Here is a 143,757-nt window from a genome sequence, read left to right as displayed (position 1 = left end):
GTCTCCCTGGAAGAGACAGCTAACCTGTTGAAGCTTTCCCAAGCATGACTTGAGAAGCCTGTGCAATCCTTTTTCATAAGGGCACTGCATCTCTGTCTTACAGAAAGACCAACAGGGAAAAATAATTAGGAAAAAACAGCTTTTATTTGATACTTTTATTTATATGCAAAACAGCTCACCATTCATGAGAGATATGAAAAACGCATCAGATAGAAACCAGATTTATCTATTTTCACTACAAAATATTGCATTATATAAAGCAACAGAGACACACAAAAAAACCCTGAAAAAGACTAAAATCTTTGGATAGCAGATGTGGTTTTTTCTTTTTCTCTTTTGTCCCTAGAATGCGCTTCTTGTTTTAAGAGATTCACAGCAAAGAACATAAACATTTTCAGGTTATAGAATTTTTTTGGTTGTCACAAAGGAAAGCAGTCCTGGATTTACTTTTCTTTCTTTTTTTTTCTTTTTTTTTTAGGAAAAATTTCCTTTCCTAAAAATATACCACACACATACACGCCCACGCTCACTCCCACACACATGCATGTATACACACACGCACATATACACCCACAAAGAAACTACTTCCCTTATAAACGATTTGCAAAGTACTTTTCAGACGGAACTATAGATCAGAATAACAACAGATTTTTAAAAAAACTCTCCTAGTTAAGTGCTAGTGGTTGTCGATCCCACACAAGAAAAGAAAGAAAAAAGGTCAAGAACAAATGTCTTGATATATATAAAATATACTTATAAACAGGAAGGGAGGGAGGTTTGTGGTACACAAGTGCAATATAACTGGAGGGAAAAATAAATTAAAAATAAAAGAAAATGACCACTCTATTGATCCCAACAAACACTCATAAAGTCAAACGTAATATTCCACAGGAGAAAGTGTAAACACCCGACTATAGAAACCAATTGGCACGAAGTATCCAAAGTAAAATTGCCACCACTCTGAAAAATAAATAAATCTTAAAAAAAATAAATTGTCAACTCCTTCTACCATAAATAAAAAATAGTTATTTTTAACTGCACCCATGGGTCACACGTTTAAGGTCACAAGTAGATGTTTTTGGATATATATAAAGGGGCACTTGACAGCCTGAAGAAACAATCCGGTTTTACACTTCTCTTCGAAAAGCGGGCTCTGGCTGGGCGGGAGCCCCCCGGGCAGGGAGGGCGCCGCCGCCCGCCCCGGGGAAGGCTCTGCCCGCGGCGGCGGGGCTGGGGGTCCCGGGGCTCCTGCGCGTCCGCGGAGCGCTACACGTCCAGCACGTGGTTGAGATAGGAGATGTAGCAGATGGCGAGGCGCAGGATCTCGATCTTGGAGAGCTTCTTATCGGGGGGCAGGGTGGGCAGCAGCTTGCGCAGCTCGGCGAAGGCCAGGTTGAAGGCCTCCACGCGGATGCGCTCACGCGTGGCATGGGCCGAGCGGTACTTGGCCGTGGCGCGGCGCCGCCGGCGCTTCTCCTCTCGGCTCAGCGGCGGCGGGTGCAGCCCGGGCCGGCCCCCAACCCGGCCCTCCCCGCCGCCGCCGCCTCCCCGGCCTTCGCCGCCGCCGCCCTCGGCGGGCTCCGGGTCGGACACGCAGCAGCTGAGCGCCTGGGCGTCCGCGCCGCCCAGGGACTCCGGGTCGGAGGGCGCCGAGGAGGGGTGGTCGGAGTCGGCGGCTTGGTCCGGGCTAAGCATCATCTTGGAGGGGGCGGAGGAGCCTTCCCGGGACAGAGAAGCGGAGAGAGCGGGTCAGAGCCCCGGCACCGGGGATACAGGGCAAGGCACGGGGCAGGGGCACGGGCAGGGACACAAGGGACATGCCGGTGCCGCCGGCGGGGCGGAGGGAGAGCCGGGCCGACAGCGGGCAGGTGAATCTCGGCTCCTTCAGGGAGTACTAATGGGAGCAATATCGGGCATAAAGGATGGCCTCTCATTTAACCATCCCCTTTCAAGAGTTTGACGGCAGCTTTAGCGGAATATACTCCCTGCCGTTATTCCGGGGTCTTGAAGTGTAGGAAGAGGCCCGGAGAGCAATAAAATAATTTTTTTTCCAAACAAGCTAATATCCAGTGGCTTAATATTATGTCGATTTTCTTGCGGCCCCTCACCCCTCGATTTTAATACCGTTTTTCTGGCCTGCCAATTGCTGCTTAACAATTTCTCATTCGGTAACGCTCTGCAGGATTCAGGCTACAGACATGGTGCTTTTAAATACACAGATCAAGGTTCCCCAAACATAACAAGGCCAGTGGGGAGATTTATTTCCCCAAACCCTACGGAATCTGATGTATTAGCTCGGCTGTCCTCAGCGCTCTTTTCTCTGCACTCCTTGTTTTTCCTTTTTTTTTCTTTCCTTCTGCTAATTGTGCATATACCGATTTGCCGTTACTCAAACGGGGATGTTTGGAGAATCTCCGTTTTCTAAGCGTGGAGTTCAAAAAGAAACAAAACCCCAAAGCACCGGCCGAACTTCTCCATCTCTTTAAATTTTCCCTCCTCTCCCCTCCCTGCGCGAAAAGCGGGGGAGACTAAATAAATAAATAAATAAATGCGAACGTGCCTTTCAAAAGAAAATTGAATCGTATCTTCTTGCGGCCTCACAGAACACCATCTGTCATGTAGACAGCAATACAAATCCGAGCGCGTCCGTGGACATGCCGGCATGTAATAAAACAATACATCAGGCAACTAGTGAATAACCTTGGACACAAATGTGTGTGTGTGTGTGTGTGTGTGTGTGTGTGTGTGTGTGGACGGCTGGGGTGTCGAGTGGGGTGGGTAGCGAGACCGAGAGAGGAGGGAACATCGTGTCCTCCCTTCACCCGAATTCAGATTGCCAAGTATTTCCACATAAAGTTTCCGGGGAAAGTCCCACTCGGGCCTCAGATCCAGTTGGAAATAATAATAATGGTACTACTACTAATAATAATACGGGCAGGAGGAATTCTTCCCAGTCAGGGCTAGAGCCAAGTCTCTCCCCACGGGGCGAGACGCGGGCCTGCGGGGCTCTGCCGGGGGCCGGGGCTTGGAGCTCCCCGGGGTGCGCAGGGGGCCAGGGCTGGGAAGGTTGAGAGGAGAGTGCTTCCTTCCCTGGGAAAGGGTCGCCTCTTGCCAGAGCCGTCGGAACGCTTCCTCTTCGATTTTTAATAAGGAGCGTTAATCAGGCCCACAAGGCAGCGTTAGGGAAAAACACGGACTAGCGCGCAGGTCAGTTATCAGTGATCTCATGGGGCAAAAAGATAAATCGGAAAGGTCTGAAATCACCTTTCAAGCGGGATTCAAGCGAGGGAGCTCATGCGAAAGAACATTAGAGAGGGAAGATCTGCAGCGGGGTTGTACGAAAACAGGCAATTAAAAGGGTTGTTCCTGAAGAAAGTTGCTTAGAGGTTTCTCTACGTGTGCGTTGAATTTTTCCTTTTGCTTTGGGTTTTTTATCCGTGCGGTGGGTTTTAGAGAGCTGATCAGGAAAGAGGCTTCCCCATCCCCTCCATTTTCTTTTTTTCTCCTTTTTATTATGACAGTAAACCCATGCTCCTTGCTACCTGCAAAAGGGAGAGATATTGTTAAGGCTGCTTACCTCGGTGGAGTCGTTTGGACAGCCTGTCTCTCCAGGTCCTCTCGCCCCCTCGGCGATTCCTTTACAGTTCAAATGACCCTCCGGGAGCGGAGCATAGAAAATTTAAAAATCAAAATCAAATCAAATTAATTATGAGCGGAGAAGTGTCCTGTTCGGATGGGGAAAGGCAGATCTCATCCCTCGCCGCGGCCTCCAGCGCTCCAGAGATGGGAGATGTTATCGCCGTGTTTCTTTGCGGAGTATAAATAACAACTTAAGTTACTTACGATGCATCAGGGGAGGAAAAAGCGTTTCCCCTGTCAAAGTCCTCCTCCGCCCGTTTACTCGAGGCAGCGCGCCGGCAGCTGCGCCCAGTCAGTTTTACAGGGGGAAAGTGCCTTCTTCCACGCTCTTCTTCCTCCTCTTCCCCGATTGCGATAAATAACAAAAGGGATGGTGCGACAGCACCGACACCGTCCGGGATTATTCCGTCTCTCTCGTCCCTCGGCCCCTCGTTGCCCGCGGGGCGCCGCCGCTGCCGGGCCGGGCGGGACGCGGAGCCCGGGGCGCGGAGACCGGCGCGGCGCTGCCGGCTTTGTTCCGCCGCGGCCCGGCGCGCTGGCACGCCGCGGGTCGGGGTAACAATGCGTTGCTCCCTTCTTTCTTCTCTATTCTCTTTTTTCTTTTTTTTCTTTTTTTTTTTGTTTGTTTTTGTTTTTGTTTTTGTTGGTCGGGGGGGATGTAACGTGCGGTTTTGTTAATTCACCGGTCCGGCGGAGAGGGACAGGAGGAGGGGAGACTCCGTCGGAGAATGAATGTTTGGTTTAGTTTTTCTTCTAGTCCTGAAAGAGCTGGTGAGGGGAGGAATAAAAAGGATAAACGAAACCCCCATTCGTCCCTGAGCTTCCTAACTCCTCCTGCATCTTTCGAGTAAGAATAAAGGAAAATGCGCGAGCGCTGAAAAAGAAAAGCAAAACAAAACAAACGAAAATCTCGGCGAGGGTTTGGAGCGGCTGCGAGAGTTAACGGCGATGCAGGAAAAGGTACGCTCACATGCACAAAAAGAGAAAGTGCAGTTCCTCCTCCCACCCCTCCCGGAGTGGCAAAGAAGCCAAGGAGGGGTGCGGAAGGTGGGAACTGCGAGACAGACAGACAGAGCGGAGATGCGTGCAGATCCACTTCTGGTACCAAAGGGTTTTGCCTAGAGATGGTCGGAAGAGATAAAGGCTCGGAGAAAAGGGGGCGGCATTTTTTCCCTCTTAAATTGATATTTAATGGGGAAGCCTATTGGACAGAAACCTGGACACGAGTCACTTAATTGGACTTGACATCTGTCACAGTGTGGGAGTTTTCACAGCCCAAATATTTTCAGCAGATCAGATTCTCGCTGAATCTGTGCCACAAATTATAACAGTCGAGAGCAGCCCATGATATAAACCCTAGCCTCTGGATATACAGTCTCTAGACACGCTCTCTCCCACCGCCGTTGTTGCCCACCCCCCCTACCAAATATCGGATACTCACTGATCTAGAAAAACACCGCTGGCATTTCACATGTAAGATAATAAATAAGCTTTAAACATCAATTTGCATCATGTACACCAAGCATGTGGAGAATCATCAGACTTCTTTTTTAGCTCATTTATTTTTGTGGTCCCCATGCCCTGTCTCCCACCCACCCCCAACCCCAGTGCATGGCAGGCATGGACCGGTCAGAATCAGGAGGGCAGAAAGGCTGTCCTGCTTCCTTTGCCTCCTGCCTTCCCTGCTCCTGTGCACAGATAATGAGGCGATGGAGCCAGCCATGAATCTGGGCTTTTCTGCTCTCAAGAGGCCAGATAGAGCCAGGCCCCTTTGTGCCAGAGCCAGGGGATGCCTGTGACCAAAGTGACTCCTCTTGCTGCCACCTTACCCCAGTCCCTCCCAGACAGCAGCCCCTTCACTCTGGTCCCCATCATCCTCTCTGCAGATCCTTTCAAATGGTGGCTGTAGACACTTTTCTTGGTGTAATAGTCTTCTGCCATGGGGATTTTTCTGTGGCAGGAGCTTGTGCTGGTAGGCTCCCTTCAGAGCCCCCAAAAAGGGGCAGAAGGAGGGGTGAGTGAGAGAGAGCAGAATTGGTCTTGGCTGCTCACCAGCAGCTCAGTGGGTCATTCTGGATCCCATCAGCAAGATGGGTGCGAGCAAGGTGGCAGAAAAACACACTTGCAGGGATCCCTATGGTTCATCCATATTCAACAGGCTGGGAGAACTCCAAATGGGGAGAGAGATTCTGCACTTGTTATGATTTACAGGACCTTAACAAGAGTGAGTAGCATGCCTGGATAATTTGGGGTTTTGTCTATTTTTTTTTTGAAAATGGTAAATACTCTAATGAAGAATGCAATCTCCCTGCATGTCACCTGGACCACTAGGGAAAGAAATGCCCGAAAGCAGATCCTCATGAACATTTCTTCCAGGGTAATTTAGGGTTTTATCTCCCTACCCCTGCCCATAGCAAGTTTCCAAGGCAGCAGGTGCTGTCCCTTGTGTAGGTGCTCTGACCCCACACACTGGCACTGGTTTTGTCGATATCCAACAAATCACTGCAAATCAGTGAGGATGTGACACATCCCCATTAAGCTTAGGTTGCTGATAACTTGCACAGGTGCTCTTTGCAGATCAGAATCTGAGCAGTTCAAAGTCACTGTGCTTCACATGGCAAGACCCAAGGACCCATTCCATACAAAGACCACCATCCCACACTTCAATGAGAAATCTATGAAGGAGATCTTCTCCAGCACTTATTTGACCATGGCTCAGTGCTGGGGGATCTGGCTTGCAGTACTCCACAAGGCATAAGTCTGAGGTCTCAGCCCACAGAAGCTGCAGGCGATGGAATAAGTAACTGGCTAAGGCTGCTATAGGTAACAGCCAGGAAGCTGCTAATTCATGCGAGCCAGCCTGCTCTCTGTTACAGATGCTCTCATCATATGGCTTGATTTTTACTTTTAATTTCCAGGAAAAGACCAAACAGTTGCTTCTCAGTGCCCTTCAGTTATGATGGACATTTCTGACACCTCATAAAGCACTGATTACTGCCACTGGGATATGATTGCCCCACTGCTCTCCTCCCAGATAGATTAAATCTAGAGGCTCCCACCTTGCCTTGGGCATGCAAGGCCTGGGATGCCTACCCAAACCTCCCCATTGGGATACTGTGCATCTTCTCACATGAACTCTGAGACCCAGGGTGTAGTCTCTCTATTTTTAGCCTTAAAAATCCAGTCAGAGATGCTTGAGCTGATAGCCTGGCTCTTCTCTGAGCAGATAAAGCCCCAAGGCTCAGAAGCAGAGCCAAATTCTCCAAGCAGAGAGCTATCCTGCCACCTCACACCTGGAGGAGGAGGCTGGTTTCAAGAGCTCAATATTCACAAAGCCACCTGGCCCAGGTGTGGAGGTCACCAGAAACAATAAGAAATTAAGAGGCAAAAATACAATTGGTGGAAAAATTCCGCTTTGACAAAGGAGGGATGACTAAAGCTCTTCCTCAAGCTCTTTGTGTCTTTTTCTTAGGAAATAGCTTGCAAAAAGTGAAGACCTGCATGGTGGGAATCAGTATGGTCCCAAAGGAAACTGTGTAGATGCAAGTCCCCCTTATACATTCCATCCCCCAATACGGGCATGGCCAGTGCAAGTCTATGGTTGGTCTTTTCACTAAGCAAATACCTCACTGGCATCAAGGCAAGCAGAGATTCCCAAATGGTATCAAAGATGACCTCAATGGCACGAATAGCATTGGTTTGGCTTCTCTGTAAAAGGTCAGACTGCAACCTACAAGCTGCACTTGATGAAGAAAAAGTGAACAAGAAAAGCAGAGGCCCAACAGCGGTCTCCAGTTTTACAGTGGACATCCAGGGATATTGTATGGCTGTGGCCTTACTGCAGACTGAATCCATGACAGTGAGCCTTGAAGCACAGGCGGACAGACATTTCCTGAGGGAGAAGCTGGGGTTACATTTTGCCATGCTGGAGTTCTGTACGGGGAGCCAGGAGCATCTCTTCCTCTTTACTTGTTTGAGACATTGTTCCCAGGGCTGGAGGTATAGAAGTGGAGGTGGTTTCCTGTGGACAGCATTGCAGCTCACACAGCACCTTGCTCCTTCCCAATAACCTCTTAAAAGTTTAATGAGAATGAAAGGTGTCCACAGAAAGATTCAGTATAAATAAAGACACATGCCACCTTTGTAGGAGCCATCTCATTAAAAAGCAAGATGAAAATCACTATGTTTTTGACTTCCAGGGCTTGCTGATAATCCAGTAAAATCTTATCAACCAAACTGCTCACTAGATAAGACCTAACATAGAACTAGTACTAGTTAATTCATTAATGACAGGAAATAAAAGTTGCTACTGCTATGAGACTTAGAGCAAAGTGTCACAGGCCACCAGAAAATATCAAATCATAAGTCGTGCTGAATTTGTGACAGAGCCTCACAACTCAGGGTTTTTCAGAGGCCAGTGGGATCGGGCTGTGGAAAGGCAAGATTTCAAAGAGGATTGTCTTCAGGGTGTAGTAGGAAGAGACAAGACTAAAAACAGTACTGCCTTGTGATGATATCTTATGGAGAGAAGGCTCTTTCTTGTGTGGACATCTCATATTCATGACACACAAAGATTTGAAGGTGATGTCATTTGTGAAAATATTCTGGGTTGGTGTATACCTCCTTCAAGTCTAAAAGATTGTAGCACTAACACCCTGAAGTGTCCATTTGTCCCAAGGAGATGTTCTTCTGGCCTGGGAAAATAGAATAATGAAAGAATCCACCTGATTTCTCCAGCACCGGGCCAGGTATTAGGAAAATAATGTTTCACTTGTAGACTAAGCAAATCTTGCAGGGCTGCCATGGGGAGACATCAAACATGAGAACCCACAATACTGCTTTTATGGTGTTTCTTGTCAGAGCAGAGCTGCAGTTCCATTACCTACATGTCCTCTGTCTGTCAAAAGGACAGCTTTCTAGGATGCTTGAGAACATCCATTCTCTTTTATAGCATACACCATTCACATTGGTGGCATATGCTGCCCATTGAAATAAATGGAGCTTGTCACTCTTGGATGTGTTCCTTGGAAATAAACGGTCAAACAAATTAGAACACTGAGCCATGAAAATCCTTGTCCTTTTGAAAAATCTGTTCTGTAGTTCAGTGCCTCTGCTCATGGTTTCCTTGGACATTTGGGTGATATTTTTTGTTTTCCACTGGTCATATTTACTTTCTCTGTGGCGGTTTTAATAACATGTCAGGAGTTTTGAGGCTGCTGGCTGGAACAGCCTGCAACTGGGGATGGTGAAAAGAATAATTTCCCTTCTGGACCATGAAGAGAGGTAGCAGGGCCACCAGGTCTGAATGTGGGTTCACCCTGTCTGAGGTATGCCAGCACTTGCAGGACAGGCAGGCCCCCTCAGCTGCTCCCTTGCAGATATGAGTGTGGCTTCTTTGGGATTGGGTCCTATGTTTAAACTAGTAGTCTCCAGTCAAAGTATATGGCTTTTGGACAAAATCCTGATTCTTTTTGTCTAGTTGCAGCCTTTGACTCATGTCCTTTGGTCTCTGTTTCAGTTCTAGTCTTTTCCTTTGCTTGTTGGTCTAGACAAGCCATGACATTAAAATTAAGCTCCAGCTGCTACTGTAAAGAGCCAGGTATTATCATGAGGGCATTCATGACCCTTCACTGCCATATTGTCTTGACATCTCCAAAGACAGTCCTTGCAACATCAGTTAATATTCACAGCTCTCATGAGGATAGGGTATCTCGAGAAATGGAGGGTAATGAGGGGCTTTTAAAGGGAGAAGGGACCACTCTGAGTGTCACTCTGCAGGCTGAAGGCCATGAGACTTCCCTATTTGATTCCTATGAATAAGCATGCATTTTTCAGAAATAATATCCATGCTTGGTCTAAACACTAATGGTAGTGAAGGATTCACTACGACCCTTGGCAAGTTACTCCACTCCCCACTGTTGAAAAAAATCCTGATGTGAAAATTGAGCATGCACATCTTCAGCATCCAGCCCTGGACATCTTGGCCCCCTGGATTAAGGGTTCTCTATTATTATGTTATCAAGTTTAGGTAGGTATTTTGTAAACAGGCGTATGCATGTGTGCTGTACAGCTGATAATGCCTTTGTGCACCAATTACTAGCTTGGACTTTCCAGTCATGCAGAGCATAGCTATAGCTATTGCTGCTGCTCTGGTCAGATGTCTGGAAATTTTGGACAAATGGGAAAATTCCACCTGGGCAAACATCTCAGATAGAAAGAGAAGACATGCCTGAGTAAACACAGACATCTGTTGGTCCTTCCTAGGTCAGTTTTCATTAGCAGTGGCCATATGAATTCTGCAGCCTTCTTTTTTGTTAAACTGAACAGGTTTAAATGCCTTATCATTATGCAGAAGAGGCCAAGCCTGTTTTACTTTTAAGGTGGTTCTGATCTGGGATATTTCTCATTGTTCCTGTCCATCACCCTAGCCTAAAAGTGTGGTGCTTAGCATGCCAAGTTATGAATATAGAACAATAAATACATATCATTCTTTACAGTTTGTCTGTAAGATCCTAATGCAACCTGGATGCTCCTGGGACAAGTGTATTAGAAATCATATTACACTTAAATTACAAAAAACACATAAGAACCTAAGAATGGCCACAGTGGGTTAGACCAAAGGTATTTTTTTTAGCAGCACCAAAAGAGGTAACTTGTGAGAATAACATAAATCTACAGTGATACTGCCCTCAAATATTCTCATGACATTCAGTTAATTAAAGTTCAGTGCACTGGATGAACTTTCCTTCTCTGAATTTGTCAAGTTGCTGTTTGAATTAATGGGAATTTTCAGCATCCATAATTTTCCACAGAAAAGACTTCTCTGCAATTTAGGTAAATGCATAAAGACATGCTTGTAAACATGTTTGCAAATAAATTAGCCAAGTTTGCTGAATTACTGTGGCTTCTACTGCTGATGAGCACATGAAGAGTAGTGTTGAGTACGTGGGCAGCAGTGCCATATGTTTTGAACGAATGCATTTGGTTGAAAGCATAAACAGTGGGTGGATTATAGCCAGTTAGGGAAAAGAGGAGGAATCTCCTGCAGCCTACAGAAAGCAAGACCAAGGCTTGCCTCCATGAAAACATCAGATTATCTTAAAGTGACCTGGGCCAGGGTCTGAAAATAAGACCAGTCATGCACAAGCACATATATTTGTTATATAGGTCAGAGCCATGGCAAGTGTCCATGTGGAGCAGACACTAAAGGAGTTAACCAGACAAGCCAGAAAAGGCCTGTTTAGCAATGAATTTAGTAACAATCCCCACACATAAATGTCTAGTGAGTAGTTTGGGGATTAAGCAGGACAAATAGGAGGAACTTGGTGATTTTTATACATGCCTGATATACTAAATGGGCTGTGTGGGCTTATGTGGGTCCCAAACATACACAGCTTGGTTGCAGCAGTTAGTGACTTGTGGGGGAGGCAGACACTGTGTGCTCTGCCACTGAGGACCTTACCTGAGCACATGTGTGCAACTGCTGGCTGCCAGGGTGAGGAAAGAAAAAGTAGATGTCAAGCCTAGCTGGCAGCCAATGCATCTGTCTTTCGTCTTTCACTCCCCCACAGTGGAGGTGGAACTTGGCTATTTTTAAATCTGATGTCTCTGTGTGTAGCCATGGGGAATGCTCTTTCTTGTGAAAAATGGAAAAAAAATATTTTGAAGCCATCTGCATTCCATAAGCAGATATTTCTCTCCCTATTGATGCCGAGCACCCCAGCCCTGCGGTCTCCTTTCTTCACTTGGAAGTAGAATTTGTAAAACAAAACCCAGTGATCACTACTGGAACCTGAGGCCAGTTGACATGGGAAGAAGAACTTTGCCATGCAATATATGCAGTGTAAGAATGGCCTCACTGGGGGATTCAGGTGCTCTGCTCATTTGGTGCCCTTTCTGCAGCCATGGTTGGTATCCGTGTCTTGCAGGTGAGCACATCTGGAAGATGCTGATGCAGATGTCTGGTGTTGCAGTGTGAAAATAGGATATGTCCATATGAAACAAAGTTCAAAGGTTAAAAGCATGTCTTTAGGAGTGACACAATGGCCACCTAGCAACCAGGCAGTCATAAATGTCTTTTTAAGGTTTATCTCATACTGCAAATGGCCTATGGCAACCAGGTAAGTGCTCTTCAGGAGCAGTTTGACTAGAGAGGTAGGTGGAAGAGCAGCTACTCACTAGCCTAAAGACACCTGAGTGGCTCTGTGGTGCCATGTCAAAGGCCTTGCCCCATATTGACACTGGTTTGTAACAGAGGCTCAGAGGAGGAGTGTGAGAACCAGGTGACTAATATCACCAGACCTGATCTCCTGTCTTCTAGCAAACTGTTACTTGGTTATTTCCTGCGGTCAGAAGGGTTTTGGAGAAGCAAACAACCCCTGAAGGGTTTGTTTTCCATGAATATATTCAATTTATTTAGTTTTTTAAAACTCATTTACACCCATCTTTTTCCTTTTGTTTGTTCTGAATACGTTGTATTTCATCTGCCTCCTACTTTTTGACTTCTAGGATCAATGAACAACCATTATCTGCTCTTCTCTTTCCATGCATTAGCTTTTCCACTTTCCCTGCTTTTGTACACCTCTATCATATCTTTCTTTCCATCAGTCTCTTTTTGACTCACAGTTTCTTAAACTAATGCAGAAGAAACAGTGTGAAGTAAGGTGAGTGTGTCTGAGATCCCTGGATGAGTGCTGCCAGGAGAGACAAGACTAGTGTTAATTAGGGTTAGCCCTAACATTGTTTGCACATTGAAAGTTGTAACATTCTTCTCTTCCTGCCTTGTTGCACTTCTCTATGTTCTCACTCCTTTGTAAACAGGGACTAAAACTAACTGATTAATAATGAAAAAGTGTAATGTAAATTCAAACTACTTTAGTGCCTGAAATGAGCAGCAGGAGTTTTGCCAGCACATGGAATGTCCAAGACCGACCATTTTATGTCCACCTGTATAGCTCAGGCCAGCTGTAACTGGCTTTATGATGGCTTCTGTGAGTTGTATGGTCATTCCTGGCAAAGGCAGACAATTGCTTTACTCCAAGAAGTCACTCAGACCTAACAAATTGTTTTTCCTAACAAAATGTTTCCAGGGAATACAATCAGGTGTCTGAAAAGGCATTTCTTTCCCACAGAGCCTTATACATATCCTAGGTTCCATCCCTGTGCAGGTTTTAACCTCCTTTCTCAACTTCCAGATCTCTGGTTCTCTGGTCCTGAGCATGTGGAAGGTGGTGTTGGGTATTTTGCATCATCAGCAATCTACATTGAGCACTTTTCCCCTTCCATTGAGGCTATGTAGCACTGCTCTCCTAATTTTTGACATCCTCTTTGAACTTAAACCAGCTGGGTCACAAACTGCTGGATGTTCATCTCCTTCTATTCCCATGATTTTGAACTCTGCTTGTGGTGTAGGCACTAGAATTGATTTTGCATCCTCTTTTTGAATGTTTTCTCATATCTTTCTCAATATGAAATCAGTCTGTTGCCCACAGTTACCTTTCCTGACTCCACCCCCTATTTTCCCTTTTGTATCCCATGTTGTTATTTTTTTACTATTCATTATGAATTATTCTCAAACTGCCTATTTGGGTGGTTCCTTGTTTGAAGGGGAGAAGTCTTACCAAGAAGACTAGCTGGTCAGGACTGAGTCCAAGCCAAGAACCTTCCTTAAGGATAAAATAACCTCTATTATCTTTTCAGGATTTCCTCGTGAACTCAGACCATTTCTGTTTGTATCTAGGACAATGCTTGATGCTTTATAGGAAGTCTACTGAAGCATCCTAGGGCAGTAACTCTTTATATATGTGCATACATATTTATTCAGATAGGCATGTTTGTAAGGCAGCTTCTTTAGATTCCTCTTAGGCTCCAGATTTTCTGCTTGTCTTCTCAGGAAAACTCCACTTTAGGGCTACAATTAAAGATGGGGGGAGGAAAGTTGCATATCTACAAAATTTCATGTTATACTTCACATTCTAATTTATTCCTTCTTCTGTAGCCTCTGTGTTCATCTCTGCAGGGTTAGTATAAGACTCATATCTGGTCAGGGAGTCTGGATTTCTTCTGGAGTCATGATTATATAAAATTACAGCATCACCTTAAAAAAGTGCTTCTAGTCCTCCTGGTGTTCAGATTAATTTGAAACTGCTTGGAGAGTGTCAGATGCAGAGAAATATGAATGTGTATGTGGTGTCCTGAGGTCAAAACTCTATGAAATATGAACTATCTTGATAGGATATAATTTCATCGTTCACAGTTACTGACAAGATTTTTAAGAAGACTAGAGTCGTAGTAGGATGCTGTAAAGCACTCAAAAGTCCATATGGCTTTGCAAGTGTGTGCATTTCCAGGTGGTGAAGAGTGCCTGATGTTGAAGGCTGTGAAGGAGAAGATGTTTTCATTTCTGTATATTGTAGTGAAATGTTCAGCTCTGTGTAGTTCCACTTCAGCACCCTTTCTTATCCTTGTCAGGTCTGTACCCATTGCCCCAAGAAACTCTCATTGAATGACTTCAGTAAAATATCACAGTTGCACAAGGAAGATTTCTACCCATTGATCTCAGAGTGCTTTTAAAACATGAGTAGCTTCACTGATCTTGCTTTATGGGCAAGAGAAGATGGGGTATGGGTGAATTACGGGCCCTGACGAAATCTGATAGAGGATAGAGATGAAATTATGATCAAATGGGAACATGACTGGGGTTTGTTCAGCCTGGAGAAGAGAAGGCTCCAGGGCGATCTTATGGTGGGGGCACTGGAATTAGATGATCTCTAAGGTCCCTTCCAATGCAAACCATTCTACAATTCCATGACTCTATGAGCCAATTCCATCCTTTCTCCACCAAGACTCAGATGTCAGGAGTTTTTATGCAGAACAGTTCCCTGCTTACCTCCATGAGGTGGCTTAAGACAGAGCAGTAACTAATGTTGCTCTGCTAAACCAAACATACTCCCAGATCCATTGATGCTGTCATTCACTGACCCCAGTGTTTGGAGAACATTCCCAAGGGAATTATTCCACAGACTGGTTGTAGCTGTGGTCTCTGTTAGGTCATTTAAGACGCTCAGCATCTCTGAATCCTTGGCTCCACAAAAAAAATCAAGCCTCTGAACTTGTTTTAGATTGGAAGGACTCTTGCTTGCTATTGACCATAGTTTGCTTGTGTTCAGGGTCCAAGTTTAAAGAAATGAAGGTGAATCTTAGGCTGTCTTGAAGTCCTCTTCCAGTTTTCTCAGGTAAGGTCTCTCCACTGCTCACTTCTCCATAGTCTCTTAGAGTGAGGACTGAGTTGTGAGTTGTCCCCCATGCACAGTGGGTATGATCTTCCTGACAACTGCTGCTCTGCAGTATGGAGCAGAAGCTAATGTAGTTTGATTCACTGCTTTCTTAGCATTGACAGATGAGCTGGCAAGTCTTTTTGTGGCAGTTTAGGCTACTTTCATATCCAGCTGTCTGCCTCGTCCATCAGCCACAAGTTATTGCCCCTGCGACAGAAAGTCTCAGCAGCTCCAGTTCATCATCTGGTGTCTTAGTGCTTTTAAGCTAATGCACCAGACTCTGCCATGGCAGAGCCACAGGAGGATGTACATTCCCATCTGCTAATTCTGCAAAGGGAGTAATGGAAGGAGGGTCACCAGTAAGTTCTTAAACTACTACTGTGGGGCTCATCAAAGCTCATCTGTCAGAGCACTCCAGTGCATCAAGTTACTGGTAATTGGGATCAGTATCATTGCTCTGTGCCTGAGCAGACTCCAGCTCACAGAGTATGGAGGCTCTAGCCCAGCCATGGGTCCTTAGAGCCTTAGGTCCTAAAAGGAAAAGTCTCTGTTTTCTCGATGGATTCAAGATTTCATGTCCATATCCATATTTTGTATGTTATAGCTGGAAAATGAGTATGCTTTTCATTCAGAGCTTGTCATCTCAAGAAAAATTACAGGATGGGTTACAGGAGGAAGCAAATCACTGACCGCATCTAATGAATGGCCATTTACTAGGGCTGGAAAGACTTGGGAGATGGAGGGTCTCCCAAGGCTGCAGTTTCACAGGTAGAATTAACATTGGTGTATGGAGCTTGGCAAGTATATTCAGACTTTTTGTGCAAGTCCCTCTGAAGAAAAGAGATCTCTCTGTGAAATGGTGGAGCATGGAGAAGTAGCTGGGGAAAAGAGGAAGATTAAAGACTAGAGGTCGAGTCAAGCAAGACTTGGTTTTGTCTCTTCTCAGAAAGTTTGGAGGGAGAATACTCTGAGGAATGTAGCGTGGCTCTGGAAACATGCATTTCCAAAGAGCTCAGCCTGGCTCATTGTCCCTCTGCAGGAAAGCAGGAGGCAGATTGCACCCTATGTAAACATCAAACACAGGTATCAATGTGGCAGCTGGCTCCAGTCCGTCTTATGGCTGCTTGGTGTCTCTCCTGTGGCATGTTCCTGCAATACCCAGGGGCATCCTGGAGCCTCACAGAGGCTGAGACTTTGCCACGGTGCAGACATTGGTGTTGGACTCCTACTCATCAGTTGGACTACTCTTCCAGCAGCTGGGGAAAGCAATCATTTGCAAAGGTAATGAGATGGAGTTGGGTGCACTGTGTAAATACTGTTTGGGCTACATTCATAATCCCACACCATGAGCTGCTTTTCCATGAGAGAGGCAGTCTGGCCCTCCCTGAATAATCTTAATCATTTCTGACATGAAGGCTTCTTCTCCTATTTCATGACTTATTTCCCCAGTATCATTTAAATGTATTAAAACACTGTTAGCTTAGAAAGTAGGCATCATGTTAGCATAATATCTAATCAGAACTAGTCTGCTTGTCCCTGCAGGGTTTATTTATTTATTTATTTAGTGTCTGTTTGTGCTGCTTTCTTGTTATATTGGAAAGCCGTTCCTTGACATACTCATTTGTTCTGCCGTGTAATAGAATAGGATCCTTCGGAGCTGCTGACATCTGCTTTATTCTTGAGATCTGCAACTCTCAGCCCACAAAGCAACAATGATAATAATAATAGCAATAGTAATAATCATAGTGCTAGGAAGCCTGAGAAGTGAAGTTAAGCATGAAGAGGAGAAGACAAAAAATGGAAGAGGGAAAAAATAGGCTGACAAAGAGTGTTTCGATCACTATGAATGTATTTTTATTGGCCCTGATTCTCCTCTCATTTACTCATGCTTTACGATTGCACTGCCCTGTGGACTGCAATTAATTTCTTTGTGACTTGCAATATTGCAGGGGAGAGGGGATCAGGCGCTGTGGTGTGGTGCGATCAGGACACTTGTTCGCGGGTACATTCAGCTCTGCTCTCGCTCAAGTACATTGCTTTGATTTCTCAATGGCATTGCAGTATTGATTTTGAAGGGAATTAGTTTCTTCAGAGCTTCTGAAGATCTGGCCACTGTGATTTCTCAGGGACTTGTTCAGCCTCCTCCCCCACAATTTTATCCTCACATGTCACAGCTGAAATAATTGGCATTGCACTATATCAGAGAGGATGAAGTCCTGAAGGCTGGGGGGAATCAAATTCAGAGTAAGCCTTGACAAAAAGCTGCATGAGGAAGAGAGTTGTTGAGCTAAGCCCTGTCTGAAACAGGCCTGGTAGCTGTGAGTGCCCACTCTGGGGCATCTTGTCTGAATACTGCTCTGTTGAGGTAATACAGGGCTTTGTGTGAAAGAGAGGAGACAGTGTACTGCAAGGAGGAAAGGAAGCAAATGCTAAAAAAAGGTAAGGAAAGGAAGGAAACAAGAAAGGAGTGGGAAAAGAGGAAGAGGAGGTAAAAAAGAAAAAAGAAAAAAAAAAGGAAAAAAGGCAAAAAATAAAAAAGAGGTCCTTGCTGTAAGATCAGGTCATGTTGAGCTTCAAACATCCTTAAGGGGGGAACTTATCTGACTGTGTTAGTCTAAATGGCTGTCTCTCACTGTTTCCTAATGTAAATTATTCGTGCTTAGGATTTCTGCATGATTTTTGACTTGAGATGGAAACAAAACTTTGGACTTGTGGTATTGAAAAGCAAGGTTCTAAAGACAAGTTACATGTCTGGTCTCAATAATTGTGGCCAGTAAATAGGCAAACAAACCCAGAAGGGCTTGAAATTAGTGATTTTAGCTCATCTTGAGCACCTGGGAACAAGTGGCTCTCTTGCCCTTTATCCTAAGCTCCTCTGTAGTAAAAACAGGGTGGCTGAGCAAGTACAGAGACCTGACAAAACTCTAAATAGCTCCACTAACAATGACCCAAAAACATCTGGACCCAGAAGCAACACTCAGGCTCCAGCATTTGTTGTCCTGTTCCTTTCAGGACACTTGTTGATAATGGATTTCCCAAGTCCTGCTTCTTTTGGCCCAGAGTTTGGGTCTCCTCAGCATCCCCAGTACACACTATTACTATTACTATTACTGGTGTCATTATTTTTTAACCTGATGTAGGCATAAGTAACATTTTACAAATATTGGTTGAGTCACCCTTCCGCTGAGTTCCTTATGTATATGGCATGTATATTATATTATGTATAATACAAAATAAAAAAGGGGTTCATGGAAACTAGAGATGCAAATGATTTATGATGTCACATCTGCTCCTTTTTTCTCCCTGCATATGCTCATAAAGTATCTTGAATAGTGTTTTGCCAGATTTTAAATACCCTAGCCAGCAGGACTTCCATGTCCCATGGGAGGCTTTTCTATCTACTACTGGCTCTCACGTGCTCAAACCCCAGAACTGCAAAAAAGGTGCTTCATGAGATCTCCTCTAGCACCTCACTCTATGTCAGGCGTGCAGAGGACATAGGTGTTCAAAAGTTTCTCTGATTTGTCAGTATTTGAGCTACATCAACCCAATAAAGGGCTATGGCATCACTCAGTCAGAAGCACTTCAGTACAGTTCTGTTCCATTTTAGGTGACTATTTTATTTCAGGGAGCTGTAGCAGGAGAGGTTTTCCCAGAAAACTAATGGATTCCTACAACTCTCATAAATAAAACTGTACCACGATGCTACGTGGGCTACCAGTGTCCTCCAGTGTGACTGGCCACAGGCTGGCTGGCAACCTCTATTTTCAATGGTCCTGATCAGATTTTCTTTCTGCTACACTGTGTACATTTTCATGTTTTTCTCCTTACTGCAGCCCCACAATATTTTCCTTCCTCTTGTGAATAATTGCAGTCTATGTTCTCCCTTGGTAGATGCCTAGCCATGCTAGCTACTCTTCCCATGCCTACGCTTTCCTCAAAATAAAATCCTCTTGCCCAAATTTAGGGTTATTTCTATTGTTCTTCAGTTTCTCCATGTAGTTTGTTCTGGTCTCTGTGTAAATCAGGTATTTACAATTAGTTCACTAGGCAAAAAGGCCATTTTGGAGATCTTTAAATTGAATCTGTCCTAGTCCTGCTAGGTGCGGTGATCCCTTTGAGTCTGAGAGCTTGAGGATGAAGTAATAATATTTTTCTTGCCTCAATGGTTAGATAAGACTTAGAAAAACTCTTAGAAATTATTTGGAGGACAAGTGGCTCTTGGCATAGAGAAGGCTGGAACGGGCCACAATCTTTTGGGATAGCTGGGCCACATGTGCAGGTGGAAAATGCAAGATGAGGAGTGAGAGTTATGTAAAAACATTGAGTTTGGTGAAAACAAAAAAAAGGAAAAGAATTGGGGAAGGTATGTTACCTCCACTGAAGGAAAGAGAAGCCTTATGGCTTACAACAGACTGGCTGATAGGACTGATGGAAATGAGGGCAGGCTGTAGGGAAGTACTTCCTTGTGAGAGAGATCTGCGACCTCTCCCAGTTTAGCCAATAGCAAAAGAACCATTATCTACAGAGCAAGAATGGAGTGAGCTCTGTTTGATGAGGGGCCACCATGGGTGTAATTTCAAGAAGAATTCTCAGAAGCACTGTTAATTACCTATGCAAGCACAGTGGCTTATATTCTTATACCTGAGTGAGTAAAATAAATCTCTCAGAAACTACTATCTAAATAAAATTTTCATTTGTCTTCCACAGCAGCTAAGGTTAGAGAATTTATGGAAGTATGGGAGCTTTGAAGATGAGGCCATATTTGTTTCAGTGTCTCTTTGATTTTTGGGAACTTAACTATGGCCACCCAAAACAAAATGTTCTGTGCTCTGTTCCTAAGGATATGATCATGTAATACACAGCAATTAAGCCCAAAGAAATCAACTGCTCAGAATTTGTCTCAGACACCAAACATGCCAGTTTTCTTGTACTTCTGTGTTACATCATTATGGGATATTGATTTCCATTATTGTGTATTTCAGAAAATTCCCTGTATAATGCTCTGGTGATTTGCTCCTAGCTGGATGTCTCAGTCATCTTTTTGGCAGGCAGGAGAAAGAAATACAGCTTGCCTGTCAAGAAAAACTCTGTCAACACAACAGGCCAAATTCAGCCCATTGTCCAGTTCCTGTTCCTCAAGGGGGAACTGAACCTGTATTCATATTTTTTCACTAATCAGGTGAGATTTAGGATAATTTGCTTAAAAATACCATATCCAGTGCTGTCACCTCTTAGTGTGGTAATCCAGTGACAGAACACTGCAGCAGTAATGTTGCCCTCCAGCTCTGAGAATAATGAATACCCTGTTCTGCTGGGAGATAGATGCATTAGTAAGTAGCAAATGTTTGAACATGCTTCCACTCTGCCAAACTATACCCAGCTTGATGCAACTAGGACAAAACTAGCTTTGCACTAGGATTTATATCTATCCTTACTGCTGGTGAGGTGCCCTTAAGCATCTCTTACTGTGTGATCAATGCCAGTAGAGGTGTGGTACTTCTCTCAGGCTACATCAATTGATACAACATGGATAAGGTGGTGGAGAACTGGGAAGTTTGGAATGAGCCCTTGGTGGACTCTAAACAGAACCAGAACTATCAATTCTGTCATAGGTTTTTGGCCTGTTATCCCAGAAAAGAATGTCACAGGAACTGATCAACGTTATTTAAACACCAAACACTACTCAAGCTCTTGCAAGAGAACAGAAAGACTGAGAAATGGACTGAGACACTGATGTTTGGAGCAGAGGAGTTTCACCTTGTGTAATACAGGTCATAGAACATTCCTTGGTTCTTTCTGCTATTAATCTAGCAAGAAAAAAAAATCTGAAAAAATACTTGTCTTTAGACATGACACTGCTCTAACAGTCCTGGAACTCAGCTCTTTCTGCATGTCTGATCTGTTTCCCATTGATTTCAACAATCACACACATGATAGACTTAGCCTTCTTAGAGAAATTTTGTCCCTCAGCTAGCTTAGCAACACTAATCCAGTATCACACTCAGAGAAGTGCCAGAGACTTTTCCTGATGAAGGACTAAGGTTCAGAGGAATAACTAGTGTGGTCAGGGGGATTACATTAGACTTGATTGGACTGCCATGAGATAACTGGTTATGTTGCCTTTTCAGTTTCTTCATTGCAAATGAAGAGGAACTTTATGGTTGCAGAAATATTCCATGTGACTTTTTAGAGGGGTAGCTGACAATAGAAGGTGGCTTTGTGCCTTCATCTTCCTTGAGGGCATCTAGAAGAAAAACCTTTAGAAGGTGCAGTTCACCATCTCTAGCATCTTCTTGGCCTTCTAATTTGCTCCCTTTCTATGCTTACTTGAGGACAGGTAAATGAAGCTTTCTTTTAAAGGAACTTGGAGAAGAAATCAGGAAATCTAACAATTCTGAAAATAAGCAACTGGGTTCTAGGCCATCCTGAGGATCTGGAGAACTATTCTCTGAATTTGCCAATGCTCATGCTTAGTGTTCTTCACTCAAGTTTGCATTTCTCTGTCATCTAGAGTAAGCGTCAATCTAAGAAGCAACCTTAGGTATCACTGTGGTCAATATCCTGTTATGAACAATTCAAGAAACCCCAGGAAAGGAACAAAATGCATATGATTAACCTCTGTGGAGCATGAATACAGATCTGGTCCTCTACAACCACTCCTTAAAGCAGAGGCAAGCTTCTTGAGAGCTCGTTTCAAAGAAGCCCCACTTCAGACAACCATCAGTCCCCTGCCCTCTCCCACCTTCCCCAGCATCAGGCAGGTACCATGTTCAGGAAAAGATGATCTTCATTTCCCTATTTAAACTAGATGTGGTTAACTTTAGTGAGCAGATGCTGGCAGTTACTGAATTTTCAAGGTGTCCACGGTTCCTGAGAGCGGTTTCAAACTCACTTGAGTCAACATGTTTTGAACAAGAGCCATTTTCCTCACCTGACAATGACCTCGCAGTAAAGCTATCATCCACATGATGCTTGCCATTCTTGACAGCATTCTGGGAAGGGATCTTTAGCGCCTGTCTTGGTTTGAGGGGAAAAACCAAAATGTTTACCCACAAGCAGGGGATGGGGCCTTCTCCACAATAATCATGCCACTTTTTATCAAATTTAAGAAAAGGAATTTTAATACAAGAAGGATAACTGTTCTTAATTGCTATATATAAACAGACTAGTGCAAACCGCTTCCCCAACACCACAAGAGAAAGAAAAAAAAACAACAACAAAACCCAGCAGGTTTTCCTCTGGGGGGAAAATTATACTTAGGCAGTGTCAATGTCACAGCCCGGCTGGCTGCGGAGTGAGTTTCCAGTCCCTCTACAGCGAGACAGACGAGTGGTGAGCTCTCAGATGAACTCTGTCTCTTCCCCCTGTGTTCCTTGTCCAAGAAGCAGAAAACACGAGCAGCCAGACGCAGTCCCGGGGACAGGCAGCAGCAGAGACCAGAAACAGTCCCGGGGACAGGCAGCAGCAGCGACCCGGCTAGAAGCAGTCCCGGGGCAGACAGCAGCAGCGAGCTGGCTTCTCCTCAAACCTCCCCCCCGCACACACCCAACTCCCCACTGTGTGTAGTCCCCAAGAACAAGAGACAAACCTGCCCCCAACCAAATGATCAGCAGTTAACTACTTCTTTTTGTTAACTACTGGCATGGGCAGTTAGTGGCAGGGGAGAGAATTTACATAATAATTCCAAACTACAACAGCATCCAACTCCTGTTTGCTGAGATGTGATTGCATATGTGTCTGTAAAAAAGAATGATAGTAGGGATAAAGATGAGTAATTTAGCAGGAGTCTTGGTGCCACAGACACAACTGGAGTGGGATTTGTCTCAGTCAACTTTTTATGTCCCCACTTCATCTGAGATAGTTCCTCCTGACTTCCTTTACACTCACTGGAAAAAAGGAGACATAATGATGATGTGACTCATCTTGCCTGTTTCAGATGTTTGTAGTAGTTTGAGGTGAAGCACCCACCAGAAGGGCCTGTTGCTTCTCATTAAGGGGAGCTCCGACTGATGACTGTAGACGGAGATGCTCAGCACTGATCACAGAAGAGGCCCATGCAAGTCACATACATAGGTCTGACATTTCCTCCAGCTGATTCTGCTCCTTGCACCCTTGCTTCTCCATGCTGGGCCTATTCATTTTCATATCAGTTCATACTGAAAAAGAATTTCCTTTTTCTCTGACAGCAGGCAAAAAAATGGACACCCAGAACCCTTGCTATGAGATTTCAGAGAGGCACTAACCTGTCTAATTTTGGTATCTCCCTACAGAGTGATGGTCCAAACACCAATTTTTTTTCTGAGACACTGTTGGGATCTTAGTTCACTCACTTGTCCTACAGTTCCAAGATCCCTTTATGATTTATTCAGTTATTTGGCATTTTCATAGGGCCCTTTAGCAGATGGAGATATTCAGTTGCTCTAGGTGTTGTACAGACATAGGAGTTCCTGCTGTGAAGGATTTCAGGCAGTTTTATTTCTGCTAGTCACCTCCAGGCTAGTGAGAATGTGTTTGGTCAGACAATACACAGGTGCTCAGAGGTGAGGTGCAGGTGAGGCAGCTCCTCTGGCTCACATGCTCATAGGATGCCCAGAGTGTAACTCCAGTCATCTTGGTGGCACAGACCTAGTGCGGCAGTTCTCAGATTGTACCCACTCTGGCCTGGAATGGGTGAGGCGCTCTGATCTCTGTTTGGACGTCTTCTCACATCCTTAGAGAGACATCTTGTTTGGCCTGACCATATGTAGAGGGGTTGGATGTTGCAGGGGCAGAAGTGCACAAAGGCACATTTACCTCTTTCCCTTGGATTTGGCCTGGTAGTCTTATACTTTTCTCCTCTTCCCTAATCTCTTTCAGCCTCACTCTCCACCCTCAGAGCAAGACAGACTTGCAGGCAGTGTAAATGGTCACTGCTCTACCCAAGAAGGTCCTCCAGAAATCACAGCAGTTGCAGATCCGCTTCTCACCTCTCCCTCCTTCCTTTCTCTCTCCTGATCTCTTTGCTTGTTTGTTTCCCTCCTCCCCACCTTTTCTGTCTTTGTTTTTTTTTTTTTTACCCTATTCCCTCATGATCTCCTTCTGCTGTGTCTCTCAGTCCTGCTCGCTGGCTCTCTCTCTCTGGAGACAGGTCTAGTGGCCTGGTTGCCATCTGCTGCCTGGGCTGGTTTTTTTGTGAGTGCGTGCGCGTATGTGTGCACACGGGTGCACGTGGGGGCTTTTTTTATGAGGTTGAGATCAGATGGCATCTAATCGATCGTCATGGTCTCCATGGTTACCCGGGTGACAGAGTAGTTGGGAGAGAAACATGCTCCAGCCTGGGGCTGTCAGACCTTTCCTGAGTGAAATAATAAAAAAAAAAAAGAGGAAAGAAAACAAAACCCAAACCTCTTTCATCACATTTTATGCATTTACATCTTCCTCAGATCTATGAACACATAGCCTGTGCTTCTGCTTTACATTGTCACCCCTTGACTTGACTTGAGGAGGAACAAAGAAGACTTGTTTTCCTTTCTGCATGCCACAGGCACAAAAGTGAACCTCATCTTTGGGAGAAACTCCCCTTTCCCCCTTTGCTTCTCTGAAAGGCTTGATTTTTTTTTATTCCCCTCTGATCAGTGTTGTAACTGTAATGATTATTTTTATTCTTCTAAATTGGATGGTTAGTCTCTTGAACTGACCACAGGCAATGGTATCCTTCGGGAAAAGAATTGCAATCTATTAGTATGAGCAGTATCTTTTTCTCCCCGACCTCAGCCCCTAATACTAGACCATCTTTAGCCCTCGTTGTGACAGATCAATCAATCTGTCTATGATTCCTGTTCAGAAGCAAGTGGAGTGTGATGCTAAGGATGAATTATGGAATTAGATGAGTTTCTTGTCTTTAAAAGCAGATTGAGTTGAGCATGGCAACATCTCTGACCATGGCAATTAGTGTGTCAGGAGCACAGGAATTAAAACAGCGCAGTGCAGAATATGAACTTGCATGAATGAATCAGGTGAGAATGCTGCTGCTGCATTTCACACAATATCATTGTGGCAGACACCCCACAGTAATTCAAGAATTTCACAAAGTTTGCCTACAGTGCAACACCCAGGTACACCTTGCCTGGCTCCCTGCCAATCATATCCTGACTGGTCAGACATGAATTTGTCTTTGATTTGACCTTAGCATGGCCCCCAAAAGGCATTCAGGTTTTGCCTTCTGTCGTCTGGCTGCAGCCACAGCACTAGTGCTCATCAATACTCATCCATTGTAGTGCTGGGGCTGGTGCTATCCTGGCTGTGTTCTTGCTCATGGTTTCCAAGCACAGGGGACTTTGGAAATGGCAAATGTAAACACAGGCAAAGGGAGATAATAGCACCAATGCATATGGCTGTGATGGGTTGAGAGGCTGGTGACCCAGCAGAGCTCTCCAGAGGCCGAGAAGTGCTGACTTACTGCTGCTAACTGTGAAATGCATCAGATCAGATCCTGGACAAGCAAAGATCTCATGGAGCTGCACATGGTTTGAAAGCTGGATACGCCTTTACATATCTTTTTCCCTTTTCTGAATTTAACTGACTTTTAGTTGGAACCTGTGGTCTTGCTTTGTGTTTTTGCCTTCCTAGTGGGAGCAGAAGGTGCCCAGGTTGGGTTGTTCAGTTCAGGCTACAGATATGCATTGAGAGGTGATATTAAATTGTCTGAAGGGTATCATTGGAGGTGGCATCCTATCTAGCCTACATGCACCACCCTCAAAAGTCTCAGGTCTTCAACTTACACCTATGTATGATCTGCCAAACTCCTTTATGTACTATAGAAGTTTAAAAGACCACTAGACATGCATGCAGCTGAGCCCCAACATGAGTTTAGGAGCAAAACATCAGTCTGAATTGGTGCAAATATCCAAGAGGTGCAAAGATTCAGCAACACCCACGCTTGCAAGGAAGGGTGATGGTGGATGAGAGATGATTAAGTGTGATGGGGCAGGAAGAGGCAGGGGACCAGGTCAGGGACTCTCCTCACCTTTGGATAGGGAAGCAGCTTTCAGGAGGCTGTTTCAGAGCTCTGCACTGACTGGATGCTTGGGCTCTGAGAGAAGTAAGGGATTATGAAGACAGGCTTTGTAGACATATCAGGTACTTTGTCCTCCCACTGGGACTGCAGTCAGAGCTTTTTGTGTGGAAGGATGTGGTGTTTGGGCCACAAAAGTCCTCTCTCCCATCTTTGAAAAATAAGTCACATAACTCCACCCCAGTAAAAACTGTCTTGATTAGAGATATTCCCTCATTTTTAGGCAGCCAGGGGTGATGTTTCAGTGTATCCTATTTAAAATTAAAAAAAAATCATGATCACAACTATTTGTATTTTGATTCTCTCCCTCCCAGCAGTGTAACATCCCTGCTTCTTACCAGCAGGGTCGGAAATCCTCTGCTCTTCAATATTCCCTAATGTTAAATATCATGGACCTCCTGGATTTTCATACTATACAAACACAAACTAATTAAAGTCGCTCAAATACATCCCAGGCAGAGAATGAGAATCTGTTCACTTGAGGGAAGACCGCTGGCTTCTATGTCCCAGGGAAAGCTCCCTCGCAGTTTACATTGTTCTTTTTGCAAGGGATAATTTATGGTAAAGCCAGTTTCCACTGAAACATCAGACGTGCGCATGGAGAAGGAAAAAAAATGTAAACACAACAGCATCTTTGTGAATGCAGCAAGGTGCTGATGCCTGCCTCTGCATGCTCCATAATATATTAATACACACTGGCTGGCCAATCCCACTGGAGTATTCAATCATGCCACATTATAATAGAATTTAATGGAGTTGACAGCTTAGACCTAGTTGCTGGAGACATGCAAAAGACCTTTGCAATGGCGATAACAATTAATAAAGGAAAGTGCCATAGATTTTTGGAGAACCTCATAAAAAAGTAAAATATCTACATTGATCACGGCATGCAAGGATATTAGACACGTAAATCTAGCTATTGCTTTTATTTATTTATTTGCACATATTTAATATTATAGGCACAGGTTTCCCTAAGGCCAAAATGCAATTTCTCTCTCCATTTCTCAGCAGGAGCTTTTCATCTCCCTATTCACCAGGTTTTGAATTGCACATTTAATAAGCGATAAAGAATTCCTGCCTCTCTTCCTTGGGCTTTTAGCCCACAGTTTTCCCCTCCCTTCTATCTTGTGATGGAAACAACAATTCCCTTTACCTGGCAGTGGGTTCCCTGGGGATGTGGGGACAGTGTAAATGGGGATCTGGAGCCCATAGGGAGTGTCTGGACTTCAGTGTCTCCTGATGTGCTTTGTACACCAGGACACACTGAGAAAGGCAGAGAGTGCCTGGGATAAACATAAAAAGAGAGAGAAGGGGTCTACAACTCTGTACACCAGCTTTCCCCCATCTGCCTCAACAGAAATTTTCAGCAGGAGAAAAAGCTTGTGACTTCATCATGTTCATTCCGCTGCCTGAGGAGAGAAGTCTTCACCTTTCATGGAATATCTGTAGTCATTTTCAAGAATTGATCCTCTGGGTAAACAGCATCCACCTTCACCTTCTGTCCTAACAGAGGTGGCAAACTCATCTTCTGCAGCTGCAAGCATTGCTGAGCTCCAACAGAATTAAATCTCTCTGGATTTTTCTGGCTGTGCAGTTAGTACCCTCCTGCTGCTTAGCTCCTCACCTTGGAGAAGTCCTGAACTGCATTTCCAAAAACTTTTAAGTGTGAATTGGTACCTGATGGGATATGTAGAAACACCTCAACTCCTCACTGCAGCGTTCAAGCCCACGTAGCACTGGAGAGCTGTCCTTGCAGACTGACAGGCTTCAGCTCCTTCTGACTTCAGCTTTACACCACCACAAGCCCACTCATCTCACTGGACTTCTTCTTAACTTACCCTGAGGGACCAGGAGGACAGGATCAGCCCCTGGTGAGCCCAGCTCCCTGGTAATGTAAAGGTCCAGCTTCCAGAAGTTAGACTCGATCATCCTTGTGGGACCCTTCCAACTCAGGATATTCTGTGATTCTATGATCCCATGAGTACAGATGTGCAGCCTCAGGAGCTGGAGTTTGGCGCATCAAGTTCACACCAAAACCATTTGGAGCAGTTAGAAAACAAAAACTAAAACTACCACAGGGGCCAAATCCCTCCCTGGTTTAGAACTGTAGAGAGTGATGGGGTTATAAGAGGGATGACTTTAGCATCATGTTTAGAAATTAAAAACAACTGAGTAAGCACAACAATAAAAACTGGACTGAATACTTAGATATTCATTTTTAAGACTAGTTGCAATAACTTTCTTGTCAGGTAAATCAACCTTGCTCTTCTTTCACTTACCTATCTATCTACAGATGCACTTTCACAGGACAGGTGATGCCTTGCTTGCAACAAAAGAGGCCATTTGTCCGCATCACAGCAGCAGTGACTACATGGTGTCATCTCATGGCTCTCCTTCAGTAAATTGAGTTTGTCAGTGCTCAGCCACACAGCTGAGTGGAGTACTGCGTGATGCCTCACCTCTCCTGGGAGACAGAAGTTGGCATAAGCCTTATCGTAATGGGATCCAGAAACAAAGAAGCGTGAATGAAGTGCTAATTGCATTCATAAAGACATTAACAAAGGAATTAAAATGGCAGAAGCTTCCTTTCTCCCTCAAGATTCATCTAAACAACCAAAAATATATTAATAATCACTGAGGTTTACACTACTTTGAAGGGATTATACAGAGATAGGGCATCAGGGCTTGGACAGACCATGGGTCTTTTTATTCGAGTCTGTATCAGAGATGAGACACTCCACTGCTTCTGTTTATCTAAACTTGCTCCTTTCTGTCTGTCTTTTTTGCTGTCCTTGTGCTTCCTTCAAAGAACAGGAAGATTGCTCCTCATTTTCCCCCAAAACTTTCAATAAGTTGTAAAAATAATGACACCATGTTAAAAATTGTATACTTTCCTAAAATATATCCCTAAAACAAAATGACCCCCTAAGTTTGGCTAATGACACAACAGAAATTTCCTGTATAAAATTGTCTGAAACATCCTGCCTGATTTTTTAATCTCATTCAGTTCTGCTTACCTTTCCAAGGAAAAAGAAGAAAAAAATGCTTTTTGCTTTTGCCTTAGTCAGTTCTATGAGATTTCACCCTTCCATTACCAGACTCTGGGACACTGTTGTTATTTGCATTACTACTACTGAGAAAAAACATGTCCTTGTCAAAATTCTTTTCAATCAACAGGGTCTTTTCCCCCCTGTGAGAATATTACTATTAGACTTAAACTTGGAAAGAGTTTGTTTTACAGATCGTAATTTTTGAGTCAACTTTAAATTGCTTGCATCAGCAAAATTATAGCTCTTTACTTTTTAGAGTGCTTGGCTGCACTTATCACATCTCCCCAACTCTTGCACTCCCGTTCTTTCCACCTGCTGATGTGGGTGTTGTGCTAGTGACAGCTACAGCTAAAGCCAGCTAAACATTTTTGTTCTGTTCACTCATCTTAAGTCACAAACACTTTCTAAAATGTTCATTCTGAAGACTGCAACCTGTCAGTTCCTCATGACCACTGAAAGATGGATTTATCTGGGAAAGACGAGTCCAAGCCATTCAGCAGTTCTGTAGAAGGAGACATTTCTATCACCTTGGTGACTAAGGGGATGAGGCTGAGATGCCTGCAGAGGCATTGTGCGTGGAGAAGAGGACCCTGAACTATTGCAGGGAGGTTGCCAGCCCCCTGTCCCCAGGCTTCCTCCATCCACAGGCTGTGACTAAGGATTTCTGAGTGTCAGGATTGGTGTTTCTAGCTCTGGAGGGCAGGAGGCAGGGAGAAGTAGGGAGCACATCCAGGGAGATGAAATGGGATGTGCCACAAACACCCAAAGAGAGTGAAGCTCAGACCTTCATGCATGTGGAGATATGTGGGAGCATGGAGATGGGGTCCAGGATGGGGTTTCTGACTGGAGAGGGGGGAAGGCATGAGCCAAGGGGGAAGAGTTGTGTAAGGTGTAGGCTGAGAGGGCAGAGGGGCAAAATCCCTCCAACATTTTTTGCCCTCAGGAAGAGGGCCTTCTCCAAGTAATGCTGGGACATGAGAAACAAGGGAAGCCTTACCTGAGAGACATTTTGAAGGAAGAAAGAGAAGAAAACAAAGGCCTTTGTGTCCCATGGCGTATGGAAGGAGAGATTATGCAATGCCTAATACCCCAGCCACTCTGAAAGAGCTGAACCACTCAGGGAAGTGTCCTTGTTTCAAAAGTACACCTCAGGTCTTTCCATGAAAGCCAGATTTGCATCATTAGGATGATGAGGAATATTGGAGCTCAAGCACTCACAATGGTGAGGCAGTTGGTATTACACTGTATTCCTGAAGCACATTTAAAGCCTGTAGACCCTCCCACACTAATATGACATCTTCCACTCCTCACTTCCCCACATTTGCTTCCCTTCTGTACCCCCAGGCACACAAAAATCCCTCAGAAATGCACCCACAGCCCATCCTTCCTCCTTTGCCCCGTCCTGTTCCCAAAAGGGTCCTGCCAATACCGCAGTGAGACACCCCATCTGCAGAGTGCTCTCCTGGCACTACTGCACTGCCTCAAGAGCTCCTGAGGTCACAAGCTAAGAGTGCTGTGGAAGGAGTGATGAAAAGAGTTGGTGCTGGAGGAAGAATGAGCAATGCTCCTGTATTAAATGTAAAAACTAAAATTAAAGCAATTTTCCATGTTACAGACAGCTACGGGAAAACTGGTGACAAGTTAGCAGCAGCAGGATTTTTCAGGAGGTGCTGGGAGTCAGGATAAGGCTCAGCTGTTCTTCCCATCTCAGTATCCCCAGTTCAGGAAGAAAACATACCCACGACTGCAACTTCAGTGCAGGTGAATGGAGAGTAAGGGCAGCCTCAGCCCAGGTCTTGTTTCTGAATAAATGAAATGTGTATCTTTCACGTGGTCAGCTGGGAGGGAGAAGCCCATCTCAGGAGTGATGGCAGGTGCTGCTGATCTATTTCCATTTTCCAGCTCTGCAGCCTCAGGAACATCTTTAATCCAAACCACCCACCAAGTTCCATTCACTGGCCCTGAAGATCAGCAGAGGTTTTGGATTAATTTATAAGGCTGTCTAATTTTTTTGAAGTATCTTGCTGGCGGATTTTTGGTCTCACCTGTTCCTCAAGAAGAGATTTGCAAATCTCATTCTCACTTCATCAGTCATTTAAAGGGGCACATTACACCAAGAATTTAGGTTCTGCTTTTAATAGAGTGAAAATGGAGGTAAAGGGATATGAAAAGAAAACGAGGACATAGAGAAATTTGTTAGAAATAAAAACATTCTTTATTTGATTTTTGTATTCCCTGGGGCAGTGAGGGGAACCCATATCTAATTGTACTGAAGTATAGTAAGAAAATCAGAGAGCAAATTTGACAAGAAGCTCTACCAAACTCACCTAACAGCTCAGTGAGGTGCAAAATGTAAAGCTAGGAGAGTAAAGACTGGTGTAGCTCATGGCCAGGATTTTGATTACTGCATTTTAAGGCATTGAGAACAGGAATAGAGATAGGGAAATACACAGAAGGTACACCCCAGTGTGACTTTACTTGGGGGTTATGTTCCACAGTGTTGACAGCTATTGAGAGATGTCAAAGCTAGACAGTAAATTTTTAGTCAATCATTCTTTTGTCAGTCATGCAAGTTTTTAGTCAATCTTCACAAGCAAATATGCACACACGGACATGTGTGTGCTGCTACTGGTCCAAGTGCTTTTTGGTGTCCAGCTTGCTGAAATGCTTTCAATTAGAGTTTGGAAATGGTTGACTCAGTCAGCCTACATGACACTTGCCAAAGACAAAATTGGTTTCAGTCATTGCTATTTTGCTTCCCAAAAAACAAAGCCCCACTCTCCTTTTCTCTCCTTCCCTTATATTAAGCAGAATTTCTCACATAAGTGTTTAGCTGATTTTTAATGCCACGAAAACTTCATCTGCAAATTTGTTAGAAACTCTTTAGTAAAGCCGCCTAGTAAAACAGATGATTAATATTGGTAAGCTCCTCATTTGCATATTAATTAGTCTCTGTACTCAACTAATTAAAACAGGGCTGCCTGTTTGTAGACTTTCTGAATTCCAGATTGTTGCTATTGCTCCCATGTAAGTGCACTTAGCACAGCTAAGGCAAGCCATAGATATTACAAACCAGCCACCCCAAGCAGTGCTAGCAACATTTTAAGACATTTAAGGCTATAAGAGAAGTACTTTCAGTGTTTTCTTAAAAAAAAACCCAAACAAGACTGATGCTTGAAATAGCAGGATATAATGACTAAGCAGTGCTCCTACTTCCCTTATGCTCTCAGAGAGCAGGACAGCTGTAGAAACCCGACAAATCCAAGGCCAGAGGCAGAAGAACATTGCAGGGCACAAAGAAGCCCAGGCTGAGCTGCCCTTAAGCCTTTCTGTACTTCCTTTTCTCCAGAGATGCAGCCTAAATCAAAGCTTAGGCTGATGACTCAAGACATAAAAATTCAAGATTAATTCTGACCTGTGTTGCTCTAGCAGAACTCTGTTTAGCCTTCCCAGGCTGGGGGTGGAACTGGGACTTGGCATCCCTGCATGTCAGGTGGAGTTGCCCTTGAAAGCCCACCTTATGGCCCCACATGCTCTGCAGAGATGCTGCAGGGGACAGGTACTGTCTGAACTTTTATAAGAGCTGCATTTTACCAATCCCACATTTCCCTGCTGACCAGCTGGTGGATGGATCACAAAGAAATTTCTCTGTTGATTCCTTGCCTTCAAATTTTGGCACACTAAATGCGTCCCTCCCATCACCCATAAAGTTCTTCTCCACCACAGAACCAGAGTGCTGCCCTATCCAACAGGATCCTGCCTCCTCCTTCGTTTGCCTGGCTTGGGAACACACTATTGCCCCTTCTGCCATCCAGGCCATCAGGCAGCCCCCTCATGTGTTTCTCAGCCAACACACCTGCTGGTGGCCATGATTCTCCTCTGTCTTCCTACTATCCCTTCTAGTCCTCCTGCTGTTCTTGCTTCTGGACCTGATTCTTGGCACTTTTTCTTTTCCTTCCCCTTCTCACGCACCTGTTTTTTGTTCCTCCCAGCTGTTAGCATTCCCTACTTTGCTAGCCCCACAGTAGTGCTGGACTTCTGTAGAAATACAGGGACCGAGCCTAAAACACCCAAGGCTGAGAGGCACTTTATGACTGTCTATTTACTGCCATAAAATATTTTGCGTGGCAGTGACAAGTAGGCTTTCCCAAACTGTCTGTGCACAGAGAGTTTTCCTCACCCTAGCTGCCAATAGCAGCTTGACAGATTTTATTATACTCCATTATTCACAACAAGCCAGGTCGCTGTGCCATATGCTGTCCAGTCTTGCTAAAGCTAACCATGTGCCCATGTTGGCTGCAAACCAAGGCTGGTTAAAACCTGCTCCTTTTTGCATACTATTTGTTTTGAAAGAATTGAAAACAGGGGCTTCACATCACATGTCCCAGTGTGTCTTACCACACCACTTTGCTCACCCTCAGCAGCCTAAACACCAAAACAATTGGAAATCAGGGGTCCTGGTATGTTTTGGACCTGAGAGTCTTCCAGAAACCTGCCCTGTCCTGGAACTGATGCAGTTTGAGGCAGGAGGAGAACCTTAAATCTCTCTGGAGCCACTGTCAATGTGTTCAACTTGGAATGCAGCTGTAGATACGGTTTCATGTACTGCTTATAGGACCCACAGCAAAGAACAGTGCAATGTTTTGAAGACTAAACCTCAGCTTCACTGGCAATGGCTGTTTTAGAGGCATTGCAGCTACAGCAGTTGTTGTCTGCATGTGACTGGACAGACTTCATACTACATCTCCAACTTCTAGCTTCCTCCAAGCCTGTTCTCCCTCCTCCATGGCCCATACAACTTGCTATTGTCTGTTTTTTGTCTTCTTTTGTTGCTCTAAATTTGTTTGAATGTTTACTGACTTGACATACCCTGCAGTTACTAATGCACAGCTACATCTAGAAAGAACATTTACTGCTGCCTTTCAAGTTTGACAGACATTGAATCCCTCTCCTACCCACAGTTTGCACTGTAGCTGTTCTCAGGTGGATGTTTTCCATTTAGCTGATTCTTCTTAATGCTCCCACAGATTTTTCTTCCCAACTCTCCTTTGCCAACAAGCTGATGGCAGAGGCTACTTATAATTGCACCCATTTCTGGACACAGCTCTTGGTTTTTTAGGTGTGCTGTCAACTAGTTCTCTCACTTTGCCTTTGGGAAATGAGCAAAAACTGTGCTGCATTCTTTTCACCCCTGCTCCACGCATGTCCATCACCAGCCTGTATCACCTTGCTATGAGGATGTTCCAACACTGAACTGCCTGTGATTACTGGGGACCCTTGTGGTGTGTGGCACCACAAAGACAAAATAGAGGTCTTACCTGCTCAACACTCTCCATGAGGTATCGTTGTGATGGTACATATGATTCATGGCGGCAGCCTCAGGTTGGAAACTGTGTGTCTCCCATTGCCCACAGTGAAGGCAGATTCTGCTCATGCGTGTGCTGATGACATGAGGTACATTTGATTTTAAGTGTATATCCGGATTTGCTTGTTGAGCACCATGTGTTTCACTCAGTTCAAAGGTTTGTACAGTTCTCTGTGGTGTAGGCAGAACCTACTTGCATTGTCTCATAAGGTTCTTGATTTCCATCACATCATTAGTGTATCTCAGTTTCTAAGGGTCCAGTCATTTGTGGAAATTATCATTTTAATGCTGTGTATGATCATGAACTCCAGGTATGTCTGTAGCAGACTGCATGCGTCATTTCTGCTATACAACCAGTGCTGTTCTTGCCACTGGCTTTCTCTATTCATGTTGTAAAGATAAAAAGTCTATAGATGTTCTTCTTTTTGCTGCTTGGCAGTCAAGGCCAGCAGAACTCTACTTCATTAGTCTCACAGAAGGCACAAATCTAACTTTATCTTAGCCTCGAAGGGCTTTCACCTTCTTGAAATATTTTGCTACAGTGCAGGATAAGATTTACAATAACCTCTTCATTCTTACACATCACATGGTGAGGATGCTCTGACATTCCACCATGATCTTGTACCATTAATTAAGCAACAGCATCTCTGGTTTCTTGAAGTTTTCAAACTGGAAGTTTCAAACACTCGCTACTTCAAAAGGGTGTTTCTGAGTGCTCTTAAGACCCATGGGAACCAATTAACTGCCCTGCCCAGCCTCTTTTAGGCTCTCCACCAACACACTCTCTGACCATAGGCTCAAGGACTCCAGGTAAGCTCAGGACACAGGTGCTCAGATCTAGCCTGAGCTGTTTCCTATGTGCATCTTTGCCTTGTCCTGCCTTACTGACCGGTTTTCAAAGGCTGGACTCCAGACCTATGTTGTAACCAGCTTTGTTCCAAATCCTAGCTCTGACACCATGTCCTACTGCTTCTGATTGAGCTCTCTGACCAGACATACCACTTGACCCTTCACCAGTCTGTCACTGCTATACCCTGCTCAGCTACTGTAAGACTATGTTAGTGAAGGTGCTGCTCTGCCTGTGTTGTCACCCTCAGCTCCCTGCCTGCCTGCCTTTACAGAGTAGCCCTTATCATGCTGCTCTTGAACAGGTATTGTGCTGGTGCTGTCAGACGTGTCCTGTCTGGTCAACTCCATAGCAATAAAAAGCAGTCATCTTTCCAGTGGTTATCAGGAAAAATGGACAAATATTGTTGCAGTAGATTCAGAGAGACAATTAATTCATCATGTCTATAAGCTTCAGGGAGATGTTGGCACCCAGATAATCTTGCTTTACTACATTGCACACATCACTGCTGAACTTCTTCCCTCTGTTGAGGGTTTGCTCCCGACTTTCTGAAGCATGTTTGTGACTTCCTTTGAATCCTATCTGAGATCAGGATGTGTTTAACTGTTTCAAGCACATAATAGGTTGCTGTTTCTTGTATGGAAAAATGAATGGCATTTGCCTTCCACTGCCCAATGCATATCATCAGCACACAGATGTATTTCTCCCAGCTCATTTTCCTGCTTATCATTTTTGCTAGCAATGTGTGGCAGGTGGGTCAGCAGTCCAGCAGAAATCAAATTGGTCATTGATCTTAGAGCAGAGTTACTACAATTGTAGCTGAGTGGCAGTCTTCAGAGAGGTGCCTAGCATGTGTGAATCTTCTGGCTCTGTTACCACACTACAGAAATCCCCTGCACTGGAAGCCTGTGTCATGTACTTTACCTTTTTTTTTTTTTCTGTTCGTTTGTTTGTTTCTCTTTTCTACCTTTCCCCACAGCTCAAGGCAGTCATGCCTCCCAAAAAAATGAAAGGTGTTGCTCCTGTTACCAGTAGAGGGGTGTCAATGCAGACAGAACCCTCTAAAAAGGATGCAGCCACTCAGGCCTCTGGCTGCATAGACTGTTTGAGCCTGGACCTACTACCAGAGGACTGTGTGAGAAGCACCTGCATACGATGTGAGCAGGTGAACGATTTGCTGTGTCTGGTGGCAGAGCTAAAGGAAGAGGTGGATAGGCTCAGAAACATAAGGGACAGTGAAAGGGAAATTGACTGGTGGAGTCACACCCTTTCCACTCCTAAGGAAGCCCAGCAGGAGGTGGTGAAGCCCAGCCCCTCCTGCTATCAGGCAGACAGAACAGACCATAGGGATGGGGACGAATGGAAACAGGTGCCTGGTCGTAGAGGCAAAAACACCCCCTCTCGACCCCTTTCACCTGCCAGGGTGCCCTTAAAAAACAGGTATATGGCCCTGGACTCAGACAGTCTGTTGGAGGACAGTCAGGAGGAGGATCTGTCTACAAGGTCTTCTGGTTACCCCCAGTCTACCGGACGGGTTACGACTACAGGTAAGAGGAAAAAGAGAAGGGTTGTTGTAATCGGTGACTCCCTTCTGAGGGGAACTGAAGGCCCTCTATGTCGGCCAGACCCATACCACAGGGAAGTTTGCTGCCTTCCTGGGGCCAGGGTGAGGGATATTACCAAAAGACTTCCTAAGCTTATCCAACCCTCAGACTATTACCCGCTGTTGGTTGTCCAGGTTGAAAGTGATGACATTAATAAAAGGAGTACCAGAGTAATTAAAAAAGATTTCAAGGCACTGACCCGATCTCTTCATGGGACAGGAGCACAGGTAGTAATTGCCTCAGTTCCTGTGCTAGCCGGGATGAATGAGGAGAGGTTTAGGAAAGCCCAGCTTACCAATAGGTGGCTTAGGGGATGGTGCTATCGTCAAAATTTTGGGTTTTTTGATCATGGGGCAAACTCCGTGTTGCCCAGTCTCGTCAAAGCAGATGGGCTTCATTTATCTAGGAAGGGCAAAAGAGCTGTAGCCCATAAGTTGGCAGGGTTGGTTAGGAGGGCTTTAAACTAGGTTTGAAGGGGGAAGGGACGGCAACTGGGCTCTCCAGAGATAGGCCTAAGGGCATAGAGCCCGAGTTGAGAATGAAATCAATGGCCCAGCTGAAGTGCATGTACACCAATGCACGCAGTATGGGAAACAAACAAGAGGAGCTGGAAGCCATAGTGCAGCAGGAAAACTATGACATAGTTGCTGTCACAGAAACGTGGTGGGATGACTCACATGACTGGAGTGCTGCTATGGGGGGCTACAAGCTCTTCAGAAAGGACAGGCAGGGAAGGAGAGGTGGAGGGGTGGCTTTATATGTTAGAGAGTCTCTTGACTCTGTTGAAGTTGAGGTCAGGAGTGACAATGTTGAGTGCCTGTGGGCCAGAATCAGGGGCAAGGCCAACAAGGCTGACACCCTTGTGGGAGTCTGTTACAGACCGCCCAACCAGGATGATGAAGGAGATGAATTATTCTACAAGCAGCTGGTGGATGTCTCAAAATCTCCAGCCCTTGTTCTTGTGGGTGACTTTAACCTGCCAGATATCTGCTGGGAGCTACATACTGCAGAGAAAAGGCAGTCAAGGAGGTTCCTGGAGTGTATAGACGACAATTTCCTTCATCAACTGGTAAATGAGCCTACCAGGGGGAAGGCCCTGCTAGACCTACTATTTACAAACAGAGAGGGGCTGGTAGATGATGTAGTGGTTGGAAGCTGCCTGAGGCATAGTGACCATGAAATAATAGAATTTTCAGTCCTCAGGGATGTAAGGAGAGCCACCATTAAAACCTCTACTTTGGACTTCCAGAGAGCAGATTTTGGCCTATTCAAAAAACTGATTCAGAGCATACACTGGGAAACAACACTTAAAGGCAAGGGGGTCCAGGAGGGATGGACATGTTTTAAGAAGGGAATTTTGAGTGCACAGCAACAGGCTATACCAGTGTGCCGAAAGGCCAGCCGGAGGGGAAGACGGCCATCTTGGTTAAATAGGGAGATTCTGAAAGAAATCAGGGATAAAAAGAAAGTTTACAGACTATGGAAAAAAGGGCTGGCTACTTACGAAGAATTTACAGATAGAGCTAGGTCATGCAGGAAAAAAATTAGGGAAAGAAAAGTGGAATTTGAAGTAAATTTGGCTATTACAGTTAGGGATAACAAAAAGTCCTTTTATAAATACATTAATAACAAAAGGAGGGGCAAGGAAAACCTCCATTCTCTGTTGGACTTGGAGGGAAATATAGTTAAGGAAGATGAGGAGAAGGCTGAGGTACTTAACATCTACTTTGCCTCAGTTTTCACCAGAGACAGGTGGCCCTCAAGACAACTGGCCTCTGGAGCTGGTGGACAGGGAGAAGGAGCTGAATAGCCCTCCTGTATTCCAGGAGGAAATAGTTACTGACTTACTGAGTCAGCTGGATCCTAACAAGTCTATGAGACCAGACGGGATCCATCCCAGGTTGATGAGGGAGCTGGCAGAAGAGCTTGCCAAACTGCTCTCCATCATCTTCCAACAGTCCTGGCTCTCTGGGGAGGTCCCAGATGATTGGAGGCTGGCGAATGTCACCCCAATCCACAAAAAGGGCTGCAAGCAGGACCCTGGCAACTACAGGCCTGTCAGCCTGACCTCCGTGCCTGGCAGGGTTATGGAGCAGTTCATCCTGAGGGCAATCACACTGCACCTTCAGGATGGACAAGGGATTAGACCCAGCCAGCATAGGTTTAGGAGGGGCAGGTCCTGTCTGACCAACCTGATCTCTTTTTACGATCAGGTGACCCGCCTGGTGGATGAGGGGAAGGCTGTGGATGTGGTCTATCTGGACTTCAGCAAGGCCTTTGACACTGTATCCCATAACAGACTCCTGGAAAAGCTGGTAGCCCATGGCCTGGACAAGTGTACCCTCTCCTGGATTAAGAGCTGGCTGGAGGGTCGGGCCCAGAGAGTGCTGGTGAACAGGCCTGCATCCAGCTGGTGGCCAGTCACCAGTGGTGTTCCCCAGGGGTCTGTGTTGGGTCCAGTCCTGTTTAACATCTTTATTGATGATTTAGATGAGGGGATTGAGTCCATCATCAGCAAATTTGCTGATGACACCAAGCTGGGAGGGAGTGTCGATCTGCTGGAAGGCAGGAGGGCTCTGCAGAGGGATCTGGATAGACTTGAGAGATGGGCTGATTCCAATGGGATGAAGTTCAATAAGGCCAAGTGCTGGGTCCTGCACTTTGGCCACAACAACCCCCTGCAGCGCTACAGGCTGGGCACAGAGTGGCTGGAGAACAGCCAGGCAGAAAGGGACCTTGGAGTACTAATTGACAGGAAGCTCAACATGAGCCAACAGTGTGCCCAGGTGGCCAAGAAGGCCAATGGGATCCTGGCCTGTATCAAAAATAGCATGAGCAGCAGGACCAGGGAATTGATCCTTCCACTGTACTCTGCGTTGGTGAGGCCGCACCTTGAGTATTGTGTTCAGTTCTGGGCCCCTCAGTTCAGAAAGGATATTGAGGTGCTGGAGCGGGTCCAGAGAAGAACAACAAGGCTGGTGAAGGGACTGGAGTACAAGCCCTGGGGGGAGAGGCTGAGGGAGCTGGGGTTGTTTAGCCTGGAGAAGAGGAGGCTCAGAGGTGACTTCATCACTGTCTAGAACTCCCTGAAGGGAAGTTATAGCCAGGTGGGGGTTGGTCTCTTCTCCCAGGCACTCAGCAATAGGACAAGGGGGCACGGGCTCAAGCTCTGCCAGGGGAAATTTAAGTTGGAGATCAGAAAAAAATTCTTTACAGGGTGACTAATCAGGCATTGGAATGGGCTGCCCAGAGAGGTGGTGGATTCACCATCCCTGGAGATTTTTAAACACAGATTGGACGTGGCGCTGAGTGCCATGATCTGGTAAATGGACTAGAGTTGGACCAAGGGTTGGACTCGATGATCTTGGAGGTCTTTTCCAACCCAATCAATTCTATGATTTTATGATTCTATGATCCATTACACAACTGTGCTTTCCTTCCGCAGAGGATATCCCACTGGAAGGTGAAATGGTGCTGTTTCTCCAGCATCTTCCACACCTGCTCATGACCTGTATATTATCCACCTTGTCTCTTGAATTGTTTCTGTGGGATGTGTCCTGGATGATTTATTAGTCAGCTTTCCTACTTCATGAAAACTGTTACCTCTGGCAAATACATTTGCTCTTCTGCAGCAGCCATTGTTTTGGTGCTGCCTTTGGTTTGGTTCAGCATCCCTTGCTACTCTTTCCCTAAGTCTGGGTTGTGTCTCTGGGCAAGCTGGAGTTCTCTCAGTTCAAATGTAAGGTGGCTTGCAGGGATCTTCAGTGAGGCTCAATGACAGTTTTGTTGTTGTTGTTGAAGTATGTTTCTTCCTCTGCGTATGTTTTTTTTCTGCACTGTATGTTTGTATAAGCACCAATACATTGTCACTTCCCCAAAAGCAGCTCTCTCAATTTTAATTTCCCTGGAGCCACTGTACTCACCAAATATATTGCAGGCTTCCCTATATTATGGGGGGGGGCAGGAGGGAGTTTAGCCACTAAAAGTGTATCTCACTCACTCCTTAACCTTTTACCCCAGTGACATGTGAAAGGGGTAGCTTTAACTTTTCTGTCCATGTGCCCCTTGACCCAATGGTGTTTGCATCAAGGAAGGAACACTGCCTTGCAGGCTTGGGCACACAATTTTGAGACTTGAAATAGACTCCCCCTGCACCATTTCTGCAAGTTACTTTCTTTCCATGTAGTCTCATTCTTGCTGTAGATCTCACAGGACTGCAGATAGTCATCCTCTTTCACACTGCCACATGCTCCCTGGGAAAGAACCAGAAAGGCTCCATCTATAAAAGAGAAGTCTCCTTAGAAGATACCTTTTTTACAAATAGCCTTAAAATGTATGTGCACACTGACTTACTAGTTCCTCTAATATTTCTTTCTCACTTTGACACACACTGCTACATCAGAAAAGATGTCCTTTGCTGGGTTCTCAAAATCACTGCAAATGTTGCCCAAGGAACTGTGAGCCCTGAGACTCAAACAACAGATGGAGAGGTTTCAAAGGCTGGAGTCTCCACTTTGTCTAGTAGCTACTTTATTAGTGCCAAATGTATGTGCAAATCCCTCCTGCTGGAAGCAGTGTCTTTGATTCCTGATATCTAAACTATCCACTAGTAGAAGGAAGCCTACAGCCCAGGTTTACCATTTCTTCCTTTTTCCCTGGATCCTGTCTGAGATGAACCAATGGCTTTGGTAGATTACTTGACAGGCAGAAATAAGACATTGGCTGCTTCTCAAAGACATCCCAGGCTACAGAAACTGAAAACTTCAACCTCTGCCCCTCAAAGCCAACCCCAGGGACGAATGCTGGAGCATACTTTTACAGGATTTGGAGATGAACTTGGTAATTAGAGATCATAGAAAATTTTGCTAAACCTTACTGATTCCTGACTTATATCTGACCATAAATGCTGCCACTCTTGCTCAATCCTGGGAAACAGCCTGCTGCAGGATTGACTCTCCCTGCTTACCCACCTGACACAGTGCACTTCCATGAGCTTACATGGGAGTCTCTGCATGTGACACCTGTTCTAGGTCAGAACGAAACATTTGTTGTGGATGGTCTGACTCCAGAGTAGCAATTCAGACTTGGGAACTGCTACCTCTGTCTTGCTTTGACAAGAAATATTACAGGGTGCATGATCCAAAGAGCTATCTGAGTCTTACATACAGGTCAGTGCCTTTGTTTAAACATTCAACACACTTCTTCCAACTGCCTGGCAAAAGGAATGTGTTTGGAGGTGTAAACGATTTTGACAATTCAAGTGTTATGTGTTAATACACTGATCAAAATGCTGAGAATTTTCAGGTCAGGACGCATCTGTTCATCTCAGTGATCTTGTTAAGAGGTAAACCCTTACAGCCTGGGAGACACTGAGGAAATATTGCAGGATTTCTCTGTCTGGCAGAATTGCTTTCCAGTATTAACTAGTGCTGCATCTTCACCACAGAAAGATTGCTGTCAGGGTCTTAAGCACTAAACAGAGACCTCAGCAGATCAGTGTTAAACCAAACGGGACCAAAAGGCCAGAAGCGCCTCCACACTGTTTCCCAGCATCAGCACTGATGAATGGCAAGAGCTGGCAACCATTCATCAACACAGCTAAATGAATGCAAGGAGTTTAGACAATGCTAAAAGAAGGAGCAGAGTCAGGGGGCCGATCTGCAGAGCTATTCTTGCTCATGTGACATTTGGGTCAGTTCCCTGCCTGTGCTACCGATTCATTAGATAAATTTGGGCACTTCTGAGGCTAATGGCAGGCTTCCTGTTATGTGACAGGAGCTTGGCTTTAAACTGTCATTGCCCCTTCTTCCCTGCTTAGGAAATATGGATACTTCTGTTCACTGTGGAAGATCTCTTTGGGCTTGCATCACCTAGGATGTAACAAAAAGCTGTATCTCCCCACCGGGGTGCAGTGTCTATCAAGAAATATCCCTGAGAATAAACACTTCCGGTGCCTTGCTGCACTTCATTCCTAACAAAGCAGAAGAATTTGCATTACAATTCAGTTTATTTAGAAGACAATGGGTGAAATCTGGAGCGTGACACTTGGCTTTCACTTAGTCTGTATTCTGTGGGACTACTGCCAGCCAAAGAACTGCCTGAAGACCATATAAGATGCAGTAGTACTAACAGTGCAATTCTACAGTGCTATTTGTCAAAAGGCTTCAGAGTATATTTATTAACTAAGGTAAAGCCCTTGAAATCTTTTCATTGACCTTAAGCAGCTTTTGGATCAGTGTCAAAATATGGAAATACGCAGGTTCTGGAAAATCTTTGCATGTAGGCAAAAAGAATGCACTACTTCCTCTTGGAGGGTATGGGGGCAGGATGGAGGCACAGAGGTGAAACAGCTTGTCTGGTGCTGCTTGGATAATCTGAGATTGACACTAGGTAAATATGTATGTTTTAGGAAGTACTGACCATGGGGTGGGGATGTTCAGTTGATATGAAATGGGATAAACTTCAAAGTGCAAATTCAAAACAATTCAAGAAACTTTTCAATCTAAAAAAAAAAAAATTACAAAATCTCATATGGAGTTGATATAGCATGAAATTTCCTGTAATTGAATAAAAAAATCTCTCTTGTCTATTCTTTCTTCTATTTCTGACTTTTCCCTCCTTTGGTGTCTGTGTAGCTGTTTTATTTACAGATAATTGGAAATGGAACATAAACAAGCCCAACTGGAACTCCAAAGAAATCAGCAATTAATGAGTGTATTTAAAACAGTTTCATTTAGAGACAGTAAAGATGGATGGATGGATGGATGGATGAATGGATGGATGGATGGATGGATGGATGGATGGATGGATGGATGGATGGAATGGCAGCAAGTACATTATGACACATGGCATAAAGATATTTTAGATTATCCTGATCTGGCCCCAAATTTTCCAGGCTTAGGGAAAAACTCAATCTACAGACCTAAAACGTAGGAACTGACTTCTTCAAGTGTTGTGGTTCCTGCCTAAGACTGACCCGCCTCTGATGACAATTCTCATTTGACTCAACTGCAAAGTCTTTATTGACTTTCAAATATCTGAAAAAATAGACTCCTGTCTGAATTATGGAGTGTAGTCCTTTTTTTATACTAGGAATATAACTTACCTTGTGGTCATGATGGGCCAGAAAATGACAGAGGAGAACACAAGACCTTGTTCAGATTACTAAAGTCACAGCAAGTTTTGAAAAAGAGGTTGTTAAATTCTACCTCAAATGTTGCATTCCCTTTCCCAGAAGGTATATCATCCATGCAGGCTGATTGCTAGTTCTTCTCTCCTCCCCAAGGGCAAATCTGTGTCTCTCACCTCTTTGCCTATTTGCTTGCAAGTCTAGCAGTGCATCTCTGCCAAAAAAAAAGACTCTCCATTTTCACTTTTTCCTTTTCAGCCTACATAGACATATATGTAATTTTTCTCACTTAACTTATTTCTGTTTATTTCTTTATTAGTAAATATTAAACTATAGAGAAGTTTGGGTTGCAGTCCATATGGCACATATGATAAAGTTAAGTGGCACTGTGAACTAATCGCTTCCCAACTGTTCTCCACTCAGGAAGAGCAAAAGCAGCTCTGCCTGTATTCTTAGCAAATCTTTAGTTGCTTTTATTGGCAATCCTTCTGTTTTGGCAGCAACCTGTCAAGTTTAGAGCTGGCAACCACAGTTTTTTCGCATTCTTGGATGAAATGTAGGCAACATGTTTTCTATGAAAACACCCTTCCTACTCTTCATTAGTGCTTCCAACATTATTGTTCCTGGTACAGAAAGCAAACATTGGTAGCTTTCCCTCTCCCAGCACTGTAACTTGAATGAACAAGGCTGAACTGAGGTGGAGCTTTTGACTAAGAAAAATGTCCAGTGAAGTAACAAGAAGAAAAGTCCCTCTTAGCAAGACCAGAATGGCTGAGTCTGTTTAGTAAGTGGATATCAAGGCTAAGAGCTGCAAGTTGGTTTTGAATGAACTGGTAGGTCCACACTGTGCCATGCAGAGATCCTTGATTCAGAGTATTGGAAATGCTATGGTGTGAAAGTTTCATTGCACCATGTTCCATTCATGTCCCATGCATCTCTTTCAGCTCCATAAATGAACCTTTAGAAATATATCACACAGCAAGGAAAGAAGGTCAAATCCAAGAAGTCGAGTTTCTTTTTCCACTCAGTATCAAATATGTGGCACCTATCTGAAGCATCGACTTATTCAGGATTCTCTTTGTTTGAGCAATGAGCTTGTCCCCAAAATCTGTTTAAAACTTATCTTGCTTTCTGTGCATAACACAAATTATTTAAAATCCAAATCCCTGCAGGAACCTTATTTTATCCTCCTTAGATCTCTGTTGTCCTACTGTGTCTACCTTTATTGGGAGTTTTCTACCATTATTTGCAGGAAGGTTGCAGGAAGGTTGCCCCCACACTTTGCAACAAGACCCGGGATAGTGCCAGGCCACTTCACAGCTGCATATGGAAAAAGACCTTGTAACATCTTCCAGCACTATTGCTGATTCTCTGTGCATCTCACAGAGCTTACAAAAATCAGCTTCACTCAAGGCCTCCATTTCCCTAAACCTCTTATGACCGACTTCTGAATTCTTCTGAATTCTACTCTACCCCCTAGAAAATCTGGTAATAATGGGTGGGATTCAATTCCCAATACCCACACATAAGGATTTTAAAAATAAACTGTAAAGCAGTAAGGAAGTTGATCTCTGCTGAGAAGCTTGGAGCCCTTTCACTTGCCCACCCTGGGGTTAGGATGGATATCCCAGCTCCAGTGAAGAGTAACGCAGCTGTTCACACTTGTGTTTCCTTTATCCCTCCTAATAGAGCCTCTGTCCCCTCGACACAACTCACTTCAGTGACTGCAATCATTAAAGGCGTTGGAAATAGGGTCTGCGACTTATGCAAACTCCTGCCTCAGGTGTCATGACCAACGAACCGATCAAAAATGCCATCTCCTCTTAGAATGCCATCCTTGAATTCATACCCGATGGCAGATCTGTCACACAGTAGCCAAACATGTTAATACAGCTGGAGCCTTTAGGTGCACTTGTACCCTCAAAGCTCAGTGGAGTTGCTGTCATCCTCCAACTGTTCAGTGGCCTAGATGAAATTAGTTAGAAGTCTAAATGCAGCTGCTAATAAAGAGACTGCATTTCTGCCTCAGAAAAAGCACCAGCTCCCTTTTCTACCAGATGCCCTCTTTGGCAGTTAGAGTCAATGAGGAGCTAAGTGATGGAGAATGAACCCAGCCTCCAAGAGGAGGCCTCAGGCCCTGAATTCCAGTAGTGGGAACAGCAGAAAGGAAGTTCTCCATTGCTGCTCCCTACCGGGGTTTGGAGTTGATGTCAGTTCCTACTAACTTTGTTTGTCACCGGAATCTAACAGAGCTGTTTGTGTGAACTGCCTCCTGCTCACTAAACTTCTTCCCTTGCCTCCACACAGGTCTTTGAGTGGATCAGATAGGTCTGTGGGTTGGTGGGTAGAGCAATCCCAGGAAGAAATGCAGAGTCTGGGGCCAACTGACAAGTACACTTTGTGGATGTCCAGATTTGGGGAGGAAAAATTCTGTCTGTTACTATCAGAAGGAATTAGACTAGGAAACCAAACTTAGTTGGATGGGCTGTTCTTATTAGCCAGAGCTCCCACAGAAGGAGGACACGAAGCAGGAGTATTGCCTCCAACCTTTGCCGAGAAGTCTATAGATATGAGTGCTACATGTAGCTTGAATTCAGCACCACTGCCACCTCTGGCAGCAGAAGTGCCCTCCAGCTTTTATTTCATTTATAGCAACAGTCCTAAATCTGATTGCTCCAAACGACCAGCTCCGGACTGAGCAAAGTGGCTGGGAGCTGGTCACAGAAAATCACACATCTGAGAATTTTTTACACACTTCCTCCTTGTGGTTCCATCTAAGGAGCTTTCCTCAGGTAGTTCTTCCTCTGTGCACTGTCCCAAAAGAATTGCAGGAGACCTAACAAAGCTGGCAGTCTGAGAGAGTTGGGGCTGTCCGGCCTGAAGAAGAAAAGGCTTCAGGGACACCTTACAGCGCCTTCTAGTACCTGATGAAGAGGGCCTACAAGAGAGGTGGAGAGGGACTTTTTGCAAGGGCATGTAGTGATAGGGCAAGGGAGAATGGCTTGAAACTGAAAAAGGAGAGATTTAGATTTGATATTAGGAAGAAAATCTTTACTGCAAGGGTAGTGGGGCACTGGAATGGGTTGCCCAGAGAAGTTGTTGATGCCCTATCCCTGTAAGTGTTCAAAGCCAGGCTGGACAGAGCTCTGAGTACTCCGGTGTAGTGGTAGACCATGGTGGGGTTGGACCTTTAGTGTCCCTTCCAATGCAAACCGTTCTATGATTCTACTAATCTGTGAAAGTTTACAGAACTACAAGTGGCATGAAAGATGTAAAGCCTTCTCCATTTCACCAAATGAAGAACACGGCATTGGCACGTGGCAGGTGGTCCTCTTTTCACAGAAGGTCCTCTTTTCACAGAACATGCAGTTACACAGTGGAAATTCTTGCTACAGGACACAGTGGAGGAAAGAGTGGGCAGCACTTCCACTGGGCAATGGAAGACAACCTGTCCAGACCTACTAAGCATAAAGACATCAGCTGTGATTGAACCAGCCACACGTTGCAAGAAGACTGGGAAAGGGACCTGGGAAATCTTGGGGTATGCTTTCCACCTTCCCTAAAAACTTCCCTTGATATCTGTAACTGGTCTGTGGTGAGGACAATACTGACCTTTGTTGAGACCCACTACAGCTACTTTTAAATAAGGTGCATACTAATGCTACTGCTAAGGGTTAACGGGACTAGATAAGTCCCAGAATGAGTTCATTTCAAAGTCAGAAAGCCCATCCTGACCAGCATGGGTAGAATAGGCCTTCCCTGTGGCCATAAAGTGCTATGGGAACAGAAGTGTAGGCATTCACAGCCTTTTAATCTGGATTGAAGAGGACATGCAAACCCATTCCCATGGAGTTGTGTAAGAACTTTTACTGAAATCCACCCTGAACAGCAACATTAAGATTTGGAGAGGCATCCACATTTTCAACAGACCTACAGAGTACAGAATCCATCCTGGAATGAGCGCAGCAGAGTCACATTTGTCCAGGGAATCACCCACAATTTTCCGGGATAAAAATATTAGTGGAATTAAGATCTCCTTTTCCTTTATCATAGTTATCCAGAAAGATCAGAAATGTGGCTGCTTCTTGCTGAATGCATTTTAAATTCCTTTAGAATTCATTGATTCAGATTATGTATTTTTAATGCAGAGAAATCCTTCTCCTTTTGGAGGGCAAGGATGACTCTCTGAGATTTCAGCATCATCCAGGTTTTCTAAAGAGTCTTTTAGTTTGTTGCACAACACTTGGATTCCACCATTTCAGTTTTCTGAAAGGATTTCTCCCATTTAGCCTAAGCTAACTCAAAACAAATTTGCTTCTGTGCTGTAGTCCAGAAACTTAAAAATGTATAAAAATGCCATGTGTGTTTACCTCCAGGAATTCAACTATGTGATTTAGACTTGGGAAGGGTCACATTCTCTCTCTGCTCCTATTCCAGGTTTAGCCAACCTAAGAAAATTGTACAACTATTCTACACCTATTATGGCAATTTAATACTCCTCAGAAGTCTGGATAACGTGACCATCATGGCCAAGAGAAAATATGCTGATAAGACGGGTATTTACCATGGCCGTGTCAAGCAAGTGAATCATCTATAGAGCAGCTGCTGCTCCCAACTCTGGTAGAAAAATGTTCTTTGGCTTTCATTGTATATTATAGCTCCATACTTGTATAGCATGATACAGTGATGGGCAGGGCACAGTGACTGGTAGTAATAGCAATTAAGAACTAGATCTTTACAAGTCTGAATGGCAAATTTGCATATCTTTCGCCAGAAAATGCCCGACGAGGCTGCCTTCATATTCTGACAAAGATTAATCCAGGCTACACCATCCACCCCGATTTCAGACGCGCCTTACTCAAACGGCACATTTAAGCAGCAAGATGTGCAAGCTGCTGTCATGCCCTACGCTTCGGGAGACGAGCCAAGGGGGCTGAGGCTCGAACACCGCCCCGGACACGCCGTTTGCAGCGTGCGCGGCGCTAATTAGCGGCAATTAACACGGCGCGCATCGACTCGCAAGTGCCCCGCGCCCCGTCCCGGCGGCGCTCGGCCGCCCCCTGCCGGCCCCCGGCGGCGCCGCAGCCGCTCTTTGTTCCCGGCGCGGAGCGAACCACAGCCAGCTGTTCATTGATTTATGGGGCTTTTTCCTCCCCATCCTGAAAAGTGATTTAGGCATCTTCCTCTGCCCCTTCTTCCTGTTGATGGAGGGGTTCCGCTCTCCCGTTTGTTTCACCCGCGTCGGGTCAGCGCTGGGACGGGGAGGGAGCCTCCTGCCCCGACTCGCTTTTGCCTTCTTCCCACCCTGCCCTTTTTCCATAAGTGCAAATTGCTGAGGGTGCTGAGCAAAACAAACAAACAAAAAGCTAGTATTGTGGGTGACCGAGAGATCCTTCTGGCTATAGGTGTCCAGAAAATGCAGGGCAAAGCAGGTGGTTTATCTAAGATGCTATGCTGGGTAAGGGGTTTGTGTCGTTTTTTTCCCCCTGTATCAGCTGGGATGTCTGAACATCAGGATGACTTGAAACCTCCTATTTTCTTGGGTAATGGAAAGCACATGAAATTCTCTTTTTCTGCTGCCTAGCTGCCCAAGCTTCAAAAGTGTTCTTCGTTGTGAAACCCTGATTGTGTGCACTGTTCCTTCCTGGTATTATTGTGTGAGGGTCTTCCCTTGCAGGTATCTTTTGTAGATGCTCTACAGGATTCCAAGATCACTTTGAGAACTACAGTTCTTTTGAGAAACAAAGTCCACAAGACCTTTGAGACCTGCAAACTCCCCCTAGATGCAAACCTGTTTGCTGGAGAAATGCCCTACTACTGCCCATAGAAAAACCTCTCTGTAGCATCTTGGTTATTCATATGAGTATCATCTCCCTCCCATGTCTGAATCTAAACATACTGAATTCCATAGCCTGTGGATGCTTTCTTTTTTTTTTGTGCAGAAGCCTAAGGTATGTCTACACAATTCAGTAGGTCATACTTCAGATAGCCCTCAGCTAGTGCCAGTCAGAGCCTGGCAGTCCATGTAGCACAGTCTGTGCCAACCTACCAGGTCAGACAAGAAGGGCCCCATGAGACTTTCCTTGTTGCTGCCACAGTGCTCTTAGGTCCCCACACTTCTGCTAATTTTGCTTATGAGCTTCTACCCGATACTCAGCAGCACCTGTCTGGAGTCTGGCTGTCTTTACACCTTCATTTATGAGGGGTTTCCTAAGTTACGACACTTCTTGTGCAAGGGCAGAACAGGAACAGAAACCTTATTTTGCAGTTTGGAGTTTCTGTTGAGGGATAGGTTGCTCCTGTGATAACCTGCAGCAGCAGTGATTTAGAAATTTAATGGGGGACCAGACATACTGAGCAGAATACCAGCATTGCACTACACGGCACACCTGAAGCAGAAATAGCTGCTGAAATCCAAGAGGTTGTCCTTATTATGGGCATTTGCATTTTAAGGGAATTGTGAGGAAGCTATCACTCGCCAAGTTCCCTCTCTGCCTCCAAATCCAGAGTGCTGTTGCCTCTGCCAGACAAACCACCTGTAAGTGCTTCTGCTTATTTCTGTGGGATCAGTCTCTAGAGCAAGAGAGAGGGTCCAAATGAGTCTTCTGCATGCTAGTGATAAGGCAGAGAATGAATGGTATAAATGTCAAGATTATGAGCACTACTCCAGCCAAATGATGACTGCTTGGAAAGAAAAGAGCCTACAAAGAACACACGAGTTCTCTCAAAGGCAGTGTGGCACAACTGTTCATGAGAACCATTCAGAGTTATAAGCATTCAACTTTATGTTCAACATTGTTATTTATCTCTGTCTCAGTCACTGTTTGGAGACCATAGTGGCCAATCCCACCTCTCAGGACTACATTATTTTTTCCTTTATGTAATGTCTAAATTTTAGTCATATACTCCTTTGTTCAGCCAGAAACCCCTGAAGCTGTTTGTGGTGAAAACAGAGTTCCCACCACATGATGGACACTGCAGAAAATGTCTAAGGGATTAGGTAATGTTAAGGGATGCCCATCTAGTATAGTATAGTATGGCCAAACTTCGTGAACGAAGATTTGGGAAAGGCTGTCCCCACGTGGGTGTGCCCTTCCAGACTGTGCAGTGGATTTTTTAGGTGAGGCACAGCGTGCGCAGAACTGGCCCCACCGTTTAAGTCCCAAGGTCCATCTGCCATGGCCGAGTGAGCTTGGACAGTGACAGTGAAGTCCTCAGGACTGTCTACAGCACCTGGTTCTGACCGGGGTTGACCCTGCTGAGCATCCGAGATCTGATAGGATCAGATGGCAGGGAGGTATTTAACTGCCCGGTATGGTCTCCACCGAGACTCGAACTCACGACCTTGCGATCCAGAGTCCGGAGTGCTCACCATTACACCATGGGACCGCCCTCCTATGCCCATCTAATGTGACGGGAAACTGAGCAGAATTGAGCAACTTTCCACTGCCACAGATATGTGATGTGTGAGCAAGCTCAGATTTACCAGGAACCTGAACTGGAGCTATTTTGCAATGGACAACTGTCCATCTAGGAAGGGACAGGGAATCAGCTTCTAACATCATTCACAGTTCAGACAGGAATTCAGCATCCCCAAGCCTCATCTAATATTGAAAAGTGTGTCCAAAGAAATTGTTTGTTGCTTTGTTTGCAAAAAGTGCAAACAGCACATCAGAGAAGCAAAAATGCCTTGGTGGATTGTTTGGCTGAACACTTAGTCAGGGCATATTCTAATGAGCCATATGCTAGCTTTGCACAGTGTTATGTAGTAAGCCAGCTGCAATGTGCAGCTGATTAGTCTGGTTGGAAAAATCTTCATTTTCCATAACAGGAGGCCAGCAAAGGCAAGCATTCTGGCAGGTATCGTCAACTCTCTGACTGCTCCTGTCATCTTGCTGAGGATCAGATGAAGTTAAGAGACCAAGGAACCTGTTTTATTTTCATCCTAAAGGAGGAACCCTCTTTCAGCCCTAGGCTTGTTTAACAGCAACCATTTTTATGAACCATAGCCCTCTTATATTCTTATGGAAGAGGCTTCCACTACATCTCTTCCCACTGGTGCCATTCTCACTGCCTCAGTCAGAGCTCAGTCACTTGCAATTTCGCATTCAGCTCAGCTGATATGTTGGTAACCTTCTCTGAGTTAGGAGGATAGAGGTCAGGATGGGATGGAAACCTGATGAAGCCCAAGATCACAAAAGTGGTTGTGCAACAGGACAGCTAATGTCCTTTTTTGCCCAAATCCCATCTCTTGCTGAGGCCAAAAGCTGATGCTTAGGCAGGAGTGTCAGAAGAGAGGGTATTTCCTCCAGGTACCAGCTTTGAACAATTTGTCTCTCAGGGACTTTCCAGACTGAGAGGTGTCTCCTCTTTGCATTAGATAAGCCTCAGAGGAATTATGTATTTGTCAGTCATTCACACGATCCCACTTATCTTCTGCCATCCACAGCAGCCTGGGCTACAGTTTCATAGCTTCCTCACAATGTGTACTCAGGGACAAGCTGAAGCTTTCTCCATCAGGAACAGATCTTCTTTAGATCTCAGTTGTGCTAAGTGCCGAATCAACAATTTGTGTGGCCACCCTTTGAACAGGTAAGAAATCCCCAACTAGAAGGTGGTAACATCAAAAGTCCTTTTAAGACCTTTTTTCAAACTCTTACTGGTTGTGTTCCCATGGCAAAATTAACAGCCACTGCCAGAATTTACTACAAGTGAATAAAAGAAATCTGGAAACACAATGCCAGCGAACCAGAAATGTAGCTTAGGGTTATCCTTTTGCATTTACATATACCTAGTGCTTTGAATGCTCTGGGTCATCATTACATACAGAGAGAGAAGGGTTGAATGTATCTGAAAAAGAAGCCATGTACATGTCTCAGTTTTGGGGTGTTGTCCTAGTTCAGCAGAGGGGACCAGTTTATCACTGTGTGGGTGTGACCAAAGCTATGTATTCTACACCCTGTATTCATTACCCAGGAACTGTTAACAATGGACCATTTGCAGCAGCTGCCCAGGGCACACCTGACCCCTCAGGCTACAAGCTGGGTGTGAAAGACACCTGTGAGATAATAGCTGTGATAATTCCCCTCCAGGAAGTTGTTAGCACCTCCACACCCAGCCTGAGGTACCATGTCTGCTAATGGGCCATCAATGATTCCAAATACCCCATGACTCGAGTGAGATCACCCATTGTGTAATTCCCTGCCCTGAGGGAGGTACTGGGCAGTCCTACCTGAACCTGAGGGGATATAATCTTGAGGGATTTGGGACTTGGGGAACCACTTGTTGGATCCAGAGGAGGACCAGAACCTCAACAGGAGGAGGCCACCACTTTCAACCAGACTGTGACCACTACTCTTCACCAGACTGCAACCGTCATCTGCACCAACAGGTTTCTTGCTTTCTTTTACTTTGGACTTGGGGGAACCACGTGGGGTTCAGCACAGGGGCTACAAACACCTTTGTACTCCAGGGTGCTGGGTTCCACTTCTGGGTTTTGTGGGTTAAAACCAATTTCTCTGTGTGCCATTGCATTTATTGTAATATTGTTATTAAATTGTAACTGACTTATAATCTCTTTTGTGTTGGGTTTGTTTCTCCTGCCCGTTTGCCTTTAAACCAGCACAAGTGTCCAGGTGAATTTGATGTGTAAGCCTCTAAAGAGCAATAAACCCATGAAGCAGTAGTAAAGGGGGGCAGTAGTTGAAAGCAATGTGGAAAAACCTAGAGGATACCATATTTATGGCTGAGTAAGAAGCCTGAATCTCTCATTAAAATTCCCCACAGTCAGGATTGTTAAGAGTATTCTTATTTGACATGGTTATTAATGAGGAGGAGGAGGAAGCAAATTTCACATTAATGAACTTCACAGACAATACTCTGGGAAGATCTGAGGGCTTTAGCAAGGACAGATCATTGGCCAAGTGCAGTGTAGTGCCATTGTTATGTCAACAAAATGCTGAAACCTCCAAACATTGCATTCAATCTTTTCCAAAACCACTGCCCTCACAGGGCAGACACCTTTCCTTGTCAGTGAAAATCAGAAAGTTGAAAAAGCTTTTTCCACTGAATTCACCATATGGACTTTGCAGAATGTGACATGAGATGACCTACATATTTGGAGTTCAGGATGATGGCTAATGGGTATTTTAGTCCTCTTAGTTCTTCCTTTCCTCCCTCTATGCTCTGCATGGCTTCCTTGCTTCATACCTCTGGACAGTGTCCCACAGATATGCTCCTGCCAAATCCCTCCTTCTGGCTGACCCTGAAACATCACCCTTTCTGCCAACAATTCAGGTTTCACTGCAAAAAATAAAAAGCCAAATCCCTATTAAATCAGGCATTTTTGGTGGTGTGACTAAAATCAGTAAAGTTTAGAATGAAGTGAGACTATGAGAAGCTCGGTCATCGTTGTGACAAGCAAACTTCAGAATCATAACATAGTTGAGATTGGAAGTTAGTTCTTGAGATCACCTGGTCTACCTCTTCTACTCAAGCAGAGCTAGTTGGTTGTTGAGTATCTCCACAGACGGACACTCCATAACCTGCCTAAGGCAACCTGTTCCAGTGTTTGACCACCCTTAAAGTAATATGTATATATAAATACATAAAAGTTAATGTATTCAGATTGAGTTTCATGGGTTTTTTTTTAATTTGTCTCCATTGCCTCTTATCCTGTTGGGAGGCAGCACTGAGAAGAGCCTGGGCTCCTCCCCTTTATTCCTTCCCATCATGTATTTATACACATTGGGAAGTTCTTCCCTGAGCCTTCTCTGCTTTAGGCTAGACAGCGTCACCTCTCAGTCTTTCCTCACATAACAGATGCTCCAGTCCCTTAATCATCTTCACACTTCTCCACTGGACTGTTTGGAAAGCAGCTGCACAAGAGGAGACAGCTCCCTGACAGCTGTTCTCTGCAGGTGCAGGGCATTGTTGTACAATGTCAATATGCCTAAAGCCAACATGGAAACTTTGGTACAGTCAGGACTGGAGGCTGCAGGAGTCAAAGGTGTTACCTCAGCAGAGCCAAGGCTGGAGCAGAGCAAGAGCACCATTTAAAAGGCAGCACCACATGGAGGTAAATACAGAAGAAAGCTGCCAGCTCTACTTGCTGCTCATGCAGCAGGCAGAGCCTGTAGCTTGGGTGGCTGCAAGGAAGTGGGAAGCTTGGGAAGAAAAACTCCCAGGCAGGGGTCTGGAGGTCACCAGTGAGAGGGAGAGGATGAGCAGTGCCTGGGGAATGCAGGGAGTACAGCAATTAAGAAGAGAGGACCCTTCTGATAGGGCGGTCCCATGGTGTAAAGGAGAACACTCTGGACTCTGAATCCTAAGGACCCGAGTTGGAGTCTCAGTGGGGACCCCGTTCCCTGGGCAGTTCAATGCCTCCCTGCCATCTGATCCTGTCAGATCTCGGATGGTCAGCAGGGTCAGCCCCTGTTAGTGCTGGAGACAGTCCCAAGGACTTCACTGTCACTGTCCAAATGGACCGTGGCAGATGGACCTCAGGACTTAAATGGTGGGGCCAGTTCTGTGCATGCTGTGCCTCACCTAAAACATCCACTGCGCAGGCTGGAAGGGCACACCCACATGGGGAGAGCCCTTCCCAAATCTTCCTTTGCGAAGTCTGGCCATACCTATACCCTTCTGATAGGGAGTCAAGTACTATCTCCTTCCCTGGCTCTCTTCACTTTTGCTCAAGAGTTAAGAGAGGTTGGGGGCTTGATGGCAAAGGCAACAGCTCTCCCTGGTTTTGGGCAAGCTGGAAGAAAGCTGTGGTTGTAATACAGCATTGCTGAACTGATTGGGAGAGCGGGAAGGATGCAGGGGAGATGAACACAGAATGTCCCAACTACCAGGACATCTCTACATCATAGCTGAGCAATAAGATGAGACAACTGTGGTTGGGTGAACAGCAGAAAGGTCCTGACATTTCAGAAATCCTTTGCTGTTTTGGCTTTAATCAATCTCTACTAAGCCTCAAATATGAAAAGAAGTGCTTAGGGCAAAGGTGAATTTCATATTAAGAGTAAATTGCTTTGATGCTTGTCAATGTGCCAAGATTTTTACAGAAAGGAAATCATATTATTTCCCTGGTTCCTGGCATGATCCTAAAGGTCATATCTCATGACACAACTCCCTTTCTCTCCAGCTGTTGCTCATACCATGAAAGCCACAAACATGAAGATATTGCTGCTACTTCTTGGTACTACCCGGTAAAAAAAGTCGCAAAAATCTAACTCGTTTCACGTTCCTGGAGTTTTACTGCAAAGGCAGAATGAAAATGGACCACAAAAAGCTCATTGCTGTTGGAGGAGATCAAGTGGATGAGGACTTTATTAAATGGCAGAAATATTATAAGCGCTGGGTGGATGAGGACACGGAGGTCCAAGAACCTGGAGAACCCCTGAAGCAGTTGAATCAGGATTATGGGGGCTTTAGGAGTTACTTGGATGTGTCCCCAGTTTAATTGTTATGTACCCCAAGATGGCTACCCTAGTCATTTTTCCCTTAGTCATCCCTGTCCAGGTTTCTCCTTCCCACAGACCCTTAGGGCATTTTCCCGTCAACCTTCTCCTGATTGGCCCCTGTTTGGTGCAGTGCACCATATTCCTTATAAGGTTATGTTTAAACCCAGTTCTCCCATTGGTTCTTCCTCCGTTCCTCCCCCTAATTTGCATGCCGTCCAATAGGGTGTGTCGCTCCTCCCTATCTCCTCCCCTTACTCCGCCCCTGTTCTGGAAAGTCCCATGCTACCCTATATAAGTCCGGGCACACCAATAAACTTTGCTTCTCTTCGTGGACTCTTGACTCGTGTGGACCTCTTCCTTCGGGGAATCGTTGCCGGGTTGGGAGCGGGAGGAGCCTTCCCTGAGCTTGGAAGGAGCTTGTCCCTTGAGAGCATTTACTATTGCTCTTCGAGCCCTGCTCCTAGGAGCGCCCCTCCTATTCACCGTATCAGTGGACAATCAACCATCCACCGATAATTGGCGCCCAACGTCGTGGTAGCATCTTCCATGCCGCAGCATCTACAGTCGTAGGGCGGGTGAAACCCTTGGCCATCGGTGGATCCCGAAGACAGCTACTGGACAGAGCACCTCGGCATTCCCTCAGCTCTGCTGAACATCCCCCATTGATTCGATGTGGGACCGAAGGACTGATCCTCAACCTGCCCTGGAGGTAGGTAGCTCCCCGGGCAGTTCCTTTTTCCCTATCACACAATTCTCATTTGTTAAAAATGGGTGGGATTCTCTCTAAGAGAGAAAAAACTGATTACTGTCGCTTAAGTCCTTTGTAACCCAAGCCAACCATGAGGTGGACAAAGCAGCCATAAAATCGTTAACGAAATGCATGTCCAAAGAAGGCTATTCTTTGCCTCCTAATCTCACCACGGCTGAATGGGACTCTTTTGGACATAAACTATGGGCAGCGGTGAATAAAAAAGATAAGAATGCTACACGTGACTTAGTGGCATGGACTTCAATCCAATCTATCCTAGAAAAAGATCAGGGATCGGGGATCCAGGGGGCCCCAGGAATAGACATCTCAGGGAGTTGCGGTCGAAGCGCGTGAATGGCATCGGGACACCAGAATCCCCCTTCCAACACGACCGTTCCCTCGAACTTTGGGGCCATTATGAACACAGTCACAACCACAATATCTGCCTCCCTGACCGGATGTACTGCACGTCCACAAAATGGCGACAGGGGACTCTGACGATAAAGTAGCACAAAATGGCATCTGGAGCAAAAGGGAGGAGGTTCCTAATGTCTACCCTCTGTTCGTGACGTCAGGAGGGGAGGGGCCATCCCCCTTAAAGGGCGGTCCCTATGACCCTCCACGTCTGGATCCGCCCTCTTACACCGCGGGCGGCTCAGGCCCCTCCCATCTTCCGGTCCAAGCCATGGGCCTACCGGCCTACCACCTACCAACCCATTCAGTCTCCCTCCCACGGCGCCATCCACCAATCCATTCGCTCCACCTTCTATGGCGACACCCAACACCAAGGACCTTTCAGTCGCTTGCCGTCAGCCAGCTCGGTTGTCCCGAATGGAGCGAGCTGCACTACAGGCCAAAGACCTTAGCAAGCTTCAAGCTGTTCAAGCTTTTCCGGTTTTCTTTGATGGTGCTAATCAGCCTCATTGGGAACCGCTACCGATTCCTTTAATTAAAGATGCGAAAAAAGCAGTGGCTGAATATGGTCTCTCATCAGCATACGCAATGGGAGTTATTGGTGCCCTTTTACAAGCATTTACTTTTACACCTAACGATTTGAAAGATTTAGCAAGAACACTTGAATAATATGGAGATTACTATGTTTTTAGATACTTGGTATGCCAACGTTCGCAAATATGCTCATGAAACAGACGGTGTTACCAATAGACCAGTCCCGGACACCATTGAGATGCTTTTTGGTGTTGGGAGATGGGCATACAATGCCCAGTAAATGACAATAGACACTCAAGATTTGCTTACAACAAAAAATCTCGCCTTTCAGGCATTACAAACAATCTCAGAAGCCTCTCAAGTCACTCCTCCATTCACATCTGTATTTCAAGAGCCGGACGAACCTTTCATGAGGTTCGCCAAGAGACTCAAAGAGGCTATATCTAGAGAGACAAAAGAAAAACATGTACAAGACATCATTTTTAAACAAGTTGCTATTTCTAACGCAAATGCACAATGTCAACCTATACTGCGCGCACTTAAAGATCCCACACCGTTAGAAATGGTTAAGGCCTGCAAAGACATTACCTCTACTGACAAACTGGCCAATACCCTTGCCCAAGCCCAAATAACCATGGGCAATAGCTTCGGTTCTAGCATGGCGAAGAACAACAAACAGTTAGCAAGAGAAGTCGCGAAAGAAGTTTCCCATGCCTTAGCGGCTACTGTTCAACCCTTCCAAGCTAAATGCTTTGGTTGTGGTCAAAACGGACATTTTAAGACCAATTGTCCAAAAGCAGCTGATGTCAAAAGCCCCGCTCCTCCGGGCCTGTGCCCTAAATGTAAAAAAGGGAGGCACTGGGCATCGGAGTGTCGCTCACGATTTGATCGCCGGGGTGAGTACTAACATCGGGAAACGGTTCACGGAGCGCCCAGGGCGGCGCGACGACACAAGTTGCCCAAAATTCCGACAGCAATGCAACTCGCCGACTCCTTCTGCCGATACCAGAGGGAGAACCGTTGCAAGTAGGCCTCACTTGGGGTTGGCAGTTGCCACCACAATGACTTTAAATGATAATACCTTTCAGATTGTTTTGTTAACTGTCCCTGGAACTAAAACCTATAATGGCACTTTTCTCGTTACAGGAACGCAGAAGGCTATTGAGTTGGGTCTTGTTATTATGCCTACTTTGGTTAAACTATTTAATGTTAATGTTGTTTCTGTTTTTATTAAGCCAACTTTTGTACCTGTTGAACTGTGCAAAGAGGACATTGTGGCTCAACTCTTACCCATATCTATTTCATCACATAGAGAAGAGAATGTTCAAGCAGCTTGGTCTCAACTGGTAACGTTACAAAGACCAATGTTATTATGTGAAGTCACGTTTCCTAATTTGGATCATAAGGTTAAAATCTCAGGCTTGCTGGATACTGGAGCTGATGTTACGATTATAGCTGAAAAAGATTGGCCAAAGGATGGGCCCACCTTCTTACCGTCTATTGACATCCGGGGGGGGGATGGGGGAATACAAATCCCTCGGCAAAGTTTCTCCCCTCTCCTGGTAAAAGGGCCTGAAGGTCGATCAGCCTCATCACAACCTTTCGTTCTAAATATTCCAGTTACCTTATGGGCATGAGATGTCATCTCACAGTGGGGACTTTCATTGAAAATTCCAAATTTGTAATGGGGGCCACTGGAGCACTGCAAGCTCCTCCCCTCAGCTGGACGACCGACACCCCGGTCTGGGTGAATCAGTGGCCCTTAAGGGAAGAAAAATTGCAGCATTTACATGACTTAATTGATGAGCAATTGGCAAAAAATAGGTTAGTCCCCACCGACAGCCCGTGGAATTTTCCCATATTCACCATCCAAAAATCTTCTGGGAAGTGGCGACTCCTCCATGACCTGCAAGAGGCTAATAATTTGATAGAGCCGATGGGCCTATTACAGTCGGGACTCCCATCCCCAGCTCTCATTCCAGAAAATTGACCCATCGCAAACATGGACATTAAAGACTGATTTTTTAACATCTATCTCCATCCGCAAGATGCCCGCAGGTTTGCATTCACTATTCCATCATTGAATGCAGAAGAGCCAGCCAAGCGATTCCATTGGGCTGTCCTCCCCCAAGGTATGAAAAATAGTCCAACAATATGTCAATCAGTAGTGTCACAAATATTAGGTTCTGTAAGGTCAAGATATCCAGAAGCTATTATGTATCATTATATGGATGACATTTTGCTAGCTGCTAGTAATTCAGCGAAACTACAAGAAGTTTATAATGTGGTTGTAAGTACGCTTATGGCATCAGGACTTGAAGTAGCGCCTGAGAAAACCCAAACAACTGCACCTTGGCACTACCTGGGACTGCTTTTGTCAGCACGAACCTTCGTCCCACAAAAGATACAGATTACCGGCGATGTTAAAACATTAAATCAATTGCAGACCTTGCTGGGTAATATCAATTGGGTACGATCCTACTTAGGACTATCTACAGACTTTTTAGCACCACTATTTAAATTACTAAAAGGAGACCCAGACTTATCTTCCCCCAGAGTCCTCACTCAAGAAGCACAAGAAGTTTTAGAAAAAATCAACCATTGTATTTCCTCCTGTCAAGTCAGAAGAATGAAACCTGGGCTTCCATCCGCCTTGGTTGTTTTTAGAGGACAACAGCAACCCTATGCAGTTTTGGGACAGATGCATGTTATGAACAAGGATTTTGTACTATGGGAATGGATTTTTCTCAGTTTCCAATTTCAAAAGACAATCACAACCTTTCCTGAAATGCTTGCCAAAGTTTGCCACAAAGGGCGCTTGAGGTTTTGGGACCTTATTGGGAAAGATCCTGATTTTCTTTACTTGCCTCTAACAAAGTCTCAATTACATTATTTTGATGTTCATCTTTTTGATTTTCAGGTGGTCATGGGAAAATTTTGTATCATTTGCCTTCTATTCCTTTTCTACAATTACTTTCCGTCTCACAACCTAGACTTAACTTTATGCTTTCTCATGTACCTATTCCCCATGCCCGAACACATGGATCACATGGAACACATGCCCATTCACAGATGGATCTGGTAAGACAGGGAAGGCTGCTGTTGCATGGGCTGAAGGATCTAAATGGAAAACAGATATCCATTCTGTTTCTGGATCTTCACAGTTAGTGGAGCTGTCAGCAGTAATAAGAGCTTTTCATCTATTCCCACAGGCACTCAACATAGTCTCGGACTCTGCATATGTGGTAGGAGTAGTAACACGTATCGAAAACAGTTATCTCAAAGACATTTCTAACCGATTTCTGTTTCAGATGTTCAGTAAACTCTTAAGTGCAGTTCAACGCAGAGAGCGTCCGTTCTACATCCAACACGTAAGGTCACATACAGATCTGCCTGGCCCTATCGTAGAGGGTAACAGAGTGGCAGATAGAGCGACCAATTTGGAAGTAATGATAAATCTGGCTCCAGTTCCTAATACATTTGAGCAGGCACAAATTTCCCACAAATTTTTTCATCAAAGCGCTGAGTCGCTCAGAAAACATTTTAATTTATCTGTCACCCAGGCCAGGGCCATTGTGTCCACATGTTCTGATTGCCAGAGGGTTAATCCCGTTCCTAAGGAGGGAGTCAACCCGAGAGGATTACACCCGCTCGACCTCTGGCAAACAGATGTGACACATGTACCACAAATTGGCCGCCTGCGATTTGTGCATGTGTCAGTGGACACTTGCTCGGGACTTCTGGTTGCTACGGCCCATGTCGGAGAGAAGGCTAAAGATGTTAAGCGACACTTCAGCCTTCTCCGTCATGGGTGTCCCGAAGCAGGTAAAGACAGATAACGGCCCAGCCTATGTGTCCTCTGCGGTAAGAGAGTTTTTCTCTCTCTGGGGCGTTAAACACACCACTGGAATCCCACACTCGCCCCAGGGGTAAGCTATCATTGAGAGAGCCCATCTCACCTTGAAAAACATGCTTGCTAAACAAAACAACTCGGCTGCAGGACTCTCTCCACAAGAACGATTAAATAAAGCACTATACGTCCTTAATTTTTTAAATAGAATACACAAAGATTGCTCTCCAATTGAGCGGCACTTTAGAGTCGAAAAATTGAAAAAAGGGGAAGCACAAGTATGGTTACGTGATGTGGCCACGGGAGAATGGGTCGGCCCTGTCCCATTACTTACATGGGGCAGAGGCCATGCCTGTGTTTCTACAGGGTCTGGTCCTCGGTGGATTCCGTCTAGGTGCATCAGATTTCATCAGAAGAACGCCTTGGCGGGATGGGCGACGTCAGAGGAAGAAGAGGACTGGGGTCTCTCCTCACTCTTCGAATAATCATGTCAATTGGTGGTATAATAACGGTAGTGAAAGGACAGGTTCCATTACCATTGCGAGCAGAATCAACTAAAAGTTCATCACTTGCCTTTTCAGTTAAGACACGAACAACTACAGTTGGGAGTGTTCAAAATCTGGTAATGCCTATATGGGCGCTATCAGCGTCAAAAAACATTTGGATCAATCTAGCTCAGTCTTTGAACACGGATTCCATCTGTCTATCAACCACGGACCCATCAAACCCGTTTAAGACTTGTTTGGTGGGGATTCCGTCGTTGCCGGAACAATGGGGTCAGTTTGAAATATATCAAGGAGACAGACAGGAAGAATTAGAAATTTTGGGTACTCTAAAATCCCCCATGTGTTTCTATTTTAGACCAAAACAACAAAAGCAGAATATGGTCTATTTTAATGTTACTTTTCCAGGAGTCTATTCTAACCTCAGTTTCTGGTGTGAAAAAGAAGCTCCCTTTTCAATACCATCTGTACCGACATTTGTTATATTACCCAAAGGTCTCTTTCTTCTTTGTGGAAAGAGAGCCTGGAAGGTGATTCCACCAAATGTTATAGGGGGCCCATGTACTATTGGTAGACTCACCTTATATAACCCTGCAAAATTTATTAACAATGATGATCTACAATTAAGAGAAACCGTAGACCTTTCTGAGTTGCTGACTCATGTCCATAAAGGAACAATAAGACAACGAAGACACTTGGGTATGAGAGGCGGAAAACGCCCTGTAATGACCAAGGAAGAAGAAATTACACCTGAGGAAGGTTTCGCTAATGAACCATTGCCACATCACCCCCTTCAGAAAATGAGTCAATTGCATGAGTTTGTGGAGGGGTGTGATTCTAATATGAAGTTCTGGTCCCCAGGAAAGAACTTGGCAGGAAGTATTTTCATTCCTGCCATTGGGACCAAACATGCCTTAGATTTACTTACGAAAATGGGATGTTGGTTAGCCAAAGAAGCATATGCAACTAGTGAAGCTCTATAAGAGCTCTTAGAGGATACACAGAATAATAAAAAGGTGTTGCTCCAGAACCGGGCAGCGATAGACTTCTTATTGTTGGTTAATGGCCATGGTTGCCAAGAATTTGAAGGCTTATGTTGTATGAATTTTTCTGACAATTCTCGTTCTATCCATTCACACATTTCACAGTTAAAGTCCATGGTTCATCAGTTAAAAGAAGAAAAAGGATTTAGTTTTGATGATCTTTTTAGTTGGCTTCCTTTTAAAGGGTGGTCAGAAACAGTTAAAAAGAGAGTTGTCATTTCAGTTATTATATTGATTGTTATTTTTGTCTTCATGTGTGTTCTTCCATGTATTCTCCAATGCTCACACACTTGCAGAGCTGCATCATCACCTCAAGCCTTTCCAGCACAGCAACAACAAAACAAAAAAGGGGCAGATGTTGGAGGAGACCAAGTGGATGAGGACTTTATTAAATGGCAGAAATATTATAAGCGCTGGGTGGATGAGGACGCGGAGGTCCAAGAACCTGGAGAACCCCTGAAGCAGTTGAATCAGGATTATGGGGGCTTTAGGAGTTACTTGGATGTGTCCCCAGTTTAATTGTTATGTACCCCAAGATGGCTACCCTAGTCATTTTTCCCTTAGTCATCCCTGTCCAGGTTTCTCCTTCCCACAGACCCTTAGGGCATTTTCCCGCCAACCTTCTCCTGATTGGCCCCTGTTTGGTGCAGTGCACCATATTCCTTATAAGGTTATGTTTAAACCCAGTTCTCCCATTGGTTCTTCCTCCGTTCCTCCCCCTAATTTGCATGCCGTCCAATGGGGTGTGTCGCTCCTCCCTATCTCCTCCCCTTACTCCACCCGTGTTCTGGAAAGTCCCATGCTACCCTATATAAGTCCGGGCACACCAATAAACTTCGCTTCTCTTCATGGACTCTTGACTCGTGTGGACCTCTTCCTTCGGGGAATCGTTGCCGGGTTGGGAGCGGGAGGAGCCTCCCCTGAGCTTGGAAGGAGGTTGTCCCTCGAGAGCATATACTATTGCTCTTCGAGCCCTGCTCCTAGGAGCGCCCCTCCTATTCACCGTATCAGTGCACAATCAACCATCCACTGATACATTGCCATTTTGCATGAATATTGCTATTTCACATGTTTTTATTTCACTTCCCTATGCATAAGTGTTTCTTCACAAACCAGACCCATCACTTCTAAGTGAGAACTTCTACCCTGTTTGCAATAAAGGCTCCCCAAATACTTTTCATCAAATACATTACAACTACAGTTTTGTGAAGACTAATGTGATGGAGAGAGGTATGTCCTAACCAGGCATTAAATCTAGAACAGCAAGATTTCTGTAGGTCCAGAAATGACCTCTAGTGGCACCTACACAATAGTCTTATGCCACATTTGGCGTTTGTTTGGGTTTTTTTCAACTACCAGCAGGTATGCTATGATATATCATTACAGACTCTTCCACAGTTGTCAGCATTTAGGAGTCCTGTGTGAACTTACAGAACTCAAGCAGCGCGCGCCATGTGGGCACAGCTTCCCAGACACAGGGCTAACACTGTTCAGAATCACTGAATCGATTAGGCTGGAAAAGATCCCTGAGATCATCGAGTCCAACCTATGACCAAACACCACCACGTCAACTAGACCATGGCACTGAGCGCCACATCCAGTTTTTCCTTAAACACCTCCAGGGATGGTGACCTCACATCTCCTTGGGCTGCCCATTCCACCTTTCCCGTGGATATTCCACCTTTCCCGTGGAGATTCCACCTTTCCCGTGGAGAATTGCTTCCCAAGGTCTAACCTAAACCTCAATACAGGTGCAAACCCACTGAACAGAGAGTGTGACTTCACTGTGCTCTTGGGATGAAACTGGATGGATAAGAGCCAAGCTGCTGCACGGAGAATGCCATAAAACCCAGACCCACCTCGCCAGCGCCAACCCAGCGTGGCATTCCCTCCCAGCCCCAGGGCCAGGGTGCTGCCTTGGTCTGACCAAGGAAGGCTCCAGCGTACCACCTCTCTGCCCCTTCCAAACACCTGGGGCCGGACGCGCCGCCCCTCGGGAGGCGCAGCATCCCCTGGCCCTGCGCCTGCCGCACCTCCCCGGCCCCGCACCCGCTCACAGCGCGGCGCTGCCGCCCCCAGACCCCTCGCAAGCCCCCGCAACTCTCTCACGCAGCCCCTCACACCACACCTCACATGCCCTCATCCCAAATTATTTCATCCCGAGCCGTGCGCGTGCGCCAACGCCGCGCGCGCTTCCGCTTCCCCGGCGAGCGCTGGAGGGAGGGAAGAAAAGAAGGAAGGGAGGGAAGGAGGAAGGGAAGCGGCGGCAGCCCGGTTGCTCTTCCCGGCGCCTGCGCATGAGTGCCGCATCTCGCCTCCCGCCCTTGCCTCCTCCTCGTCTTCCTCCTCCTTCTTCTCCCTCTCCTCCTCCTCCGGCCCCACGAGGGACCGGCCGCTGCTCCGCGCCCCGCCCCGCCCCGGGGATGCGCTGCCCGGCGGCCGCCTGTGGGAGCTGCGCGGCGGGCGCGGAGCGGGATGGAGGTGGAGGAGGCGTTCCCGCTGGTGGGGCAGATGGGGCCCTACCAGGTGTATCTGTGCGTCCTGCTGGCCGTGCTCCTCCAGGTGAGAGCCCGCCGCCTCCTCCCCAGCCCGAGTCCCGAGGGCCCGTGGGGAGGGCAGTGCCGGGAGGGGGATGCTGCGGGCAGCTGTTCTCCAAAGTATTGGGCGGATGTCCCTGCGGTGAGCTCTCGGTGGTGTGGGAGGGCTTCTGCTGTGGCAGTATCTGGTCTCCTACTCTGGATCTATCCTGCGTCAGTGTGCTGTGCACCCAGGACACGGGTGACTGCTGTCCAAAGGCAGGGCGAAGTTCTGCATTGTATCTGGGGAGGCTGATGCTCTCTGTGCCGCACTGCCTGAGCAGCTGTGCCTTGTGTCACTCAGTGAGCCCATTAGGAGTTTGAAACTGAGATTAGCTCAGTTGGTTAAAACTTATTTGTAATAATGCCAAGGTCATGGGTCCAATCTCCTATGTGGGCCGTTGACTTAAGAGTTGGACTCAATGATCCTTGTGGGTCCCTTCCAACTCAGAATAGTCTGTGATTCTGAGGTTGTCAGGTAGAGGGGTGGTTGGAGTGAAGTTAAGCTGAGGTTTCCCATGAGCTGGCCTTGGAAGAAGGCAACTTTTTGTCAGGCTCTGTTGGGAATCCTACGCAACCTAGAATTAATGGACTAGGTTAGGGATTTCTACGCTGTGTGTGTCTTGATTGTTATAAAGTGACAGGTGGTCAGTGATACCTCTGTGTGCAGAAAATCTAATCAACTGGTAGGAGATGATGGGTTATGGTACTTTGATTTGCCTTGACTTAACTCTTGGATTGCAGGGCCAGTGTCTCTCCATGAGGTATTTGGGTGAGACTAGAGTTTGGGTAGTAAGTTCTATGAGATACAAAACTGGAGCTCTCAACTTTCGTGATGAAAGAGTCCAAAGTAACAGTGGAGGGCTAGGTTTTCTTTCAGAGACTGCATGAGCAAGTGATGTGCTCTGCAACCACGTTTGTCATCTTTCAACTTTGCTTCATCTTTGAGTGTATTCCTGTGAGGGCAGGCATGGAAGATGAGACTATTATGTGTACCTTTGCAGTCAGGCCTAGGACTGAAGTACAGTTTGAATCTGACAAAAGTCTGGTCTACTCCTGGTTAGTATCAAAAGCTTAATTGTCATGAATTCAGCTAGGCTGGCAAATGCTGCCTTCCTGCCACTGTGGAAATTTAATAGCTGCAGGAAGGAAGAAAGGAACTTTAGTGTCCTCCCACATCTGCTGACCAGTATTTTGTAGTAATCAAGAACTTCTAGTCATGAACTGTGAGACTGAAGATGTCTTCTGGCAGCCAGGGGACTGACTGAGCTTTACGAGATGACCAAAGAAAGTTCAGCTGCCCACTCTTGGCAGATGGGAACTCTGTGATTGGTTGCAAAGCTATGATGATGAACAGCAAAAGCTTTGTAGGTTTCTGTTTCCTCCCCCCCCTTTTTTTTATCTGATTTAGCTAATTAATCCTTTAAAATTAGATATTGCTTAGAGCTGGTTCTGCTGGCTGAGTGGCTAGAAAATTCCTATGCTCACTGAAGATTAGGAGTTGAAGAAGTAGTTACTTTTTCTTCCAGTGCTGGTCGTGTTTTGGAGTGAGCTGTGACAATGACAAGTGCTCTGTGTTTCTACAATTTTAAGGAGTATGGGTCAGCTGTTTTGTAATGTTTGTTTTGGTTTTAATAGATTAACTTGCATTTCTCATGGGAGGAGTAAATAGAAGGATCACAGCAAATCCTAGAACTAATTCAGAATAACTAAAGGAAAAAAGGTAGCAGATTTTCAGTCCGTTTTTTTTTTTTTCTTCTCATGTTACCTTTAATTCTTGAACTTCACCAAAGAGGATCATCCTTTGACTAGTCTATTTTATTTTGGACAGGAGTCTGTAAGGGATATAGGTGTGAAGCTTGTTGTCTTTCAGTCTATGAATAGATTTGGGCTTAGACAGCTGGTTCCTGCTTGGGTGGTTGATTGCTTTTTGTGTTCCCTTATTGGTGCCAAGTTTCATAAGTGTCACTGGGATGTGCAAGAGCAAGACTGAAGGCAGGTTCCACGACCAGTATTAGTCTTTTGTCTGGTTTATCATCAGCCTTTGGAGGAGGCACCCAAAGGTAAGTAATGTCTGGTGTGTGTGATGTAGATTTAGGTAATCCTGGGCTTCTTTAGTGGGTTAGATGAAGCATCTGTGAGCAGAACGAGAACTCCTGGGAGTTTATGTCACTGGCTGTGCCCTAGACTGATTGTTCCATTTTATTCCTTGTTTGCTTGTTCCTTTCCATGTCCTCCCTCAGTTGACCTGTATTTTCATGTTGGCCTATATTTTTGCATTGGCCAGTTGGTATAAAAAGTATTTCTACCTTCTTAAAGATAAGAGTACCCCATGTGTGAAAAATATTTGTATCTTTGCTCTGTGAAGTCCCTTCATCTGTGATGCCAATATCCTCAGCTTAAACTATGTGCTTTCCCTTCCCAGTAACATTCCCAGCAGATGCTCTTATTTACCCAGTAGGCTTTTGTGCTTTTTCTTCCCTGCATGTTAATAAGCTCTTTGAGTTTCATGCTGGATAAGTACTTTCCCTCATTTTAGTGGTTTTTTTATATAAATTTTTACAGTAAGCTACTTCCACCATGTAGCCTTATTGATATGCCAGTGTATCTGGTCTCTGAATTCTAATTACAAACATAGTTTAGCTGACAGAACTTCTTTAAGGCAAGCTGTACCCAACACTTCTGTCTGTATGGGTGACACTTAACACATGGGTCAGTTTTCATGTGGGCCTGAATGAACTGATACTTGTGCAAGAAGCTTACGGACATTCTGGCAAAAATACTCCAGGTTGCTTGCAGTCAGAAAAATGTTTTTGTGTGTTATCAGTGTAAAGCCAGATTAAGTATAAGTCTTACGGGTTGTTTCTTTCATCTTCCCTGTTTTGTATTATTCCTCTGCTACCTGCTGCAGTTATTTCTTAACCTGTTGAGCTGTTACTGTATTAAGGCATGTCTGGCTTATTCACTACCAACCTAATAGGAGTTTGGAAGATTTTTAGGAATGTTCTGTAGCAGTAACTTTATAATGGACTGATGACAGCTAATGTAGAGAAACATTTTTTCAGGTTATATGGAATTACACAAAGACTGAATTTACCTGAGGAATGTGAAGATAAACTAGAGATGTGAATTTGAAGTTGGATTAGCCTTGCATTTCCAGTAGATTTTAGAGTGGGGTAGAAATAAATGGAGCCAATAACTGTTACAAAACCTTGGACTTTATCTTGGGCTAAAAGCAATTGCTTGTCACCTGTTGATTACTGGAAAGGTGCTCACAATCTTGAAGAAATTATAGTGAAGCATTATTAAAGAGTGGTCTTTTGGTGTTTGTTTAGTGTGTGTAGCAACATAAGACAAAATCTCACACCTTGATTAAATGCTTGAGAGCGTACAAGCATATTTAAAACTAAGAAATTTCTTGGTCTCCTGTGATTCAACATACGCAGTTGAAAGAGTTTTGCCTTTGCCAGTGAATCTTACCTATGGAATTGTCCCTGTCCAAATTGAACTGCAGAAATCTAAGAATGGTGGTGTGTTCCTAGAGCCTCTATTGAAAGGCTTTTAAAAACATCTTAGAGTCTAAAAGGGAGTTCTTGTTTGCACAGCTGAAAAAGGCTTTGCGTAACATTGAGTAATGTGCATTGCACAGCAGTATGCATAATTAGCAAGGGTAGTTTTTCTGTCCATCTTAGGAACTCATTACTAACTGAAGGGAAGATGGAAAAACAGTTAAGATAGTTACATCAAATTGCTTGAATGATAGTTTGGGTTAAGGCAAAGGCATTCTTGATGCGGTGCTGCTGAAATGAGTGGTGTTACTAACATCTCTTCACTGTTGACAACAATATCATGTATGACTTCTGTCATTACAATATCCCAGTGCAGAAAGATGCTCTCTAATCAGCCCATCTGCACAAATGTTTTGAGGGAGAGCAGATTCTAGGACATGTGGCTTAACTAAGGCAGGTTCATCCTAAATATTTAGAAATAATTCAAAAGAAATTGTCTGTTTTCAGACAGAATACAGATGTGATCCCATACATTGCCTTGTTTAACTCTTGCTTGGCATTTCTTATCTACACCCTCCACATATCCTACCTCTTTTGGTGGCATGAGCCATCACTCTGTAGTTGCAATGACAGTAATGATATACTTTGTTGGTGAATCTTCTTTTAATACTTAGGTTTGCTTGAGTATATTAAGCTGTTCTTTGAATTTGCCAGAATTGATCATAATTTGAACACCCTACTCCCATTCCTTGATGATGTGTACTGTTAGTACTTTATTTGAATAGGAATGCGAAAGAAATCCAAAATGTAATGAATAATTTAAAATTAAGGAGAGAGAGGGGTATTACACAAGTGGCATTACAGTTGCTATTAGAGTGTGCTGCAGTTGTAACAGGGACTTCATGACAGGTGTTGTGTTTGCCCAATGTTACTTGCACCATAACTTAGACACAGTTCAACTTTAAGTATCTGCAAGGTAAGTAAGCAAAGTGGCAGATAGAATAAGGATTTACAGAATTGCTGTGTAATCTTCTTTCACTTTGATTGCCTCAGTGTTTGGCTTTTTTCCTTACAGGAGAAGTAAGAGTTCTAAGTCCCTTTGATACTCAAGAAAGCAGTTGCAGAATGTGTCCGACATGTGCAGCCACTTATGTGGAGGGGTGGTTTCAAATGTGGAATGGATATAGACATAAGAAATAGGAACTCAGATTTTTTTTTCTTGGCGACATCTTTGTATTCCCACATCTTTTTGTACGTAACTCAGAACATGCTTATGCTGAAGGATGATGTTGCTTTTCTTGTAGGTGTGCTGAAGGCTTTTGCATCACCAAATATAAATCCTTGTTTCAGTATGGTGTATTCTTGCTTGGGAAGCAAAATAAACTTGATGGGCATAAGTAAATGAACTATTAATGCAGAAGTGTATGAACTATTAATGCAGAAACACTGCTACTCATTTAGCTATGAATATTTCTAACTGAAAGTTGATGGAATTTTTAAGTGAAGACCAATTCTGCAATTTACTTCAGTTGGCTGGGGGGCATCTTTTAAGGACTGAAAAAAAAATATGGTAGTTTGGTCACATGTGACATTTCATTTCAACTATTTAGATGCTAACCAAGATTCCTTGATCCTTTAGTCCCTTACTTCTTTCAGATCTTTAACAGTCCTTAAAAGAAACAATCACTTATCTTTAATTATGTTATACCTTAAAAACATGAATGCAGCTGATGCAGGCATTGCACTGTATTGTGCAGAAAACCTGAAATAACAGTGCTGAGTTATGACATGCTTCATAGCAGTGGAGTCCTTAACTCTCAGATATAATGCACAAGTCTGGATTGTAACAACTGCTTCCTTGTTGATTAATTTTAACTAACTTGCTATTGGGTTTTTTTCCAAAAATAATCCTTAGTGGAGGGAAGTCATGAATATTTTATCAACTGCCTACATGCTCACCTTCCCTCAAAATTACATTGTCTTAATCAAACCAGTGCATCACTCACATAGCTAAGCTTTACATTTATGTGCAAGAGTATGATCAGAGCAAGCTCAAGGTGTAGAAGAGTGAGCTGTAACTTCAAAACCTTCCCTTCTTTAGCTGCATCTGAACTACAAAGTCCATATAGTTGAGCTCATATTTGAGTGGTTTTAAGTGCCATTGACAATTGCTGGATGTTCTTGCTCTTCTAATGATCACTACACTCTCTCTGACACCAAAACCACATTTTCTATGTGTACATATCTGTATCAACACCTCTAGTCAGCTTTTGCAATTTAACTTACAAGCCTGACTTCAGTTTCTGTGCAGTTCAGTCCTAGAAGGTGCCTGTTCACTGTGCTGTTGTAAGGACCTTAACAGAATTACTGCTGATGGGCACAGCAAGAAGCTGGAGTTTTGAGAGAGGCAAAAAGAAGTAGACATTCTGAAGGACGAGCAAGAGAGGGAAGGAAGCAGATTGTTCTGGTTATTAAAAAAAACAAAAACACAACTGTTTTTTTTTTAAAGAAGGCTACATGCTGTGTAAAGAGTGAAGTTGTCAGAAGGAACTCGCTCAGGGGCTTTTTACATGAGCTGTGGATGAATGTCCTGCTTTTTGCAAAGTCTTTTTTGTCAACTCGGAATGGAAGGTGTGTGGGAGGCACTGTGTCAACTTTATGTGGAGTGTGGTTAGAACATATAGGGAGTTGTTTTCAGATTATTAATAATAAAGTTACGTAGAATATTTTCTACAATGGGGTGGTATTTGCATTCAGTGGGAACTGGAGAAATCCCATCTTTTGCTATTAATCAAGGTGTCTTTCAGTCTGGCAAACTGTTGAAACTTTCCATTTACCCAATCTGTCCTCTGAGCACCCTTGGGAGATGAGCCTCGGAGTTAAACAGGCATAATTCTACTGGATAGTAGAGAGTATTGGTTAAAAATATTTGTGTTATGACACATTATCTCCCTTTCCTTTTTCCCTGCCCAATGTATACACAGTCTCAGTAAATTAGCTGTTTTTCCACCAGCAAGCCACATCATCAAGGCCCTCCTCACTGATACTTTCTCCATTGTAGAGGCTCTAATTTACTTTTCTCTTGGGTGATAGAATTAGTAAGTGTGCAATGAAACTCAGAATAGCTGTTTCCAACTTGAATGTGATAGTTCCTCTTTATGTGTGACACAGATGAAGCTTTGTGCTTTCAAATGTCTTTCTTTTAACTGGAGTAGTTAATATAACTACTTCTGTAATGTAGTGCTTTGTGTGCATTGTCTGCATTAAGTAAAACCTCTGTTTGATTTTTCGAAGTATCACCCAATGGGTCTGGAGTCACTATGGAGCAATAACATCTGTTTTCTAGGTCTTTTCTGTTTACAATATGATCCCTGACTCAGTTTACGACTTTACCTGGTTAAACATTGTATTTGTGTTCACCTGGTCATTTTCCTAATCTTGGTGGGCCTGGGGTGAAAGGATGTCAAGAATTTGCCTTAGAAGGCACAATGAAACTTTTGAGATCCTCATGTAAGGAAACCTGGAGACAGTTGTATGTGTAGCTGACCAAGCTTTCTGTTTGTGGTATGATGTTCAGTTATTGGTGTCTTAAAAATATATAAAGACCAGAACTCCGTAATCTCTTTCAATTTGTAGACCCCCTACAGCCTTCCCACTGAAGAAGTTAAGTCCATGAGCTGTAAATTTAAGACTGCTGGCAGTTGTTTCTTAATTATTTTTCTGAGCACTTTTAAGAGGAATTCAAGGAATTCTGAGACCTGTAGGCTGTATGATAAAAATCACTTGTTTAGCGAGTTACACTACAAAACTGGAAAAAAAAGTTCTTCAATTCTGAGGTGTTACATTGCTCTGAAATAGCAAGACTTTTTAATAAAAAAAAAACCACAAGCAGCAAAACACAAGTAGAGCTAATTGCTTACAGATCCTTAAAATGAATAAATAAATGAAAGTAGCTTATACAAAGCCAGCATTGTCTTTTAGTCTGGATACTTAAGCAAAAATGTCTGAAGCGATCAGTAATTTACCAAGGTAAAGGCGTTAGCTATGAATGTGCTTTTCTCATAATCGTAGCAGAACTGCCTCTGTGAGACCAAGGTGTTCACCCAGTATTCTTTGGCTGTGTCCCAAGCCAGTGTGCCAAGGTGAGGACTTTGATCACTTGTAACCCTGTCTGTGAGTCAGGTGTGTTCATGGCCAACGCAGCCTGGAAAGTATGGAGGGAAAGAGGGACAAAGATGAAATCCAGACAAAAGAATAATCATGCTTTTGGATGCAGGACTAAACTCTTCCTGATACTTGTCAGCGCACAGTTTCTCCTCTTTTTTTGCCAGCTGTTGTTGACTTTTTCTTCTTGTTGTCCTATAATGGCACTGAGGAGGTCCAGTCCTGGGCTGCTTTGTAGTATATTTATGAACTGGAATAGGAACTTCTGGCACTGCTTTGTCTCTTGAAGTCCTTCTCTACACAAGAGGAGTGAGTGGAGTGGCACTTTCGACATGACATTGGTGAAACTCTATAGCTGGTGCTCTCCTGAGGAGTTTTGCCACTTCATTGCACATAAATGTAGTTTAGCTTTCTTGAATATTCCTGTTGAAGCAGAGGTAGTATTTATAATGCTTTTTGCAATTTTGGTTCATGTTTATTGTCTTGGTTCTCTACCTTACCAGTGTGTGAGCTTCCTTTTTGCCTTGTGTTTTTAAAGGCAGAAAAATAATACTTCCAGCCTTGTTATTCATATTCAGAGACCTGTCAGCCAGTGAAGAGAGGGTGCAGTGTTTCTACGGCTCTGTCAGACAAAGGTGTGTACACAGGAGTCAGCTGCCACTTGGATTGACCTTGCAGAAAGCTTGTACAATGACGCTGTTTGCTCTTGAGTGCCAGTGTTTGCCAGTGGAAAGTGAAGCAGCCCTTGTCTGCGCCTGGCAACACTCACCTAACTAATGGGCACGTGTGCTGGCTGGCCAGGCTGAGCAGGAATAACAAGCCCCTGCAACTGCCCACCAAAATAATACGGAGCATGACACAAAGTTCAGAGGTGTGTGTTTGGGTGTTTGGAACACAGAAGAAGGGGAAGCTAAAGGGACATTTTCCTCAAACCTGTAGGAAGCAAGGCTCAAAGAGTGATGGTTTGCTGTACAGTGTTAGTTTTCAATGTAGATGTTAAAGAATTTCTAAATGAAGTTATGGTTTTGGACAGACTTTGGACTTTCTTCTGTGGATTCTGGAGGCCTGCAATTTCAGGCTTAAAAAGGCTGTTTTGGTAGGTTTTCTTTGTTTTTCTCCAGAAGCCCTGAGTTACTTCAAAATATGTATCTGCTCTGTCCTTGGTAAGTCACAGGTTATAATCAACAATAGTTACATGCTGCATGGGGAGTATTTCCTGTCGGAGTGGGGCTGGGGTGGGCAAGTGACTGAGAGATGACACCATGTTCTTCTGCACTTGGTTATTCTTTGCTTTAACTGCAGCAGCTTTTCCTTCTCCTTTACAGTGTTACTGTGCACCTAACAGGTCTCCTGTTATTGTGCTGCCAGGAAGGGAAGGATACTTTGTTAGGAGAGTGTGTTGTGTACAGCAGATAACAATTTTGCAATAAGAAGATGTTTGGGGGCTTTTCTATCTTGGAGTTATTGAGGAGAAACAAAATCATGTGAATTTAAAGGCAAATAACCCTTTGGAAATGACTCAGACCAGATGAGATCGGATTTTCAAAAATAAGGTTTCCCTCCAGCTTTTCAGCTGCTTGTCATGAGTTCAGAAGAAATTACTTCAATCCTGAACTTTAACCATCTCTTCATCAAAGACTTCTACCAGAGCAGGGTCATTCATTGTTCTTCCTTAATTTTTTCTCTTTCCTCAGGATGAGGTTTTAATGTTTCTGTGTTTGAAAGTCAGAAGTTGGTGTCTTACTATTTTGTTCAGCAGTGAATGCTTCATCTGATACTGGTCTAGAATGACCAGGCTACTTGTGATTTGCCGATGAGCTGACTAAAAAGGTTGTGAAAGCTCCTCTTCCTAGCGTTGAAGTCTTGCTTTTGTTTTTCTTTTGTGCTTCGTAATAGGTCTTTCTTACATTACTTTTATGTGTGCTTTCATTATACACAATTGAAACTATTTAAATCCTTCCTCGCCCTCCCTTTCTGGTCTTATTAGAGATCCTGTGTCTTTTTACAAGTAATTTATTATGATAATGAACACCAGGAAAGCTGGTCAAAACATTGCAGGCACTTCTATTAATATTAGTGTTAAGTTAATTTCTAAACCTCTTAATGAAATAGCTATAACTGGCTAACTAATATTGCTTCTCCTTAGCAGAGAAAATGACAGTTTACAGGTTATTAAGGCATTGCCTTTTAATAAATTTCCTTACCCAATAGCCTTCTCACCTAGACAGACTATAAAATGTTGACCTAAAGAAAATATAAGCAAACAGGAGAAACTAAAATTAACAAAACTCCTATAATTTCATTGTCAGTGACTGAGCTGGTGCCTCATCCCTCTGTGCTTGGTATTCATCTTGATTAATACAGATCTCTGCAGGAAATCTGGTAGGGAAGTGTTAACATCCATATAGAGCAAATTAAAAATGTTTGAGTGGAAGTTGTACATACACTAAGGACATAAATTTGACTTGAATTGGGTTATAGAATAAATGAAAAACAAAGGGCTTTGTTTGCCACAGTGCACATAATGTAGCCATTTTATACCTTAGAGAGTTGTTATATAATATTTCTGTTTGATTTGATAGGGTGTTATGTTGTTCACCAGTCTGCACAACTGTGTTAATGTTAAGTGCAAGCATTTAGAATTCTTAAGGGAGGAATCTCCAGATTCGTTAACAAAAACTCCTGCCTCTTACTTAAGTAATGAAAACTCTATTTTGAAATTCTTTTAAGTCTAGAGTTTGCTTCATCATGTTTTTAAGACCACTCTTTGAAAACGTTTCTAATCTTCAGAATTATAAATTAATTTTGGGGAGTGTTTTTTGGGCCTTGTGTTGTTTTTGCAGTGAAATGAATAGGGTTTAATGTGCCAAGGGGAGAGTCTTGTGTCAGCAGTGACTCCAGTGAACTTGAGCATAGAACAATAACATCAAAACACACCTCTGTCTCTGTAAGATTTTCTGATTCCACAGATCAATTCAAAGTGTTTCTATCTTTGTTCTATCCTTGGTTGCTGCAGCCACTAGGATACTTAAGGCTGATTTTTCTTTATTGAAAAAAAATCTGTAGTGCTTCTCCATGTGTATGAAATTGCATATTTTTCTATTTAGTTTTCTGTAGCTGGGGTGGGGATCACCTGGAGGAAAAATGAGAAGTGCTGTGCTTGCTTTCTTTAAACCAAATGCCTTGAGGATTTCATTTCCTGATCTACCTCAAAAATATGTTTATTATTTCACAAGACAAAAGCAAGGATATTGTCACTTTGTCCTGATGCAGAATCGTCTGAGTGAGTCAGAGTGTAGGGATGCACCACACATCGTGACCTGTAATTCTCATTTCTCAGTAATTTCAAACTGTTCTTGAGAGTACCATATCCACACATCCCTAGCAACATGGCCACTCAGCTTTTTAACACTGCTTTCCCCGTGTGATCTCAGTCATTGCCTTCTTTCCCGGAGGAGTTCTTTTACTTTTCATTGTTGTCGATCTAGTTGTCCTTGAGCTTAAATAATAACATAGTTAACAGTGGTTTTTTTTCCAAATTCCTTCTGATATTCAATAATTTTAATATAGAAAATGGAAAGAGAATGGTTGTTTTTAAAAATACCTACCTTCTGCCTCTACAGTAGCATTTTATCATGTAGAATGCAAAAAGGAGCCAATGGGAAACATGCTTTCATGTATTAACTCAAGGGTCTCTGTTTTAAATTTAGTAGTAATTCTCATTTACATCTGGGTTTTAACTTCAGTTGCTCTGATGTACAGAGTAGTATAGTACTGTCTGGTGCTGCTTGCTTCAGAATTAAGAGGTCCTCAGGTTGGTTTTTTTGTGCCTATGGTCTTCCCAGTTTTGTGAATTATTTGTGTAGCAGCCTCTGAGAGGACACACCTGCTGCAGGTACATTCTTCCCAAGAATAGGTCCAGGAGGTGCAGGGAGCAGAGCAAGGACTGCATTCAGGAGGTGCCTGAAGTGGGGTTTGAGGAATGGAGAGGCATGGATGAGTGTTTTTTCATGATAGCAGGCAAGAGAAACAACAGGAATCTTTCTTTTGTTGGTTTTTCAGGGAGTGCAGCGGTGTTTGCTCATTGGTTTGATTTTGTATGGTTTGGTTTTGTTTGGGTTTTTTTGTGAGGAACTACTGTGCTGTGTTACAGATCCTCAGTGAGGCTTGAGACATAGTTTTATTTGAAGAATTGTCTCGGGATCTTTTTGTTGTTACCAACAACTCCTTTTGTCTCTGTGAATTCGTGGCACTTCTGTGCTCAAACAGGTCTCAAAGCACTGGGTTTTAGGCTGGAATTGTAATGTGGCCTATGTGTTTTTCTGCGCGAGCAGCAGTAATCCAGCTCTGGACCAGGGCTGAAATGTCTGAGTTCCCAGCAGTTTTTATTTATTCTTTCCTAAGCCAAAGCTGCTGTTGATCACTGCATTTAGACCTTGTGTGTATGTAAAAATGTGTAGATAAATGAAAAATGCTTATGTATGGTCACCTGCATCTCTGTCCCTTTTTAAAGAGTGAAACAGGTTCATAAAAGATTAAAAAAGAAAGAATAAATGTTATTAAAATTGGAAAAAAATAGCTATGAGACCAGGAGTAGGAGATCTATTCAAAACTCCAGATTAGAGCAGTGAACAACACAGGTGGAAGGAGAGGATATAAGAGAGTAATATACTTGAATTAAAGAATAGCATTATTTTGTCTCCTTAGTACTACAAGCAACTCCTCATGCATCCAGGTGGTGTACTTGCTATGTGTGGAAGTTGGCGTCTGACTGAGGGAAAGGTATCAGGAGGGAAACTTATTTTGTCTCAAATAACAGGCAGATAAAAAATGCAAGAACCACTTGACTGAAGTTGTGGTTTCTTCAATGTGTGATATTTGGTAGATGAGAGCTATACATGGCATCTCATAGTGGTAGAAAGCAAATATAAAATAGGAATATTTTTAATGCTTATTTGATCCAGCTGTGGAAGAAACATTGCTTGCATGTAAGTTTAGCATCTTTGATGTGGTTTTGTCTTTTCATTCTAGTTCTATGTGGCTACTGAAGCCATCCTCATTGCATTGGTGGGTGCAACTCCTCCCTATGACTGGGATCTCCGAGGGCTCTCAGCTAATCAGAGCCATGGCAACCATTCAGTGAGAGAGCAGGGAGCTTTTGGGGAATGGCTTCTGACTGCCAATGGCAGTGAGGTGCGTAAGCACATACACTTCGGCAGCAGCTTCACATCAATAGTCTCTGAGGTAAGTCTGAAATGGGTTTTGCTGCCTTGTGTGTGAGTAGTAAATCTTACTGAGTTGATTTTGGGGTCTGGTTGTACTGCTTCTTTCTTGCATAGACTGTATGTGTGGCCAAACTTCATGAATACAGATTTGGGCAGGGCTCTCCCCTCGTGGGTGTGCCCTTCCAGCCTGCACAGTGGATTTTTTAGGTGAGGCACAGCATGCGCAGAACTGGCCCCACTGTTTCAGTCCTGAGGTCCATTTGCCACGGCCGAGTGAGCTTGGACAGTAACAGGGAAGTCCTCAGGACTGTCTCCAGCACCTGGTACTAACCGGGGCTGACCCTGCTGAACATCCAAGATCTGATGGGATTGGATGTCAGGGAAGCATTGAACTGCCAGGGACGGTCCCTGCTGAGACTTGAACTCACAGTAATGCATGTTTTGATTAGCAAATGAAATAGATGCTGCCTTCAGGTAGAGTACAGGTAATGCCCTCACATCTTTGTTGGCAACAAAAGTTAACTCTATATTGCAATGCAGATCCAATGTAGTGCTCCAAAACTTCCCACCTTTTCCATCTGGAAGTTATGTATTGGATCCTGTAACCTGGTTCCACATTTGAGCTGTAATCTCAACATACATTTTATTAATGTGCTCAAAGTCCTTTATGGACCCTGAGCTCTTTCTGGCTACCTTTTGTAATTCCCTTGCTGAGCTCCAATGCATGTAAGTGCATCCAACATGCAGGTAGCAAGTAGTGAAAGAGCTGGAGAGGAAGTGGCTTCTGCAGTCTTTGCAACTCCAGATATGGGAAAAGATGTGGGAAGTGGGGAGTTAAGTGGACAAAACAACTCATTCCCACTCTATTCAAAAACAAGCTTTAGCTTTACTGCTGTGGGTTCTGTGTTTTATTTCATGGTCTAGCCACAGTCCCTACAGGAATGATTCTAGACTCTGCATTGATGTGTGCAGCACCTGCCCTTTCCTGGGGCCATCAGTATCTGTTAATGTCAAACTTCTGTACAAAAGCCCTGAATGCATTAGTTACAAGATCTGAATTTAGTAACTGAAATCTGGAGTCAAGTCACTTGATAGTTCATGGCTATTGTCCAGGGGTATTAATGCTATCTGAAATACTCTTGTAAAGCACTTTGTTGGTTATGAGCATATTAATAAAAATGGCCCACTTTGGAATAGTACCAAGTCTTGTGCACGAAAGGCATTGCTTCTTTTTCTGGTAATAAAGAGGATATGAGTTCTTATTATGCTATTTAAATTAAAACTCTAATGAACAGTGGATTTCTTAAGCATTATTTATAGCTCAATAAGGTTTTCAAACTTTCTCTGGGCTTTGTGTTTTTTATTTGTTTGTTATTTTTTTTAACTTGCCCAAGAATCTTTAATTCTCTGAAACTTCGTGAGTCAGACATGCTTGTAAAGCCTAGCACATGACATAAATTTTAGAAAGATTTTTGTCATTCTGGTTGCATAAATAAGAAATGCAGGTAAAGAACAAAGTTTACTTAAAAGGTACAAATTTCTTAAATCTCAAGACAACTTACGTGATTCTGCTCCATGGTTCTTTAACATACATTTTTTACATTTCAGTAAAGGCCCATGTGAATAAAATCTTGTTACTTCTCCTATTTCCCACTATTAAAATACAGTTTTTCAAATTTTTTTAGCTGAATGTGTGGTATCTTTGGAAGTTATGTGCTAAATGCCAAGATTTTGGTGAGATCAGACTTACCAGGGGGATAGTTTACCTATGTAATTTCATTACTGATGTGTAAGAAGATTTTTTCTAAGTTTGAGGAGGATGTTTTAATGCTTATCTTGTGGCATCACTTACTGATAACATGACCATTGCAAATATTTAAATGTAAAATGCTTCATTTATGAATAACAAGCATATATGTAACATACTTTTATGTAGAAGAGAAAAGCCTTGAGCCCTTTAAAGGGCTTAGATGTTGAGATTAATTTTCAGAACAAATTTTGGTATGCAGTCATATTATCCCTTAATCCCTGATTCAGAAAACATGTAATGTCAACAAGTTTCATGTTGGTGGCTTCTTCAATTTTTAATACCGAAAGTTAGGACATGATTCCTGTAGCACTGGACCGTAGCATAACAAACTGACCGTGTTATTTCAGGATAAAATTAATCTCATATGCAATCATACAAATGTATTTTGCTGGGAATTGTTTTTAAAGTCTGCAGAAGCTTCAAAAGCTGATTTGTGCTCACGTGTTTAGTTTTAGAATGGAATTTTGTCAGTCTTGACGTTTTATGGGCACATTACCTACTGTATCAGTAAAGACCTCACCATTAAAGTGACAATTCAAAATGAAGCATATACTGCAAGTTATTTCTTGCAGCTTATGAATGATGTTTTGTTAACTTCCTAATCTCAGTGAGGTTTTAATTGCATGGCTCTGTTCTCATGGTGAGGTAGTTTATAAGTGAGCTTTGAAATAAAGCAAGCTTTGCTAGAAAGGATATTTAATGGGATTTTGGTAGAGGAAGAGAAGATTATGAGGAGAAGATTAGAGTGTTATTGCAGGGATAATGACATAATCACCAGCTTACCAGCACAGGAAGAAAAGTTGGTTGTCACTTAAAGGAAACATTGTCTCAAGGTGCAAGAGAAACAGAAAATGAAAAGATGTGGAGTCTTTAGAGTACAAAAGGAAATAACTTTTAAACAGTGAGAGCATGGCATATTTTCATTTTACACTTTGTGGGGGACAGAATTTTCTGTCAGGTTCAACTGGAGACATTAAGTCTGTAGGAACATTTGAAGATCAGGTTTGTATTTGGAATTGAGAAGAACTGGAAATGACAAAGTATACTGTAAAAGAAGATGAGTATGTGTAGAAAACCCAACTAACCTGTCTAATGCTACCAAAGTATTTGTCAGTGACAAGACAGTCCATAAGGAGGAGCATGTGCTGGATTACCTTCAGACATAAACCACAAATTACCATTTTTCATTGTATGCCTTCACACTGCAGGTAGAACTGAGTCAATTTGGTTGATGGATTTATGTGAGAAAAGGCAGGAAAAGGGAGAGTGGGAGAAAGCTGCAAAAATTAGAGCATTCTGAGGGATTTGTTCTTGATTTCAGAATCGAAGACTGCATGTGATTTGGGGGAGCTGTGCAATTGGTTAGTACCCTCTGGTGAGTCTAGGAGACTGCAGTCATATTTTGGTGACTGTCTGGTGCTTTACTGATTATGATGCTTAGGAGATTTAAGCAGTTTGATCTTCTTTAAAATAGTTCCATCCCCTCCAACAACTAGCTGTTGGTGAACTGCTGAACTGCTTGGATTCTGGTTAATTTGCCTTCTTGGTTTTTTTTTCCCCACCTCTATCCAGTGGTTCTTAATTGGCAATGCATCATACAAAGTCAGTGCTGCCAGTTCTTCCTACTTCAGTGGTGTGTTTGTTGGAGCAATCTCCTTTGGCCAGCTCTCGGATCGTTTCGGGAGGAAGAAGGTCTATCTCACAGGTAACCTCTGCCACCTAACATAAAGAATGGAAGTGTCATGTCTCTGAAGATCTGTGGCAAGAGCCCAGTTTCTGCTGAGAGCTTGATAGGCATCTGTGACTCAGATGCTGTGATTTTGTTTATTTGTTTTGTCCTTCAATATACTTCAGGAATATAAATCATTAAATTAGTATTTGGATGTTCAGCCACCATCTGAGTATCTGCGAGGTGTTCTGGTTTTGTGAGTCACGTCATATGCATAATGTGCTGTCTTGGTTTGAGGGGAAAAACCAAAATGTTTACCCACAAGCGGGGGAGGGGACCTTCTCCACAATAATCATGCCACTCTTTATCAAATTTAAGAAAAGGAATTTTAATACAAGAAGGATAACTGTTCTTAACTGATATATATATATATATATATGTAAACATATATATATATATGTAAACAGACTAGTGCAAACCGCTTCCCCAACACCACAAGAGAGAGGAAAAAAACAAAAAAACCACAAAACCCAGCAGGTTTTCCTCCGGGAGGAAAGTTATACTTAGGCAGTGTCAATGTCACAGCCCGGCTGGCTGCCGAGTGAGTTTCCAGTCCCAGACGAGTGGTGAGCTCTCAGATGAACTCTGTCTCTTCCCCCTGTGTTCCTTGTCCAAGAAGCAGAAACATGAGCAGCCAGAAGCAGTCCTGGGGCAGGCAGCAGCAGCAGCGAGCCGGCTTCTCCTCAACCCCACACACACACCCAACTCCGTGTGTAGTCCCCAAGAACAAAAGAGACAAACCTGCCCCCACCCAAGTGATCAGCAGTTAACTACTTTTTTGTTAACTACTGGCATAATAATTCCAAACCACAACATGTGCTCATGGGATTCCTGGAGGTGGCAATTAGTATTTCTAGTAAATTTTTAACAGTGTTCTTATATGTGTACCCTGTTAGGAATTTTTGCACCCTTCATCTCCTCTCTGCATGATTTAATTTTTATGTATTTGTGACCTTCATAATGTTTTAAAGCTCGTAAGCTTTATTGATGTCCCTGAATCAAATACATGAAATTGCATGCTTTGTGTATGTATGAAGTTGTGTGTCAGTGGATGAGCATGTGGAATTTAAAAAAATTGATTTTTTTAAACGTGCAGCCTCATTGAAAGCAAATAAGGGTAGGCCAGCTGTGCAGTGCAAAGCCACCATGTTTTGTCCCCTTGCAATGTTTCTCTTCTCTAGTTTCTATACACCGCTTTGTAAGAATCAGGGGAAGTATTTGGTCATATAGTTCATGTGTGGCTTCTGTACTGGGGATAAATGTCAAGCCGACTTAACTGGAGTCAGGCAGTGGTTCTGAGTATATGCAAAAAATTGTCATGAACTGAATTTGAAGGTGTAATACTGGAAACGGTATAGCAAACCCACTCCTTTTGTGTCCCCCCTCTATGATGTTGACTCTAGGTATTTAAATTTCTGCCCAGACATGTGGTAGTTTTGTTGACTGTGATTGCTTAGGTTGGATGCCAGTGGACATAAAGTTCTAGTAAAAACCAATAAATGCTTCTGTTTCCTTAGGTACTCTTCTGAAGTGAATCTTTACCTTATTTTCCAGGTTTTGCTCTTGACATCTTGTTTGCCATTGCAAATGGATTCTCACCTTCATATGAATTCTTTGCCATCTCTCGATTCTTGGTAGGGATGATGAATGGTGGGATGTCACTGGTAGCCTTTGTTCTACTGAATGAGTGTGTGGGTACTGCCTACTGGGCATTAGCAGGTAATGTGCCTTTATTATGGATTTCAGTCTCTCACACCACTTGAGACACACCAAAGCTACCACCATAGCAGTTGGAAATTTAGCTCCACTTGAGCATCTCTGTGACCAGTCTTTGAGCTCTGCTTTGTTTGATACAAGCCTTGGTCAAGCAGAGTAGATTGCTTGGAGCCATTCAGGTTTCTACGTCACTCAAGTTGACAAAGTCCAGCTGAAACATCTCCTGTGAATGTTACACAGCTAAATACTCATCTGAGCTCTATCCCTCAGAATTTTGAACTCTACTAAATAGAGCTTAGTGATTCTGTACTAAATATCAAATCTTTCCTTCCTAGCAGTTCTCAAAAAGAAATCAAAAGTGTGTTTCTATAATGGGAAGATGAGACAACTGTCGTTTATATGGGTTTTTTTAAAGTTTTCCCATGCAGTAATTAACCTTAGAATTTAGAACAAAAGATACAAACAGCCTTAACTGTCTTGGTTGCTAGTGTTGGACCTGTCCTTCAGATATGATGCGTATAACCTGTCCTGTTACAGCTCCAGGACTTGACTTACCCAGTTTGTGCCAGGTGTCAAAAAACTGCTACGCTGAGACTATTTTAAAGCAGGTATCTTAAAAACCATGAGACCTACAAATGAATTCTACATGTTCCTAAAAGTACATTTTTCAAAGGTTTGTAGTATTTATTTTTGCACACAGGAAGCCAAAAAGTAGTTATATTTGAAGTTAGAAGACTTAATTGTTTATGAGGCTTTGTTGGGAGGATGCCGAAGAGTGCTTTTTGGTCCTTTATTCATCTTTGCCATTAAATGTAATTCATCTGCCTTACCTGAGTGAAGGACAGAGTATTCTTTTGTAAAAGAGGTGTGGTTTTGTCTCTATTGCTGAATAATTTTTTATTAATGAAGAGTTAGTTCTTGTCTCATCCCATGTGTTGAGATTTACTAATGTTTCCTAAAAGAGTGATAATGTTGGGTTTTTTTATTGTATGTTAGGTTCTATTGGTGGCCTGTTCTTTGCTGTGGGAATTGCCCAGTATGCTTTATTAGGGTACTTCATTCGTTCCTGGAGGACTCTGGCTGTTGTGGTTAACCTGGAAGGAACAATCATCTTTATTCTCTCTCTGTAAGTTATTTTTCAAACTGAGTTTCATAAAGAAAGATGTTTAAAAAATAAACAAACAAAACTAAGTAACAAACCAAACAACTAAGTCGAGGTGCCTTTCTAGGATTGCATGAAATGGTGTAAATAAGGTCTGTCTTTCAGTTTCTACCACCCCATGTTCTGTAGTTTCTTCAAATAGCAGTGCTACAATGTTTGAAAATGTAAGTCTGCATTGTATTGTCTATGCAGTATTACTCTAGATGGGAACAGTCTCAGAGTGGTATAGAAGCACATCCCTTAACTGGTATACATAGTGTTGGCTGGTATGCTACAAGGCACTACATATACATATTAAAATATACAGAAATGGTTTTGTGGTTATGTGATAACATGATGTTTCTCTTATAATTGTGCTTACACAGAAGGAACAGCATCAAAATTGCTTGCACATACAGTCTTAAAGATGACTTGCAAAAGAAAAGATGGGCAGCTTCCTTTTATTTTTCAAATGTGATCTTTTTGAAGATAGGAGGAGGTTTGCGTTTGTGGATTTCAGCACCGAAAGCTATGTGATGCAGTGTGTTTTTCTTTTCTTAAATACATCTGACATCTAAATCTCATAACTGAAAGAACAAAATAACTTTAGCTGCTGTTTAAACTAAAGTGGTTTTATTTTTCCTTTCCAACATCTGTTTAACTTAAGTAAATGTTTCGAATAAAGCCTTTGCTGAAGAATGTGTAAGCTCTTTCAAAGGAAGCATCAGAACTCAGGGAAATGTCATAGAGGTTTTCATGAGGTGAAAGGCAGAGATGACACTAGATATTTCAAAACCTAGTGGTGCTCAGAGGCCTATCTTGCTGTAAGTAAAGGGATTTTTATTCCAAATTTTATACTGTCTGCCTCCCACATGGCTTAAAAATTACTCTGTGCAGAAAATACAATCAGATTTTTATCATGGGAAAGAAAGTACATTCCTTTCTAAGCTCTTTTCTTTTATAAAAGCCCAGAATCACTTTCTTCTAAATTTAGAGGGAAAATGTCATTTCTAGTCAGAGGCAAAAGTCTTAAATAGCTTCTGGCAAAAGGCTAAAGTTTAAATTAGTTCTGAAAATTGAAAAGTAATAGAAGAGAATTTGTTTTGTAGGCTATGATGAAGTTGTAGGCCTGTCAAGTGAGTGGTGCATGTGAGGAACATGACCTTCATGCAGCATCTGCCCTTCCTGTCCACAGGAGAGTTTGGGAAAAAATTGGAAAATGAGAAATGAAAGTTGGTCTTACAGAAAATGAGAAATTGAACTAGTTGGTCTTTCTAAAACATCCTTTGTTACTTGTAGTAATGTGTGTCTCCTTAGTTCTGAATCCCCCAGAGTTCTAATCATACCATAACTTGTAATATTGTGCTTTCTATGTGTGTATGTCTATGTATACACTCAGTGTAATTTCTTGGTATATAAATTACGTATGACTTAAGTTTCCTTTCAGTCTGCTTTATCTCTCTTCCAGTTAAGTGAATTTTATACCTGAAGGGTTGTTTGAAAAATTCTTTGTCATACGGAAGTGTATTTCAGCTTTCTTCCTGTAGACATGTGAAGCCTCAAGAAAGCCTCAAAAGCAAAGCTTTTCTGTGTGTGTGTTTCAGATTCATTCCTGAGTCCCCCCGCTGGCTCTATTCCCAAGGCCGTCTGAATGAGGCAGAAGATGCTCTCTACCTCATTGCCAAGAGGAACCGCAAGCAGAAGTGCACTTTTTCATTGAAACTCCCAGCAGAGAGGAGCTCCAGGGAGACTGGGAGCTTTTTGGATCTGTTCCGATACAGGATTCTCTTGGGACGCACCTTGATCATGATGTTTACCTGGTACTTGAAACCCCTTGTAGGCCCAGCTTTGCTGCTGTGGCTGCTATGTTGCTGAGAATTGGCTCATCCTGCAGATTGTACTTGGTCTCACTCTGTATTGTTAGGGACACTGTACCTAAAAAGGATCCTTTATAGGATTTTATTGTGTATTAACAGTATTTCCTTAGTGCATTTCTAACATGAAGCCATTTTCTTAGGTTTTTTTATCTTTGCATTTCAGTCTCGCTTTTTGAGTCTTGAAATAGTTGAGAACTACCTCTTCTCTCCTGACACCTGCTGAGATTAGTCACACTGTCCTCCTCTTAGGCCCAGTGCTGTCAGGATTTTGTCACATGGATTATTCTTTGTTTTGTGTGTAAGGAGCCCATGAGCGTGTTTATTTCCTTCAGAGCAGGTGCTGCCAGTGCTTGCAGTTGCTGTAGTGAGGAACAGGAACTCATCACACTTCCTCTAATCATGAGAAGAAATTTAACTCCAAAAGCACCTGTTTTGTTTCAGATAGCTCTGCTGTCCCTGGGGTCTTTTGCTGGTACTTTGAAATACACCTTACATATGACACGGTGTGTGAGCCCCCTTGGCATTACTGCTCATACAGTTGCTTGTATAATGTATATATTTGGCAAAGGTGTAGGGTGGTGCCATGGTGTAAAGGAGAGCACTCTGGACTCTGAATCCCAAGGACCTGAGTTCCAGTCTCAGTGGGACCGTCCCCTGGCAGTTCAATGCCTCCCTGCCATCCCATCCCGTCACATCTTGGATGCTCAGCAGGGTCAGCCTCGGTTAGTACCAGAGGCTGTGACAGTCCTGAGGACTTCCCTGTCACTGTCCAAGCTCGCTCAGCCGTGGCAAATGGACCTCAGGACTGAAACGGTGGGGCCAGTTCTGCGCACGCTGTGCCTCACCTAAAAAATCCACTGCACAGGCTGGAAGGGCACACCCACGTGGGGAGAGCCCTGCCCAAGTCTTCATTCACAAAGTCTGGCCATACGTTTGGGAAAGGGGTATTGATTAAAAATAAATTATTTTGTCAGCAGACAACACAGAGGTGTTTTCCTATTGCTTTCCCAAATGCTTCCTGCATTCATTGTTTACTACATAATTCATTGTTTTGTTCCTTAAATGATAATTGCTGATTTGCTGCAGAATGAATTAGCAACCAGTTTCTTTCCTCTCTGCAAAGACAACAGCCTTTACAGGGATGTACAAGATGACAGGGTTACAAAAGAAAAGTTAAACACAGTTGGAGAATGAATAAAACTGGACCAGGGTGTAGAAAATAAAAGGAGCTTGAAGCTTGAACTGCTTGAGAAATTTGCTTTACACACAGTTGGAAAAGTGTGAATAAACATGAGACCTGGTAAAAACAAAAAGGCCAAAGGCATTTCTCAAGTAAACTAATATAATCGTGATCATATTTAACTTTATTCTGGTTTATGCACATTTATTTTAAGAGTCATAAGTTTAATTCAGTAATAAATTAGGAATTGGGGCTGTGCAGGGACAAAAGTGTTTCTTTACCTAGAAGGCACCATACACTTGTAGAGAAACATTTTAGACTTCTCTTCTGAAACACTAAATATAGTTTATAGTATAGTGTGCCAGACCAGTGCTTTGATTTGGCAGGCAGTGTCAGCTCTGATTTCACTCTTTTTTTTTTTTTTAATTCTCTTTTGCAGGTTTGTGTGCAGCTTGGTTTACTATGGTCTTACCCTTAATGTGGGTGACTTAGGTGGAAGTATTTATGCCAATTTAGCTCTTTCAGGCTTGATAGAAATCCCAGCATACCCAATCTGTATTTACTTGATTAACCAAAAATGGTAAGTATGGAGTTTATTAACCCATTCAGGAGGGTTTTTTTATAACATTTCTTCAAGGTGTCCTGTATGTTGCATCTCCTAGCTTCTGTCAGTGGTGTGGGGCTTCCCGCTTCAGTTTGAAAGTGCCGTTGATATATCTTTATTTCAAATAATGGTTTATCTTGTTTTCAGTAGCTCACCTAATGATGAGCCATCTCAGTTTGGCTCAGACGAGGCTGATTTAGCTCAGTCGAGCCTGGCTCTACTGATTCCAGGCTAACACTAGATGGTTCTTCCCACCACTGTCACATCATCCCCGCCCTCATTGCTGGGACAAAGCTATCACAACTCAGCTGGAGCTGTCATGAGGTCTCTTGGAGTAGTACCTGTGTGTGCTAGTAGTATGTGAGAAGAGTAGGTATTTATTTAATTTTTTCCTGAACCATGATACTCCAGTGTCCCTCATTTTTTGTGGAATTCACCTCCTGATCTCTTCTCTGTGTCTCCTGAGGAGGTTTCTAAACATGCATACACAGCAGGAAGCAAATCAAAATCCTAGAAGTTGTCAGCCAGTGTGAAAAATTGGTGCTCATTTTGTTAAGTATGCAGTAGAAGCTTGTTTAAAGATGGTATGAGAGCAAGTGTTGTTGGAGAAAGGCATTCAGAATTCCCAATTGCAAATAAAGACTCGGTGTGAATTGAGAAGTTTTGTTGCTCTGTAAACTACAGACCTAATGCAGAATAAAGCTTTGTTATCCTTGCACATCAGGTTTGGTCGGAAGCGAACACTGAGTGCATTTCTGTTCCTGGGAGGACTGGCTTGTCTTATTGTTATGTTTCTTCCTAAAAAGAAAGGTGAGTATTTCCTTTTGTTTCTGGAGTATGGGATAAGAATTTATAAAGGTAGCATCCTACAGCCTAAGAATTTGATGGTTGCTAGTACATTAGGCTCATACCACATGTGAGTCTCAATTTTTAAAATCGGAGAAGCTAACTCACAGAAAGAATAAACATCAACCTTCCTAAGATCTTAAGGAAAGCTTGTTAAGAAGGTTTGGATTTGAATTTTTGCCTTTATATTCTGCCCTTTACTTCTGATCGCATCAGTTGCTCCTTTTCCGTGTTTCTGATGTAATCCCAAAGAGAGATGTTTCTTGTGGTATCTCCATTAGCCGAGTGCTACATTAGTGTAAATAGTACCCATGCAACTTGTGTGTATCTGTCCAAGTGAAAGACCTCTGTCAAAAGATCTGAAGAATTGAATCTTGGGACAAGTTTCCACTTTTTCTCATGCTTCTGTTATGTTCAAGACTAGTGTCATTGTGGTATTAGTAATGTGGCCACATAGCTTTCAGTACAGAGAGCTTTCTGATAATGTTCTGAAGCACAGAGTCTTTAAGAAGTATGAAATGAAATGTCTTTTTTGTCAAGACACACTAACATTAATTTTCAGATGTTTATCAAAATTATAGAAACAAAATTACAGAACAATTTTTCTTTTTCAAACTAGATACATAAATTCACCTGTCTTGTAAGATTTGTGGGCGTATAACACCTTTCGTAAGTTGAGGGAATACTTCAAATACTTGAAAGAGTGATTAAAATAATTAAACATTTGTGGTAGAGCACATAAGTTGCTCTAGATGGCAATGAGTCTAATAGGTAGAGCTTTTTTTTAAAGGGATGCAACTCAAGTTTCCAGAATTAATCCAGATGTTAGAGCCTGGACACTCAGAGATGTTCTGGTTCAACTGGTACCAGTCATCAAGTAGTTTTTATGTATTATTTCAAATAAAACATTTGAAAAGAAAGGACAGAATTGCGAGACACCAGGAAATCAGCTGTGTCAAAGTCAGCCAGGGCAAAGTGCCTTAGGAGGTGAAATGGCTCACTGGCCAGAAGCAAGCACCTGCCTCTGCTGGGCATGGGCTCTGATTTGCTTCTTTGTAGATGATCAGGTTTAGGGCTAGCTAATGTGGTTGTAAATGTTAAAGAACCATAGACTATTCTGAGTTGGGAGGGACCCACAAGGATCATCGAGTCCAACTCTTAAGTCAATGGCCCATACAGGGGATTGAACCCGTGACCTTGGTGTTACTACAACCAAGTTTTAACCAACTGAGCTAAGCCGTTTGCCTGGTATGAGGAAATAAGCACTGGCTGTTCTGGCAAAACTAAGCTGGATGTGGTACTTGGTATGGTCCTTTACAGTGTCTTCCATCCAAAATATTAGCATTAGAAATGTTATCATACTGTAGAAATGACAAGGAATAGGACTCTTGTTACTACAAAACTTACTCACTTTTGAAAAAATTATCTGTTACTCTTCAAGTTACTAATGGAACTAGTTTAGTATTTAATTAGTGGTAGATTATGAAAATACTGAGTTGTAATTTCAGCTTTTAGATTCTTCATTAGATTCCTTTTCATTTTACACTATTGTGTGATTGAAATGATTAGATACATATTTGAGTGCTACAAAGCCTTACGAGGATCACATTTTCTCTATCAGATACTGGAGTGTTTGCAGTGGTGAATAGTCACTCTCTGTCTTTGCTGGGAAAACTGACAATCAGTGCTGCATTTAACATTGTCTACATTTACACATCAGAACTTTATCCCACGGTGATCAGGTAACACAAGTTAATTTTTAAGTCTTCATTTTTCTGGTTGTCCTACCTGACCATCTTTTACTTCTTTGTTTCTTTTTTTTTCTATTAACTATATGTTTTCACTTGAATTTTTCAGTTACCTATGATAATTATATATAATTTTACATGTTAAATTTTTTCCCTTAGCTCGTCTCACTTCCTGTTCCCTCAGATTTGCAGTGTTCTCTTCAGACTAACCGTGTTTTTATGTAACAGTAAAATAGTCCTTTGTCTGCTTGGCATGCTTACAATTCTCCTTCCACTAATGAGGATAACAATGGTACTGCTCATGTTTCTTTTAATGACTGATGTCTAACTTTCTCAAGGGCTTTATAAACCAGAAAACCCTATTATCATACTTGCTTAACCAGGAACATTGAAGATGACTGGTCAGTAAACTTTGTAGAAGTAACTTGATGCTTTGTAGGTCCTTGTATAAGCAACAGTTAGGTTTCACTCACTAGAGGAAGAAATACCTTGTGCCTGTGCTGACAGAGCAGACAAAAGCATGTACTGTACGGGTGCATATGATGATAAGCCACCAGTGAAACTATACTGTGATGTTTTTTGTGGGTGGGTAAATCTGCTGATAAATAGGATTTGGATAAATAAATTTAGCCAGAGTTTCACACAGAGATGAGATGCATGTACTGAACTCATACTAGTCTGGCCTCTCTACATGTATATCTGTGTTAGAATTGTGAACATAAAGGGGGACTTCTGCTTCATTTCAATCACAAAAACATGTTTCATTCCTTTCTTAGGATGCTTTCAGTTACATTTGACTCTTCTTTGCCAGTTAATGTGGTCAGGGTCATGACTGGTGAGTTTTTTCCCTTGATCAATGGCACTTTTCAAAAGATTAATTATTTTTTGGGTTTTTTCTTAGGAATGTTGGAATGGGTGCCTGCTCTATGTTTTCCCGTGTTGGTGGAATAATTGCACCTTTTGTCCCTTCCTTGGTTAGTCTGAACTTCTATTATGTATATTTTCGGTTTGTGGCTTTGATGTATGAATGAAGAAGATGATGCAGACATCTGATACACTGGCAAGGCTTTTGAACGTAAACTTCACAGCAATCAATCAAGGCAGAGAAAAATTCTGAAGAACAAAACATGGGGATGATACTCTTCTTCTGCTTATAGTTTTATGTATATGCAGGTAAAAGTGTTTTTGACACCAACTGCTTGCTGAGATCAAGTGACAGATTTTATCTGAGGTAACTTACCTATCTGTCATTTGCTGTCTCATATGTGAGGCAAAAAGCTCACAAGGGGCAGGTGAGCTCAGGGAGCCTTTTAATCTGCAGAATGAAACACTGGATAGGTGAGATTGTGAAAAGCTGTGGGGTACAACAGGCAAAACCAAGACTGGTGCCTGTCTCCCAGGTAGATTTAATAGGCAGCTTTTATGTAGCAGTTGGGGCATTGATTATATTGTGTCTGAGACACAAATCTTGGATCATCATGCTTGAAGGGGTTGCATGAAAATAGCTCTGTTTAAATAATGAGTTAACATTGATTTGGGAAAAGAATTAGGTATTGTTTTATTTTGGAATTTCTTCCAGTATTTAAATGTATTTTCAGTGTCTTTTGTCTGGGGGTCTTACAAGAGAAAGACTAGGAAAAGTTAATTGCTGACATAAGAGATGAAATGTTGGACTTTCATTTGATCACAGCCTTTTGTTTTCCTCAATTTAGAATTGCTATTGCCTATACAAGGTGAAACAAATAGCTGAACTCTTGCCCTTTTTTAAAATGAACATGCTTTACTGGTTGTCTGAAAGCAAATGTACACAGTTTGGAGTTATGTTGTAGATAACCTGTATTTTTGTTATTACAAGTTTGGCTTGTAATAAGCCATGTGATAACAGGGACAGGTATCAGAAGAGGAGTATAAACATTGCTTAGGCTGTCACAGGTGATGACAGAAAGGCCAAAGCTCAGCTGAAGCTAAAACTCGCAAGAAGCATAAATAGGCATTCTGTCAACTAAAGAAAATTCAGTGAAAATATTTAGCCTGCTGTGAAATGGGTTGGGCATACTGTTGGTGGATGATATGAAATAAACTGAAATACTTATGCTTTAGTCTTGATAGGCAAAGCCTGATGCCATGACACTCAGCCTATCAGCACAGTTGAGGAAGCAGAAGGCCAGCAAACAGCAGGAGGAGCAATAGGTTCAAGAACACTTACAGCAGAAAGCTTTCCATTCCATGGGATAGGATTCCCTAAGAGTTAATGGAAGAGCTGATTGTGATAGTGAGGCAAGTGTCCATCATCTGTGATAACCATTATTGTAATGAAGGATCACTGATAGCTGTGGGAGGAAAAAGGCTAATGCTGTATGCATCTTAAATATCAGGAAGTAGAACCAGGATGTTACAGCCTGAGCCCCTTGAACTCAGTCTTTAGAAAGGTTGAGACGACCTCTCAGAATCTTTTTCTAAGCATGTGAAGGCAAGGAAGGTAATCAAGGTTGGTGAACACAGATTTACTAAGGACAATTCCTTTCTAGCCAGTTGGATTTGATAGTCAGTCATTTAATCACAGAAGGTAACATGGAAGGAGAGCAAGGAAGGCTTTTGTGAGGCTTGTGACACTATCCCACATTATTAGCATTTGGAAGCTGAGGAAATGTGTCCTGGATGGAAGGAATGTTACATTGGAATGTCCTATGGACCACCAGGCTCAAAGGGTTAGGTGCTTTAATATGCAGTATGAACTGCAGGGAACCAATCTCAACCTAACTCTTGTTGTTTTTTGCAGAAATCTATACAGTGGTCTCTGCCTTACATTGTGTTTGGAGCAACTGGTCTGTTGTCTGGGCTCTTAAACTTGTTGTTACCAGAGACCTTAAACAGCCCTTGGCTAGAAACTATTTCAGACCTGCAGGTGTGCTCGTACTGGAGGCTGGGAGATGAAGCCATGTCATTGCAAGCGCTAGATGGCTCGCAGGTATATTAATTTTTTTCCTAGTACTTTTTCTGTTGTGTTTATTTCAGCTGTCAGTTTGAATATGCCACTCTAAATAGATTAGGATAGTGATTCTTCTGCTGTGGAGGATAGGCCCCAAGGAGATAGAGAAAGATAGTTTAGTAACCTTACCATCACGTCTGAAATGTTGTCCGGAAACATAGCAGGCTGAAACATAGCTGGGCTAGTTCATCCCTTCAAGGCCACAAGGTTACAATATTTCCCTTTGGGATAAAGTGATGTCTGTCCCTCTCTAATCTCTGAGATGCATTTCTGCAGCATGCTTCATCCAAAGCTGGCCACTGAAGCCTGAGAAGCCTTAGATGTTAACAAAAAGAGAAAGCTGTTTGTGGAGGGCTGTTCTCAAAGGCAGTGCCCTGTGCTCCTGACTGCCCAGACTGTTCTTCAGTGCCAGTTGTTAGGTCTGTCCTAGAGAGGCTTTGAATGGGTTAAATTAGGCTAACCTCCAAGATCTTTCCCTCTGGGAAATGAGATTTGTTGAAAACATTGGAACTACAAAACTCCCGGGGATAAGCATAAATAAATGTGGCAGCAGGGTGTTTTTTAGTCAGGTTTCCTTGAATATTGGTTTTTCATATAACTTTTTACTTCATTTTGTTAAACTCTTTGGCATCTGTTTCTTCCAGCTGTGTGGAGGTTTTTTAACGTGGCTGCTCTGACAATGAAGTAGCATTAGAAAGAGGTAGCTGGAGAGTTGGAAGTGGGTGTTTGAACTTGGGTAAAGTTTTAATGGTCCTGAAATGTTAAGTATCGATGGATTTACAAAAATAGATTAAGTCATCAGAAGACTTGAAGTGAAAGTCATAAGAAAAAATGTTAGTTGCCCTATTAGGCTGAGAGGACACCTTTAACTTTCATTTCATTAGCTTTTTGTCAAGCACTCTCAGATTCACAGGTAGTCCAACTCATTTTCACAGAAATCAGGAGGCTGAGTAGCATGTACTTCTAGAATGAGAACAATTTCTTCCTATCAGAGGCTTCAACATGTTGCCTTGTTTACAAATTTCAGCTGTAATAATTCTTGACAAGACAGCAGAGTTTAGTGACAGAAGCACCCTTGAAGAAAGCTTGAAATAGGCAGCCCTGTAACAATTAATTTTTTACCTTAGCTACTTTATGTGTGTATTTTATAAACATTTTCAACCATACTGGATAATGTGTTATGGCACCACATTCTTGCTGACTACACAAATCCATCATATATGTTTACATCAGCTATTATTTTGGTAATTATATCATCATTACATCTTAATTAGAATCATAGAATCGATTGGGTTGGAAAAGACCTCCAAGATCATCGAGTCCAACCCTTGGTCCAACTCTAGTTCATTTACTAGATCATGGCACTCAGTGCCACGTCCAATCTGCGTTTAAAAATCTCTAGGGATGGTGAATCCACCACCTCTCTGGGCAGCCCATTCCAATGCCTGATTACTCTCTCTGTAAAGAATTTTTTTCTGATCTCTAGCTTAAATTTCCCCTGGCAGAGCTTGAGCCCGTGCCCCCTTGTCCTATTGCTGAGTGCCTGGGAGAAGAGACCAGCCCCCACCTGGCTAGAACTTCCCTTCAGGTAGTTCTAGACAGTGATGAGGTCACCTCTGAGCCTCCTCTTCTCCAGGCTAAACAACCCCAGCTCTCTCAGCCTCTCCCCATAGGGCTTGTGCTCCAGTCCCTTCACCAGCCTTGTTGCCCTTCTCTGGACTCGCTCCAGCACCTCAATATCCTTTCTGAACTGAGGGGCCCAGAACTGAACACAATACCCAAGGTGTGGCCTCACCAACGCAGAGTACAGGGGAAGGATCACTGCCCTGGTCCTGCTGGCCATGCTATTTTTGATACAGGCCAGGATCCCATCGGCCTTCTTGGCCACCTGGGCACAGTGTTGGCTCATGTTGAGCTTCCTGTCAATTAGTACTCCAAGGTCCCTTTCTGCCTGGCTGCTCTCCAGCCACTCTGTGCCCAGCCTGTAGCGCTGCAGGGGGTTGTGCAGATGGTTTCCCAACAAAAGCAACTCTAGCAAGCAGTGCAGGTGTTACAACTTAGAGGGAGGGAAGTCATACTTTTATTTTCTTTTTTGCCCGGCTGAGGTCAGTATTGACCTTGGAGGTAACAATTGTTGTCTATCAGTATTCTCTCAACCTGATTCACTTATGTCAACCAGTCTTCTCAGGTTTAACTCTTCCTTGCTTGTGCTTCTGTAGGCTTCTTAAAAATCCCAACCTGAACAGGACCCACAGAAGGAAAAAAAGTAAAATTGAGAACATTCTTCAGGAACACTTTGGCCAGATGGATTAAAATTACTGAATCCAAATCAAAAAGTCAGTGGCTCAGGCCTGAACTAATCCTGTAACTTCCGTGAAGTTAGATCTGGAATGTCTATGAGACATTAGGGATTTATTTTAAAGCTCAAAAAGAAAGTGCTGTTAAAATGGAAAGCTGTTAATTGTTAACCCTATTTGACAAGCGCGTAGAGAGGTCTTATGAAGCTGCTGTGAGAAAGATTTAGAATTTATTTGGCAATTCCCCCTGAATTCCCCCTGTGGAATCCATTGTCCTTTGGTATCACTTTCAAGATAACATGCATTGTGATTGCCCAGAATGGAGATTTTGTCACTGTTAACATACATGGATGTGATACTCAAGTTGGACAGCATCCAGTGATAGCCTGACTTTCCTCAAATAATTTTAGAACTCTGGAAAAAAGCATTACATTATTCCTCTTATATCTTCTGATATAAATTCTCAAACTGTCTGAAATTCTTTTGCAGTTAATGCACATTACTGTAGCAAAACTCCTCTGAAGGCAGATCTAAAGCTACAGATTTTGCTTGCTTGGTACTGTCAGTCAGGAACATTCTCTATTTTTCACCCTCTCTATCACCCTTCTTAGCATATGACTAGATAGGCAAAAGTCTTAGGATGGATGCAGGCATACTGGAGGAAAAATCCTGAATAATCAAACTAGATAAAGTTTATACTAGCAGGAGAATCTTTTTACCTCAATTAATTTGTGTCAGTTCCATGGAAAAATGCTATACTTGCCAAATAAAAGTCAACTAATTGTAATAGCTGACTTTAGTTTGGGTATGTGATATAAATTACATTGTGAAAAGGACTCTGGCTGGAGTGGGTATGCCTATAATAGGGACTTTACCTTCAGAACGTATGACATGGTAATGGTTTTTCCCTTTTCCATAATACTCTTCATTAGTATTGCAGGGGCATCTTTTTAATTGAACTTGCATAGTAAAATGTCTGTTCTACACATGGAGTGGTATTAATTCTGGATGGAGAAGCTTTTACCTAATCAAGTAATCTGTGTTTCTGAGCCATGGTGTTTCCAGTAGCTCTCCACAGGATAGAGACCTCAGACTTAAATTAAGGAAGTTAAGTGCATTATCACTTCGGAACCATTCTAGCCAGTCTAGCTCCTGTGTGTATTCTCTAGTGTACTAGGGGAGCAGAGAAAGTCCATCCACTACACTCTACCTCTTTTAAAGATCCTGGAACAACCAAGGACATAAAGAAATCTTAATTCACGTTACGTCTTTTACAGAGTTTTAATATAGTGATTTGACCTGTCTTTTCTTACCTTTTCTGTAGCAGCATTTCATAGAGGTATAATGGTTTGTGCTTATGTATTTTGAGCTTGATTTAGTGCCTTCTGTTCGAACTAATGACTTAATTTTTGTTTCTAGTCTGGAGACAAAGACAGTTGTACCGGGAGTGGAAGTGAAGATGAGGAGTTTTATGATGCTGATGAAGAGACTCATATGATCAAGTAATGAACAGAAGAAACACTGGCCCATTTTATGCCTTTTTCTTACTTGTCCAGTCAGTCCAGCTGTATGACAAGTACTGGGGACATCGCTTGTCAGGGAATCTTAATTGGGCAAGTGCCTGTGTTTTTCCTGACTAGGAGAGGCATTTGAGTCCTGTTCAGACTAATTACACCACTGATGATCTCCATATGAGACAGCCATTCAAAGTCTTGTGGTTTAGAGGGACAGTGCACGGGCCACATTTGAAGCCAGGTGAGGCAGCAAGAATGGGATAATGTATTTCTGAAGCCTAGAAAATTATCTAGGTTCAGAGGGATTTGGACAGATCATCAATGCACATGTTGGCATTTTATTTTCAAGGTGATGGATTTTGATTCAGTATAAAATTAATAAACTTGAAAACAACCACTCTTTTATTCCACAGGGTGGAAGTGCTCATAGAATGTGCTGTATGCTACTTCAGTGGGAACAAGTTGCTGAAATTTTATGTTGAAATGGCTTCTGCATATTCTGTAGAGGAGGGGCAATTGTGCACATAAAGTTTCTCTCTCTGCACACCTGTGTAGAGTTACAGGGTGCAGCTGGTTAGTCATGCACTGGGCATTTACTTAGTGATAATGGAAGGCTGGGAGTAAGGACACAAAAGAGCCTGCATACACAAGGGCCATTATGGACCTTTTTTTTCCTTCTTTTCATACACCGAGGTTTTTCTTGAGCTGTCTTGTGCATATTTTTGCCATGTTTTCCCCACATCTCAGCACTGCTTTATAGCTTTGCCTACTTTTACCTTGTCCTCACTTTACCATAAATATTGAACCTAAGGAACTTCTCTGTGGAGCAAAATAATTCTATGATGGATATAATTTCATGGATGTGACATAGGTAAGGTACTGATATGGTGTGTGTGAGCTGTGTTAGAATATATAGCTAATTTTTGCAGACCTATCTGTGTCTTTATTTCTGGAAGAGACTTTGAAGTGGTAAGAGAAACTATGAGTTGCTGTTACATTTTGGGCTTTATTGCCAAGAAGCTGCCAGTGTTTATTTAAAAGTCTCGTGTGTAGATAACATTCTAATTTAAAAAACAGGCAGACTTCTTTGAGACAGCATTTGGTTGCTTGATGTTGTTTCTTAACCAGGTGTTTGCTTAAGCATGTAGTTGCTTGACCTTGCTGAGGATGACAGCTTTATTCTCCTGTTTAGTCTGAACTTTCTGTAGGTGCTTATTAGAGGGATGTGGAGTCTTGAAATATGAAAAATGAATATGTGAAAAGTTCCAATGACAAAAATGAGGCCTTAAAAAGATTCAATTTTCTTGATTACGTTGTCATCATCATCTAACGTGTGGCTTTCTCTTTGTTAAGATTGGTTTCCATAAAATGTTTTGTATTCTTCCTACTTGGAGTTCCTAGCAAAGTGCCATACAATGGCAGAAAGTATATTTTTAGGCTCATTAGCCATTTTCATAGATCTTAGACTTAAAAAAGCTGGGTTTAAAAATATGCATAAGCTGACTGCTGAATATTTCATGGTTAAACTGGGAAGTTCCTTTAGTCTCAAAGGAAGTAAACAGAATCTGAAGCTTGCAGCGAGCTGTTTGAACTTTGTTCCTTGGGGAACTGTAACACTGAGTAAAGAACAGCTACCCTGGTTGGTGCAGAGGGGCAGCCCAGGCACTGCAGTTGCACACATGCAGCATTCCCACTTGGACTGAACTTGATCCAAGTGTTGACTGTGAGCAAAGTTGGGAACTTCAGTCCCTATGGACAGTGTATCAATATGGTTGTGGGGTTTGCCTGTATTATGAGCTTCACTAGAAGAAATCTAGTTTGTGGTCTTCTCTGTTTTTTTTTTCCCTTTCTTCTCCCAGACTGTTGAATAGTTGTTGTAGATGTGGCAAGGCACTTTTAAACCCAGCTGTGTAGTCTTTCTGCCTTATTTGGCCTTTTTCTATGTAAGAAATTTTCTCAAATAAAGTACTAAGAAATATTTGGAAAGGCCGAACCTAATGAAATATGTTTTAATTTTGTGTTCACATATTAATGTATGGATATGTGGGGAAATGATAAATAAAACCTGCTTACTTAGAAGCAAACAGCAGTAAGCCCAGCAGCATTAACATGCTGCCAAAACCCAAGAGTTAGTTAGTTAGTTTTACTCTTCAGGTATTAGGTGGAGAAAGTCATCCAAGAGGCAGACAGGAACTTGTAGCCTTGCTCCCTCTATAGTTTTACTGTCCTTACCCACTGCTGGCAGCCCTGGTAATGCCACAAGACACCTCAGCATAATTTTCATTACCAACAGTAGGATGCTCTTTGCAGGATCTGAGCTGGATTTTGTGACAGTCTTCAACTTGCAGTTAAATTTACCTCATCACTCATGCACTTTTGTATCATCAGTATAACTGTGTAAAACTGTAAAAACAAGAGTGAAGACAAAATTAGTAATTGTTTTCTATAGATATTGCTGCTCTTTTTTTAACCTTAAATCTGCCCCCATGTTTGCACCTTTCAAATTTTAAAGGGAATTTTTCAGAAGGAATTTTAACTCTTTTTCTGTCAACCACAGGAATTCTGTATTGTTACTTTCCCTGGTCAGTTATATTCGGAAGGTTTATAGGAGAGAATTCCTGCAGGAGGAGCTCAGCAATGTAGTGTCAGGCTTTGCTCTCCCTATTTGTGTTCTGAAGTTCAGATCCAGTAGGTGTCTTTGAAGTTGTGTAAGCACTCTGAGTAGGCACAATTAATGAATCTCTGTGTCTGAGCAGTAAGTTTGCCCTGCGGAGCTACTGGAAAGCAGAGGATGATACAGCACTGGATATATCAGTTTATTATCTGTCGTAATGCTGAACGTCTTGAGACCTGATGTCCTTGTTACAGTTGAGTGAAGTATCCAGTGTTTTTTGCTAGATTAGCTTTGTATATTAAGCAGCTGGAACTGTTAATTTTTTTGTGTGTTGTGCAGACGTTAAGATGCCTATTCCCAAGAAGGAATTTCATCCCTGCACTCCTTTGGCTGTCCTTTTTTTTTTTCATCCAGCTTACTTGGTGGGTTTATGCTAGAGGGGGGGGGAGGCTTTCCCATGGTATTGATTAATGAGATCATAGGTGAGGTATGTTTGGGATTCTGCTATCTGGAGACCTCAAAAGTGATATGTGAATACAGCTGAGAGGGAAGGAGAGTGACAGGTTATGACAGCATGGAGAATTAGATGAAAAGAGTGGAAAAAAATAGAGGATTCAACAGAAGTACTTTAGGGCAAAGGTAGGTGAAAATGCAAGTTAGCAGCTGTTGGGTAGAAATACCCTTCTTGCTGCTTGTCTTGACTTGAAGCATCTGCTTTGAGAGATAGCATTGGTTCCAGGATGTCCTATTCGGGATACCAGTTTCATAGTTTGCTTTTTAATGTGAGCTTTGTTCAGCACTGCATCTTTAGTGATGAAACATTTATTTTGGATCCATATAAAATGTGGCCTGCCTCAGTTTTCTTTTGGACTCAATTTTTCTATGAAATGGCATGGCACCAAAATAATTAAAATTTGGAAAGGTCTCTTTTGGTGAATGCTGTGTAACTGGTCATTGCTTAATTTGCCAGCTTCTCTTTAGAGAGACAGGAATATTAGAATTATTTGATGATGTTTTGTCACACAACTTGTGAAGTGATACTTCAGCCTTCTAAAAGGATTTCACTACTTTTTACTGCTTTTGATAGACTGAAGAGAATACAAAACATAAGTGAGAAGTTTATTTTTTTAAGCTTCCCTGAGAAGAAAGCTAGTGCTCTCTATTTAGGGATTGGGAAAGTGCCATTCAGAGACTCCCTGACGCACCAGAAACATAGAAGGTTTGTGTTAAAGGAGGGCCACAGGCGAGTCTGTGTTCAGGTCAAGATGCTGAGTGAAGAACATGCTTACACCTCTCCAGAGATAGATAATTAACATAGACCACATTGTAGCTTGTTTCCACCTGTTACAATCAAGGCTTTAAGGATTGCAGCCACATGCTCCTCTGCTCACTGTGCAATCCATGCCAGGGTCTCCAGACTGTGGATGTACTGAGGTTAGTAGAATATAATTTGCAGAACCAAAGGGAATGCAGGTGAGTCACACATTTTCCAGCCTATTTCACCTAAGTACATAAATGCATTTTGCAAGAGATTCTTTTTGTTGTTCTGAGGAAAAGGGGAAAGTAAGGAACAAACGAACTTTTCCTGGAGTGTGTTAATGGAAACATTTGAGCTAAAACTCGAGCATAACCACGAAATGCAGATTTGGTTAATATTGTTTTGTTCTGGCTGAAGTCTGGTGTGCTGTGTATCCCTTTGCCTACCCTGTTAGGGCTTCTTTGATCAGGCTCTTTGACACAGCTGAGTCTGTGCATGAAACTGTGAGCCTTTGCAGTAAACATGTCAGAAAAGCCCAAGAGCAGTGCTGTCATTTGATGGTGGAAGTTAGCCTGGCCTGACACAATGCCTGTGTCAGAAATGTCTATATTCAGTTGTTTACCAAACAGGAGACTTAGGGTATAACTGTATTTTGAGTCTCACTGGTTGTATCTTATTACAAGATTTGTTATGTGAAAGAAAGACACCTATATAAGAAAACTTCTGTGGCAGATCTCAATGTAGAATTGGAGGGTGAGCAAATTTATACATAATTTTTACATGCTATGTATTTTTAATGCCTTGTTTGGTCTGTTGTAGCCTTCAGATTTTCTGGGTGCTACTGTTATTAAGTCTAATAGAGCTGGGTAGAACTTTCACCCTGACAGTCTGAATTTACTGAACTTTCTCATCTGAATTTTGGTACTGCTTGCTGTTCCTGTCATTCTGGAAAAAGTTCCTGTATTGCCTAATGGGTAATAGATTTTTTTTGTTCTGATTTGAAGTGCCTGTTTTATAAAAATCATCTTTAATTTCCTCAGTCGACATTTTATGGGACTATGTGTAAAGTAGCATCATAGAATTGGCTTATATAAGTGCCAGAGATGGTTTTTGCTGGAAAGCAGTAGTTCAAAACTAGTTCTAGCTGCTTTCATTTAGAATTCTTTCATGCAGCCTGCCAAAACTGGTATTTACAAGCATCTCTGAAACTATGGTGGACAGAGAGTTACCTTTGTTTGCTTGGCTTTCATTGCTCAGTTTACTTAAGTAGCTTTGTTTCTGGGAAACCAAAGAAACTGAATGAAGGATTAAAGTGTAGGTTTGTAGAACATGCAGAATTTATACCATGTAGCCATTTCAGAGGAAGCTGCAGAGCCTGTTTATTTCTCAGTTGCAAATGTCAAAAGTTTACTCTAAGGCTGAGTGGAACTTGTTAGGTCAGTCATCAACATTACAAATTAGCATTGTTGATAACAACTTGCCTGGAGCTTCGTAAGATCTAGCAGATTTTTATAAAATGCACAGTCTGTTTAAATCCCTATTAAAACTGAATTTACTGCAAGTCAGCTCTATCATGGCTGCATGTTTGTCAGTAAAAAGGCAGGTGGATAAAGCTTTGTGCAGCCAGAGCTGACTGCCCCCAGATTATTTCTTTTAAACCTTTTAAACCATTCTCCAGTGTTTATGCAGAATGAAGTGGAACCATGGAGTGTTGGGGTCCTGTCATATGCAGCAAGATTGTAGGATGGAGTATGTTTAAATACTTGGCCCACCCTCATTTACTAAAGGTTTGTAGAGGGAATTGATCTTTAGCATGCACATTACTGCTTCCCACCAACACATCTGAGGTGCTCATTTTATACCTACTTTTTATGGCAAAAAGTATGGCAGTTAAGAAAACCTTTGCCAATACTGAAGGTTATATTTACTTTAAAATGTCCCATGAGAGGTATCTGGCACATCTGTTTTCAAACAAAATGCTTTTAAATTATGGAAACCTGATTGGGAGACAGGCATTTCTAATGTTAGTTTGTAGAAAAGAAAAACAGTGTTGCAGGCACTGACGAAAATTGTTATCTAGGAAACAGCTTCTGGGTGATTTGTGATGGAGGAGTTGTGGATGCTGCCATTTCAAGTATGCTTCTAGTATTTGATCCTTTTCACTCTTCAAAAAGCCAAACAAAATTTTATTTTGTTCTTGTTAAAATTTGAGTAAGTAATGTAGAAATCGGAAGTATATTTTTCATATGGATACTTTTATTGCATTACCTTTACTTCCTGAATCTAATGGTACTTTGATTTGTTTAAGCTACCTCTTTTTGTTGAGCTTTTTTATCACTTTTTATTTAATTGATTTTTAGAAAACTACAAAATACTTCCTTTTTATTTATTTGGGAATCCATGACTTAAAGTGCTCAAATTATCCTGATCTTTAAAGTGTTTCTTGAAGACTTTTTAAATTTAGTTAAAATACTTAAAATTTTGAAGGAGCAGAATAATTACACAGCTAGAACATGGCTTTTCCTGAGTATACTCTTTGCCTTTAGAAGGGTCAGAAAGCCCTTAATTTTATACTAATGTCAGTTGAGAACAGTTTTCAGGGGCAATAAGTTTTGAGTTGGGGTGTTTTAATCAGTTTATTGCCAATTGAGATTTTAGCTAGTGCTTTGTTATTGAAAGAAAAACAAAACAATTAAGGAAAACACTGCTGCTTTTTTTCCAAACACTGCTCTTCCTGCTCGCTCCCCATGCCACCCCCTACCCCACGGTAGTCTCCAATTCCATGACTGCATGTCTTGCTCAGTTCCTTCAGCAAGGCAACAGGCAGCACCGGAGACTGGGAACAATCTGTTGTGCTTGTTTTTTCACTGCTCTTTGTTATTCAACTGCTCTGTCTGTATTTCATCACCAAACACAGTCCCTTCAGAGCTGTAGCTCCTTCTGAGTCTACTCTCAGCCTCTGCCCAGACTATGATTTTCCTTTGGCTTTTCTCCTGCTTGGGATCTCTCTTTTCAGCTCCTCTTGTGCTGAAATGGGCTTACCCTTTTTTTTCTCCTCCTGCTGTAGCACTGTAATCTGTTTCTCATCATTTGCTGCCCTTTCTTGAACGTGTTTTTGTGGAAGTGCCAGCAACTCCTCTGGCAGTGTTGGAGTGCAGTGGGTCAGTGCTCACTGTGCCCAAGAGGCAGTGGACAGTATCTGAAACACAGGAGGATCCATCTGAACATAGGGAAGCACTTTTGTACTGTGAGGGAGATCAGGCACTGGCACAGGTTGCCTGGAGAGGTTGTGGAGTCTCCACGTATGGAGATATTCAGAAGTCATCTGAGCATGGTTCAAGGCATCCTGCGTTAGTAGGTGGCTCTGCTTGAGCAGGGAGGTGGGACCAGATGACTTCCAGAGGTCCCTTCCAACCTCAGCCCTTTTGTGATTTCTGTGCTGCCTGTTGCTGAGCTGGCTGGGATCAGCACAGGGCAGTCCCTGGCCTCTTCCCTCCCAAGGCATCCTCACTGCTGCAGCCCTGACACTTATGCTCAGTACACGACTTTACAGGGTTGGGGTTTTTTGTAAATCAAGTCCTTAGTCTGGGCTGACAGGTTGTGAGTGGTAGCTGGTATTGTATTCCCTTTCTGCATTGCTGTCTTAGGTCAAGTAAGTGAAACTCCTAAGGACGTAATCAGACATTTATAGCCAAATTCTATGTCTGTTTACATTTACATCCTTCCTGATTTCAGAAGACAGAACTTAGACCTCCACTTGACCAGAGGAGCAGCCGAAGGGGTAAACTACTTTGTTGCTGCTCCACCTTTCATCATCACAAAAACAAATCTTTGTGTAGTCTCTGTATCCTGTAGACTTTGCATTGTTTCCTCATGCCCGTGTAATTTGAGCTAACAGTTGAATGGCCTTGTCAGGTAAGAGCTGAATAACAGGAAATTGGAAATAGGGGGTGGGAATATATTCAGTCAAAAATGAAGTTGTATATAGTTGGTATATGTATTGTTAAATATTTAATTTGGATTACTTGAATACTGAGTGTTATGAGCCTTTCCGTGTTAAAATGAGAACTGATACATTTTAGAAGTATTTTTCTCTTCTTTAACTGTATTAGTGTGCTGTTGTTAACTGAGAGTTGTACTGCTGAAATATCTGTTTGTAGAATACTTCATCTGAGAAGTCACAACTCAAGATAGTATAAGCTTTTCCACAGTAGACCTTTATGGTGGTATATTCATATGTTCTGTGAACAGCTGTTGGATCCATCTTTTTAAGATGTTCTTTGCCATAGGTGAGGGGCCATATCAAATGTTGAAATATTTAGAATAATTGCACTTACCTATTCTGTTTTCTTAATGTATTTCCTATGCATATTGCCTTTACCTGTATGAATTGTACTTCACTGGAGGTACGAATGGTAAATATCAAGTTTTTAAGTAATAATATGTAAATGAGTTTTTAAATAATTATGTTAGTGATCTCTGTCTATTAAGAGAGGGTGATGGTGGTAAGCCCAGGTGTGAATTTAGTCAAAAGTTAATGTTGGTGGTCTTCACATTCACTCTTAATTTCTGAATTATTTTGATAATTTGAAATATGTTTTTTCTTTTAAGAATTTTCCAGAGGCTAACCTATGTTATTAAGCCAACTTTTAGGTGATTTGTAACAGCTCTTATACTGCCTCCGATTCATACAGTTCATCTGATGTCTTTGTAACTTTTGTGCCTTTCCTTGCCCTGACACAAAAATCTCTCAATAAAAACAAGTTCTTTTGCAACACCACAAACCTATTTTATTGTACTGATTTTTTTACTTGCCTGACCCTTTTGTTTTGTTTTCTGGAGGGGGATGAAGCTTTCAGAGTAGAATAGATATTTATAATGGGCTCTGCTGAAGAAAATTGACAAGGTGGAAAGCAGGTCATTTTGGAATGGCAGTGCTGCAAAGCGCCTGGGAAACTGGGACTGTCAGTACTAATCAATATATTCCACCATATCTATCACAAATCATTTCTAACAAAAACCGGCACCAGTGGAATGTGAGAATCAATTTACTACTGGCTGCAGTTGTGCTGATTGATGTTGAAAGACTGGAAACACTTTGGGGGGTTTAGCATAGCACAATGTCTGTGGTGGTGTTATAACATGTACTGGGGGAGCTCCCATGAGCACTAGCTGGCACTTAACTGGTTGGCACCCCTTCTCTAAAGTGGGATGCAAATACACAAGGCCACAGTCTCTGTCCTGAGTGCTTCTGCCAAAACATCTTGTCAGGGAATGGCAGAATCTGAACATTTGTCTTCATTACCTGGAAATGAGGTGATAAATAGCTTGACTGCATTTCCTGTCTCCTGTCCAGTGGCAAAGAAAATGTTGTCTGAATCTCAGAAAAGTGACTGGGAAATAAGGATCTGTGCTCTTGTTTTAAACTGCTGGGTACCAGGTATTTCATACTTCTGTATATTCTTAAAAAAAAAAGATAATTTAAAAAATTCTCCTTGAATAGCCAGAGACAAAGCATTTTATCTGTCAGTATTTTGAAGTGTACTTGCTGAAGAAGACAGATGGTCTACATGATGGGTAGACCTTGTGTTATGTTGCATTTTACTCTTCCTCAACATGGAGATAAGAACAATAGTCTAGCCAGACTCCCTGATTATGCTTTCTAGGCACTGACCAATACAAGAGTCATCCTTGGTTCTTGCATTGCTTGATGCAAAAGAAAAATGGAACCAACTTATGGATCTTTTCTGATTGATATGTCATATGCCTTCTGGAAACTCACAGAGCACAAGGTATTTGGAAGTCTTTTCAGCTCCAAGTATTTTCATCAGCAGCTTTTCTAGAATTAGCCATTAGAATGTATGAACTATGCACCAGCTTCCAAAATCACTTGTTTTATTCATCCCTTGATCTAAAGTTACCAGACAAAGGCCATCTTTTGTTCTTGTTATTTGCAGTTCTTATGAGCCTCACTCTCCTTCTGGTACTTGAGACAGATTTTTACCTTAGTTTTCCATTTCACTGTTTCACCATGGAAGTGATGGTTGAAGGCCCATTTTTTCAGATATATCTAGTTATGTGCTCAGCATAATTTCATCCCTAGCCATTCAAGTTTGTTGTTCCCTCCTCCCTAATATATTTCAGCTACATACTGCAGGAAACTACTGGCTTGAAACACTTTGTTAGTTGTCGTCTACACGAGGAGTGTTTCTGTGAGCAGCCACTGGGTAAGGCAGCATGATTTACATTGACGCACCTCTCTGTTAGCTTGGGCTGCTCTTAAATACAGCTTTGTTTGCCTGTGCTTTGAGAACTGGCTGTATCTTGCTGTGACTGGAGCCTGTTTGACTACCAGGCCATTGCGTTGTACTCTTTGTTGGGCCAAGATAAGAAAAAACAGAGTGAGAGACCAAGAATGAAAGAATTATGTATAGAAAAGAGAATGTTTCATACGGCTGTGAGATTCTTGGTTTTTTCAGTGTAATTTTAACATTTTCTTTGTTCTGATGCTTCTGCTGTAGGTAATTTTTCACACTGTCAATAGTTGAGACCTCTGGAAGTCATCAAATGAGAGGTGTGGAACAAAGGTGCCATCCCTTGAAAACAGGGACATTTGGAGAAACACGCTTGTCCTTTGCTGATAACAGGCAGTGCTGGTGTTCAGATGGCAGCAGTGAGCATTGCCTACCAAGCAGCTATGGGGCAAAATTACTCAGTTGTTCATGCACCAGGATCAGATTTAAATAAAGCTACCTTGCTTCTGAGAGAGACTCAACTCCACCCTTTCCAGCATTATCACCTTGCATCTTCTTGGTTACACAGAGGCAGGGTGAATACCTGTGGTTGGAGAAAGAATTTGTCACTAAAGGCTGAGAGAGTTGGGGCTGTTCATCCTGGGGAAGGGAAGGCTACAGGAAGACTTTATAGCACCTTCCACTACCTAAGGGGGCTGGCTGCAAGAGAGCTGCAGAGGGACATTTTAAAAGAGCATGAAGTGGTAGTACAGGAGGGGATGGGAACTGTTTTATAATGGTGATGCTGGGCAGGGTGCATAAAAAAAGAATAGATAAACTGAAAATTCCTAAAAGATTAATTTGAAATGCTTTGATCCTTGCATGGTATGCAGAGAGAGTGGGCATTTGGGAGAGTGTGGCTTTCAGCAAGAGTATAGAAAAAGGGCAGGAGAAAGCAGTGCTTGCACAGTGGTCTTTTCTCAGATATATTGGGTTGTTTGAATTTGGGGTCCATTAGCTTATCAAAAATTTCGAATTACAGCTGTGGCCATTTGATCATTTTCTCAGCTAGTCTTTGGTTTGTTAGAGAGCAGTTCATAGAGTAGAAGTGCACTCAGATGAATCTTTGGTGTCCCTGATAGCTGGAACTGGACTGACGATCCTGTCCTCCTATGAATGCTGCTCTTCCCTCCTGACCCAAACTGCTCCTCTCTTACCAGACAGTTGTGTTATTTACCTCATTTTCCATTTGAAACACATCTGCCTGAGCTTCAATTTCCCTCCATCCGTAAAAGCCCAAGGAGCAGAGAGATGGCTTGCTCCTCCATGCACTAGCCTGCCCAAGCAACTTGTTCTGCATATTCCCAGTGGTTTTATTCCAGGATTGTTTCTCCTCCCCCAGTCCTATTTTCAGTGCCCTGAATCTGCATTTAACTAGTTCTAGCCCTAAATATCTATCCTGTGTTCTGTCACTGCCTGGAGCAGATGCAGAACAAATGATTGACCCTCTCCCTTTGGCAATTTGGCTTTGACTGCACAAAACAGCCAATAAAGTGGAATGGGCTGGGCAGCTGATTATGGGGATTAGCTTGAAGCTGTATAGTTTTATGGTCTGAGATAGAGGAGGAAACATTTGCTTGAATAATGAAGTTGTATTCCTCTTTCCTGCTGCCTGCTCGTGAGAATGACAAATTTTCAGAAGTTTCAAACTAAAAGAATATCACATATATTTGTAAGAAATAGGTTAGACTGGAGGCTGTTAGCCCATTTTCCAGTGACTGAAGTTGGAGTGTGTAGCTATGCAAGTCTGAAGCCTATGTTGGGATTCTTTCTCAGACAAGGCTTATTCTCAATAGTTTGCAGAATCTCCTGTTCTGCTTTTGACACATATATCATACTTCTAATAAAAAGCATCTTTTTTTTCACTTTTGCAGGTGCTCTTATTCTTGTCTGTGTAGTAATTGTTCCCCCATGGCAATGGTTTCCCTCAGGGCCTATGCATTTTAGAGTCCAAATGGCTCTCTCCTCCTGTCCTTTCTTCCCATACAAAGCATGCAGTTGTCTGGGCCTTTCACCTCCTCCTTTCCATCCTCTCCACAATGCCATGTTAGGCCCAGAGCACAGCACAGTGACGTATGCTAGGGATCACCTATTATTTGGTTCTTTGATATCTTTGACCTTTGTGTATAGGATGACACAAGCTGAGGAGTTTGATAAGACAGCTTTTACATAGTAGATTGGCCATAGTGCTAACCAAGATCATACAAAACCACATCTGCTTTAATGTGGTTCATGATTTACAGAATGTGGTTGTTGAGCTCTCTTCACTCTGGGGGATTGTTGAGGGGTTTTTGTGCTTTTTTTGGTTGGTTGGGGGGGATTTTTTCTTTTTTTTTTTCTTTTGTTTGTTTTTGTTTGGGTGGTTTGGATTTTTTTAATGTCACTCTCCTCCCACACAAATATTCCCCCTAGCACTCTGAAACAGCTCCTGAGGACCAGGCTTTTTTGAGCCTGGAGACCCTTCTCAGTTTACTTGCTGAAGCTGACCTGTTTGTACTGCAATAATTGTATTTTCATCACAAAAAAGCAATAGATCTTGTGGATACATAGCTGTCATTGGCCTGTGATGTATGAGACCTAGTTTCTAGCTCTGGCTCCAGTGAACTCTTGTACATTTTGTTATTATTCAGTGACTGGATGAAGCACATAAACAGCGATGCCAGTCTGAGTCTTTTTTCTCCCCAGTGAGTTTGTATTGGAGTGACTATTCTCACTTAACATTGGTTATTTATTCAATTTGCTTCAAACTGTCATAGACTCCAGCAATAAGTTCTGAATCGGGTCAATATGGGCATAAGAGCAAAGTGTGAAAATAATACAAGCTAACAGTGTGCTCTGGAGGGCAGTCTTGGAAAAAAATACCAGCTCCTGGAAATTCTGTGATCCAGTCTGATTCAACCCCTCATCATTGCAAGCATGCTTCTTGCTGCGTTGGCTTTTGTAAATCTTGGATGTGGTCTGTCTGTCCCAGAGTTACTGTACCTCTAGATTTAAAATCCTTTTCTTGCCTGCTGAAAATAATCAGCAAACCTATGCTGAGATCAAAAATTTGGCAGCTTTTTCTCACCTGAAAAGAATTCCAGTACTAAAAGTGCCAACATGTTTTTTCCAGATGCCATTTTTCTAACCATGTGTTTAAATCAGTGAGAGCTCCTTTGGTATTGACTATTTCCTATTTGGCATGCAGGCTATTTACCTAGGCTTATAAATAGAAGTGCTGGAAGGTGCCTGTTTTTGTTAATGCTGGCCACAGGTAGTTTTTTAATGCTGGCCACAGGTAGTTTTTCCTGATAGAAACAATAGAACAGTAGTTGTAGTTTAGTAATGGATAAAACAGAGAGAGGAAAAATACCCTTTGCAAATGCTTGGAAGTGGTCTAGTAGAATATTTCATGTTTAAATTGTGATGCACTGAACTTGTACTATTTCAGTGAACTTTCAGAGGACAGTACTTGGATTTAGAATTCAAAACACGAATTTTCCAGCCCAACATCTCAGTAAACCATCCTGGAAGCCTCAAAGCTGATGCAGCCAGGGCTCCCAGCTTCCTGGCTCTCCTGTCGTCCTCTGAGCTGACCATTTTGAACTTGGAAATTTCCAGTCCCTGAACATGTCACCGCACTGGGTCCCAGTAATCTTGGCAATAATAGAAGCACTGCTACATTATTTATGTTTGCTTCCCAGTGGCTTGCTGCTTAAAAAACTGCTGCAAACCCAATTGGATTCTTACGAATTTCATAGTTGTGGCTGGTCAGTGGTGGGTAGCAGCATTATAATCTCAGCATTTTTCAGGACTTCCCGCATCCTTAGCCAGTGATCCTGGAACAATCATTTTCTTTGGAAATGCTACACTGCAGCCTGAAAACATCCAGGTTGTAAATAATTCTGGGTTTCAGATCTCTTCCCAAGTTAAGAGAACTAAGTTCTAGCAAAAGCATCTGCCTTTTTATGACGTGTCCTGTATGGCCATGAACAGAAAAAAGATATCAGGCTTTATAAACCACCAGACCTGATGCAGTGCTGTGCTTAGTATGGAAAGTACACAAACCTTTAACTTGCACTTCATATCAAGCAGGCCCAAGGCTAATGTGAGAACGTGAGGCAGTGAGAACAAGCAGCATAGGCATTCAGAGCATTTTTGAGCCTGCCAAGTATTGATTGGTAAGAGGAGGGAATGAGTGGAGAAGCATTTCAATTTGGCACCCATATGTGATTCTGATGCTGTCACAGTGAATTAGCAGCACTTTCTTTTCCCTTTAGTCCAACCCAGGCTTTTGTCATTGAAGTATCCCCTTTGCCCATATCAACTTGTTAAAAGACAAAATGAAAAAAAAAAAAACCGCAAATGAATTCCCAGAACTTCTGCCCCCAAAAAGCCTGGTTATGTTATGCCAGTATCCTCTGAATGGCAACTCTGAACAGTACTAATGACTGCCATGGCATAAATGTTATAGGGGATTCAAGCTACAATTACTCATTTTCTACAGTCACTTAATCCACTAATAGGGAGAAATGGGACAACAGTTTAAGAAGGCAAGAGAACTGTCAGAGATTATTAAATCTGTTGGGATCATTTGGTTGGGTAGTCTGTCTTGACCCAAGTACATGCTTCATCTAATGCAACAGACTTAATGCCTCTGGTAATTAGAGCAAGAAGAGATGGGTCATCATTAGCATCTACAAATTCAGAGTTGTATTTCATGTGGAAGGCAGCATCTTCAACAGGGCTTATTTGTTGCCACTGCAGATCATCTGTGAGTCACAAGAGGTACATTGGACTGACTCATTTGTGTGATTCAGTAGAGGCTTTTTAATATATGCTCACTGTTCCATATGAATAGTTTTTCTAAATAGTTGCCAAACAGAAAAAGGCACAATATTAGAATTCTCTATGCAGTTAATACTACTGCTCTAATTTTCAAGATGCTGGTGATTTTTTTATTGTGCAGTTCACAGTTCAGATTACTTTTGATTATAGGTTTTAAATGTATTTGTCATATCTGTGAAACTGAAGAGTGGAGAAAGGAAAGCCAAGCAAGCACGGAAAGAGACAGTAATTGGCAGCTTCAGAAGATACAAGAGCCAATCTGATACCATTCAAGGCATATATTCACAGAATACTTTTACTTGGGTTTCACAGATCCGCAGTCATATTCAGTTCTGGATATTGCCAACAGCATGAATGAAAATGATGTATCATAGACTGAGTGTTTTTGCAGATGCTAGGAAATCTCTAAATCCTCCTGGGAGAATACTGATAAGTAAATGAAGCTGGAAGTACAAAGGAAATTAGCCACAATCTGAATTCCATTGCAAGGTACTATGAAGTCGGAACTGAAATAGTATAAATGGGGGGATGTAATAATGCTGAATCATTTCAGATGATCTTATGCAGACTTGAAAATACCAGAGTATTGAAGTGTGGCTTGAAAATGCTTCAGAGAAGCTGGATAAATCAATGGATGCTCATCAAGCAGAATCTGGGGGTCTGTGGAAGTGATGCTGATAACTTCCTGAGGAACACCAAAGAAGGAAGGAAGGTTATGATGCTTCAGCAAAAAGAAGAAACTGTCTCTCAGAAATATGCCCAGACCACAATGGGGATTTAAGTCTCTTTCAAGATAATCAAGATAAAAGAAAGGGATTCAGAGGTGTCAGAAAGGTAGCCATTCTGAGTGTGGATGGGAATCTCCACAGAAACAAATAGACTTGGGTAGTTTGCCAAATTAACAAAGGTCAAAAGCTCTTGACAGGGCTCATGTTCATGATATCTGATAGACTGTGAGCTAACTAGAACTGAAGAGACCTTTTTTGTTTTCATCCTCATATAATGAAAACATTGCTTGGCTTCAGCGGGGGTATTTTGTATCTCCATGAAGCTGTTTTGAGCTTTTCACAGAATCACAGAATGGGTAAGGCTGGAAGGGACCACAATGAATCACCTGGTCCAACCTCCCTACTCAGGCATCATCCTAGATCACATGGCACGGGTTTGCATCCAGATGGTTCCTGAATATCTTCAGTGAGGGAGACTGCACAGACTCTCTGATCAATCTGTTCCAGTGGTGGTCACCTGCACAGTAAAGAAGTTCTTCCTTATATTCAGGTAGATCTTCCTGGGCATCAGTTTCTGACCATTGCCTCTTGTCCTATTGCTTGGCATCACCGAGAAGAGTCTGGCTCCATTCTCCTGACAACCTTCCTTCTTTCCTTCTGTGCTTCTCAAAGAGCGAGGAACAAGGAATAGTGTTTCTTCACTCCTTCTTGCTGGTGCACCTGAGGAATTAAGTTATTCTAGGCTTCGAGGAAAAGTTTTCCTTAGGAGATTGTGCTTATCAGCCTATGGATCTGGGTCCTTCTCACGTTTTCTCCATTTTTGTCTTACTTTCCTATGCAGACACTGTCTTGATAGATCTTTCCCAAGAAGGACCAATCTGATAAAGGTTTCTCTGCAATAACACTGCATCAGCTCAGCAAATCTCACTGGAGAAGCCTGGATTCTTCCTGCTTTGTGACTACATCCTCTTTCATTTATGCAGATACTCCTATTTCTGCACTCTTCCTGTACTCTCTCCTTCTGATACAGGTTTTTCCCACAGTAATATTCCGTTCTCACACATGGCCATCTGCCTTTACTTTTCTGCTGTGTTCTTTGCTGCTTGGTCCTCAAGTAATAAATGTGAGTTCTTGTGTGTCTGTTTTCCTCCGTGAGGTCAGGACTTGCTGCTGTCTCCCATAGCACTCCAACCTGTAGTTTGCTGGTAGTGTAAGGGCCTTTATCAGTTGTATATTTTCTATCAGCCAAATAGCACTCTTCCAGTCCTTTAAGTAGCATATGTTCTACTTACGGAATGGAAATAATGGATGGATTATAATAATAGGGTGAAAATGATGTGTGGATTTCCACAGACACTTGCTGCAAGTTATCCATTTGCTATCTTGTGGATCCACTTCTTGTAAATGTTTTTCTCCTTCTTTATTTCTTTTTTTGGATTCATTGAAGTCCAAGGACATTATGAAGCAGGAAATTCTTTCAGCTGGAGCAAGGAGTTTTCAGAATTAAGGAAAGGCTGTGTTTGATGTTACATTTGGCATTGGGTTTCTTGTTGCTTTTTTCTCTCCCATCTCCCCTTGCATCTCCACAGTGATGACGAGAAGTTATTTATTCTTTTCAGATTACAGGAGGAGACAGGAACTGTTGCCCAGCTCAGTGGACTTCAGCATAAAGTTGGACTTGAACTTAAAACAAAAACACAGTCCTTGACCAAGACTTTGCCACCTTCCCTCAGTATGAGGAGATAAAACTGGGGACATCCAGACTCTCTTGGAGAAGTGCTTCCCCAATAGAAAAGGATTATAAACATAGGGCATGTTATTGTATAAAAGGCAAATTACCAAAACTACTTCATCTCTCTGGTAGCACCCTTGACTGTGGACAGCTGTCACAAGGAGATATAGGTGCAAGAAAGAGAAACCCTAAATCTCTTCTTGCTTTGTTATACATGCCTGAGGTTCTGGGTATTAAAGTAATGCATGGTATTGGGAGTGTTAAGGAGGTTGTCTGTTCTATGTGCAGCTGGCTGTCTAAGGGAGTGCAGAAAGGGGCACACTTTTATTGGAATCTGACCATTGAAAAGGCTAATTCTCCCTCACACACTCTGCTTGGATGTAATCTCATCCAACCTGCCCCTACAAGTCCTTCCCAGAACCCATTGTTCCACCTGCCTTCCTTCAGACCCTGCTTTTTGTCTGGCTTCCCTAGCAGAACTCACATACACCTTTAGTGCCTCAGGTAAGGGATGCCCAGTAAGTCTTGAAGTGAGCAAGGCTGTGGTGTTGGTTCAGTGCCCAACTCTCATGGAAGCTGGTTTGGGAAGTAAATGCCTACATGTCTTTGTGAAGAGCCCTCAAGTCCCTTAGCAAAAAGACAAAGGCAGATGCCTGGCAGGCACAGAGAATGGTTGGCTATGTAGGTTCTGGAGAAGCAGATGTTCTGCAGGTATTAGTACTCCATTAATGTCCTCAGTATTTGACTGTTAGTGAGGAACATCATGAAGGATAATCAACAAAAACAGTGCCTGTCCTGAGGCAGCACCCAGTGCTGCGTTTTGCCAGCTGCTGCAGAGGTAATAAATCAGTCAAGGGATGTCAAAGTTCAGTTTCCAGGGGAAAATAATGATTTTACTCAAAAGTGGAGTGCACCTTAATAAGGGACCCTTAGCAGCATGGGATCACATCTCTATACTCTGTCACTCCCTTCCATGTGCTGATGTGCCCTTCTTTCTAAAAGCCACCAAGCCTCACTGGATCAATAAGGCCTGATCAATTGTTTTTCCCTCTGAACTATCCATATGAGGTTGTTAGCTGAACTGCTGGCAGAAAAGGGGAGGCAGCTTTCTGTCTGTTTACTGTAAAGAAAACGAAGCAAACTACAGGAGGGGACAGGCTGCATGATATTTACTGTCAATACAGCCAGAGAGAGAGGAGATATAAGGAGAGGGGAGGAGAGGAGAGCAGGAGCTGCAGACAGCAACCTGAACGAATGATCTCACTGTAAAAATACCCATGCAGTTTCAGATGAAAAGTGGGTGGATTGAAGTCAACAAGGGATAACTGAGAGCATTTAAGAAATGGTTTAGTGCAGAGCTAGTGAGGCAGGGATGTACCAGTGACACACAGAGCCATAATGCTGTGCACGAGTGTACTGAGTCTGCACTGCAATCTGAAAAGCACTTCCAGACCTGCCCTGAGGCAGAGCAGTGGCTGGGATATTTTTGTGTGTCCCTGCATGCAAACCCCACCATTTAAAAGTAATAAGATAAAAAATAATAACTGAACTTAGAAAATAATATTTGGAGCTAGTTTTCCAAAGCAACTGGAAGTCACCATTCTAACTCAGATCAGAAAAAAAATAATTAAAAATAGGCATACTTCCTTACTTCTCTCTCATTTATCCACAGAGGAATTAGGTGACCTGAGCTTCACAGGGCAAGAAGGCTCTGAGCAGCTTGCTCAGACTGTTCTCTACTTCCAGAGGCAGGCGAACGAATGAAGAGTGAATTCACACTTTAAAGAGCAGTGAAGACCATCTTGCCATGAAACCATTCACAGATGAAGATGTAGAAAACTACATCCAGAGCAAGGTAAGGCTTTTATCTGTCCAGATTTTCTGTCTCCCACACTAGGTGTTGATTCTGAAGGGTGCCAAACTTGACAGTTACTTGCTCGCCTGCTGTCTTCATTTCTGAGACAAGACTGGGTGAAGTTTCATGAGAACTGTATTTCTAATGAGATTTCTAGTTTCCTGTTGCAGTATGTTATCAGGGATCTCAGCTGGTAGCCTAATTTTTCAAGGAGCTTGTCCTCTTCAGATGTCCTGAATTTTTGCTCCTGGTCTGGAATTGCAGATGTGAGACTATAGCTGTAATTGCCAGCATTTAAATCTAAAGAAAGGTCCTTGCCCTCTTCCTGTCTTGTGGTCTTGGCTTGACAGAAACTGAACCGAAACCACACCAGGCGTTGCCCCTAAGAAAGATTCATGTAGGAACTAGAGAGACAGACAAATACTGTTAGAATTCACTCATCAGTCTGTCACCTCAGCTAAGGATACTTTCCTATATACCATGATTAAAATAACATGTCTCATTAGCACATGCAGATTGGAACCACATTTTCTCTTTTATGAGACACTTCAGCACTCAATTTTTCTTCCCCATTATGAAATAAAGTAAAACAGATTAAGATCATCTGCAAAACAATGCTGTTTAATAAAAGTAGCTCTAAGTGAGCCGTAACATTTTTTAAAGCAGACGTGTTTTATCATAGTACTTAGCTAGATGCTATTTTATGGTCTGCTTTCTCCAACAAAATGCAAGATGCCAAAATGAAAAATAATTTAAAAATGGGAAAATGCATGGCTTTACATTCCAGAAAGGATTACATGTTCTAGTACAATGAAGGGGCTGGTAAAAAATGTTTGTTTTCTCTATGGAAATGTTTTGGTGACAAGTGAACTAATTTTTCAGCCACGCAGTGCTGTGCACAGACAAATCATTCCATCAGAATCTGTTCAGTGAGCTACAATAGCGAACACTTCTCTGAAGACTGAAAAAGCAGAGCTACAAAGGAGGGAACAGAGGGAAGCCGTTCACAGGAAGATGCTCATATGACAGCTATAAGTACAGGGAACAGAAGCAGAGCATAGTTAAGAGAGGCTCATAGTTGCCAATATTTCAGGTTCTACCGAAAGTCTGTTTTCTAGCAGCCCTCCAGCTCTGATGGATTCCTAGTTTCTGTCTGAGTCTCCTGTCCAAGTGAGGCTGCCTAACCTGCAGGCAGTCCCAGTTCAGCTTGTCAAATGCCCGGTTTTGAAAACAGGTCAACCACCTGGTGCAATGAATCTCTGTAATACCAGAGATTCCTTCCTTAAGCCACTTAGCAAAGGAAAAACTCAAATGCACATGGAGAGGATGTGACTGGGAAAATAAGAGAAAACCCAAATGATATTAATATTTTCTAATAAATTCCAGACCTGCTTTGCTCCTCCTTAATAAGTCCTTAATTGACTTTGTTGTTATAGTTCTTTGCATTTGCTTTGGCATGATTGCCCAAGTTAAGACCTGGTAAGGGGAATGCCAGTAGGTGGTAGAAGCAAAGACCTTATGCTGGCTCTTCTCCCAGCATGTCTGTGCTGGTGCTAAAGGCATCTGAGATAAATGCCTTGACTCTTCAGAAGCTGCATTCACTCACTTATGTTCTTTCTTCTGATTTTTATGCCCTTGCTTCTGTAGGAAGGTTACATTTTCCAACAGCTTGATTAGGGAGCTAATTATGGTTAGGAACAGTGAGTACCCTCTGTCACATGCCCCTTGTTCTTTTATCCCTACTCCAGTGATGAGGAGTACAGGTAGGAAGAGATGTTTAGTGGTTCTTCCCTTGGTAGGTTTTTTGAGAGTCCACACTCTTATAAAGAGTTTATGACAAGTGCTGTAGCAAGGCCAGTAGGTGATGAAGGCAGAATTAAATGTGGCCAGCTGGATTGGATGGATTGTCCCAGGATACTGGAGGGGGCAGAGAGGGTTTCTAGCTGGTGTCCTGTAGAACATAGCATGAGCAATGCATACAGAGGTACTCCAGGTCTCCATTTGAGCTGACCCATGAAGAGATTTTATATTTTCAATGGAAAAAGTCTGCCTTTTTGTCTGAAAGCTCTTAGAGGTGGACAATTTACCACTCACCATTTGCTTGTTGGAGAAACCATTACGTATCTTGTTGAGCAAGACAAGCTTATTGGATTGTTCTAAGGAGTTGTTCTGGATGAACAAAAATAAGGTGGAGAAAATAGCTATAGCTACAGATGGAGAAGTGCCACAAATGAAAGCTGAGATGAGGAGGAGAAAATGAACATGGACTACAATTTTTCAGTATAAATTAAAAAAGAAAAAGTACATGTAACCTACCTAATATTGGTCTTAGAGGACAAGGATGAATTGGAACAAGGAGGAGAGTGAATTAGTAGGAAAATTAAAGGATTTCATATAAACATAAAGGACTACATGGTGTTCACATAGCAAAGAAACAGGATGTCAAGGGTAGATGAGAGCCTATTAAAGGGAATATGATACTGCTGTCTGATGTAGTTCCCACTTCCAAAAGCTATTCATGCTTAGTAAAAGTACTGTTAACTTTGGCTATGGGGGGAAGGTATTCAAATTCTGTTCATCTTCAACTTCACTGTTAGTTAATTGCAATTCATTGGTTAATTGATCTTAGGCAGGCACTGGCCCATTTTAGTCCATTGAATGGTCCCTTATTGTGAACAAGTGAACCTATTTGTTCCCTTCCAGAGCCTGGGGAGTGTTTCTGTCTAATAGTTCAACATTTGACATGAAGATGTCCCAAAGGACTTTCATTGAAGTGCTTATCAACAGGATTTTCTAAAAGGGAAGAGAGTGCTGTTTACGTGCTAAAGATGCTGAGAAAGCAGGGCACAGAAGTTTTAGAACAGTCAGAGACTGGTTTGGGTTGGAAGGGATCTTTAAACATCATCTAGTGCCATCTCCCTGCTGTGGACAGTGACATCTTTGACCATAAACTTCATTAGCAGAATCTCCTCACTTTGGTAAATGTATGAGAATATTTGAGAAATTTCAAATGTCCTTTGCTAACATGGTTCCTCCATGTTCCTCCTGTGACTCTCCTTGTTCAGATCGTGACTATCCCCTTGTGCTCCATTCATTTTTAGTCATATATGAAGGCTAAGGTTCTGAGTTGTCCATCTCTCATCTCAGTCCTTCCAAGACTCAGACCTACCACTGAAATAATTTTCAAGAAATAATTATGCTACTACTGCTTGAATTGAAGAACTATCCATCAAGTCACACAAACACCTCATCCCCAGTGGGAGTAGCTTTGGAAAGATGCTTTCTCACCATCTGGGAGTAGACTCTCATCTGTACTTCAGCAATGAAGAGAGTATGGATATTTTCAACATATAATGTAGGCATTGAAATGATGCCACATACACCTGACAACGGACTACTGCACAGAGTATCTGTAACTCTTGAAGTCTTTTCAGCTCTTGGAACAAAATATATCCTGGCTCTGAGAATGGCTAGTATATGCACAGGAATAACCAGTTATTCTGCATCAAATGGATAAACAGTGAGACTGCAGCTAGTTGATAATAAATTTATCCATGTAATGAACCCTTTTCCTTCTATCCAATGGTATTGGCATGGAAATATCAATTAATGCTTAGTAGTCTTGAATATTGGCCCTGTGATGTTTACGAGCTCTGTCTCATGGTAAATCAGTTGCAACACACAGTGAACAGTAAGTTTTATTCCCAGTGCAGCAGAGACACAAATGTTTCAGGATGCTTTAAGCTGGTTGACTGTTTCCCACTGGAGACAAACACTGCAGTTACCTGTGACATGAAGTGTCTTTCCTGGAACTGACAGGTGGAACGGCGACATCACCTGGTTTCCAAAGCAGTGGAGGAGGTGCAGAAAATCATCCAGCAGCTGACCACAGAAATCAGCTATAAGGCCACACGATTTCAGGCTATCTCCAACTCTGGCATTCACAATGAGAACATTAAGGTATGAACAAGAGCTCTGATGTATGTTCTGGCAGGCTGTAGGCAACCAGTGAGTGATTTTTCCATTGTGTGTTTGTATGGGCAAGTACCTCATCCAAAACTCCACAGACAATGTGCTGACACCTCGCTGTGGGAGTTCTAGTGACTGGGTTATAGGGACTTGTTCATGGACATCTTACAACTAGAGGAGCATTGGAGAGGGATGGGTAAATCAGGAAGAGCCTCTTTTTTACAGCTGCTGTGTTTACAGAGAGCATCTATTGCCAGAGCTGTCAATCTGCAAGCAGAAGGCAAAGTTCTCTGGGAGACAGAAAGAAAAACTTGTACAGCAGTAACATAAGAAAAAATGCTCATGTCTTCATGAGCTATGACTCATATTTTTCACAGGTGGAAAACCTGTCAACTTTCTAAAAAAAAAAAAGAAAAATCAAGTCCTTCTGCTATGAACATTAGAAAGCTCCTTCAGGAAAATTGGGGGGGGTTTGTCATGGTTTGGAATTTCTTCTTTACTGGGAAGAAATATGCTTATTAAAATGCCTCCCTATTTTAGACCTTCAAATATGAAAATAATAATGTGACAGAAGAAGACTGGTTATTTTGCTTATTTCCTGTGGCTACTTAAGAGTAACTAGTGTAAAGATATAAGAAACAATCACAGCAATGGCAACTTCAGATGAAAATGATCTTTTTCATCTGAACTAGTTTACATACTCTAGCTGTGTCAACCCTTATACTAAAATGCAGACAGTTACAGATCAAAACACAGCAAACATGTAAAAGCATGAGGCAACTTTTGCAGCTCTCTAGGAGTAAAGGGGAAGAAGTCTGTATGTAACAGGCTGCTGGAAGGGTATGGAGGTGCAGGCAAAATATAATCACCCAGTCTGAAATGTGGCTATTGCTCTGGGAACAAAGACATTCAGACTTAGAGCTTTTCTGGAATTTTGTGTATCCCAGGGCATGTGGCCTTGTCAATAGGTATGACCACAGTGATGTAAAACAGTGCCACATCCTGGTTCATGTGTTCCTTAGTGCCAGAGTCTGCCAACCACCTCTTGTGCTGGAACAAACCTGCTTAGTTAATGAGGTCTGAGAGGACCAGGGTCAGAGGAAAATGATTGTTCTGGAAAATAAAGCAGAACAAAACCACCAAGGCAATCTATTCTGAGAAGTAATTTGGTGTTACAGTAGGCTGATCTGAAAAATTTCTGCTTGGAAGAAATCCCCAAAATATATTTTCTTAAAAAGTGACAGATTTGTTGCTCATACTTAACTGAACCCAGTGTTATAAACCTGTGAAAGTAATGCCAGCAGGGCCTGACTAACTTTGTCCTATATGTTTGGGGCAGCAAAGCATGAGTTAATGAGAAATTATTTTGGTTTGGGCTGCCTGCTTTCAAAAATTGGAAATCTTAATATTGTTGCTGACATAACTCAACCTAGAGGAGACTTGTGTCAGGGGAAAATCAATGTATTCATTATTCTGTGCTTAATTTTGCAACAGCTTTTTTTTCTGTCAGTTAAATTTACAGTGACTTTTCAGAATTTTCAGCTTCTGGTTAAAAGGAATCAATTTAATGTGGTGCATGTCTGAGTGGAGAATAGATAAGTAAAGTCTTTAGATATTCAATGTTTTTCTGTAACCCACACAACAAAAAGTCAATCTTTAATAAAAAACTTGAATTAAAATTCAGATGGACAAAACAGGTTATTTTAAGTGTTTGTTTCAGTTGTGGCTTATTATTTTGCAGCTGCCAACTGTGCAAAGCTGATGCAAAAGCTGTGGAGGCTTCAGTAAGGCATTATGAACATGTTAGGGTCCAGACTAATCACTCTGTACAACACTGCCCAATGGCATTGCTGAGTGATTAACTCTGGAATCACAGAGAGGGCACAGGGGGTTTTCCTTTGAAACATGGGCTCCAAGGAAGCTTGCAGCTTTTCTTTGTAAATGAATGACCTGGCACATGCTTTCTCTCTATTCTTCTTGTGTACTTGTTTTCCTTTCTGCTTCTCTCAGGATCAGCCAGCTTTACTGGCCAAGTGGTCAGCTATGCTTCGGAGGAAGCGCCCATTCCACCCATCCATCCAGGTACAAAGCCTTCCTGCCACCTGGTGCCTGACAGTCCATGTGCCTGCTTCCTCCTCACCAACCCTCTTCTCCAGACAACTTCGCCTTCACTGATCCTCCCACAACTATTTCATCATCTCTGCCTTTTTTTTCCTCAAAACATAATTATTTTCCTTTTAACCTAATGCTTCTTCCTTCCTGGAATGTCCTGGCCAGGACTGCAAGAATGAATTTGCCCAGCAAACTTCAGACAGTTTTTAATACAGCACAGTTGGCGGTAATTTGCACACCCCAGAATGTGAGGGTCTCAATCAAGCCCGTGACTTGCTGGGGTCCGTGGCCTTCATATAGTGCATAAGACCATTGTGTGACAGTATAGGTGTGGGACTGGGATTTGTTTAGGCCAAGAGGACACCAGCTGCTCAGCTTTACAGTCCCATCCCCAGCCTTGTGTCTTCTGTTGTTTCCTGGTAAACGCCAGGTGGAGGACCCTTGTGATGTGCATTTGCAGGCACTCACAAAACACCTGCAGCTTTTCCCTTTGCAGTCTGTTGGATGGCAGCACATACAACACAGCATCTTGGTATGGGAAGGAATGGTTGTTTATTTGCAAATGTGGCTGAGGCAGTGAGACGAGCAGTAACTGCATGACAGCCATTGTATTTTTTCCTTATGGAGCCTAGCACTCTGTTTCTGAGCTGCTCACAGGATTTCTCAGCCCCACCAGATCTGACATGTGCAGGTCTGCTTGATCTGAAATGTCATCCCTCCAATATCCTACCTTTATGATTTATATTTGACAAAAGACCAGCTTTCTGGTGTTTCCTTTGCCACTTCTATGCTTCCTGCTGGCCATCTGTATTTCAAAACTCTTACCACAGAGCAGAGAAGACCAGCTTCTCCCTGTGGGAGAGGGGAGGTGAGCATAACAAGGCAGCTCCTGCCCTGTGGTCCTCAGGTGAGGCAGACCTAGGGAGGCCAACAGTCTGGCTCATCAGGCAAGTCAGCTGATAAGGCAGGTCTGAAGTCAAGCCAGGAGCACTCACCGGCATCAGCATCATCCCCAGCAGTAGTAACCACGGTCAGATACAGTCTATTGATGGCCAGAAAAGTCCAGAGTGGCCAGGTAAGTCTGAGGCCAGGTTGGGAAGGCAGTCTGCAGATAGGACAAGATCTGTGGCCAGGCACAAGCATAGCTGTCACATGGTTGCAGACCAGCACTCCTATGATATAGCCCAGGGCTCACCTGAAACGCGGGTCCCAGACCCATGGACTGATGGTGTGGGTAGAAGTCACAGAAAGGCTACTTGGGGCCATTAAAGCCTGTTAGTGCCCTGAAGTACCTGGCACCTCTGAAGTAATATTTCAAATCAGCTGAGCTACCAGGAAGGCTACCAGAGTGTTTTGGGTTATTACAGGAGAGTGACAACCATGTTGAGTTCACCTTGGGTATACCCATGTTGCAGCAATGGCTGTCACTTCACATCCTGCTCATGTAGCAGCTTCACCTTATTTATGCCAATGTAAGTTAGGCTTGGTAGCAAGTGGACTTGAAAAGTTCCTGAGCCAACACAGTAAAATTTGAAAAGAATTTGGATACGCTTTATGGAGTCACAACTGCCAGATGCTTCCAAACTAGCGTTTTGAGATATCTGGCTATGCCCTGGGCCAGTGTGAAGTTTCAAGGTATTTATGTCACCTTATGCTTTTTTTTGCAAATATTGGCTCAGCACTGGTTTTATTGGAAAATGGTAATTCCCAAAGTGAGGCAAATTAGTTGGCTTAAAAATAAGCCTTTTTGACAGTTCCTTGTCCATCGGTTGCTGCCTTTATCCTTGCACTATTTCTGTCCTGTGCTCAGCAGGAGATGCAGTTCCATAAAGTACAACTGGCCAAGACCTGGGATTTTTTCTGAAAATGCCACTACCTCTGTAGGCTCAGGCATGTCACTCGCCTGATGTTCGTGTGTCTTTAAAGGACAGTCATATAGAGTGAAACACTTGTAAAATTAATGGGCCATAGTCTTATTTTATGTCCATAGTTGACTTTGACAGAAATCAGAAAGGTGCGCTTCTTGCCTTAAGTATTATTAGTATTGAACTCTAGGCTTATCTCAAGTAGCAATTCTGAGGTAATAATTTGCACTATTTTGTTTCCCTTTGCTGTATCTCAAAACATAGTCTCTGATGCTTTCCTGCTCCTTGGAAGCTGCTAGTTATTGTATCTCATGCAATTGCAGGCTAGACATAACAAAAAACAGGGGAAACCATGGCAGGTGTGGTGGCATATGAATCAGTGAGCTCTTGTCTACTAAAGATTGTCACATCAGACTCCTTCTAAAACAATTTCCTTTTAATCTATGGACCCTGAAAGTAACCCTCAGAGACAGGTATTGAAAAGTCCTGGCTGTGTTCAATTAATCCCATCGAACCACGGCTTTTCCTTCTCTCCAAAGCCCTCTGTTTTGCCTCTTACTTCCTTAACCCTCTTTCCCTTACTTCAGGCTCATGGATCTGCCCTTGTCTCCTCTCTCAATCTCTCTGAACTCTCCCAGGTCTTAGCACCCAGCCAGTTCCTCATCACAGTCCCTCTGCGTGGCTTGACTGGGTACAGGGAGTGCCAGGTACGGCACTGGCGTTATTACACTGTGAATGGAGCCAAGCTCCTCTCCTCCGTGCGAGACCCTGAGGAATTGCACCAATGGCTAGAAGTGGAGCAGTTCTCAAAAAGCCTTCAGCAGTGGCATGAAGAGGATGTGAACATCGAAGGTGATCTGGTTCCAGCCAAAGTCCTTATCGTCTTCCGGGAGCTGGTGGAGAAGTCGATTATCTCCTGTAACCTCTCCAGTGAGTTTAGTGGGGACAGGTGTAAGGGAAACCATCACACACACCCCCCAAGTGTTTGTTGGCCCATGTGATCAGAAGCCAAGAAATGGTAAACCCTTCCAAAATCAGGAAGCCTTTAGGCAATTGCAGTGATACATGTAGACCTGCATTGAAGACAGAATTAAATAGTTCTTGGGCTGTTCATACCCCAAGTGTTACTCCTTTCTTAGGAATTTGGGTAGGGTCTCCAGAAACATCACCCTCACAAGGGCAGCCCAGATTTTTAGAACATTTAGGAGTTTGTTTGGGAAAAAAAGTCTTTTTCTACTACAGCACCTGCAATATATTTAGACTATCAAGGAAAGTAGTATAGGAAAATTTGATACAGGGAAGGTGCCTAAGTCTGAGAATGTGCTTGAGTAGATTTATAGGGCAGATAATTCTCTGAGGAAACCTTAGCTGCCCATTATTTTCCAGCATGAGGTGCTGGGAACTAAGTAGAACGGGCTTCTACTTAGACAAAGTATGTTAGACAAGTGCTCTTTTCCCTGGTGTCCAGGCTACTCCAGTCCTGTTCTGGAAGTGGACTCAGGAAGTTTGCTTTCAGCAGTGGAGCTGATCCCTCTGTGAGCAATCCAAAGTGCCTGTTTATTTCTTGTGGCTATTTACACTGAAAGTGCTGTTCACTGACATAACATGATCAGTGGTGCATGGAACATGCCTTCACAGCTGCAACATCTGTATCAAGATGCTGCCGGAACAGTAATTCTTGTGCTTAATTCTTAGCATCCTAGAACCATGTTACAGAATTCAGCTACTGACAGTTTGGCTTGGTTCAAGCTAAAAAATCTAAGTCCATCTTTTCACATTAAGATACTGAGACATGAATTTATTCATCAGTGGCCTAATATGGGTCTTCTGTATTTCAGAGCAATAGGAGCCATTTCCACTGTCTGATTACACTTTGCATTGTAAGAAATTGTTAAAGTCAACCTCAGCTAGATAATGGCATTTTTTCAAGAAATACTTGTTATAATAGAAATGAAAAGGTGGATGGGAATGATATTTCACCATTGAGGCTCACAGAAAAGACCAGTTGGAATGGGCTTCCCCCTAAAGCTTTACTTACCTGAAAGCTACTGTGTCAAAGTAAAAACCTGCCATTGTGTCTAGCAGCAGTACATTAACTTGTTGAGCCAGGAGAAGTACTCCAAGGAACCCACAGAGTGATGTTTAGATGGATAAATCTGATGATTTTTTTTTTTATTTGGTAAGGCTCCCTGGGAGGAGAGGAGCTAAGATGAACTCAGGAGAAGCAATTACCATTTTTGTTTGTTTCTGTGAAGAATGAACTTCCTTCATCACACAGTACGGCTAAAGTTACAGAAAAACTCCTCTGATTTCATTTCTTTCCTGTTTTTTAATTCTTTAAGCACCAGCAAAAACAGTTTTTGAGATGTCTTACTTTCCATTGGTGCAAAAATATGTATCACTATTGCAATGCTTTTGGAAATGCCATGAACATATTTACATGCTGACACAGCAGTTGCTCTAACACTTTTCAGCTGCTAGGGATCCTTGTTGAAAGCTTGGGAGCAGTATGGTTCCTGTTTTGATGCCAAGCTTGGCTCACCAGGGAAATAATATGCAGATTTTACTGAGGGTTATGAAGTTCTGGTTGGGTTGGACTCTACTATTTGCAAGGTAATTCACCCTGTGCTTTCTGGAGGAGATGCTGAATTAGGGGTAGGCAGATATTTCCTTTGGGAGGGCAGAAGAGGTTGCCATCCTCAATGTTCAGCGCTGTCCCCTCAAGTTTATGTGTGGGCTCCCTGTGGAATTGCTCCTTAGCCCATGCCAATCAAAATGAGTGGCTAACGCACTACTATGTAAACTGCTTAAATTCTTCTGCTCAGTCTTCTACTTCAGTGGGTTAGTGCATGATGATGCAATTGGCTCAGATGGCAGAGCTGAAGGGACAGTGATCTTGCCAGAGTGACTGGGAAAGCTGAGGACAGAAACTTCTTCCTTGAACACAGCTGGACCAATAGGAAACACCTCACAAAGTCCATTAGTTGCAGTTTCCTTCTGCACTCCTGGAGATGAGCCACTCTTCTTTCACACTGAGGAAATTTCTTTCCTCCAAATCACCTCAGAACTAATTCTTTTTGACACTCCACACTCCAGGGAATCTATCAGTTAGCCTGTTTGTATGACTGCTCTGCACAACAGTCCATAAATTCTGTGAAAGTGCATCTCCAGAAACAAAACTTACAGACACTTCACAAAACATTCCGAATAACTGGCAGTGATAAGTGTGATCTGGCAAGAGTCTGATCTCAGGCTCTCTGAAGGAGTAAGAACATCTTTAGATACAAAGCATTCATCTGGTCCTCTCTAATCTGCAGTAATCCCCTTGTACTGTACCATTAGGAATGTTAGCTTGCACCAGCCATCTAGCTGTATTTTTAAGAAACTGATCCTAGGATTTAAGACCACCCACAAAGGAAAAAAAAAGCATGGTAATTGAGTGAAAAATTGACAACTTAGGGGTTTTTTTCATCTTCCTATTCATGTTCCTCAGAATAGATTTAGATATATTTAAGTTTTTCTTATATTCTGCTTATGGCATTGAAGAGGAAATGTTAGGACAGACCAATAGAACTTCAAGGTCATGGACAGCCTCTTGCTTGGCTTGTGGAAAAGGACCTTTTCATATATTATCTTCTCTTGTTGTTCTTTCCCAGGTAAAGTGACAGTGCTGGAGAGCTTCAGCTCAGTGGTCCGGGTGGCTGTGGAGACATCAGAATCCCAGGTTGAGGTGGAGCTGGTTCCTGCTGTGGAGATTCCAACTTGCTGGCCTGAGAAAGCCCGATGGCCTCGCTGCCTTAAGCGTTGGCCTTCTCAGGAAAAAGTGCGGTGCATAAAGGTAAACTGTGTATAACTATTAACTCTGTGCTGGAATTTACCTCTGAAGTGCCTGACAGTGGTTTCTCAAAGGAAGAATTGCATGGTGACAGCAGGCAACAGCAGGTAGACGTATTCTCTAGAGAAGACAGTTGGAAGATGTATTCTCTAGAGAAGCATTTCAGAACATTCTCTCAGATTTGACTTGGATTTCCCCCCTCTCTTACGGTGGTGATTTCTATAGAAGAAAACCTGAGTTAACTATTGCATGAGTCTCTTGCACAGAGCTCTGCTGGTACTGACATGCATCATTTTTGCTGTTGTGCTCTGCTTAATGTAAGCCTTCAGCAACTGCAACCCTTGCAGTTTTGCCTTCAGCAACTGAAAGCCTTTCAGTTTTTCCTCCAGCCTAATCCCGTCTTTCCCTACAACAGCCATGGCTGGATTCTGGCACTCTAGCCCACCCTAGGTTCCATGTTCCTGCAGGTCCCATTCCACCGTCCAGTCCTGCTCCCCTCTCATGCACAACCTGCTGTTCCACAGCAAAGTGCCTGAGAGCTGCACCTCTGCTTTAGTGGCACTGCTGGTACTGTACTAATGGTTCTAGAGCAAGATGTCTTGGCAGTAACTGATACCAGCACATGAGGAAGCAATACAAAATGTGTGTTTGTTTGACTGAGAATTAGGATAGGAGCATGACTTGTTTGCTGCCTCTACTAACCCTGTTTAGAATATGCTTTAAAAGGTGTCACACATCCTTTTCGTAACATCTCTCTGCATTGCTAAGAGAAGTTTGCTTCTGATCTGCTGTCACAGTCCTCCCTTTGTTCACAGTCGCTGGGTTTTGACCTTTTGGCCCGCTCCAATTATCACTGGCAGCTGTGCTTCTCCCGTGCTGAGCACATACTCATGGAAGGACTTGATGAAGATGGTGGTTGTCGCATGAAGTGCTTCAGGGTCATGAGGCAGATGAAGGAAGATGTTTGGTGTGCTGGAAATAAGCCTGTCATCACAGCTTATCACCTCCAGGTAGGCATCACTGTAATACCAACATACAGTTGCCATAGCTGTTGCAGTGTCTTCCATCCAGTAATGTCAAAAAATTGTGGTGTAAATTGCTGTAGCACCTGTCTAAGGTAACTGTCAAAACTGCAGTACCTTTTCATTGCTTTACAGTGGCCATAAGTTCAGTCAATATACTTCAACAGGAAACTAAAACCTGTAGGAATATTATGATTGCAGTAACATTAATAATGTTAGAATTGAACCCCCCAGCTCTGTTTTGACTTCACATAGGCATTGTATTATGCCTGTAATTGCATACTTACCTCCTGCTTCTTGACTATCCCAGCCATCTATATCCATCTATCTGTGGATGTGCACCAAACAAAACTGTCTTAGGTGAGCATTATTAATGACTTATGTGCAAACTGCAGTTCTGGTGGGGTTTCACCTGGGGTAGGAAGGGAAGAAAGAGGTAAAGTGGTGATAACATCCTCCCTGCACCTACTTCAGGGTTCAAGATGCTTTCAAAAAAGATTTGTGAAGAAGAGACGGAAGACTCTGCTACGACTATGTCCCCACATCTGACACCTGCAGATACCAATGGACCATGGGCAGCACTATTTATCAGACTGTAGGGCAATCCTGTTTTCTGGGACTCCATCCTCCTGAAATTGCCAGAGAGTAGCTGTACTTTTCCCACCTTGAAGCCTTAAGCCACCAGGTTTCCCCAGTAGTTACTGATCTTTTGGTATCCAAAACTAAATGCAATGCCAAGATTTCTCCTAAAGAAAAAGCTTGTGACCATCAAATGCTGTAATAGTCTCTAAGTCAGAAGTCAAAAAAGAGATGATGAGGCTGATTATAGCTTAGCAGAATGCAAAAGTTCTCAGTGCCTGTAAGAAAAATGTGGTGGAAAACCATCACAGGTGAGAGAAAGTGGAAAACCATTTAGCCATCAGTAACTTTTTTTTACCTCTGGTTGAAGAAGCAGATGTGCAGGAAGTGCTGTTGCATGGACTCTCGATCAAAATAAAAAGCTATTGAGAAGCTCTTCAGCTCTTTACTGTAACTGTACTTCAGGCTTTCACTGCAAGAGAGGATTGGTTTACTACAGAGAATGAATTTTTCAAAATTACATACGTTAAACAGAAAAAAGATAATATGAGAGAAACAGTCAGTGGATAAACCACCAGTTGAGCAGAGGCTTAGTGTTAGGTTTTCTCACATTCTCAGGTTTCCCTTGACATAGGTATCCAACAATTAGGATTAAACAAGACTCCATATGAAAAAGACCCTCTGTGACAGAGGAGACCCTTCCCCCACAAGCTGTGAAAGCCTTAGAAGACCAAGTAAGAGCACTCACTATGCTTAGCTCCATAGGAATGAAGTTCAAGATGTGGAAATTCGAAAAGATCTATGTACATTTTGAAAGCCAACTCTATGCTGCTGGTAGACACTGGCAGTTCGGGGCTGTTCCATAAATACTGGGGATAAATTACTTGTTTGGCACATGACTGGAAAAGCAGCACTGTTTTCCTTGCCTCCAGAAACTTCATTGAAACTGCTGCCCATGGATTTTGTTGAAGTAGTTTTAGTGTGACAAAAGGTAACTGCTCTGCAAGTCTTCAATGAGAAGCTCTCAATGAGTTATAGCTTGAATTCCTCACTGTGTCTTTGTTCCCTGGTGATGTTAAAAAAAAAGACTTTGTGGTTATTGTAGCTGTGAACAAAAAAAAAGTGTTCACATTTGAAAAACTGTCTGGTAAGAAATTTGTCAGCAATACAACTAAAGATGAAATTCTACCTCTGCAGAAATGGAAGAGTTGAAGGCTGTAGTCTGACCACTTCTATCACCATCTGTGGGTTTCTTTTTGGGTTGCTGAATCTGCAAAATAAAATTGGGATTCAGAGGACAGTCAAGGGACATAGCAGAATTATTGAACCCAGGATAGGTGACTTTGCGCTTCAAAAAGTGATTTGAGTTTAACAAGGCAGTCAGTATAGCTTTTTTGGTACAGTAGTGTAAGTACATCAAGAAATTCTTCTCAGTCATAGGAAAGTCTGAAAGAATGCAACATGAGCAATGTAAAAATAATACTATAAGAGCAATAATCATAAGCATTTTGTTTTTTAAACTATGTATTTCTCAAATGTGAAATTGCATAAAATAAACTTGGGGGACTAGAACATAAGACATGCTGTAAATATCACATATCAGAAAAAAGAGGCAGCACTTGACCAGAGAGCAAGCCTTGCACCTGCAAGATCTGCTTGGACTCTCAGCCTGTTTAGGATGCAGATTTGTGTGTATCTTCAGCACAAATACAGCTGAAGATAACAAATAATTACGTTAATCTCATTAGGCTTTTCTCCCTCCTTGCACCTACTGGCTTCTATACCTATTATGTAGGCCATTTTTTACTGCCTAAAATGCCTGGCATTTCTACAGAGGCTCCTGCTGGAAGATGGTAAACAGGCTAAGATTATTTTAGCAAGATCATTTTCTTTGGGCTTCTGGCTCAGTTAGCAGGACTTCTCTGGGGAGAGATCCTAACTAGGAACATCAGAGTTCCTCTGCCTGGTCCCGAGAAGAGGCTTTAGTTGTGCTCCCTCTGTTTCAGAAATGTTAACACAGAGATATATAGCAGCACAAGTCTCTCTGATTTCCAAGGCTGTCAGCCATTTACCAGCACTAAAACTGCCTTAGTAAGCTCTGTGAGCCCTCGACAGAACCTCTAACACATCTTCTCTCCCATCTGCTTCTTGCAGACAGTGCTATTCTGGACGTGTGAAAAATACCCACGCACCAAGGATTGGCGCTGCTTCCCCGAAGCCTTTCTAAGGCTGGTACAGAAGCTGCACAAGTGTGTAAGCCAGCGCTTCCTCAAGCATTACTTTCTCAAGAACACCAATCTGCTCAAATATGCCAACACCAGTGACCTGGATCTGGTGGCCAGCAAGCTTGCAGTCTTCTTGGAGAATCCTGTCTTCTGCCTGGACTAAGGCAGGCAGAGGTCTCCACACCCCAACCCTGAGCCAATACCCCACCTCCTCTCCCCACCTGCGGTTGTTGTTCATGTCCTTCCAGTAGATGTTGCAGCTGGCTTTGTAAGGCAGTTGGCACATGCAGCGTGAAAGTGTCAAGCTGGCAGCAGTGGGCGGTGAAAACTGATGGGAGGTATCGCTTGATGCCCAGCTGATCTAATTTGCTTTCAACTGTGACAGCCTGCCTGGAAGCTACAGCCAATGAAACCCAACTTTCTGTGTCAGTCAGAACATGCAACTGCCTTGTCCTCTGTCTCCAGTCTTGCGGCACTTAAAGCAGAAAGACAGTGCAAAGGAGTCTCGCTCTGCTGCCTACTGCCTCTGTAACCTAGCACGCGTATTGTTGCTGCAATTGCCTTCCTCACAAGGACAGCAGGTTTAATTGCCTGCTTTTCTCATAGGCCAGCTCTGCAGAAGAGCACAGGGACATTTCTGAGGTGTTCTGAAGCTGGAAGATAACCATGCTGTAGTGTTGAATAGCTCCATGGAAGCAAGAGGAGGAACACTGTTTTTTGCCCCATCTTCATTTTTCTCTCCTGAACTTACATTTTATTTCCAGTTGCTTAGAATATGTTTTCTTCATGTTTCCCTTTGCCAGTTGTGTTAGTGTCATTCTACCAGGGGGCTTTGCCAGAGCAGATTTCACTCCTGCCCCAGCTCCATCCAGCAGGCCGGAGGAGGAGGAGGTCTTTCCCTAGCTGTTAGCACCCACATATTTTTGGGTGCCGTACAGGAGAATATTTTTCAAAGGCTGTTAGCTCCAAACCCCCCAGTGCTTTTAATATTATGGATGTTTAGAAAGAAAATCAATGTAAGTGTTTCAAAAGAACAGAGTTTTAGATTGAGTATAAAGAATGCTGGTTTTAATGTTATTAAATCACTAAAACTAAACCAAAGTGAGGGTTTTTTTCCTTGTTACACCCGTGCAGCAAAGTATGTAAGTCTCTCCTTTGCCAAGGAGGGTGGCAGAGATGGGATTTGCATCCCGCTCCAGGAAGCTGCTCGAGGAGCATCCGTGGCGCAGCATCTCCCTCCAGTGGCAGACTGTGGTGTGAGGGACGTCCTGGAATGCGTCCAGAGCGTAACAAGCTTGGTGGAAGGGCTGGCATGTCGTGTGAGCAGCGCTGAGAACTTTGGGCTTGCCGGGTTTAGAGAGATGTAGGCTATGGAGCGACCTCATGGCTCTCTACAGCTCCCTGGGGAGGGGAAGGGAAGAGGGAGGTGCTGAACCCTTCTTCCTGAAATCCAGTCGTAGGACACGTGGAAATGGCTTGAGGCTTCCAAGAGAGGTGGTCGATGCCCCAAGCATGTTTAAAATGCTTTTGGACAACATGCTTTAACTTCTAGTCAGCCCAAAAGGACAGTTGGACTGGATGACTGTGGTAGATCAGTTCAAACTGAAATAGTCTGTTCTGTTGTCATCTATTCTATTCCAGCCTTTCCTTCACTTAAGTGTCGAAGGAGGCTTTCTTCTACAGTTCTTTTGCAGAGTAGATATGGGTCTGGCAGGATCCCATCTATGTGGTCGTTCTTGTCCTGTCTCTTGCATTAGATCCCACCATGTGCAGACCTGACCCTAACATGTAAACAAGCAACCTCTTTGCTCAGAACCTGGGAATACTCTCCAAGTCACCTTTCCACGTGGGTAACCATGTTGTGTGGAACTTTTTTGAACAGCTAACTTCTCTTGCTAAACCTCTGTTCTCCAGTCTCCTTTCTATACAGGACACAAGTGGCAGTTTCATGATGACACCTCCTGTTCAAGCGTGGCTTTCCTGTTTCCTGAGCTGCTTCGGTAAAGACCAAGGAGATGCCAATCTGCTGAGCAGAGTCAGGCAGCTGTGACAATGAAGTAATGTCTCCTGTTTTGTCTTGGTTTTGTCTTGTGGTTGAAGGGCTGGCTTCTGAAGTTAGAGGAGGACAAAGGCAGTTTGAAAGGACATTAAAAAATATTCAGAGCTATTAATCCCAAGTTTGATATTTTACTACTCTGATGTATGATCCTTTTGAGACTTGGTTGTGGCTCTGGAAGAATTTATCTTCCTTTGTACCTGGGTGAAAAAAATGTTTCAGTGGTGATATCTCAACTTGGATGCAGCTGCATATCAGAGTCCTCAGCTGCTACAGTTCACAGCCTGCTACGAAGGAAAATTGTGGGCACGCAGCATGTGCTGTGTAGCCGTGACGTGGAAGGTTCTGCTGCTCTGCCAGAGTGGCAGCCTCTTACAGCCAGGAATGGGTCAGCAAAGCCAGCAAGTAAGCACAGAATGATGGACCCCTGCTTTGAGCCAAGTCGGATCATTTTTTTGCTCTTATTTTCTCGTTGATACGCAGGAGTGGCAGCTGCCATGTGCTGCTGCAGAAAATATCTTCATCACCATATAGGTTTATCCTGCAAGGTACTTTGCTGCTGACCACAAAGACACAGGAACAATCCCACAGCTTTTGTCTCCAGAACAGCAAGACATGACACAGTTGGCCAGGAGCAAAAAAAAAAACTTTAAAGAAAAAACTAATGTGTTCATTTAAGTAGTTGAATACAAGAAATAATTCCATCTCAGAGACTGCTATTTGACTGCTATTTTATATCATCTAGTGCAGGTGTGGTTGGGGGTGGCAGGGTTGTGAGCCAGTTTTCTGTGGTTGTGGGAGAGTTGTGCAGGAGGTCTCTGATTTAAAAAAAAATACCAAAACCTTGCCAAATGTACTTGTGACATTTCTTATTACAGTAAACTCTGCGAATAGCTTTTCACTTATACACCAAGTCTGATTGCAAAATCATGCCCTCATCCCAAGGTTTTCTTCTAAAAAAGGGATATCATGTGTTTTGGCTACAGAATAAGGGGGTTTTTTTCAATTTTCAAAAAGTGAGCATCTTGACAAATACAGACTTTCTTGAAGTGGGTTTAATCAAAAGTTCTTTGTTCAGAGCATCTGAAAGGACTGTGATGACCATTCATTTTCCCTCTCTTTTTCATTACTTTCATGAGTATTTACTGATTCCCAGAGGTGCTCTCAGGGAAAGAAGGAGAAATCTCAACTCTCATAATTTCTTTATTGTTAACAGTGACATTTTGCTTACTTCTCAGTTTTCCTTTCTTCTTACCTGAATTACTGTCTTTAAAACAAGAAGGGGCAAACAGTGGCCAAAATAGAACTGTCTTGCTTGCATGTGAAGCACAGCACTCAAGAACAACAGATATTCCCAAAGCATTCACTTAAGCAAGAGAGGGAGGAATTAAAATGCATATGTGTGATGAGATGTGGGGTGCAATGAATCAAATCACTAGAGGGCAATGTGTCTCTGAAGCACACACACTGATCCAGGATCTCCCTTGCTCTTAATATCAGTGTCTTGTTAGTTTATCATCGAGCTGAGAGAAATGAACATGATTAATTTAATGCTAAATTCTGTGCCAAAATGGAGAGCTTTCTAATAAATAGCAAGACTTGGGTAAAAAGTCTCTAAACTCCAGGAGCCACTCCAAGGGCCAGAATACCAATTTATTTCTTTCTGCAGCAGAAGGTTGACTTGCAGTCATTCCCTGCTGCCTCGGACTGGGGAGAGCACCAACAAACAAAGTGCAGGCAGGGTTCTGGGAAGGAGAAAACTTACGGGAATAGCCACTGCCCTGCTCCCTCAGGGTCCTGTCCTCTCTCCATGGAGCAGGGCCATGAATCCCATATATGCCTACCCCTCAGGATCTTCTGTCTCCCTCTTTTTCTCTTTTTCTCCTTTTCCCTCCTTCCTCCCTCCTCAAAAAAAAAAAAAAAAAAAAGGAAAAAGGAAATTTTCTCTGAAGAAGTTTTCTGGTGCCACTCCTTCTGTCTCTGGTGGGAATAGTCATTTCTTAGTGCACATCATCTCCCATTTAGCTCATGGGACCCAGGTGTACACAGAAGCCAGTACAGACCATCTACTCATCCTCACTTATATTCCATTTTCAGCTTGAAATGGTGCTCAGCAGTGAAGTTAGAGTACCTCCCAAACTATGTTCCCAGTGGGAGCAGCCTGGCCTCTCTGAGCAAACTGTGGCATGGACAGTAATAGATAGCACGCTAATTCTCCCTTCACACTAAGTATTTTTATATGCCAGAGCTTGGATTTCTGGTTTTCAGGAGAAACATACTTTTTGTTATTATACCCTGCCCCCCAAGGACTCTCATCTGAGGTCCTTGCAATGTCACATGAGACAGTGACACAGCACCCAGTGCTCAAATCATGGTAAGAGATCTCACTTGTCCTATCAGGCCAACCTTTTGCTATTGCCATAAGGAGCCATGTGGTGCTCATGACCTCTTTAGGGTCTGACTTCTCTGGTTGGCATAATATGCCCATTTTCAAAGGAAAGTAAACAGCTCCAGGTCATCATCATGGCTAGGCTTCGCAAACGAAGATTTGGGAAGGGCACTACCTATGCTTGCTGCAAGCATACTGGTGGCTAAAAAGGCCGATACGGGATAGGCAAGTATGGTTGCAAAAGGCACAGCAGAAAGTCTCCTTAGGTGATACTGGCAAGGAACAGTTCTTTCTGTGTTGTCTTTTCTCCTCAAGACTGACTCTGCGGGCATTCTCGAAGGAAGCAGCAGTGAATGGTGTGTCTCCAAGAATCCCATATGGAGGCCAGAGTGGACCATTGGTGGCAGTCAATATGGCCAAGGCTGAGGTGTTGTTTCAGGGAGTCCTTGTATCTCCTCTTTGGGGCTCCTTTCTTGCGGCAGCCGGTGGCGAGTTCACCATAGAGCACAATCTTCAGGAGGTGGTGATCCTCCATCCTGGAGACGTGCCCTGCCCAGCGCAGCTGCGTTCTCAGCAGCATGGCCTCGATCCTGGTGACCCCTGCCTGTTCAAGAACAGACACATTGGTCATGTAATCAGTCCAGTGGATGTTTAGGATTCAATGGAGGCAGCGCTGATGGAAGTGTTCGAGGAGCCGCAGATGGTGGCGGTAGATGACCCATGATTCAGACCCATATAAAAGAGTAGACAGTGCAATGGCTCTGTAGACACTGATCTTTGTACTTTTCTTCAGGTGTTTATTGCACCAGACTCTTTTATGGAGTTTTCTGAAACCTCTGTATGCCTTTGCTAGCCTGTTGTCTATCTCTTTGTCAGTCTTACCATCCAAGGAAACTATGCTTCCCAGATATGTGAACTACTGGACTGAATTCAGCTCTGATTCGCCTATGGTGATGTGGGGATGATGGAAGACTTCCTGAGGTGCAGGTTGGTAGAGAACTTCTGTCTTCTTCAAGCTGACTTCCAGCCCAAAAACTCAGCAGCCTCTGCAAAGCACGATGTTAAGCACTGCAGAGCTGCTTCTGTGTCAGCAACAAGGGCAGCATTGTCAGCAAAAAGCAGCTCACAGACAAGGTGATTAAGGGTCTTGGTGATGGCCTTCAGTCGCCTTAGGTTGAATAGGCTTCCATTGGCATGATATCGGATGTAGATGCCGTTTTCTTCATCACGGTCTACCGTGGCTCTTTGGAGCATCATGCTGAAGGAGATGGTGAATAGAGTTGGTGCAAGAACACAACCTTGTTTCACACCACTGGTTATTGGAAAGGGCTCAGAACAGCTGCAGGTAGCAAATGTGTTTTAGCCTGTTCTGACCCAAGCCACTGCAGTAAAAAGAAATGGACCACACTTTCATCATGTTACAGGTATTTGTCAGTTCTGCTCCAAGCAACACCTTCGGTCTGAAAGAAAAGACAGGATCAGAGCCTGGCTTTTAAAGCATCTCCTGGATGGGTGATGAGGAATGCAGAGATACCACCACAGACCAGGCCTGTGAGGAGTGCAGAATGTGTTTTTCACAGGAAAGATTCTCTAATTTACCCTTTGCATCCTCACAAATAGAAATTACAAGGAAATGCATCAAGAAAAGAAATAATCAGATTGAAAGGCTTTATAATAATTAGAAAAAAAAGAATGGCATCTTCTCAGGCTCCCTTGGGTAATGGTAATTACCAGCTGCACAACTAAAGATTTCTGGACTAAAAAGCTAAATACCTTCTTGTTCCATTCTTACAGAAGCCACTCTTGGAATCAGGCAGCAACACATACCAATAGCTCAGAGAAGCCTAAACTGAGCCTCCTTCAGCCTGGCAGGGCACCACTTTAAGTGCAGGGGGGTCCAGAACCTGATCCTCTGCCATGGCTCAGTTGCATCTGGCCCATTGCATTTTTCCTGTTGCCTTGGAGGAGATGGGTGGTACTATTTGTTATCCAGCAACATAAACAGGCAAACAAACCTCTTCTGCCACAACTGTAGGCAGCCTTACACCCATGTGCTTCTGCAGCAAAGGGCAGGTCATTGTCACCAAGATTGTCACCAACATGACTGGGGAACTGGAGGGTCAAGGCTGCACGCACTGTAACTCAAGAAGGCTAAGTAATGCCTTCCAGGGAAGAAATTTGGTTAAGTCAGGAAAGCTGAAGAAAGTCCAGTTCCAAGCTAGTAATGAACCAAAGCAAAAATTCGGCTGAGGGGAAACTTAAAAATATCCCTAGTAAAAATTGTAAAGGTAATGAACATCAATGTTGAATTCCTGTGATCCCTTTTTAAAAGGGTGAGGACTTGTAGCTGAGAGGAATGTTATCACAGTCCATCTGCTGCTCTTTCTGTCCTTTCCCCCAAATTAACCAAGAGCTGTCTCAAAGGCAGTTAGATACTTTGCCCCTGGCTCCTCAGGCAGACTGTTTGGGACCCACATAGATCATTAGGAGCTTTTCTTTGAACTTTTAGCCTAAATGTACTCACAGCCAGTGCTGTCTGGTTTGTGCTAATACAGATCAAGTTGCTGCTCTCCCTCCATACGCTGTGCTGTCTGTGCAACCACCACAAGGGTCATTATAAGGCTCTCTTGGCATTAGCTGAGTATGACTAGATATGCCAAATTCTATAGTCTCTTCTTCTCTGATGATCATCTCTTCTTCTCTGATAAAACCTCTGTTCCAGTCCTGCTGTGCACTGAGTCTAACTGTTTAACTGAGCACAGACAGCCAGGGTGGTTTGCACCATTCCGACTGGGATCTCATCAGTATCTCCTGTGATGGCATGTCACATCGATAGTACTAATCCATGCAACACATCCCCTGTGCTGAAGAGGAAGGACCACCCAAAAGTCAAGTACCCTTAAAAAACAACTCCAGCTTCAAAGGAGGAGCAAATATCATCAATGATTTCTTTTGGCAAACCAGGTTAGGCTGGTTGAAAGGCTTGCCATGGTTAGGTTGTCTTGGAAGTGAACCACATTCCCAAGGCCAAGGGCCAACAGATCCATCATCTCCATGATGCTTGAGCCCAGGTCAGAATCAATGACTCTGCTTCAGCCTGTTTCTCTGCCTTCCCCAGTCAACAGCTAGCTCTGGCTTATATTTCTTCCCCACTTCTTTCCCTTGAGTTAGTAGTTGACACCATCCCTCCTTGTAACACAATTCCAGCGTTTTATTACTAAGCTGAAGATTTTGGCTGTTTTCTAGCTGTGTCATTAAAATGCCATAGACTAGAGAGGTAACAGATCAGTGACCAAAGCTAATAGAAGCAAAAGGGATTAAATGAACAATAGATTTCGAGTGTAATTTATGAATGCCATTAGCCACTGAGAGGGAATTACGTTATGGCTGCAGCTCTGAGGAGGAAGGGTGGGCCTAATCTAGGCAGGAAGAAGAAAAGTGTCTGATTGCATTTGGATTAACAAACAGCTATATTAATTTGCCATGTGATACATCTTGAGCTTTTACGTTTAGGTCAGATGTAATAGCATCCGAACAAAGACAAACTGTGTTTTCTCTATCTTATGTTCAGATTCCCATGGCCAGCCAATGTCGTGGTCACAGCTGCTAGTCACACAGCATCTGCCACCCGGCCTGGTAAAGCACAGTTCTCCATCAAAACTCTTGCAGAAAGGCAGGGTTTTTTCTCTTAGAGAAAAGACACAAGGTTAGTTGCATGAACGTTTACTTGTAGCCTGTGCCCCTTAGTCCCAGGGTGGGACTGAGCAAGAAATGCCTTTGTTTCCAGTGTCTCCTCTGCCTTTTGTTTGATAGCCGACACAGTATCTCATTAAACTGCTTAGCTTGGCAGCTGGAGCCATTTGTTATCGTGTGATATGAAGGACCATAATCAGATTAAACCTCAGGATCTTATTGTGGAGTGAGAGCTTAGATTGGAGAATAAAAAGAAAGTTTAATTTTGTGTGACAGTGTAGAGTTGCCTCTGCTTGGAGGGGTGACAGGGGTAGAAGGTGATTGTGTAGGCTTGAGCTGAGGCGGATTTGTTTCAATGTTTCCCTGCTCAGTTTGGAGCGCAAGGGTTTAAGCACCCACTTTGAAACAGGGAGTAGCTTTGCAGCCACCAGGCCTTCATGGGCTTGGTTCTCTATGCTTTGCTGCCCAAATGAAGGCTTGAATAGAGGGCTTGTATTAGGAAGGAAAGCCTAGGGGGTGTAAATGATGCCAGAAGCCATAGCTACATGTGCATCAAAGCCTGGTACTTCTGGGGCGGGGGGAGAGGATAGCTTTGGCACTAGTCACTTAATTATCATTATCTTTGTGCTGGAGGGTGAGGTCCTTGACCTGAACGGCTCTTTCCCAGTTCTTTCCTGTACCAGTGCATTTAGCGCAGCATCCTAAGTCCTCCAGCAGTCTGGGAACAGCAGACACCCTCCAAAAGTCAGCAGGAGCCCCACAGTGTGAATCTAGGAAGTCTTGTGAGCTCCTCTGAGCTGATTTGTCTTGTATTAGAAGAAGAAATAAAAGTTGGCATGTTGGGAAAGGCAGCATGCAGATGGATTTCTGGCGTCTGTGCCACCAGAGAGAAATGCGATCAGAGGTTAGAGCAGCTTCAGTCTCTGTCCTGAACCCATTTGACAGGCAGGTCTCATGGAAAGACCCCAGGTACCACCAACTTCAGAATCAAACTCACACCTCTGTAGCTCTTTCCATGGGCATTTTGTACTCACATAATCACATGCACATCCCATCATCACCAGTGAAAACACTGTGAACATATAAATATACCCATTTTCAAAAATGGTGGCTAGGCTGAGTCCTATGTCAAATGAAGTAAACAGCTGTCAGAAAAAGCAGAGATAAAAATGGCTATATAAATGCTTTTGAAACTGTACCTAAGACCATTTCAAGTTCTGTTCCCTCACTTCCTTTGCTACTTGTCCTGAAGATATTCTCTCATTGGCTTGATCTTTTGCTCAAATACTGTACTCTCTTCCTTCTTTGTCTGCTCTCCATTCCCTAGAGACTAAGTACTTTATGGCAGGAGCCTAACATAGAAAGATCTTCACTTTCACTGTGCTTCCTGAAACTTAACACAGTGCAAACCCTTAGCAAAACCTCAGAGTAATGAAGGAGATCCTGATCTGAACAGCTGAAAAGTTGTCAGAGCATTTCCAGCCACTCTAGACAACTTCTGGGGTAATGAGGAGGTACTTGGTGGGGAGCAGAAGAGGAACTTACACCCCACTCCTTTATGAGTGCTATAGTCATACAGATTGCTAATGACATTCCCTGGTTTCAGATGATGAAGTGCCAGCACACAGGGGATGGCAGTGCCAGATGCTCGAGACTCATATCCAACATTAACAACCAAAAAAAGACAGCAACAGATGGACTTCCTCTCCTGGTGCCTGACAGAAACTGCAAAAGGGCACTCACACAGTGAGAAGGCACATATTTAGCCATGATACTCTAATTTTGCAGCAGAATGGAGTGATTCTTGCTGCTTTCCTCCAGACCAGACAAAGTCCTGGGCTAGCCTCAGGACCTCTGCACAGACTGTTGACTTTGGGCAAGCTCAAGGACCCATAAGGAGCCAGGGAAGCTGCTCCGGAGGCAGAACGTTTGGACAGTGCTTGGAGACTTTTCTGCTCAGCCCACAGCCATGGTGGGAGTGGAGCAGGGGCAGAAGTCCTTCTCTGGCTGGCCAAGCCCACCTTGGGTGTAGTGGTGGCCTGAGGCAGTGCTGTACAAGATGACAGAAACTGTGTGCCCCTCAGAAGCTGCTCCCTCTCTGGCACCACATGCTCCTAAAAGCATTCCTGATGATGAAACAGCCTGCTTTCAGCAACAGCACCTTAGGTCTTGATGACAGTTTTAATAAGTGGTGATGATCACATGCAATATGAATGTGATATACATTATCTAGCCAGTCCTAGGCTCTATTTGCC

The 143,757-nt window shown here is 43.1% G+C and overlaps 3 protein-coding genes across 5 annotated transcripts; 2 read left to right on the top strand and 1 right to left on the bottom strand.

The window, feature by feature from the left end:
* Positions 1–1,266: 1,266 nt before the first annotated feature.
* Positions 1,267–3,637, bottom strand: NHLH2 (nescient helix-loop-helix 2). Its single transcript, XM_071572148.1, has 2 exons — positions 3,578–3,637; positions 1,267–1,718 (listed from the first exon to the last, which is right to left on the bottom strand). Exon 2 carries the CDS (start codon positions 1,696–1,698, stop codon positions 1,267–1,269), a length of 432 nt encoding a protein of 143 aa, XP_071428249.1. The 5' UTR covers positions 1,699–1,718; positions 3,578–3,637.
* Positions 3,638–65,774: 62,137 nt separating this feature from the next.
* On the top strand, positions 65,775–117,626 carry SLC22A15 (solute carrier family 22 member 15). 3 transcript variants are annotated; one of them, XM_071560227.1, is made up of 13 exons: positions 65,775–66,087; positions 78,806–79,018; positions 82,382–82,514; positions 84,093–84,257; positions 85,251–85,380; positions 87,000–87,215; positions 88,892–89,032; positions 89,781–89,866; positions 91,524–91,644; positions 92,552–92,624; positions 94,430–94,618; positions 98,356–98,438; positions 117,575–117,626. In XM_071560227.1, the coding sequence occupies exons 1-13, from the start codon at positions 66,001–66,003 to the stop codon at positions 117,585–117,587; spliced, it is 1,650 nt and encodes a 549-aa protein (XP_071416328.1). In that variant the 5' UTR covers positions 65,775–66,000; the 3' UTR covers positions 117,588–117,626. The 3 variants fall into 3 exon arrangements, with proteins under 3 accessions (XP_071416328.1, XP_071416347.1, XP_071416338.1); XM_071560246.1 differs by lacking the exon at positions 98,356–98,438 and having other exon boundaries at positions 117,575–117,606; XM_071560237.1 differs by lacking the exon at positions 117,575–117,626 and having other exon boundaries at positions 98,356–107,097.
* A 28-nt stretch (positions 117,627–117,654) lies between these two features.
* MAB21L3 (mab-21 like 3) lies at positions 117,655–134,552 on the top strand. Its single transcript, XM_071560255.1, has 7 exons — positions 117,655–117,757; positions 121,577–121,717; positions 123,737–123,808; positions 126,342–126,633; positions 129,360–129,541; positions 130,354–130,548; positions 133,294–134,552. The coding sequence occupies exons 1-7, from the start codon at positions 117,710–117,712 to the stop codon at positions 133,525–133,527; spliced, it is 1,164 nt and encodes a 387-aa protein (XP_071416356.1). The 5' UTR covers positions 117,655–117,709; the 3' UTR covers positions 133,528–134,552.
* Positions 134,553–143,757: the final 9,205 nt, after the last annotated feature.

Source organism: Pithys albifrons, chromosome 1 (genome assembly GCF_047495875.1).
Source record: "Pithys albifrons albifrons isolate INPA30051 chromosome 1, PitAlb_v1, whole genome shotgun sequence".
Lineage (NCBI taxonomy): Eukaryota > Metazoa > Chordata > Aves > Passeriformes > Thamnophilidae > Pithys > Pithys albifrons.
Note: the sequence above shows the minus strand (reverse complement) of the source record. Positions and strands in the feature narration are given on the sequence as shown.

Bases quoted from the DNA above. Each gene is read 5' to 3' on its own strand.
- MAB21L3 (XM_071560255.1), top strand. From the start codon at position 117,710: ATGAAACCATTCACAGATGAAGATGTAGAAAACTACATCCAGAGCAAG. The intron at 117,758-121,576 runs GTAAGGCTTTTA...TGGAACTGACAG, and splicing joins AAAACTACATCCAGAGCAAG to GTGGAACGGCGACATCACCT. The intron at 123,809-126,341 runs GTACAAAGCCTT...GAACTCTCCCAG, and splicing joins CATTCCACCCATCCATCCAG to GTCTTAGCACCCAGCCAGTT.
- SLC22A15 (XM_071560227.1), top strand. From the start codon at position 66,001: ATGGAGGTGGAGGAGGCGTTCCCGCTGGTGGGGCAGATGGGGCCCTAC. The intron at 79,019-82,381 runs GTAAGTCTGAAA...ACCTCTATCCAG, and splicing joins TCACATCAATAGTCTCTGAG to TGGTTCTTAATTGGCAATGC. The intron at 92,625-94,429 runs GTTAGTCTGAAC...TGTTTTTTGCAG, and splicing joins CACCTTTTGTCCCTTCCTTG to AAATCTATACAGTGGTCTCT.
- NHLH2 (XM_071572148.1), bottom strand. From the start codon at position 1,698: ATGATGCTTAGCCCGGACCAAGCCGCCGACTCCGACCACCCCTCCTCG.